The sequence below is a fragment of the Aplidium turbinatum genome, chromosome 3 (assembly GCF_918807975.1).
Source record: "Aplidium turbinatum chromosome 3, kaAplTurb1.1, whole genome shotgun sequence".
Taxonomy (NCBI): Eukaryota; Metazoa; Chordata; class Ascidiacea; order Aplousobranchia; family Polyclinidae; genus Aplidium; species Aplidium turbinatum.
The window spans coordinates 9361813-9483708 of record NC_137474.1 but is presented as its reverse complement, the minus strand read 5'-3'; the positions used below and the strand labels follow the sequence as shown (position 1 = coordinate 9483708).

Below are 121896 nucleotides of genomic sequence, written 5' to 3'. Positions count from 1 at the left end.
ATATATAACTGTTTAAGTTAACAACTACAATTTGGATCTTTCAAAAATGTTTGCAAAAACGCACTTAGACTACATGTTTCCATAGTGAAAACTCTTTTAGGGCCAATTGGATAACATTAACCTACTCATTTTAAAAATTTGAGAAAAGATTAGTGAAATAATTGTGGTGAAACTGCATTATGATAGAAAGGTAGTGCAGTTCATTAGTGTCCATGTTTTGAGCTAAAAGGGATTGTGGCATTTCAAGTTTTCTTACACACTGGCTCAGTGTTACGGTACTGCTAACACTACTAGGCAACTTAGTAGTAAAAGTTTTTGTTGTTTAAAGCAGTATATAGTCCTTAAGCTAGGATGCATAAACCTCACAAGTTAAAAGCTCTTTTTGCTCATATTAAGAGAGGCCATACCCATTTCTCCAAGTTTAACAACCCTAAGGTTATACATAATTTCTATTAAAGTAATATTATGAATAGTTACATAAAAATAATTGCTAAGAGTTACTGGTTGAGATTTTATAGTATTAATGCCACTGCTCAATTCAACAAATTTACATTATTTTATTGTTATTTTATCATGTTAGTCATGTGAATTTGGGATGCTTCTAGCCTTTTGCATTGGGGAGATTGAGCTAGAAATTTTTCCAAGGATTTTGTAGCACTAAAGTCTATGTTGACTAATGAAGCAACATACTTTCTTATTTTGGCATGTAGCTTTTCTATTATATTTTGAGTGTACTATGTCTTTAATTGTTATTACTCTCAGTTTTGTTTGTCATAAAAAGAAATGTTTGAATGTTTATTTAGATTACATTTTTTTCTTCTTTTGATTAAAATGTCTCTTTTTTATAATGATTGATTGTTCTGAACAGAAATGAATCAGCCAACTCCAAATCACGTTGTTCAGTCAACAGAAAGTGATGTTGTTCCTAACGGACTGGATAGATTGGAATGTGAGCAAGCAATTTCTTCCTGTCACAAATCTGGCCACCAAGAAACCATTGCAACTTTGGATGTCACTCCTGAAGAAATTAACCTTAGTCATAATAGTTGGAAGCATTCTTCCCAGCAATGCCTCTCTCAGCATATCATGGAAGATAACTACTTTGACGATTGTGCAATAGAAAGACGAAGATCAGAAACATGGACATCTGGGATAACTGAAAAAATCCAAATCAATAAAACTACAAATATGCTTCACAGTGATAACTTTTTTGCAAAAGCAAAACAATTCCATGGGTCTGATGTTAATTTACACTCAGGTGCAGTTGCAAATCATAGAGACAGTCTACAACGTCAGTCAATTTCATCATTAAGTGATAACCATTCAGAAATTTCAGATTCAAATACTTTGGCTCATTTTTCTTCTAATCTTGATGGCAGTGGAAGCAAAAGGGGATCGGTAGTGTCAAATCATACCTCAAGCAACAACTCTATAAACTGCGCATTCCACCATCTGAATATGTGTAATAGTGAGGAATCTCAGTCAGAATTCACTGACATTAATTTACAAAGTAATGGCGTTGATGATTATGACTGCTGTGATGATAATAATGTTACTGCAGAAGATGATACGGTCACTGTAGAGACTGTTAAGCAAACTGGAAAGCCAACCATTGGTTCATTCTTTGAATGGTGAGTTGTAATCCCTTTGAAATGCAGGTTTTGGTTTTCACATTGTTATCTAACCAGAAATTTGGTGCCGTACCATTTTTACATCGTTTCAAAACCTGAAGGCAATAAAGATATGTGAAAATAACACATTTTCTCTCAGGGGTACAAGTTTTTTTTCGATCTTGCATTTGTTTTATTATATTAAGATACATGTATATAATTGTTTTCTCCAATGTGGTAGTAAGGTTTTGTAGGTTGTGATTTTAGTTGTAAAATGTATTACTATTTAGTAAAACATGTGCAACTTAACAAATTGTCATCACCTTATTCTTGTACTTTTGCAACATTGAATATGTTATCTCAATTTTACGTGTTAAAATTCCCCATTTTCGTGATGTGTTGTGTATTAATTTTTGAATGTTGTTGATTAGAAGTATATAATTCATCTTTATTGATTTGTTTTGGCTATACCTAAATTATGATTCAGAACAATCGAGACATGAATTTTAGCAACATCATAAGTAGGGGCACATGAGATTGTGCATATTTTTAAAGTTTTTTCTACCTTTTGTGGCTTCTTTTATTTGGTATAAATAAAAGAAATGCCGTAGAAAAGCAGGTAAACTGTAGTGGAACTATCACTGAAACGCTGTTTTACAAATATCAAAAATTTTGATAGTAACTTGCAATATTAAATGTAGCCTTTACTTACGTTTTGTGTCAGTTTTTACAATTCAGCTGCTGCTGAATTTAAACTGAAAAAAGATGTACCTAGTCTTATTGCTGAAAGCTGCTGACAGATATTATTTTGTTTCAAACTATTATACTTGTCTTTCAGCGGGACGTTATTGATGAAAATGTTTACATCTAAATACAAAATATGGTTAAAAAAAAACGTTTTGGCTTTTCTGCAACACTATTGACTACTATATTAAAAAATTTGAAGTGCTTACTGGTAAGCAAGTCTGTGATTGTCAAAGCTAGTGTCTTGTTTGTGTACTTTTGTCCAAATATCCTACCTGCTTTTTCTTCGGCATTTTTTCTTAGCCATTGTTATTTTACCAAAAATTTGGTAAGCGAGGTCTACAATTATCATCAGGGCTGAAAGTGGATGTCTGTCAGAAAATGGGTTTTTATTGATTATATACATGCTTTAAAGTCTTTCTCTTCAATGTTGTATATTCCAGGATTTCATCAACAAAAAGTCCATCTCCGTCCACCACCAGCACCTCACCGGCACTCTCTTCTAAACAATCTGTTCATATTAAGTCTGACATAAAAAATAAAAGTACACCTGAAAATGCATCCAAGTTTAATGGAAGTCGAGAAACTTCAGCAACACTGAACAAAAGTCCAAGCTCTGTCAATACCGGAAATGGAAAGATCCTGGGAGTAAAAAACTTCGGACATTCTATAAAGTCAACGTTGGCAAGGTATTAATAAATTTTACATTGTACTAAAAGCTCATCATTTATTGAACCAATCTTACTGCAACGGTCATTGATGCATTACCCTATTGTGTATCATGCATTGACTGTAATTATAAACTGAACTTTGTGAATTTAAGATTAGCATTTAGCATGTTATGAAATCATGCAACCATTGGCTTGTGATATCACAAAATTTATATTAATGCTTTCCAGTTTCCTAACTGTTTAATTCCTACATGACTAACTGCAAAAAATTCTACTGGTATGCGGTAGCACAAGTTAGCTCATTCCCATGTGCTATTGTTATGCATTGATCTGATGCATAATGCTTAAAACAAAATATTCATGTGCCATCGCATGCACTCAGTTTTAGCTAGGTGGTTATGGTTTGCTATTAGCTTGCATGTTGCAAGATAAACTCATTTAGCTAACAGCTTACCTCAGAATGCTAAAATGGAATGGACATATGACATTGTTATTTATTTTTTATTCAAAAATATATAACAAGTTTTTAGATTGTTTCTCTTGACGGTAGGGTGTTGTTGAAACTTGAAAGGTTCAAAATAATTAACTTGTACCTTACTAGACTACTAGCACATTGGTTACATACTAACTTACATTGCGGCATAAGTTGAAGTGGTTAAAATGCTGTTCACGTATTTGTCAGCTCTCTGAAGAGGGTATCAACAAGCGCTGACAAAATGTAGCTGATCAAACACCGACTGTTGTTCAAATCATCTTCTAAAAACGGCAATTGGACAGTTTTTGATACCACGAACCAAATTCGATAAAGATAAACTATGAACATTTGTTTGTTCAGTTGCCAAAAAGCTAGAATAATAGTATGAAAAGTTCATGGTTGTGTATTTGAACTTTGTAAAGCTAAAAACGCCATTTTTCCCCATCATCTCGATAGGTTATAGGCAGGTCATTAAGCAGCACAAATCAAAAGCTCTCCACTTACACTTTAAGTGAGGCTGATTTCATGACTGTTCTATTCAGTATTCACAAATTATGTGAAGCTGATCTGGTGTGTTCATTTGTCCAGGCTGAAACTTTCACCGATAGATTTTTTAATCTTTACTTTAGTTAATAAAGCAATGGGACTATTCAAAGTCACATTTTGTTTTCTCATTCTGACAAAATTTCACACCGTGTTACCCGGAATTAAATATGTTAGTACATTAACAACATAATACTGTATACACTATACAATACATCAAATATAGTTACTACTTTCTAAAACCTCTACACTACAGCCTGTTTCCGGAATGGCCCGATTCGGTGAGTCCGATTCGGTGAGTCCGATCCCTTAACGGGGGATTTTTTCAATTTTTTTTTTTTAATTATCGGGTACCGTGGCCTAATTATCATTGCCGTTTTAGGGTTAGGGGTTAGAGGTTAGGAACTCACCGAATCAGACTCACCGAATCGGACTCACCGAATAGTAGCAGACCCGCCTGTTTCACCCTAAAAGGAGTGGAGATTTTAGAAAGTAGTAACTATATTTGATGTAATTTGCTCTGTTTGGCTTTTTGCTTGGCATTGAGCACTTTTTGTAGTATTAATAGTATTTATTGTTTACTGTATACAATATATACCTATGATGATGATTACTGCAGATAATGGCACACCGTTTCGGCCTTACAACCTCATCAGTGCAGTAGGTCCACTGGGTGCGACCACGGAGCTATAAATCCATGATTATGTGCCTAATCTGATACAGACGTTGGCGATTATGGTCTTCCAAACTTCTGTTGTGTTTGTGGCCCATTGACTCAATACATATACTACTTGTATTTAAACAACAAATACTACAAAAAATGCTCAATGCCAGTATAATTATTTAGTTGTACAAAAGTGCCCCAGTTTGTACTACACTGTGTTGAATTAAACTTATATTTATAAACATCAGCAAAGGACGTTTCTGGAAGAATCAATTCGCTGAGCCTCTTTCTACTACTGCTCTGATATTAGAAGACAGACCCAGGTTGGTTATTGCTTTGTTTCTTTAACCACTTTGAAGGGAAAGTTTATTTACTATATATGGTTCTTACGTTTAAATTTTCCAATAGTTTTGTTGTTGATTGATCAATTGATCATGTGTTGTCGTTATCTTTATGTACAGTAACTTATGTTTCAGAAATTTGCCCACAAAATCAAACGTGGAAGCAGAAAAACATAGACTCGAATATGAGAAAATGGTAGAAAATGCTAAAAAACACGGTAGGTCTTATATCATTGCCAGACGCTTTTGTGTCTTTTGTTTATATTTGGTATTATATAAAAACACACAGTATTGTTACTGTAAATACCAGCATTTTTTGCTATTTGTGCCATTTCTTTTGTCATTGCATTTATTCATCCATTTGTTTACAATTACCAATATTGCCAATGTTACAATTACCAATATTGCGATTCATTAGAATTGCGAGACGTTCAAAAACGGAAAAAGCACTTGAAGGCTCAACGGAAGCAAGAAGAAGCGATTGCCACAACAAGCACGATCTGGACAAATGAAATCCTGCCTAACTGGAACACCATGTAGGTTCCCAGACAACAAAATTTTTGATTTTTACATTGATTCGATGTCTGGAGACGTTGAATCAATGTAAAAACGACAGCTTTTGTCTGGGTTGAAGTTCTTTTCTAGATAACTTTAATATTAAACAATATTGAAAATACAAATATTATTTACAAAGACCTCTTGTGTGTTCACACCACCACTTGGCAACAGCGGTTGATTGCTATTTGCGCAGTGCAGCGATCAAAATATTCCATTTTTACATCGTTTTAACATGTAGCATTGTTGAATCGATGTGATAACTCCTACCAGCTGAGCACTTTCACAATGTCTGCTGCTCTGTGCAGCGTGATAGTTGTTGTCTTAAACCCTGGTTTCAATGTTGTGTATTTTGCACAATTAATGTATTTAAAACGTTTTTAATCGTAAGATTGATGTCGGTTTATGATGATGTTGTTGTCAGTGAAGGACGGGTACTACATTATTTAAGCATCATGACCACTTCGAAATCATACCCAACTAACAAAATACAGTCTTTTTACATTGATTCGACGGTTGCAGAAAAAGATTGATTTTTACATGCTGCATATATTCATTGTCTATTGTAGTCGTCTAGTCGATGTTTGTTGGTTAAACTTAAAAGACGTTTCTTCTTAAAAAAATGATGAGAATCCAATTTCAATCCCAGGAGTCAAACGAGTCGCACCAGGCAATTGTGGTGGCAAGGGTTACCACCTAGTGTGCGTGGAAGGGTATGGAGGCTTGCCATTGGAAATGAATTGAACATAACGGAAGGTTAGTTATGAAATATGTTGCCCCCTGGCATGTTGGTCACGTTTCAAGTTACAAATTTTTTCTAGCTAGATAAATGTAAAAATGCTGGTTTTTATGATGAAGAGCAGTAGTAGGACTAAATTGTTTAATGTTTTATTCTAATGGCGCTATTGAAATGAGAACTACACTACACGTTACTGAATTTTAGTTAAATAGGCTTGGAAATTAGCCAGTTTTTGTTTCTTTATATTTTAGAAGCAACAAAAAGGTCACCTGTAATTCCAATGCTTACGTATTTTTAAACTCAACTGCTTGATCTGCACTTTGTTTGCTTTACACTCGTCATCGCGTCTTTAAATTGATATGCTCTATTTTTATAACCACCCCACAGACTTGTACAGCATTATGGTGAACAGAGCCCATGACAAACTACGTTCTATGAATGAGACTCAAAGCATCGGTGACGGTATGTGACGTCATCATTCATTTATCAATAATTGTCAACGCTGCCAATTAGTTTGTGACGTGCCAACTCGTGGCCATGCTTTAACTTTCACTAGCCATTGGATGCATTTCCTTTTAAGTGTATGTGTGAGTAGAAACCTGCCTTGCCATTAATCATTTCTGAATGGGATTGGAATATAATATTAAGTAGTTTCCGAAACAGTTCTCAAATTGATTGCATAAAAGTGAAGTGTTGTAGTTAATGAAGTAAAAATCTAGTCCCTTTAAGTTTGCATTTTTTACTGTAAATTTCATGAATTTTATTGGAAGTTTTCTAATTTCATTGCAAGTTTGCACATGATAGTATAATACAATGGTTCCCGAGCCTGGTGTAGTCATAAATCCTTTCGAAGAATATCAAACCTAGATCCAATGAAAAGATTCCTGAACTTGTGCAAACGTACTCGTAAGAATATAAGTTTGTGCTTAAATTTTAGAATTTCCCCAAAATTCATGCCTTCACGAATACCGCACACTTAAAACCTTAAACCACAGTTTGGGAATCACTGCTATAGGATTTTTCATAAGACTTTTTATCCCCACAATGCAGTTATGTTAGTGAATATCTATGTGCCAAACACAGATCCAGATAGGAGTATGCTGAATTAAATGAAACATCTCTAATAACCTACATCTTGTCTCCAATCGTGCCATTCCATGAATAACTGGCGACCGACTCCAGTCATGCATTTCTTTGTGCACGCCATGACTCAGCATATAATGTGTCATTGAACTTCACAGAAACAGAGTCATTAGCTGCGGACAGGGAATGCACCGTTGAGCTGATACGGCTTGATATTTCAAGAACATTCCCTCATCTTTGCATTTTCCAGAAGGTATGACCCTGGTATGACAAGTTCCAGTGATAAAATTTAAGACTTAATTCAAACTGCCAACTTTAATACTATTCATTATTTTTTATTTATTTCAATTTAACGTCGAATCAATGTAAACGGACGCAACAACTTTGCTAATCTTGTCTTGTTTCAGGGAGGCCCATACCACGATTTACTGCACGATGTTCTTGGAGCGTATGCCAGCTACAGACCCGATGTTGGCTATGTGAGTTTTGTGTGTACATCTCTATCAGCCTAGAGTGGTACACGTTAAAACGGAAACGTGGTTTGTTGATGTGTGATGTCACAGCACAAAAAATTGTTGTAGGGGAATTTTGTTTCGAGTTAAGTTATTTCAAACAGCCCCGCCACTTGCAGGGTGCTACTGATGTAGGAAAATAATAACAATGTGGTATGCTGTATTGACTTTGGGTGTATGTGTTGTATGTACTTGTTCATCGTGTATAAATGTTAGTTTTGTCTGATATTAGTGCACTGTTTTAATTTTCTTGTTTTTACAACGCGATGGTGTATGCAAATATCATTTCACTTGCATATTTTTACATCATAACACGTTTAATTGTTACTAACACGATACATAGGCCATATTGCCTTAGTAAGCGTAACAAGGAAGGAAGCACGAAAAGTCATTACGTGTCAAAGGCTTGTCATATCTTTCTTGTCGAAATAAAAGCTTCACGGTCAAAATATTATTAAAACATTTTTCAGGCGCTTTTTTCATTTTCAACTTTTTGTTAATTTTTGTTTCGAAAAAAAAGAGGATTGTTCTTGATACGTTGACTGTCATCAGGGAGGCGCCGAAGCAAATAAAGGAATGTTTTTGGTATGAAAATGATTTAAATACCAAAATACCCAGTAATAAGCAAGTTCCAGTACTGTATGGCACAGATACCAAAGTTTTGTCTCCAACTTCTTCACTCGCTCGTTATTTTGAGAGCGTTCAGACAGCGATGTTGCAAGTTGTGCTTTAGATTGGCAATATCAAACAAAAATTTCAGTGCCTTGTGTGCACTATCGCATACGTGAACTTAGATTGCTAGCCGAACCAAAAGCGAAAGTCATGGGATTTTCGATTGACTTACGAACCTGAATTGAATTTGTCAACTAACGTTCTTCAGCAAATCACTATGCTGTACTGTGGCAGTGACTTCCTACTTCATCGATTTGGGTCCAGTCAGCAATTCATTTTAAGCTCATTCCTTCCTTCGCTATATAACACTCTCTAGCAAGCAGATCGGGGTCCGCGATTTATTATTTTGTTACGTATCTTGTGTTTGTTAGTTTGGTGACGTAGGACCTCGAATCTAGGAAGAAAAACTTAATCTCCTTACCAGCAAGTAAAAAAACACTGTTCCTTGACAGTAACACGATCTCAGATCGAAGCCGGTTCTTTTTTTTAAAAAAGGAACTTTGCCAGCTGGGAAACATTGAAATGCAATCGGAAGCACGATTTCTTGTCATCATCTGACGCGTTGACATACTTTCGACTGCAAAATTTCTTCACACAGGCAAACTATTGGTCTAAATCTTCTTTCAAGATGAAGCGAGCAATCACCTAGCCAGCAAATTGGTCATTTTTTTCATTGAATCAGCGTCTGCAATTTAAACCATGGTCAATTTTCTGGCTAAGGTATTTTTTGCAGAAATTTACTCAAGTCGGCTTATTTAGCAGAAATACTTCACAAGTCAACTGCCACATGATAACTAGGTAATCACTAGGACCCGCAGAAGTCAATAGTAAAAACGTTTTTAGTGAAAAGTGTTACGTATCATTAACGTTCGTTTCGGTTGCTCAGAAGTCCCCTGAACAAGTTTGATGATAGGTCAAAAGTGTGTGGAAATTTTGACCTGAATTGCCATTATGGCTGTTACAGGAATGTTTAAATACTGTGCTAGGAAAACTAGAGTCTATTCTTAGACACTTTTTCCTCACAATCCTGGATTGACCAAGCACAGTTTTTTGCTACCTCAACATCACCAGGCGTAAAATCAATAAAAAAAAGTTGATTATGCAAGTCGTTGCTCAGCGTAAATATCGATTTGTTTAGGTTCAAGGAATGTCCTTCATGGCTGCCATGCTGCTGCTCAACATGGATCCATCTGAAACCTTTATTACATTTGCCAACCTATTAAACAAACCTTGCCAAGTTGCTTTTTTTAGGCTCAATGAAGAACTGGTAAGATCTGGTTGTTTCCGGTCATGAAAGGTTTTGTTGTCTGCGTACAAATGTTTTGCTCAGACAAGACTCTAACTTTTGATGAAGAGTTTCATTTTCGTACACAAGAAAGATTTTTGTGCATTTTCATTTGTTGTGTTTTTTTTTTCAAAATTTGCTTCATGTAACTTTTTTTGTTTGTTTTTGTTTTATTATCTTTATTCTGCATTGCGGGAAAGCGGACTTGAGCGCAATGCATCGGTGTGCGCCTTCCGACGTACACCTGACCCACGCTGCAGCCGACTGCAATGTCTGTTTCCGGTTGTCTATTCTACTTATGACTTAAATTTGGTACTACCCATTACTCGAAATCGATCACTGGGTAGAGGCCATTATCGTAAAGTTTCTTGCCCAGAGAAACAACAGCAAGTGCGGGTGGCTGGAGTCGAACATGCAGGCTCTCGACTGCGAGCCCAACGCGCTAACCACTCGGCCACTGCTGCCGACTTTCACGATTATACAACGTATAGTCGAAATTAGAAGTGTTAAATCAAAGAATATAGCTCGTACATAGCGAAATATTTAAATTTGTATAAAATTTGCGGTAAACTGCTGCAACGTGAATGACAACGATTTCTACGTTCCATACTTTCCTTTGGTAGTGGAGCACTCGGTCATTAATTGCCTCATGAAATTGTGTTTAGATGAAAACGTATTTCGCAACATTCGAAGTCTTTTTCGAAGAAAATTTACCAAAGTTATTTGCCCACTTCAAACAACACAATCTCACACCGGACATGTACCTCATTGATTGGTGAGTCGTTCGTGTTCATACCCAGACAGCAAAATCCGTCATTCTTACATTGATTCAACGTCTGCAAACGTTGAATCAATGTAAAAATGACGGATTTCTCCTGCAGCTTAAATTGTTCTGCAGATGACTTAATTTTTTAACGGTTTTAATGCTTCAACAATCAGCAAGATAAACCGTGTTATTGTCGCTCGAAATTTCTTGCAGAATTCTCCCTGTGATACCAATTAAACGCTGAAAATAAGTTCATTATTCCGCAACGTTTTATTTTTGAATTGGTATTGTTGGGTTGTGTTTTTATCACAATCAGTGTCTCGTGACGTCTGTTCTCCTGTTTTGCCAAGCTTTATAAAAGTTGGGTTTCATATAATTCCTCTTTGTTCTGTGTTTTTAATTTGCTTGGAATGCTTAAATTTCCATAAGAAGCTTTAGCGTTATATTAGCATGTGATGAATTATTGTGTTTACATCTGAGAGATTATATTATTCTCTCTGTCTGATGTTTAAGTTCCTTCTGGCAAGCGGATTATAAACTGATGCTCTCAATTATTTCCGGCCTTCAAATCCATGACATTGACGTTGTTTTTACATTGTACGTTCATAAAATCAACACAACAACATTGGAATTTCAAACTTCCACGATTGGTTCAGTGTTAAGATTTCCTATTCATGTCTTCTGCTTCCCACCAGGATTTTCACGATGTTTAGCAAAGCTCTTGGCTTGGACACAGCAAGCAGGGTCTGGGACATGTTCTGCAGAGACGGTGAAGACTTTTTGTTCAAAACTGCAATCGGTGAGTTCTGTGACTTCTCAACTACAATTATCCAAGACAGCAAAATCCGTTTTTTTTGTTTTGTTTTTTGCTGTCTTGGGTTGTATTTTATGCTTCAGGGCAACTTTTGCTGAAAATCTATATTATGTTATAAACTTATAAATTAATGTTAAATATTCTTGTTGCAACTCTCAAAAGTTCAAAGCTGCTCAAAAGTCCTGGTTGTCTTAAAACAAAACCAACACGTGTGATCAATTTAACACACCATCATTTCAATGCCATTTTGCATTGAATTAACATGTATTTACACAAATTGATTCAAATGTGGACTTTGCTTGGTTAACTTAACGAAGCTCTGGTGATTGTGGTTACTTTACCTAGAAAGTTTTACTACTTTTTTTACCATCGCAAACAGCAAAGTTCCTCATTTTTACATTGATTCAATGTCGCAGACGTTGAATCAATGTAAAAATGACGAATTTTGCTTTCTGAGATGTTGATGTACTTTGTCAGTCTTTCGCTACTGTAATGACTAACGATTCAAATTGTAGGTCACTTTTAAATCAATGATTGATGCACCAAGATGCAAACAATAATAATAATCGTGATAATCGTATACTATATTCAGTTTAAGTTATGCAAGCCCACAATGCATCACGTCACAATAGGGGATCTCATTTTTTCTGAGCTCATGCTCATATCTCCTGTATTGCTAAGAAACGTCCCGGCTAGCGAAATTTGTTTTTTGTACAATGATTCAACGTCTGCATTCGTTGAATCAATGTAACATGAACGGATTTGGCTAGCTGGGATAACTTTGCGTAGTTACTACAGTTGCTTTGTTTTGTATTCTGACGTTGCGTTTGCGCAAGCATTGCACAGCTAAATAAATTGCAGCGTTGTAGCGCTCTAAACATGAAATGCTACTGCAAATCACTGAACTGTAAGCCTGCACCATATTGAGGTTTAGAGACGTTATGCAGGGTGTTCATAAAGTTCTGTTACAATTTCAAAATGTTGAGATATGAAATTGTAACCGGACTTTATGAACATCGTGTATGTCTTCGTGACTTGGTATCTGCTTCACAGAAAATCAATTGAGATTTCATCACACTGTGCCGATTCAAGACTTTCTCTTTCACTCCCTTCCAAATTTTTTTTTACTCACGTAATACCGATCATGAAAATCCACTCAATACAATTTTAACTAATCAGTAGATTGAGTTTCGCTTTTTATAGCATGACCGTTGTTATTTCACAAGTGTAAATACAAGCGACTTGTTTTAACCTGATGTTGCCGGTTCGCTGTGGTTATAGCGGTTTGCCACGAGCTTTCGAAACACAGTTCCCTGGTCATGTGCAATGACGAACGACAAATTTTGCTTTGGCTCTGAGGTGATCTCGTTTCCATCCTTATACCGTATATAAAAGAAAGTACAGTTTTCAGTTGCAACATTAACATAGTTATAAAATATAACTACTCACCATGCATTTAGTTTTTTGTTGTTGTTTTTTGACTTCAGGCTAGGCTTTCATTAGATGTTGAATAGTGGCTTGCCTGTTTCTCAAGCTGTCATGGCAGTTCACTTCCGACATTCAGTCAATGGAACTGACATTAACAAAGAGATAAATTACGTACGGCCATGTTTACTCGTCTAGCATTTAATGGCACATTCTAACAGAGAATTGTGTTTTTATTTTTTTGACTTTCGATATCGTGATATTTAACTTTTTTCACAGTTTCTTTTGATAACTTTAAAGTTGATTTTATTATATATTTTTTTCATTTAATCAATACTGCTACTTTAATTTACTACTACTAATTTAATTTACTGCTACTACCATTACAGTACTACTAAATCTGTATGTTTTCGTATTGCTAGATAATTAGACTGCCAGTTACAACTTCTTGATATAAAGTCTGTTGCACTGACTGACGAAACGTTGGATATTAAACTCTTACGTCGTTTAACATCTTATGAGCATAGCCTGCAGTTACCAGAAGGCCGCAAGCAAACTTAAGGTTACCATCGTTGTCAAATGTTACCGTTTGATCCACAGCTATTCTGAAGTTACACGAAGACTTGCTGCTACGGATGGAGTTCATACACGCAGCTCAACTCCTGACCCGGTTGCCCGCGTCGAACTTCACTCATCAGCAACTCTTCAATCATGTCGCTGATGTCATAATGGTGTCCCGTGGTAACCGGCGTTGGAAAGACGTGCTCTCGTTGATGAAGGACGCCTCGTGACGTCACACATCCGTTGTTTCCGTGTGAATTGATGGAAGTGCGTGCCCAGCAGCCTCGCATAAGGAACCGCTACACTTCGCCGAAGGAAAGTGGTGTAAAGCTGTCTTTATGTTCGTTTTATTTCACGAGACACAAACTGCTTGCTGTAGGCCGAGTGGTAAGCAATGAAAAGAGACTGGGATTTTAGAACAACGATATTGTAAAGAACCTTTCTTGTGAAAAAAAAACTTTGTAGATTAATCGTAATCTAACGTTGAAAGCGGACAAAAACACTGTGCAGCTGTATTGCTTGTATCAAAGCTTCTTATTAACTTTTTTCTGGTGACAACGAGCGTCATTTTGCTTTGCACCAATGCGGAAATGAAACCGTACATATACAATGCGCCCGTGGTACAAAAGTCAACAAGGCCTACTACACGATGTAGCCAACGATATCATGTGGCTATCATGACTGTCACTGTAGCTTGCTGATGCTGTTTCGTGCGACTTTGCGCTTAGCGCAGGTATTCAAACTGGATTCAATCTCACACAAGAATGACTACTGACTAGATATTACAAATCCACCAATGACTGCAGAAAACAAGTGCCATCCCATTGTTCTCACAGATGGAGTCTCAGACAACAAAAACTGTCATTTCTACATTGATTCAACGTTTGCAGACGTTGGTAGTGACAAATGGTGGCCCTGGTGGGGTGTTGGAAGTGACAAACGGTTGGTCGTGTGTTTGATTTGCTGTGACATCACGGTACCGGTACATGAAAAGTTGGAATTGTGTGGAGGGGGCGATAACGCAACAACTTTTCATGTCTATCTTCAAGCAGGTCATTCGATGTCTTACTATGGCACAGTCGAGTGCTTTTGGTAGGAATCAAACTGAGGTCGTTGGATTGTCGGGCAGACGCTCCACCACTCGTCTGATACTTTGATGGCGTCAACAAATTGCTCGAATTGTTCTTCAATTATTCATGTTAAAACGGCTTTTAAGCCAAAACCCAAAGAGTTTGTGCTGTGCGACGAACGTGTAGCGTATTGCTTGTAGCGTAGACCACAGGCGTATTGCTTGTAGCGTAGACCCACAGGCGTATTGCTTGTAGCACATTGGTGATTGGCCGACCCCTAATTGTAAACCTGACCTTTTATTGTTTACCACTTGCAACAAAGCGGATTTTCTTAAATCTTTTTTCCACCTTCTGTATCCAACTCTTGCATAAAAAAGCTCACAAGCAAAAGAAACCTTTAAAAATTTGAATTAAATCAAAAAAAATAGTCAACTTTTATGGGCTGGTTAGTAGTTTTAATGTCATCTTCCTCATCTTACATTTAACATACCGATTGTTATCACTCACAGGAAATGCATTTGACACTTGCGTGATTTCCTGGCGTTATGCAGCCTCCACTTTGCAATTGGTTACTGTTGATGTGTCTCTTTTGTCTGCCGCATGCAAGCCTATTGAATTACTGTGTTTCCACAAAAAAAATTAAAATTTCAGACTATGCTTTAAAGCTAATAGAATATGAATAGCTTTGCTTTTCGTGGAGAAAGCTTTGCATCATTGCTCAAAAACTTAAACGCTGTTTCGTTGTAAAATGATGATGATGTTGCCTCAGGCTGACTGGGTATGGTGAGCAAGGTTGATCGCCATCTTTTGACGTAGCCTGGCTGCTATCTCCATATTACAGCGCAGCGTTCTCATCCAGCATAAGTTGCCATTTGAACAAGCGTTTAAGAAACGTAAAAGTATCATTTTTGCTTGTGCGTTGCTACGACCCAGAGAGAAAAATCCGTCAGTTTTACATTGATTCAATGTAAAAATGAGGAATTTTGCCATGTGGGACGTCACTTGCAAAACACAACGGCTGCACGCACAGCAAGCAAGTCATTTCTGTCTGCAGACGTTAAATCAATGCAAGAAGAACTTTTGCTTGGTTGACGCATTCTCTCAATCTAAGACAACAATATCCGTCATTTTTCCATTGATCCCAGACGTTGAATCTGCTGTTTGGGATCGCTTTACGTTGCCATCCAATTTGTGTTTTGTTGTCGCTAAATTTGCTGTACACAATGTATTATGTTTTAAGAACAAACTCTTAAGTCATTTTCACGTTGTTTTTTTTAATGATATCACACACCTAGCCAGCGAAATCCGTCCTTTTTGCTTTGATTTCTCGTCAGTGTAAAAGGGAAAGATTTCACTAGCTCGGTACTTGATCCCTTACACGTGCAATGTAGGAAATTGAGTTACAGTAATATATAAAAATGTTTTGCATCTTTTCTGTTTTTATTCAGCGACTATGTCTAGATCGTGTATCCGCACGATGGCACTTTAGAGCAACGAACTATTCTCTACTCGACGTTTCAGTGTTTTCTTCTGAAAGTTGTCACTTTGTTGGCAAACTCAATACGGACATTTTCTGCATTTTTATATTAAAGCGGAGTTTTTGTTTATATTTTCTGACGGAGAAACTTAGCAATATTACGTTGGTTTTATGTACTCAAAATCACCAAGATATAAATCGCTTCATTGAATTACGTTCAATACTCTATTAATGTAAGTTATAATAGCTTATTTTATCTACATGCGTTTTCCCCTACAGTAAAATCTGTCATTTTTGCATTGATTCAACGTCTGCAGACGTTGCAGTCTGCATCTGAAGACGTTGAATCAATGTAAAAATGACAGATTTTGCTGTTTGTGATGTCGCACGGTAAATAGCGATGCGATGACTGCATTGTTGGATGAGAATTTGACTTATTCTGTAGTTATTTTTTAGACAAGCGGCGGATGAATATTCTTTTTATGCGGGCTTTGTTTGGCGGAGTGTTTCTGAAATATGGACGCGGTTGCAATGCATTTGATAATGCTCAGTCCATCTTTTTGTTGCAGGGTCCTCATCAGTTGTTTGTGTTTTATTGTAGAAGAAAGTCACTCAAAATAAACATGTTTTACTTTAAAATGGATATTCCATTTAGTTCGTGTGTGGATGTGAAAGAGCATCCAAAAGTAGCTAATTGCGAATGTAGCTGTACACTCCGATATACCCTACTTTGCAAAGCAGCCTGACCAAGATTTTAAAAGTTCAGGAGAGTTTAAAACTTCTTTTCTAAAATCCTAACTCCCTCAAAAATTGGTTGATTGTTAGGCTTCCCTGTGGCAATCACGGTATGCGAGTTGTTTTTATTTATGCACATGAGCGTAAAACAAGAACGTATATTTTTGTTGCGGCCTACTGCGGTTGTTGTGATTATGCTTTTTAAATCAACCCTAATAAATGTTGAGTGTGAATACATTAATAAAACTTTAAAACAGTGACATAGCATGCGTTTATTTCGAAAGCAGAAAAAAGAAAGACCCCCTCCCATTCTCTTAGTTTTCAAGTTTATGCCAACTGGGCCAATATACACGGCTATCCTGGTCTAAATTGATGTTCATGCGTGTTCTCTCCGTTTTTACTTCCGTTTACCCTTTCCCGAAGATTTTAAGGTAAATATATCCCTCCCGCTATTTTTTTTATCAGAATTTTGGTGTGTCTTGCTTTAGAAGTTATCTTTAGAAAATCTACCCCTTTGATAGATAAAATTTATCTCCAGTTGTGAAATTGCGGGTTCTTTTTGGCAATATCAAATTCCACTAGCTTTCGGAACACAGTTCCCTAGTCATGTGCTATGACGAATGGTGTTGAAGTCAGTGAGAGGTTCTTTAAAGTGGCTCTTTGGTTTAGCTTGAGGCTGCCGACTAGGGAACTGTGTTCCGAAAGCTAGTGGAATTTGATATTGCCAAAAAGAACCCGCAGCATCAGGCTATAACAGATCGTTTGAATCTACACTGTGAAGTAAGCAACGATCATGCTGCTAAAAGCGAAACTCATTCAACTACATTCAAAATTAGTTCGTACTTTCAATTAAAGTCCCAGACGCCTTCGTCTCTCTGCTCAAATGTCGTAGGCCTATACAGTTTTACATGTCCGTGTGATTCGGCATTGACGTATGACGGTATGGTACATCGGTATGTCCAGTTGTCCACCAGACATTTGACCACGAGAGTACGGGAGCATCTAAACTTTAGGGAGTTAAAGAAAGGTGCCATCAAAGACCACATCATGGAGTGTTCTTTTTGCACAGATCAAAAACTCTCTGCTGACTCATTTATAATTTTACGCAAAGGCAAATCCCAATTTGACACCAAAATTCAGGAAGCACTGTTAACGCTATACGCTACAACCCAAATTTAAACAAATAATTATTTGCTGGAGGCGCGTCCATTCTCCTCAACATTTACTTGATGTATCACGTTCCCTGTGGTGCAAATTTTTTTTGTAGTTATTTATGTAGTTGCCTTTTCCTAATGTAAATATACCTTCAAGAAGTTAAAATTTATTGCATTTATTAATTATTTTTTGATTCTTGATTAGGGCTTAAAATTAAGCCGAAAACGTTCGACTGTTAAAACTATTTGTAAATATGTAAAATATATTGTTATAATGCTCGGCCCTGTTGTATTGTTGTGTCTTATTCATATCTAACTTGTTAGCAAAAGGTATACATAGGGAACATACAAAACTTTATTTTTTGTGGCGAGTTTGGGGGGGCTTGAGCCCCCTTAGCCCCATGCTGGGTGCACTACTGTTTCCTTGAAGGTTGTGTCATTCAAGTTAATAGTCAAAGTGAAGGACACAACTCTTTAACGAATTAGATTTTGCTCCTCAAGAGAAGCAAAGTAGAGTTAAGACATCCTATCATGACATTTCAAAGACTTTACAAGATAGGCCTGTACAAAATGTTGCGATAAAGTGTAACAATGTGTAATAAACGTATGTTATATAAGCATGGCTTTGATCAACAACTTCAAACAAGGAATGTTGTTTGTAATCAGGTCCAGGACAAGTCTGAAGTTATAAGAAAAAGATTGTTGTTATTCTTATTCTTATGAAGTATGGGCATGGTCTATTATTTGAATGAGATACCAAGGAATAAGTTACGGTACATTTGCGATGGCGAAAGCTCTCAAGTTGAGCGTTCTTGCAAACTACTTTTTTCACAAAATTTAAACTGTTTAGTTGCAACGTCATACGATAGCTATTAGCTTCCAGGTTGTTTTTGTATCTTCTAAAACCCGGAGAATTGAAGCGTTAGGTTAGCCTGGTTAGGAGAATATTTATTTACTTTTATTGATATTTTTTAGTTCATGAACTTGCATAACTCAAAATGATAATTTATTTATTCGTTTAGATTTAGGTAGCCTACTTGAAAAAGTGGCATTATTTTGAGCTGCTGATATGGGCTGTAATATAGCTTACATATCGTACAGTATAACTGTATAAGTCTCACAGAAACTTGGTAAATAAAACATACTTTTATGTGTGGACAATTTTAATCCATAATCTTGTTACCGTACGAAGTTGTGCTGAGCAGCTTAAATTGGTTTGTAGCCGACTGTTTTTTTGCTGTAAACGACAGTTAACACTTCATAAGCCGACAAAAAATGTTAATGAACCATAAGCCTCACACATTTTGAAAACAGTGGTCGGCTATCTGTCAAAAAATTGTTATTTTTGACCCGTCTGTTTCCTCCAACCTGCAACGGTATTTTACTGTTTCCTCTCTAACGTCATGCAGAAGAAAGTTCCTATAAACCCATCACAAAAAGTATACTTCCGGTCCTGCCTCTTATAAAAAAGAGGACAAGAATTTCAAAGAAGGGAGTCATTTTCTGTGCGTAGCGTACTAACTGTTAAGTTTAAGCTTTTACCATTTTTAAACCTATTTTGAAATGTTCAACCCAGACAGCGTAAGGCCGATTGGACTGACACCTCTCAAGTAGACATCATTTCGTTATTTTAAGACTGACTGGCTTTATGGGATGTCAGCAGCAGGCTGCACTGTAATTAGCATGTTGTAAGCTTGAATTGTTTCAAACTTTCAAACATCAAAACTCACCGCAGAAAGTGAAGCATCTCTTTTCTGACACATTTAGCTTGTTGAAGCCAGATTAGCCCATGCTTTTGCGATACTTTTTGAAAAGTTCGGTGATTTTTTTGCGACTTAACTTTTCATACATGCAATGTGTGTGATAAACGGCGAATATTGCTTAAAGCATTTTATAGCAGAATTGCATGATCATGATCAGTGGGCTACAATTCTTCGCACAGGTTTCGGTGTAGCTTACTGTACGTACGCTGTAGTACAATTATTGTGCTGTAATTGCGCAGCATTGGTTGTGTAGGCTATATGTTAACCATTTTGTCGTACCAGTTTTCTCTAAAAGGCAATCGACGATTTCATTCCTCAGTCGGTAGCTTACTAAGAAAACCAATACTAAAGCAAGTTTGCTAGAATATCTTACTCTCTAGAATAGATTAATAGAAGATAAGTTTTATATTTGTAACCTACATGCAGGTCCGTTATGAAGATAGTTTGGGCCCGAAACCAATCAAATCTTCCGGTCCCAAGGCAAGACACTTCTAAGACAAATGCACTATATCCAAAGAATATGCTGTGGTTTCTTTAAATATTCGGACCCCTTAAAAAGAATACGAGCCCCTAAAATCATTTCGGGCCCGGGTGCAAAAGTTACTCTTTGGACCCCCCCTGTCAACGCCACTGCCTACATTTGCTCTCTTATAATTTTCAATTTAAAAGTGTCATTTAAAAAAGTAGCAAATGAAGTTTAAGAATTACTTCTCGCAGTATCCTATGAGTTATAACCATATCGTCCAACGTAGCCTATGGTTTTCTATAGTTTTGCAAAATTTTAAACCTGTAAGACAAGATATAGGTCTGTAGTCTTTTGATTGTTATTAGGGCTTGCGGTATTAAAATAAATACTCTTTTAACATTTTTGAAAGAAACTGAAGTTTTGTTTCTCCTCAAAACTCTTAATGACTTGGGTTTGTCATATTCTTACTCGTTTTTCTTAACCGAAAATTTGAGAGCGACGATCCAAATTAGCCTGTGCAAGAGCAACAAATTGTCACTAAATCAACTTTGTTTTACATTTTTCACACTTTTTTATAATTCAACGACTGCTGTGTCAAAGACCAGTAAATAATGAATCATTTATAATATTTTGACCAGCCCCTCTCTCAGTTTTTTTTTTTCTTTTTAGCACAGTTAAACATTGTCGTTGTAGGTACGGTACACAAAGTTTTTAAAACTTTGTAAAACATGTACCGCACGAAAAAAAGGCTAAAGAGCACTGTGATAAATTATAAACTGAAATCAGAAACGTAGAAACTGTTAGCGGGAAGCAGCAAGCGGAAAAAGAGCTGCTGTTATAAAAGTAAGCCGAAATAATTTAGAAAAGAGTAAAAACTTTGCAGGTCTGTTTTGTTTGACCTTTAGCATTTCATCGAAGTTCTAAAAATAACGTGGAAAGCAGCAGATGAGATGAAAATGATGCCTTCATCAAATAAAAGGTTTATAGGTTTAGTTGAAAGATCAATAAAATGATTACCGAGTTTTAAAACGTGACAATGAACAGTATAAATTACTGTCCTGAAACCTTCGACAGTGAGTTTTCATACAGACGCTGCAGACGTTGAATTAATGTAAAATGACGGATTTTGCTGTCTGGGCTATTATCTAGTAGCGAGTGGCAGGCCAAGCGTATGGGTATAAAGAAAAGAATGTGGATCCTCTAAACGAAAAACCTAACTCGTTATGTCGTACAAAAACTAGAGACTTAACTCATGTGATTTAGCCAAGTTGTTGGTTTGTTTAACTTATTGCTAGTTGGTGCTTAGACTTTATTTTGACAATCAAATTTTTCATCATATTTCCAAATCTTTGTTTTTTTCGTCATTGGTAGGCTACAGCCTTTTTCATCGAAAATAATAAATCGTTGACAAGAATAAGACGACCATAACTCCAGCCAGTAAAGTCTGTCGTTTTTATTGACTTCAATGTTGCAAACGATGAATCAACGTAGACAGGATGAGTTTTGCTAGCTGGACTTTGACAGTAGATTTGTTAGTTGGCGTTATTTTATGCTGCATAACTCAAGTGAATCAAATTCAAAAATTTGATAGTGACATTTTTTTTCAAAGTGAAGATGCAAAAAGTGTGGTTCAAACAAAAATGCAAATTTAAAGTTTAGTTTTTATTTTAGTCATTTTTATTTTGCTATATTGCTAAAGAAGTATTGTCGCCACGCTCACATCTTGATAAACTTTTAGGATGCTAATATTTGCTGAAATGGATCACAAGATGGAAATTTTCCGTTTTTTTTTTAATTAAAGGCTTTTTCCAGATTGTGGTGTAGCTAATGTAGCGATATATCGGATTAGGCCACATCCAGTTGAAAATTATGTAGAAACCTTTTATTTGCGCATTTTTCTTAATCCAGGACGAGTAGAGTCGTAGACAGTCGTCTAACTTTCTGAGGTAGCAAACACTTCATGAATTGAACTGAGTAAAAACAGTCAGTTTAAACAACCACTGCTATAGGTTCATTTGAATAGGCAGACCACCATAAGCCTACAGTACATGTTTCCCGCATATGACACCCTGTTGATCTTTAAAATAGCTGATAGGCTAAAATATTTAATCCTCAAACACTTCGGGCTGGCTATACTGTAGCTCAGTGGTTTTCAACCTTTTTGGTGGAGCGGAATCCAATGAAACATTCCAAAAGCTCGAGGAACCCTTGTTCAATAATTTAATTGCCCTATGCAAAAAGCATCATTTGATTAATAAAGTTAAATTAAAATACTCCTTGAAGCGAAGAAAACATATCGACGAAATTTGGCGGGAAAGCAGAAAGTTAAAGGTAATCGCACCACAAGAAAACAACGAAAATTCGGGATCGCAGCGAACGTGTTAAAGTGTAGCAAATTTATAAATAGTGGCAAACCTAATCAATATTTGATTATATTTAAACAATATGCATATAATAATAAAATAGACTCTCGGATTTGAATGTAAGCTTGCGGAACCCCTAGACTTATACTGGCGGAACCTTAGCGTTCCGCGGAACCCTGGTTGAAAACCACTGCTCTAGCTGGTGAGACACACTACGCAAATGGTTTTAGTGGGTAACCAGTTAGCCTACGTGTTGATCGAGAGAAATACATAATTTTGTTTTGACAGCAAATTGTTAAAAAACGTGAATAACGTTAGTATGGGAAGTACTAGCAGTGATGAATTTTTGATGAAAACTGTTCAATACAATATTACCACTTTCAAAAATGCGAGTATCGCTCAGGATGAAATCAGTGCACATCATTGCCTAGGTGAAGAAGAAGAAAATTTGCAAGCTTTCAGCTACAAATTGTCCTCGATGGTGATCATGATAAGCCTTACTGCTTTTTTCTGCCTATTTGCTTTGTTTGGAAATATCATTGTCATGGTAGCACTGGTTCGGGACCGCGTCATCAGAAAACAAAAGCAAACCCGTTTTTTGCTTTCCCTTGCCACAGCAGATACGCTTTTGGTCGTACTTGTAGTGCCATTTACCTTGGTCAACACTCTTTCAAGCAACTGGCCATTTGGTTCAGCTTTTTGCCGCATTTATTTATCTGCAGACATTCTGCTATGCACAGCCTCAATATGCAACATTTGCTGCATTGCCATCGACCGCTTCATATCTGTGAAGTACCCAATGTTCTACAGAAAACTCAGCAGCAAAACATCAAGAATGCACTTTGCTATTGCTTGTGTAAGTTTGAAATAGTTTACAATAAATTTAAGAGTAATATGAGATGTTTTACTGTAGAACATCTACTGTTCTACTGTAGAATCATCTACTGTACAGTAGAACATCTCATATTATTTAATTTATTGCCTGGTGAACAGCCTCATTCAATTTTCAAATTTAAGGGTAAATAAAGTGATTTTAAAATGTTTTGTTTACTTAGACATTGCGTTTGTTAAACTGTCATGTCTTTCAACTAATCAGATGCTCTTCAAACAAAGTGACAGAAATCGCATTTTATTCCGAACAGGTGCAAAACGCAAACCTAAAAATAAAATTTAGATCCCTTCGAAACATCTTGTATACTTCACTAACCGAAAAGTATTCTTGATTTTACATCTCTATGTTTTAAAACGCAATATGAACACTAAAAAATGCAAGGTTTTTGCTCATTTATGGTTTTTGTTGCGGTTTTACAAGCAAGCGTTTGCTGTTCGTACTGACGACAGATTTTAATCCTCTTGATTGATTGCAATAGTGATTTATTCTGACATCCAGAAAATTTCTTTTGAAAGTTGTTTGTGTTTGGTTTTCTGATATGTTAACGGTTATCAACTTGAAGAATTTGTGATGATTTATTTTCTGGTTCAAATTTTCAACTACAGCTTTGAACTAAAAAATGAAAAGTATGTTGTGTGATGCGCAATTGATTTAATATGCTACTGTTTATTGACCATGAAAGGAAAAAATTAAAAATCGTTGAAACAAAGAGTTCGACTCTTGATGCTTAGCAGAAAACAAGATCACTTTTGCCTGGCAAACAGAAATGATCTTGTTATATTGATTCAACGCCTGTAGACATTAAATTAATGTTGAAAAGCACCACTGTTGCTAGCTGAGGAAGTTTCCGGTTGTTGAAATTCTATTAATAGTTTTAAATTTGGGTACATGGCGCTTACATTTGTGTCAAGAAAAGGAAATTATCCTACAAATGTTCTTCATGAATTGTTCTTCAGTAATGCGTTCAGTACTACGTGTTTAGTTTTTCTAAACATAGTTTCGCAGTTGGGTTCCAGTGGGTACAAAAAACCAACGCCGGACTGCCCCTGCTCGTAATTGAAAAACTATTTAGATTTTAAAAATCAAAGTGTCGGGTTTGATTATCTCTTCAATTCCTCATATGTTAGTAAAAAAGGCCCTTATGGGGGTCTTAGATACTCTAATGGGTTTTGCATCATCTTACAATATTTAGACTTGCGTAAATTTGTAATGTTGATGAAAATGAGACATGCTAACTAGTGTATTGTATTTAGGTATGGGTATACGCTGCTGGTGTATCTTCAATTCCATTTCTCGGGACGGATATACTCACAGGAAACGGTAGCAAATGTTTCATCAACAAAACGCCTTGGTAATTGAGCAGCGCTTTATAAAACGCAATTGATTTTTGACTTAAAGATAGTAGATTGTTATCAAATACCCAAGATACAGAAACATTTTCGGCTATATATCTGTGTTTTCAAAACTTTATAGGATTTCGTGTCTTTTCTAAATGATGGAGCCTTACCCAGACAACGAAGTCCGTCATTTTTACATTGATTCAACGTCTGCAGACGAAAAGAAGTCCATCATTTTTACATTGAATCAATTTTGCTGTCTGGGTATGCAGGACAAAAGGTTTTCAAATCTATCTAATCACCCTTAAAATCAACCCAAATGAGGCGTCAAAACTTAATTCTTCAAATAGGCCACTATTTCTCCTTTGGCACTGAGTTTCAAACAATGATCCATCTTTTTGTGTGCCCAGCTTTTCAACTAGTGCAGCAAGTGGGACTTTCCAGAGTATACAGTAAATTTGTTGTTGAAAAATATGGTACCTGCTGTAAACCATCAATAAAATTGAAAAGATTAGGATAGAGGCTTTAAACCACTGACACTGGGCCGGTTACCGGGGTTGACAGTTAGGAAAGTTTCCGATAGTTGTTAAAGTACTGTTGCCGAGGTAGGCTACTATTCCATCTACAAGGTGCCGTTGAATAGAGAGCAGTCCTGAAATGCATTGCTCAAGCGCATATTCCAAAAACCGAACCAGCGCCGCTTGGTCTTGACTCGGGCGCTTAACCACTGAGCTAACGGGTCTGGTATTCAAATGGAACTTATTGAACTCCAAGCAAGAACTGATCTAAAAGCAAAGTAGCCTACATATAAATGAATTTTAGCGCTTTTACTGCTATCGAAAAGTTTTTACATCTACACTAAGAAATTTGTGGCTTCAAAAATGGCATTGGTTGGTTTGTTTCAACGTAGGCCACCGGCTACGCGTGTGAGCAATTTTGTAAACTTAGGTGTATGAAATCCCCTCATCGATCAGTAGGTTACCGACTAATGAACACTTGGAGCAAGGACTTTGGATTGCCAGCACTTCGCCATCATTCAAATTCGATTTTGGCTCCACTGGTGGAGGTGGCCGATTATTTCCTTGCAGCGATTTAAAGTGAATTTAATTAAAGCAAATTTTGATACAGTGATTGGGAATGCAAGTCAGCTTCAAAGTTCACATTAAATCGATTGAAATCTTTAATGTTGGTTTGAACTAAACCAAATTATTACTTTCTTATGGTGGTAGGGATATAATCGATGAGAAGTGCAAGTTTAGCCCGCGGTCTAACCTGGATACACATGTTTGACCTGGCAATATTAAAAAATACACACCCCTGCTTTCTAGAATAATATAGCAAACGATAAACCAACGAATAATATTTTTATGTTAATTTAATACAACTCTGTGCAAAATGTCGAAAAAAACGAATACTTTCTTTTTTGGCGTAAGACGGTAACAAAACCTAGAAGGCCGGAACCGGGCCCGGTAGCGTTCAGATACCGCTGTAGGACTGGTCGGGAGAGCTGAATTACAAAATTTTGCATCCATTCAAAAACGAAAAAGGTAGTTTTGTCTTTGAAAAACTTAAACCATAATACGTGGGATGTTGTCTAACTTTGATTTTTTTACCCAGGTACATCATTCTTTCCTCTGTACTTTCATTTTTCCTGCCAGCTCTAATCACTGCCGTAGTTTACGCCATGATTTATACCATAGCAAAGAGAATGGCAAAAGCTAAAAGATCTCGCTACGTATCAAAGTAAGTCTTGCTTTGGAGAGGAGAATAATACTTAAATGCAATGAACAGTAGGCTAATTAAAATCGGTAATGTTGTTATCAGAGTAACGTTTGCCAGCTTGTTTCACACATTTCATCGACGTCGGCTCCAGCTCGTGTTCTAGCATTGTTTTTTTTTTCACGCAGTGAGATCTTAAAAACATTCTTATCCAAATCTTTTATATTCTTATTCAATATGTTGATAGAATTCTGGGAGATAGAATTGATTGATTGAATATCCTCGGACTGGGTAAGCTTCCTTGAGAGCTTAATCCTGGCAGTTTTGCATAGGCTACTTGCAGAGGCTTTGAATCACCGACACAGGCCCGGTCACCGAGATTGACAGGGTGAAATTTCCTATTGTTGAAGTGTTGCTAGTGGGGAATTATTCCATTAGGTGCAGCTGAATGGAGAGCAGTCCTTGCGTTGCTGAAGCTTCAATTTACCTTCTCAATACCCAATTTTAGAGCTAAACAAATTGCAATGGCTTACTCTGATAATCATGATTTATATAACCTACTGTAGGCTTACTGTAGCCTACCATCATTCGATCATTAAAAAGCACATAAAGTTATTGTGTTGGAAATGTTAACTGTTCGATTTATTCAGCTGACATTTTAGTCTAGACAATTTACTGTGGATGTGCATAGTTCAGTGAGCAAGCAACCATATGGCTATACTCACCTTGTGATTTAAACATCAAAGCAACAGATGTAAACTAGGCCACATTTTTCCTTCCAACAAAGTTTTTTCTACCAAATAATTTTATAATCATGGCGTCTTGCAATCATTTATTCTTACTGTCGTGTTACTTTCAACAGGCACTGTCCGTGCACAAACGAACAGAAGAAAATGTTGCACCATCGGATTTTCCACTTCTTTAGGAAACGTTGCAAGAAATTCAGCCAGAGAGACATTGACGGCCCAACTGAAACACATATGATCGTGTATGCACAGGTCAATAGAAGAGGAGACGAGCTGAAAAACCAAAATTCCGAATGTGGAGAGCAAACCCTTTCTGTTTCTGTTTCCAACTTACAAAAGTAAGATTTAGGCTATAATATCATGCAACCTCATCATGATGTGCAAGCTTGGAGGCGCTACATTTCTTTCAGTCGCACTCCCGCTACTTTCCACTTTAATGTGAAAAAAAGACTCGATTTTTGTTATGAAACAATGCATGAAAAAATCAAGGCAGAAATCATTCGGCTATTGCGGGAAACATCAAGCAACGTTGATACCGACAAGAGCGACACCAACACCAGTAACAACTCCGAGGATGAATGCTTTGACGAGTTGGTGCCATCGCATGAAACGTCGGTATGGAAAGAAAAGTCCATTGTGGACTTTTTTTATCAGACAGACGCAAACGCTTGATCTTCCCAGTGCCGATTTAAAACGTCTGTTCATTAAATATAACACCATGCACCGTTCCTTTCAGTACTGCAGTGGAGAGACTTTTCTCCATTGAAAAAGACGTGCTGAAGTCAAATCGGGCTGGACTCAGCGACTCACATTTCGAAATACTCGTGTTTTTGAAACATGCGTAACAATAAATTTCATCTTGAACGTCTTTCCTATAATGATGTTGAAATGACAGTGTTCAATAAATGATATCATTTATTGTCAGGGTCATTTTGACTTCACAAAGGGCTTCCTGTATTTAAGAAAAAAGTAGCGATAGCGCGCTACTTTATCCCGAGTAGCACGCTACTTTTATCGATTGGTAGCGGTAACGCGCGCTACTTTAGTTCGAGTAGCGCGGTACTTTTAAAGTAGCAGACGTCCCATCTCTCAATCAATGCATCAAATCTAACTTCCATTGAGCCATTGATTGAGAGATGCTCTTGTCAACACGATTCTATACTACAGAAAAACTTTGTTAAATAATAGGCTATGTTGTACCGGTACCATTATTTAATCATTTTCTCTTTCAGTTGTAATCCGACTATTTCTAAACCAAATTATGGCCATCGTTGCAACAAAGCATGTCTGACAAGACGGGAGAGTCGATACATTTTCATAGTGAGCCTCATAACGGGATGCTTCATTCTCTGTTGGTTCCCATTCTTTATGGTGAGCTGGCAAAAACTATTTTGTTTGGCTACTCTTAAACGTTCTCATAGGTACAAGTAGGCTATGACTCCACATTCCGTATACGCAAACCTACACTTTAATATTAGCCTCGTGGGCTACAGAATACCAACGAACTGATAGTTTAGATAAATTTATGCAGCTGGGGTTTTGTTTAATCAGAATTGAATCCATCTGAGTTTAAATAGGCTTTGGCTGAATCCAATATAGCCTACGCACTTTTGGTAAGCATCGAACAAACATTCCCGATCAGGACTATTTAAGTCAGCCACGAAAGCTTCGGCTTGGTATTGCAAACTGCTACTTTAATGGCAACTAGTTTAATGTCATTTTTGCGGTTTATTCATTATACAGTAAGTTGCCTGGAGATCGGCAATAAAGACATTATGCTTCATTATATCGTACTAATCTACCATTCACAACTCTTCTGCTTTCTTCAGACCTACTTTGTGTATGCTGTGTGTGAAAGCTGCTGCATTCCTCCGCTCATGTTCGATGTGTTCTTTTGGATTGGCTACCTGAACAGTGCAGTGAACCCTGTCTTGTACACAGTCTTCAACAAAGACTTGAGACTCGCCTTTCAGAGATTACTTCGACCTTCAAATACGTGATACCTGACTTTTATGATGCAAAAGTTGTAATTTTGCGTTCGGATAATGTTAGATTGCAATTGCATGAACAATTTATTAAACAACACCATTTTTGAAACTTCTACGAAGAAATCAACGCACAAATGACAATTTAGAACAATTACGGTTTGGCCTTCTGCAGTAACTAGGCTAAAAGAAAATCGTGAAGCCGTGCACAAAAATGCAACCTTCAGTCGATTGCAGGCTACAGAATGGTAATGACAGTATACTTCATAAGCCTGTGAATTGCTGCAACGTAATCACTGCAATAGCAGCATGTGGAAGAAGTAAAAATGAAAAATAAAGTTATGAATTGAACAGTGAAATCTTAAAAACGAATGTCAAAGCGTCATGAAAGCAAAAGGTGCATTGCTGTAAATCATGTAACTTATGTCGTTGTTTGATATTCATAGCAAGCGATTGAAAATAAACATGCCTGACAACAAAAGGAGTTACTTTTTTACATTAATGTTAACGTCTGCTGAGCAAATTAATGGATTGCAGCAATCCTGTTTTAATTGCACCCATTACGAGAACATAACACTACGATCACAATCGGTGTCGAACCCACGTCCTTTCGAACGTCGCGCAGACGTTCTCACCACTCGGCTACGCAGGTGACGTTGCAGCAGTGCTGATGAGAGAGCAGCTTCTTTTACTTTTGATTGAAGCTGAGCCGCACATGTAGGCTAAAAGTTTACGGTGGACTTGGCCTTTAATTCTAATGTCGACCATTGAATGACTAACGTTTAACGTCCCCGATTTGTCGCTTCTAGCTTTTTCTAGACCGCTGCCGTGTTATGGCACGTATTATAGTTTACCGTCTGATGGTTGGACATAACCATAAGGGAACGTTCAAATATTACGTAACGCTTTTTTTCCCAATTTTTGACCCCCCCTCCCCCATGTAACGCCAACGTAACGCTTTTTTCAATCCCCCCCTCCCCCATGTAACGCTTTTTCACTACAAATTCAGCACAAAAAACTACCATTCCGTACTCGAAAGCGTTACGTAACGTTTTGCTTGAACCCCCTCCCCCCCCGATGTGACGCTAACGTAACGCTTTGCATAAACCCCCCCCTCCCCCTCGAAGGCGTTACGTAATATTTGAACGTTCCCTGATCTGAAGTGAATGCAATCATAATCTTGGCGGCTTTGTCAATAACGGTGATAAAGGTAGTTAAAAAACAAGGTTGAGTGAAAAAAAGTACTGATGAAAACACTATAAAAAGGAAATAGAGCCAGAGTCAGTTTTCAATGCATGAAGCAGAAAAGATATTGACAAAATACTTTTTAACTTCTTAATCATGCGGTTTTCAAAATGATTTCATAAAAACGTTTCACAGCAATGCAATAAACTTTTAAAAATAGGGGTTAAGCTTGATCGATCGAAGTAGAATTTTCTGACTGATGACAATGCAAAAGCGAGTCTACAGTGAATCCACGCAATTACTCATCAGAACAGTCTCGCGTTATCGGTCGGATGGACTGACGAGATGCAGCGTTCGTGCACGGATGACAACTTCTGATTGATTAGATGGTTGATGATTTTAAAGCCACTGGTCGTGGTCATTGCATTGATTGCGCTTGCCAACACGCTCAGTCACATTGGTTTGGTTTCTTCCAACAGCCACTCATGCGTATCCAGGTAGCCACGCTTCTTCAACAACACACCAATGACGTCACGACAGCGCTGGTGGTAATCGTTTAACCACGTGACCTGAACAGCAAAATTTTTCATGAGCGTCGATAAAATGACGACGCAGGTATGGTGCTGGTGCAGTAATGACCCAGACAGCAAACCAATCGTTTTTTACATTGATTTAACATCTGCAGATGTTGAATTAATGTAAAAAATGGTTGATTTGCTGTCTGGGGAAATGTTCAAGGGAAAGGTAGGGACTTCATACAAGAGTTCATGATTTGTAATGCGAAAACAATGTGGCGATGTGGGTGAGGTCTCTAATGTTTTTAGTGCAATTGTTTAAGAGTACATTTTACGCACCACAACTTTTTGTTGTTTAATCAAAACTTGACTGTGAAAAGCATTGAACCATCAAGCAGAAAAACAAAAAATCTATGACAATAATTTTGGGTATGAGCGTTGTTATTATACCTAACATATATAAAAGAAACGTAATAATATACCGTACCTTTATGCGCCCACTAAAATACAGTGTACTCGGAATAGCGCCTAAATCGCCGGCGCTGCAGTGTGGGTGCCTACCAATTGCCATGGCACGGCATGCGCCTAGGTGTCTGCGCCTTCAAGTCGTACTCCAACACGTTTCACACTATGCGTCTTGACAATTGCGTTCATTCAAGCTGGAGCTGGTAGCTCAGAGGAAAGCTATTGCGTTTAATATTAGCAGCGTTTTTAGTAACAAAACTAAATCAACGCCAATTTTCACTTCCTGCTGCATTTTGGAGCCATATTTGAAACTACAGTAAAGCATTTGGAGTTCGTAGCATGAGCAACTGTGCGTCAAGTACGTGCCATGAGCCGCAGTAGCATACTAATTGTAGGTACATCAAACGATATCTTACAAAACATTATAATTTATGTCGTCATGTCGCTCCAGCATAGAAAAGCTCAAAAATTTAAACGTTACCTCTTCTGAAGTAAGAAGGGATGGCTCTATCATCTTCTGCTGGATAGGCACCAAAGCTATCGGCTCGAACTGGTAAAACTTCTTGCCGTCAAAATTGTGCTGCAAAAATAGAAAGATAGGGTTTGACTTCAAAAGCGATGTCAGGACATAGGAAAGACACAAACTTTCCAGACAGAAAAATCCGTCATTTTTACATTGATTCAACATCTGCAGACGTTGAATCAATCTAAAAATGACCGATTTTGCTGTTTGGGGGGGTGCGTATAAGTTGTTGCATCGTTTCAACGTCCAATTATGAAAATATAATGATTAGGTTTCGCACCTGCGTCTGCGCTTCCTTGCATAGCAGAGCGTTTTCGATACGAATTCCAAATTTTCCATCTTCATAATATCCAGGTTCTGTCAGAAACATTTATCAGCATGTTCATGGATAGACACGCTGCTATGTACATTGTACAACCGTATTATCATGCAATCATACGATATGGAAGACACATTTTAACTGGCAAAAGGGTGTTAACAGCAGAAGCGCCAACATTTTCCTGAGTTTTAAGAAAAGATTGGTACACAATCTTACAATTGCAAAGTTTGGCCGTGGAGAAAACTCACCGTCTGTGATCACCATCCCCGGTTTGACTTCGACGTCAGCGGCGACACTGACCACCCTGTCACTGTTGCCAATGTAAGCTCCAACAGGGCCTGCAACGAGTGGTGGTTGAAAACACCATGTAGATTGGTACCAGTAAACCAGACAGCAAATTAGTCCTTTTTTACATTTTTTACATACTACTTTTTTACAGACGCTGAATCAATGTAAAAAAAGACTGATTAGCTGTCTGGGAATGCGAGTGTAGTAAAGACTGCCAGCCATCAGGAAAAAATGTTTTGAAAACTAAGCTATTGTTGTCCGAATGCAAACTGAATAAGAGAAATAGGCTAGAATAAGCAATTTTCGATTTAAAACGTAGATCAATAGCGCGTGCAGCGTGGTATATCCCACTTCAACAACTTTTGCATTTTGTTGCTGAGTGTTATTGAATAAAAAATATTACGCTAAAAAAGTATCGTCGAAGAGGACGACTTCTTTGAAAAACAGAGCCCAGCGCGTACAGTCATATACCTTCATGGACATTGAGAAAACTGCCCACACCATGACCTGTGCCGTGCCTGTAGTCCAGCCCTGCCTTCCACAGGTGCATGCGTGCCAGTGTGTCCAGCCAGTATCCTTTCGTTCCTGAAGGAAATACTACACTTGCTAGGGAAATGTGACCCTGAAATTAGATTGCTGTAGTTAAAAAGGCTTCAAAAATTTTACCACAGTTAGTGGTCTAGTGATATCTCGATCTAACCGTCACTGAGATTTTAAGAATGGTGCTTATAATCAGTTGTCAGTTTTTTGATACAGAAAAAAAGTTACTTTGTTCCACAGTAAGCGCTATGGAAACCGGAACTGTGTTACAGGCGTCGCATTGAAAGATTTTCACTCAATCTAGGGACTGTATAATCATAACGTAACTCAATCGCATTCACTTTGCAACTATGACTTCACAACCAATCGTACCCGTCTTTCTCTAGGCGTCTACAGTAGCTAACAGAAAATGATTGTATGGGATGCGTGTAACTAACGTACTAAAAACACGAAAAGTTTTGAATTATGAAAACCAATCTTGTTGGCAAAGTAATGATCACAACAAGGCCAAGTGCATTGCTGTAGAGAAAGTAGTTGGCCATGGTGATGGCTGGTACCTTCAAGACACGAGTGAAGCACTCTTTCTCGTGCTGGGTAGGTTGGGTGAAGTGCATGGTCCTCGTAGTGTCGGTGGTTCCGTCTCTGGCAATATAAGAGAAAGATGCACAACATCACAAATATTTATCATTTTATACTAACAGTTTGACATTTGGAGTGAAAAAAACATTTTTTTTTGAAAACAGAAACAGTTTCACGGAAGCTTGTGTTGAAATGTTTAAGGATAGATAAAATGTTGTTCGTTTGGAATTAGTTCGAAATTAGAGTGCATATAATGTGTCTGCAGAAAGCATTATGATTAAAATCTGTTTTTTTTTCTGCTAAAATTCAGCTGTTAGCTTTCTGTCACAAGATTTTAACACGATTTTCCATTAGAATAATCTCTCTGGTTTGCTGAAAGTCTTTTTAGCAAACTAGATCATTTTACATCATCAATTCATCATCCATTTTGCATCAAAGAAGCCTAAAGATAAAATCAAGAGTGCCTACAAATCAAGAAAATTCAAAGTTGGATATTTCTTACCTGAACTGCGCTCCTGAGTCGCACAAATAGACTTGGTCTGGTTTTACTGGCTTATCGTCGTCTGGACTGGGACTGAAACGAAGAAATTAAGAAAAAAAAATTGCCACGAATGGACGTCTCTTATTTTAGAACGTTCTTAAAGTAATGTTAAAAAAGAACAAGTTTCAGTTTCAAGCACCTGTAGTGGATAATTGATCCAGAAGGCCCTGAACTTGAAATGGTCCCAAAGCTCAGCGACACAAATCCATCTTCTTCTTTACGAAACTCACACGACTTTGCAGCTGCCGAGCATTCTGTGACGTCACCTTTCGGTACCTGGATACAAGATGACAGTAAATCCAGCGAAAAGTTGAATATTTGCAATACAGAAATTTCAAATTAATTCTTCACAAGCAGCAAATGTGACCACAAAAAAAGTTGATATCCACTTTTAAGGACAGTGCTTGCTTCAAACCTTCACTAGCTCAGTGGTTAGTGTCTCATACCTTGACAATTGCTCCTCTCCCCAGCCAGTAGATCAGTCCTTTTACATATTATATTTATTATTTAACGCTTATGGACGCTGAAGCAATGTAAAAAAAAGATTGCTTCTCTGGATGGGTTGACTGTTCAATAGTAAAACACCACAAACAAACCAGACGAACGGTGGTATTGAAGTATGTTCAACAAAGACAAGTAGTGCAACCTCACATTCAGTTGCATCCAGTGAAAGTATCTGCACAGAGCAACAGCGTCTTTGTTGTTCGCTGAGATCATTCCTTCAATTTCTGACGAGTTCTTGACACACTTTGCAGTGCATACCGGATTGTACATGTCTGAGACGCGATATTTCTGATAAAGAAAAGTTACACAAAATACGTTGGGTAGAAAATGTGAGAAAAAACCTCAAGACACGAAAAAATGCGTTAACCTTATGAAATGACGAGTTATTACTATTGATGAAAACTGTACAGCTTTTGAATCATAAAATTTAGCTTTTCCGTTATAGACACTGTTGTTTCCATTGAAACCAAAATGTGTGAAGAGTAAATGCGCCGATATTGACGTCACACGTTGCAACGCAACGGCGTTGACGTTACGTGATTCGCGTTTACAAGATGAACTTTGGCTTTAAAGCCTCCTGAAAGCTCATTGACAGCATTCACCTGCTAAAAACATAAAAAATGGTGGCATTTGACCAGCATAGCTTTCCCTTCAGACGGTCACAAGAAACATAGGAAAAGCAGAGACTAAAATAGTGAGCTTTTAAAATGCCTTAATAAGTGACCGACGTCTGCCACAAAGCCACATAGAATTCCGAGACAATAAAAACAACAAGTAAAGAACACGTTGGCCACCGTTGGTATTTGCAGTGATCACACATGTGTGCCTTTGCCTCATATTGACATTGGTGTCTAAAGCTTAATGATTTACAGTCAAATAACCAACAGTTGTCTTGTGTTGAAAAAACGTAAACAAAAAATTAATTAGTAACAGAGGCAAATTGTATGTAGGTTTTCTCGTGGCTGCAAACAGCAACGCAAAATTGCTAAACGCATAATTTCCGTCAAATAAAGTGACTGCCCAACGTGCTTTGCATATCAACCTGGTATATGGCGGATGTAATCGCATGGCTTGAGTAAGTGCTCAACCAAGTTTTTTCCGACGAGCAGTTTTCCACGAGGAAATTGATGATGTTGTCGTAATCATGAATAGTGACTCCTTTCCCAAGATGCTCTCGGATTTCTTCGTTGACTCGACTCTTCTTGATGAACAAACTGAAAAGAATACGAAAAATTGCAGGTAGTTTGAACTTTTATTTATTTTTTAGCAACCAGGATTTCAAATGCACATGCAATGCGACGCATAACAGGCGTTGGCACCGTATTCAGACCTGAGCTAACAATACTTTAAGAGAGGGAATTCTTTCTCTCCGGCCGCGACGGAAGGAAAGTTACATTTTTTTTACAGCAAGGAAACATTCCTCAACGATGTACTGTAGAAACGAAATGTTTAAGCTTGCTCCCAAAGCGTAGTCTTGAATATTGAATCATTTTTCTCCCGGAGCAACATCCAATCATACAAAAAGATGTAAACTTACTTTACAGAATCCACACCGATAACGCAATACGCAAAGAAAACAGGATTGTACTCAATGTCGGAAGCTCTCATGTTGAAAAGCCCTGTAAGGCAAATTCGAAGATTCGCAATGGTAATGAGCAATAATTTAAATGATGATCAAGTCGACACATCAAAATGATACGCCTTAACTCAAGACAGTAAATGCATGTAAGATCTACAAACATTGTGCAATGTGCATATGTTTGAAATTATGAAATTGATATGCTGACATAACCTGAGGAGGAAAATATTTTCTTTTTCCGTTGGTTCAATGTCTACTTATTCTCTCTCTGTTCTAGCTGGGAGAGGACGATTTGAAGATCAAAAATTACAAATTTCAACACTTTTGTTTCGGTTCTTGCCAATTAAACGTTCAGCTGCGTAAATAACGGAAGTCAACGAAGTGTCATTATATAAATGAGGTCTATCGATAATTTAATTTCAACTTTATGTGAAGTTACCAGGCCTCTAAGCTCCCGGCGGCCATGGTCGCGAGAAGTCGTTAAGTGGCCTCGGAAACTAGGGCGCCTGTAAGCCATGTTTGTTTTCCGGCTTCCGCAAGCCAACATTTCTCCACTTGAGTTGGTATTTGAATGTGTTTCTCCAGTCACGTTGGTGAAACTTTTTTCTCTTCACTTGCAGTTTCTACCTTTTTCACAAACAGGTTTGTTTGTTTGTCGTATCTAGGCTTACACCGGTTGAAGATTTAGTTTAAGTGGATGGGAACTCGGGAAGGCAAGGAAGCCAATCTTCGTGTTCACCTTCCGGCATGCCATTAAGTGTCCTGCCGTAGACACAGCCACATGCTCTTGAGCGGTGTCGAACCGGCGCCCTTTCGATTGCCGTTCCAGGGCTCTTATCACTCGGCTATGCAGCCGACAGGTCAAAGTCTCTCTCACACGCCGACAAAAAACATTGCTCATAAGTTTCGCTATAAGTCTGAGTGGCGATGTATAAAAACTCAAACTAGCTGTACAGTTATACACTACTTGGTTGGTGCATTTACAACTGAAAATATGTTTCAGGGCCTTGTGTACCTTGTTCTGACCTGAGTGAACGCAAAACACGATATTAATTAACACATTTTTAACGGATTTTTTATTTTGGCTGCTGGGCCGCGAGAATAGGCCATCGGGAAGAAGCTCTGTTAGGTCACACTTGGTCGCCGGAAAAATAAAGGAGTTTAGAGGCCTGGTTGCTAGTGTGACCAAGCCATGGTGTGACTAAGAAATGAATTCAACCTTTGCAAAAGTGCCATTTCTAGAGCGAGTAGCAACTGCATTGGAGCATAATTCGAGCATATGCAGGGTCTGCTACTATTCGGTGAGTCCGATTCGGTGAGAGCCTTTTTCGGTGAGAGCCCTATTCGGTGATTTTTTTGAATTTTTTTTTGAAAATTATCGGGTACCGTAGCCTAATTAAAACCCCTAACCCCAAACCCCCTAACCTCAAACCCAAAACCCCAAACCCCCAAAAAACCCCAAAACCCCCAAAAACCCAAACCCCCAAATCCCCAAAAACCACCAAAACCCCCAAAAACCCAAACCTCCCAAAAAAACCCCAAAAACCCTATCCCCTAACCCCTATAACGGCAATGATAATTAGGCTACGGCGCGCAATAATTTAAAAAAAAACTCACCGAATAGGGCTCTCACCGAAAAAGGCTCTCACCGAATAGGGAACTCACCGAATCGGACTCACCGAATCGGGCCATTCCGGCATATGCAAGTAGCAAAATAACAAAAGTGCATAATTAGCACATTCCAAACAAAGTTATTCTGCATATGACTTCCGCAAGTTGTCAACAGATTGATTTATAATTAACTCACAAGCGACTTCATCAAGCGCAGTGACCACAAGAAACTTGACATCTTTTTTTGACATTTCCTCACAGAACATTTCAATCTTCTCAGAAATGGATTTGCCTGCCACCTCAGGAGAGACCGCAACAAGAGGAGTGGACGGTGTTTCTGGTTGATTGCTCCACACCTGGACAGTAGCGTAGTGGTCATACCGGTCAGTTCAGACGGCCATAACCCTAAGAGAGGCCATAGGCATTTCTCTTTCTGGAGCAGCATACTTTCCGCAATCATGAGAAATCAAGGACTACCGTATAGTAGTTGAAGGGGGGGGGGGGGCACTCTGCTATCGGACAGCATGTCTTTAAGTGTCTTGCCAAAGACTCAATGAGTCTTGTCAAAGACACAACCGCATGCTGTGTCAGACACAGAAACACGCCTTTAAGTGTCTTGTCAAAGACACAACCACATGCTCTTGAGCTGTGTCAAATGTCGAACTAGGGCTCTCACCACTCGGCTATGCAGCCGACAACTGGTCATTGGTCAAGCTTTATTAATTGGACAACTTCTAATATCAGATTGCTTCAGAATTATGCTAATAACCCAAGGCTCATAAGCTGTTGGCAATGGTCATTTGGAACATCAAGGCATTTGGTGCTGAACCACACACCTAATTACATAGCCACTGTGAGAAGTTCTTACGTTCACATTTCTGATAGTTGTTTGAGAGGAGCACGTGACTATAAAAGGTTGACCAAGAAAACCACTATAAAACCACTAGACCATGGAAATGCTAAGCCAAAACACATGCTTTAACATTTCGTTGGTTTAAAATTGTGAATAATATCATACTTTACGTTGTTGCTTGTTGTCGCTGATTCATGTTTTTGATCAAAAAACATTGTGTAGATGCATAAAACAAACAAGCTATCTTGCAACCTTGACTTACATTGTCTACTAAATCTTCAGAAGTTTCAAGGAGTTTATGGCCTTTCTTCTCCAATGCAGTTTTCATTTTGTTCCACGAGCCTTACAGATTACATGCAACATGTCAAAATGATTCTGTCATTCACAAAACTGGGTAAATATTGAAAGTTGATGATGTTTTGTCTGAGAACTTTTTTGACGTAATATTGATTCATCATTGATAAAATTTCAAGTAAAAAATGTTTGAGAAAATTGTTTTAAAGTTGAGAATTAACTTTAGCAGCACATAGGAAGGTAATAAACATGTTAAAGCTTAAGAGTCACATCATATTCACAAGTTTTCTAAAAAAAAAAAAGTATCCTGCAAATAGAATACAAAAATTACACCTAGGTAGTTATCTATTGTTGATCTGGCGACTAAAATTTTAAACCAAAGAGTGACAAAGTTTTTGAAATACCAGAGGAATACAGAAAAGGATTGACTCCAACATGGGACTGGTCAGGAAGAACAGAACACAGCCAGTCTTCTATGCTTGGTGTGCTTTTTACTCCCATTTTCATTAACATCCAATTAGAGTCCAATTCATTTTCTGCCTATCAATGAAAAACATAATACAATCTTCACAAAAATACAATGCAATTGCACAAGCACAGCATTAACAAGATAAATCAATGTAAAATAGTGCAGGCTATAGTTTTTGAATAGTGTATCCAAAAAACAAGACTTTTTACTGGCTAAGAAATACAAAAATTGTTTTATTTAATTTTAAGACTTTGTAATTTGTATGTAATCTTCAACAAACATCTGCATTGATCAGTCAAGTAAAATAATTGTAGAACCTATTTTCTGAAAGCACAAAATTTGATTTTAATGAAGTACCTGTAAAAAATATCTCCCATCTGTCCATAATGCTGCTTTATTTAGTGTTACAACAGCTGTTCCTGCTGAACCTGTAAATCCACTTACAAAAGCTCGTCTCAAATCGCATGGCGCAAGATATTCACTCTGTTCAAAACAGATGTTGGTTAAAAACGTAATAAAAACTAGAAAAGGTATCTAAAACTTTATTAGTTTTGCATACAAAGATCTTCAGATTGAGTTCAAAACATAACCACAAAGGCTTGTTATTGCAATTGCTGATTTGCGTTTTTCAACATGCTAACTTCAGACTGCATAGACACATTATCTACCAATGTCCTGTTTACTGACACCAGGATAGATATGTGGACCTAACAATGTTCAATAAACACACAATCCATTGGCTGCTGTGCCTGGATATACCAACATGACCTGCGATGGTCTCAGCCACAAGAAGAACATACAATTGAAGGATTATTGAAAATAAACATATTCACACACTTCAACCCTTGTGTTTTGGTCGATTCCTGTCTATGACATCATAGCATTTTTTACCAGGGTGGAGACTTGTGCACCAGCTTCAAAAATTCTTGTATGTAATAAAATAAACATCGTTAATGTAAATTACAATTATCGTTAAACTTCGAAACTCAATTTAAAAATTATTTCAATAAGCTTATTTATCGGAGGTCAAATATTGTACCTGATGAGCATCAGAAGATGGAATTATGACAGCTTGCAAAGGGTGTTCACATTTAAAGCCAGACCTCATAAGGTCTCGAAGTTTGAGTAGAATATTTGCAGTATCTTTAGTCTTCATCTTAAACCATCCAAAAATTAAGCAAATAAAAATTACAGATTTTCAGAAAAACGTTTCTTGCTAAATAAAAAAAAACAAAAAAACTAGATGGCCAATTGGTAAATTGCAACTAGTGTTCACAGATTTGTTCAATCAGTTTTATGTGCTACAAGCTGAATGTGAGAATATGGGCACAGCAAGTGATTTATTTTTGTGCAATAACATGAGTGGCAAAGTGGGTGATATAGGCTACATGAAGAGTTGATTGTTGGCACAAAACTTGAAAATTGCAAGTAGAATATTGCTCATAGCTGCAGGTTTTTGTCTGACTCTCTTCAGGAGCTATCATCCAATTAAGTCACCATTAGTTTATTTGTTTTATACTCCACATATAAGTTTATTTCATTCTGACAATAGCTCCTAAAAAGAGTCAGATGAAAACCTGCAGCTTCGAGCTACATTGTACTCGCAATTGGCGTATAGGCTACAAAGTACAATCAACCACACTAGCCTGCCACAGTATTTATTTGAACATTATCTTACTTTTGATAAGTTTCTTAGAAAACATGAAGCTTTGTCAAAAATAAACAAGCATAATTTTGCTCATTATGTAGCCTACATGTACAGTGGTGGGCTGGTGGCAGTGTACTACTACTATGTGCCAGTTTTAGTAGCTGATGCTGTACCTCAATAAACGCCAAACGAAGCCTCACCTCAATAACGTTGCTCTTTTGTGGCCTCCTGGTGCACTGGCTTGTTTGTGTGTATGTCTGCTTTACGTTGCACTTTTGTCTATATTGATGTGTTAGTGTACCAAAAATAAACTTTCTGATGGAACTTTTTAAACCTATTACATATACTTTTTAAAAAGGAACTGTTCCTCTTACTACCAATTTTGTATAGTACTATGATTGTTTTTTTCAGCAGAGAAAGTGGGAAGGATCATTCCAAAACAAGATGGCTCAATGCTGCGACTAATGACAGTGGGATGGGCATGGAGGAAGAAGGTTTATAGATGGACCGAGAGTCAGAACCGACTGAACGAATGATGATGACTATAGCAATGCGTCAAAAACACTTTGTGATCATATATACTAACAGAAAAAATGTTTTAACGCAAGGACAAAACCGCAAATTTTGTATTCTTCTGTGCAATGCACTGAAACTGTGAAAGCACTTAAATGCAGCAGCTGATGAGCAGCACAGCACATGCACTAGTGATGCAAGCCGCGCCGCGCCGCGTACGCGGCCGCTTTTGACTTTTTCGCCGCGTGCCGCGCCGCGCCGCGTGGAAGGTTGAAATGACAAAGCCGCGCCGCGCCGCTTGCCGCGTAAACTTTCAAGAAATTAATTTTTCGTAAACGTAAACTTTCAAGAAATTAAACTTTCGTAAACGTAAACTTTCAACTTTTCAAGAATCAGCTATGAAACTTCAAATTTAAATTGGAAACACGGATCAGTTATTTTTCCCTTCGGAAACCCTAAGATGGAAAGCTATGCAAATGCAAATTGCAAATGGCTTGCAGTTGACAGGGTTTTAGGGCTTGCTTGTCAGGGAAGCTGTACGAATGTTTTTGGTTAGTAGCCTAGCTGATAAGCTCAGTTACCAGGCTATAGGCCTAGCGCAACTACCGCATTATTTACTATATCAGTTAGCCCAGTGAGTTCAGGCTATAAGTTTTACTCTTGTGTGTGTAGTTCATATAGCCACTGGCATTATAATTGCATTATTGCTTACAAAAAGTGTTCAAAAGTCCTGATACTGGATCCAGGAACATTCTATTTGTCTTAGTTTGTATTATGTCTTAGAACTTAGATGCATTGCTGATAAGAGAATATGATCTGGTTAGCCTGGCCAATTAGTGCACAACTGTATTGGTACTAGGTTACCAGTTATATGCCATGGATGCTTTTTCCTACAATTGACTTTCTAAACAATAACTCGTTAAAATATTTTTTTTTAATTTTGTAATTTGCGGTGTGCGGTGCGGTGCAGTGTCAAAGTTCCAGATAAATTGCGGTGTGCGGTGCGGTGCGCGGATAGATGAGTCAGTTGCGGTGCGGTGTGCGGATAAAAATTTTGGGTTCGCTGCATCTCTAACATGCACTTCACAATCGCATTTCATGCAAATGTTTAGCAAGGTTGCCAGTCGGACGACTTTCTCTTCAAATTGTGCTCATTTTTATCACCACTTGCGGTGGGCTATATTTTGCTTCATGACGTTTTTAAGATTAGTTTTGAAAATACTGTAGTAGTTTTTGGTAAATAATATTGATGCAATTGTACCTAAAAAGTTAGAATTAAACCCCAATGCTGGTTACCTTTTCTTTGTGGCTCACAGAGGTTACAAATATAACAACTATAAAGAATACCAGAGTTTTCAATGTAGTGAATTTTTATAAGACAAAATAGACAATGCAAAAGTTGAAGTTTAAAAAAAGTTAATAATGTTGTAGGGATCCGCCTTCCAAAAATGTAGACAAATTTAACCTTGTTTTGGTCACTTTCCTGCATTTTTAGACCAAATAATGCTTTTTGATCAAGACACTTTTCTCATTTCACCAAATTAAAACCTAAATTCCGTAGACAATTCGGGTTTGAGATGAAAGTTTTTTTTGACGATCACAATTACTTATTGTGTCTGAAGTGTCGTAGCCTTCCCCAGTATAAAAGGCAATCCATTCCTTTTTTAAGCTAAATGAGGTCAGTTCAATAATTTTTTGAGCAATGTTTGTTTAGGAATAGGCCTAATGCATTATTTCCTTAGTTGTTTAACTCCACGTAAAATGTCTAACTTTAAATTCACTGCTAAACTCCATTAAATTTGCCAGAACCGAGCAATAAAAGGAGCAAATAGGCTACTGGTTTGAAAGCATTTTCAATACAAATAGCCTACTTTTAAAAAAGTTCTCGGCCTATCAAATAAAATGTTCAGTGACTATTTAGGCTATGGTTCAAAATAGTCCTGATCAAATCAGACAAACGAACTTGACCAGGCCACAATTATTTATAGCCCCTCTATTTTTTGCAGAAGTTAATGCAGTGAAAGGACTGATAGATTTGTTGAAAGGAGGAAGAACCAAAAACACTCAAAGCACGACTTTTTCATGACATCACACAGAGTGATCACGATATTTTTACTAAATATCGTTTATTAGACAAAAAATGACAAATAGGCTACCGTATCTGAATGAATTGTCCAGCTCAAAAAACGTCCAATTTTTATTGTCCACCTCTGTAGGCATTAAATCAATGTGAAAACGGATATTATAGGCTAGGTAGACAGCCAGAACTCAATAACGCCATGTATTGATACCAACACTCGTCAAAAATGTAGCAAAAATTTTCTGAACGACAAACAAGGCAATGATAGTTGCCCAACAACACATTTTTTTATTTTCCGTTGCAACCACGTTTATACTGTCCTATAAAAACAAAACTTTTTTAATTCAGAAACAAAACTGTACCCACACAAACAATTAATACATAAATGCAGTAGCAGATAAAAATTGTATTTCTGTTTGCCTGTTTATGATTAACGTAGCCACATCAACTTACGTTGAGCTAGATCTGTACATCTTTTGCAACAATTAGAAATAATGGTATCAGCACTTATTCGTCGTAACATAGATGTTTCCTTCTCCGAGTTGTTCTGCTTTACGGATTTCCCTTTTTATGTCCAGTCGGACTTATACTCAGACAGCAAATCAACCTCTTCCGCATTGATTCATCATCTGTAGACTATGAATCAATGTAAAAAACGATAAATTTGAGGTCTGGAATCAATTTAAAATTTAACAAAGATTCCGCACTTCTATCTATTGAAGTACTTTTGGCAGGGCCTGGTCGGGAGTTTTGGATGTTATCCAGTCCATGTAGCAAATTTCGTTCTTTTCACATTGCAAGAAAAAGATGGCTTTTGCTACATGGCTATAGAAGCTTAACATAAGAAGCACCTAGATGCAAAGAATTGACATAATTTTCTGCAAATTTTTGAAAAGAGTTTCCCAATAAAGCGGTAATGAAAATCAGTCAGCAAAGTAAAATGTAACGGATACGGATAGCGGAAAAACTGATTAAAAAGCGTCAAGAGATTCTCTCTTTACATAAAAAAAAGTATAAATCTGCATGGCTTCACTATCGAGCCAACTTTTGAAGATTTTTTCATGAAATTGATATTACAGAGCAGAATTTAGATTTTAGTTCATTTTACTACTGTAGTAAACCATGCTTAAACATTGGCTAAGGAGGTGAAATCTTTTAAAGTACGGCTTAAAAGTACGTAAATGTGTCAGTCAAAAATCCAGACAGGAATGCAACACTTTTCGCCAAGCCTCGTCAGTGCCAGGCCAGTGAGTTGATGAAGAGACCATTGTGGCTAGAATCGGATTGGTACTGACGAAGCCTAGTCAACGACTACAACATATGTCTACTATTGCGAATTATATCACTGGCGAACATTTATTTGAAAATCCTGCTCTTAGAAAAGCAGCTTAACAATGAAGTATACGGACCGAATATTAGGGTAATTTACATCTTCGTTTTTCAAAAACCTTTAGGCATGACGTGGTGAAGTCTAGGATATAAACTCTTCAACCAAAATTTTAGCACATTATAAAGTCATACAGATGTGGGGCATGGGCCTTGAAATTTCGAATACCTCAATTTCAAAACTACTGGTCGTAAAATGACAAAATTGGTGTCAAAATGCGCAGAAGAGATGATTTCCCATAACCACTTGGCTTCAAAATCTAAACTGGCGAAATCCTTTCTGTTTAGATTGAACCTCTGTAGACCTTGATTCAAAATAAAAATGGGGAATTTTGCTCGCTAGGTAACAGCTGCTAACATGAGATAGCTGAATTAACGATTCAAGAGAAAACGACACCGTTTTTAAACCAATCCAATATTGAATTTTAAATTCAGTGAATCAAGTACGAACAAAGCCAAGAAAAGATCCACTTCTTGCATTGCTTCAACGTCCCCGTATGTTTTGGCGTTTTGATGTCAAATAATGTAAAAAAATCGACTTTCGCAAGCCCAAAACAGTTTCCGACGCATAAACACAAATTTTCCACAACGTAAACAGAAAAGAAACTAAATATAAGAATGCAAAAGAACAAAAAAGGTAAAGACGGAACTAAACAACTCTATTTTGACATGACGTCGAACCATTGCCTTTTGTGACGTATTTCACGCTTGACATCACCTCAATGGTCAGTTCCTAGAAAAAAACAAAAACAAAATTAACAATTTTTTCTTGAATTAATAATAAAAGCGTCTGAAAACAATCCTTAAATGGGAGAGCTTCGTCTGAAGCTTAAATGCGGGCAGTATACATTATACAATACATTTCATACTTACAGAGGTTTTGAACCACCGACGAAAACTATGTTCACCGAGGTGAACAAAATTACTTGTAACTATTTACTCTAATCACCTACAAAATGCAAAACTGTCTTTGAAGAGTGTTGCGCACTCCGAAAGTTGAACCGCCTTCTTTTAATGTTCCCTTTCGTTGTTCACAAAACGACGTGCTTAATAAACGACTCGGACGTAGGGCGTAAATGATGTTGAGAAACCATGTGTGCATGCAAATGTAATGCTTAAGTAAAACCAGGGACGGAGACATATAACAATAGTGGGTATTTATGTCTTACGGCTTCGACATTTCAATAAGTTCAGAGTTGGGCTTGGATGTCATGTCAGTATGAAGTAGGCTCAACGAATCAACTCACAATGCTTTACCTGAACAAGGGTGGTTTTGTCATAGTCATGCCTGTGCCTATGAATGCATCTGTTGAGGGCCGAATAAAGTCGTTCCAGATCTTCTACTCGGAAAGACGCTGTCGCCTGCGGTGAAATCGACGTTAACATACCTTTCTAAAGGCTTGAAAGATATGATTTTTCAAAACAGTGAAAATTGGATCCAAATTATAACACGATACGATACATACCTGCACTGTGAAATGTAGAAGGTCTTTCAACTTCTGCTCATCCACAATGAGGGGCGGTGGGGGCGGCAGTGGGGGTGTGGGTGTGGCGCACTCGTCTTCCTTGTGAGAACGATTCCGCGAACGAAGAGTCATTCGACAAACAGTTTGAGGCTCCTTTTGACTTTCACCTGAAAAAAATACAACGCGAATTTGGAAGCACTGCTCAATGCTCATCGTACAAGGAAATCAAAAACAAAAAACTAATAATTTTTTTTCTATTTGTTGTATCAAGACTTATGTGAAGTTGTTAAAGAGTTCGATTAAGTTAAACAGGAGAGAAAAGAAGTGTTCTCAACGAGCGTTGTACCGCCGCCCTTTCGGAAGTCGGTGAGACATTCACGTTCTCAACCATGCAGCTGACGGCAGAAAAAATCACCATACCTGCTTCAAGCTTGGTATTCTCGTGGCCTTCCTCAAGATCTTCGGTTTCATTATTTTTTTCATTCAGCGAAGTATCGTTGGATGTTTCCATTGGTTCCACTTCTGCGTCGGCAACCGAAGATGGTTGTTCAGTATGATTATTTTCATCTGCATCCTCCAAGATTGAGGAAGAGCGAGACCTAGTCATTGATGTGTCTTCATCTTCTTGGTTTTTCACATCTTCTTTGCAGTCATCCAAGTTTTCATCAGCTGTTTCCACCATACTGGAGTCTGCCTCTACCGTGTCTTGAGTTTGTTTAGCTGGAGACTTTTTCATTTCCTCAACCTCCTCTGTTTTTAAGATGATTTGAGTAATTTCAGAATTCGTTTCCATCTTCTCTGGACCTTCTTTGGTTGAAGTTGGATTATGCTGTTCCTCTTCCAACGATTTATCTTCATCAAAATCCTTGTGAATGTTTATTGCCTCTGTTGTCGCATCACCGGCTGGTCCCATCTTGTTGACGATCTTGATATTTTCATCATCGTTTTCAATTGCAAGATCACTACTGGGAGGTTTTGTTTCAATGTCAACATCATTATTTGGAAGTTCTGTTTCCTCATTTTCAACTAAAGTCTTGAAAGATGTGTCCTGTTCATCTTCGGTGCCCAGCTTTCCTTCATCACTGACGTCCTCCTCCTCCTCATGATCGTCATCATGATCATCTTCATGATCATCTTCCTCTTGGTCGTTGTTATCCGCACCATCCTCATCATCGATCTAAGCAAAAATGAGTAAAATGTTGTTTTGGAATGTTTTGAAAACTCACTAAAAGATTTATCTTGTTGATTTGCAGTTTTGAAACAGTTGAGAACAGGGTCATTCCATGTCAACTCAACAGGGTGTGCAAGCTCGACCCTCTTAGATTTTCTTGAAATTCACACTAAAGTTTCATCTCATTATCTCAAGACGTTTAGAAATTATAGCCCTTCAAAGTCACCAAGGTCCCTCAAAATGCGTTCGCATGTAAATTTTCCTCCATGTTTGGGTCTTCACAACTTTTCATGTAAAGCATTTACAAATCTGAAATTTGGTATTCTGATTAAGAAGCAGCCCTAGTTTTCATATCAACCATCGAAATTGCTAATTTCAAATTAGTTTTAGATATAGAACCTTTCAAAAATTGAAATTTTTTACATTTGAAAAAATTACATCAATTTTTGATGTCCGCTATCTCCCAAACCAATAGTCCCAGAACTACCATTTTGCATATTATTATTCTATACTAGTTGGTAATTAACCCCCATGAGACTTACACTAAAAAAATGTGAAATTATTGAAGTTTGGAGGGTCCAAAGATGAAGCGCGAGCAAAAAAAAGCGCAAAATGTGCCATCTTGTGGTTAATATTTGACCCTGTGGACAGTCATTCAGGAAGTTGAAACTTTCAGAAAAAAATCTTCTTTGCCTAAGCTATAAACAGTTCAAGTTTCAAATATGTAACCCAACTCCTTCAATAGTAAATGCAACTGTGAAATCATGAGCTTGACCATCACATGCAAAAGTCTTGGGGGTGTGAGGTAGTGTGGCTTACTTGGCAAACATGAAAATGTTTTGAATTTTGCTGAGGACACCCTTTTAAATTGTGAAGTTGTCAGAAAAAATAACTCCTTCAAAACATTTTTGAATTTGAAATTGATTTAGGGGTGGCCCTCTCCCCCTGAAGTTCTGCGCCCTCCCCCAAAATACCAAATCTTTATATCTCAAAAACTGCTGGAGCTAGAGATACAGTTTTTGTGTCAAAAGATGCAGAAAACATGATTTTCTATCTGCTTTCTGAACAGTGATTGTGTCTATCTTGAGCAGAAAAGCAGTTATTTAAGAAAAAACTTGTTTTGGGTATTCTAGCACAAAACAGCGCTGAACAAGTATTGTGGTCCAAGCTATTCAATACACAAAGTTCATAAACTAACTTGTATAAAACTGGTTAGTTTCAAGATAAAAATGAAACTAAACAAACAAGCAAGCAAACAAAGAAAAAAAAGTCAAATGAATCAGTAATAGGTCACAACTCGCAGCTATAACTAAGTCAAATCAGGAGAGTTGTATTGTTTCATGTTTTTATGAATCTCTGCTATTTACTGTTGACTTTTTAAGATCATAGCATGCATAACCATCACAACGGGCAGATGGCTTTTCCGTGTTTCAGCATAATTATCTTTAAATGCCTTGCTCAATAGCGCATTGAGCTGGTAACAGTAAAATAAAGGAGCACTAACACAACAAAGCAAGTATGGTACTGTAGTTAGCAAAGCACATTCAACAGTATGAGGCAAAGAATATTGAACAGCATAATAATATAACTCCATACGTGTACAGGATATATTTGTCACAGGACATCCCCGGCCAGGAATAAAAAAAAAAAAATTTACACTGAGATTTGCAAGTCAGAACATCTTACATAAGACTTAAACACTGGAGGCAAAGTGACGGACACAAAAGATTGTGGCAAGTCATTACAATTCATTTGCAGTGTGATGACAAAATAATCATAATTCGATCATAGTCCATTGTGTTTAATCTGTACTGTCTGCCACCATGCCCTTGCAACTGTAGAAGACTTATTATACACAAAATATCCAGGAATGGAACCCAGTACTCATTCGTGAGTTGTGAGAGCATCTTCTGATGTGATGCTGCTACTACCTATTGCTGATTCATTTTTTTTTTCTTTGTTTGCTTGCTTGTTTGTTTAGTTTCATTTTTACCTTGAAACTAACCAGCTATACAAGTTAGTTTATGAACTTTGTGCATTGAATAACTTGGACCAAAATACTTGTTCAGCGCTGCTTTGTGCTGGAATACCCAAAACAGGCTTTTTGAAATAACTGCTTTTCTACTCAAGATAGGCACAATCACTGTTCAGAAAGCAGATAGGAAATCATGTTTTCTGCATCTTTTGACACAAAAACTGTATCTCTAGCTCCAGCAGTTTTTGAGATATAAAGATTTGGTATTTTGGGGGAGGGCGCAGAACTTCAGGGGGAGAGGGCCACCCCTAAATCAATTTTAAAATCAAAAATGTTTTGAAGGAGTTATTTTTTCTGACAACTTCACAATTTAAAAGGGTGTCCTCAGCAAAATTCAAAACATTTTCATGTTTGCCAAGTAAGCCACACTACCTCACACCCCCAAGACTTTTGCATGTGATGGTCAAACTCATGATTTCACAGCTGCATTTACTATTGAAGGAGTTGGGTTACATATTTGAAACTTGAACTGTTTATAGCTTAGGCAAAGAAGATTTTTTTCTGAAAGTTTCAACTTCCTGAATGACTGTCCACAGGGTCAAATATTAACCACAAGATGGCGCATTTTGCGCTTTTTTTGCTCGCGCTTCATCTTTGCACCCTCCAAACTTCAATAATTTCAAATTTTTTTTAGTGTAAGTCTCACGGGGGTTAATTACCAACTAGTATAGAATAATAATATGCAAAATGGTAGTTCTGGGACTATTGGTTTGGGAGATAGCGGACATCAAACATTGATGTAATTTTTTCAAATGTAAAAAATTTCAATTTTTAAAAGGTTCTATATCTAAAACTAATTTGAAATTAGCAATTTCGATGGTTGATATGAAAACTAGGGCTGCTTCTTAATCAGAATACCAAATTTCAGATTTGTAAATGCTTTACATGAAAAGTTGTGAAGACCCAAACATGGAGGAAAATTTACATGCGAACGCATTTTGAGGGACCTTGGTGACTTTGAAGGGCTATAATTTCTAAACGTCTTGAGATAATGAGCTGAAATTTTTTTTGTGTTCATTATACATTAATATGAAACTTTAGTGTGAATTTCAAGAAAATCTAAGACGGTCGAGCTTGCACTTTTCCAAAAACCTGTTGAGTTGGCATAGAATGACCCAACAGAAAAGTATAATCATCATCCGCTCACCCTGATTCTCTTCTTTGCCCTTCGAATGACCCCGGATGCCCAGGTTGATCTTCTTCGCTTCTTTCTTGGAGGAGCATGATGGGATTTACTTAACTCTGACTCATCTTGCTGCATTTCTAAGGAAGACTTTCCATCTTCTACAGTGGCGTTTACTTCAACTGTCATTTGAAGACAATGGGTATTGGTTGAGTATGATGAAAATGTATGCATGAAAATATGCAAGCTTACTTTTAAAAACACGGCAAATAAAGAGGCTTCATTAAATGACTCGCTTATGTTTTTGGCTACGATTTGTTGTTTTTAAATAAAACAATAAGAATGTGATTGGCTAAAATAAGTAGTCAATCATTGAAGGTACTGTACTACATGGTTAAAGGAAAGAAATTGGGCAGATGTAAGAAAAGCCAACATTCTGCTGGGAAATGACGCATGATGATCATGAACGTAAGTGTTGCTGTGGAGTTTTATGGCAGAATCTATACGACGACGCTAACGAGACTGAAGCACGCTGGTACATCGCTGTACCTGTTGTGCATATAATTTTAGTCACTTTGTCCAGCAAACGATTTAAGTTTACCTTGCTTCTCTGCTTGTAATTGGCGTTGTTTTGCTTTTGGAAGCACGTTGAAATAAGACGGGGCAAACTTAAGGGGGTTGGCGTTTCTTTTTCTTCTGGCTTCTGTCACTTCGTTGCAGAGCTTTTCGAAGTTGGGATCCAATTCCTCTTGAATAATGGCGGTGGCGATGTCTTTAAGAAGGCACGCTCGGTGGCGGATTGCTTTGTCTGTCGTTAGATAAGGCTCACTTGGTCAAACAGTTACAAACGCAAAAGCACAACTAACACAGCAAATAAAGGATTGAAAAATTTGGCATCAATTGCGCGGAGATGGAATGTGTTGGCTTTGTCAGACTACTTTCAATGACACAAATGACATGTAAAAGTAGTGTTGTAGGCTACCAGGTAGGAGTTTTGCCCCAAACAGTGTTTTTTCAACATTATATTCGCTATACAACGACATTTTTGAAGCACGCTCGATATCCAGATAGCAAACTAGTCTTTCTTTTACATCAATTTAACGTTTGAAAACATATGAAGATGTTGCATTGATGCAAAAGAGAACTGATTTGGTGAGAACAACTGCCAACAAGGGTTTGTAATGAAAAACGTTCTTAAACACGGTTGAGACAAACCTTCTGCGCACACGTCTGGGTTATATTCCAAAGCATTGCAGCATATGAGGTTGATGTCGGCAACGAATGAAGCCACATTGTTGTACTTGTGCTGGTCTATCTTGTTCATCATGGTCGATATGTCCATTGGCTCGTCTATGACCTCCGTGTAATCTGTCACTTCCTCAATATCGACCGGCTTCAAAAACACCTGGGAAGACGCCATTTTGATAGTGAGGTCACTTTGTTAAACCATAAACAAATGAAACCAAGCAACGGCACTTACCCTAATGTAAAAAAATAAACTAAAAATTGCAAACGTTTTCGGCTATACAAGCACAACATGTTAGCCCTCGTCAAGCGCATGAACAACTGATACACATGACATGAATATGACCTACGATGCTTTGATTTGAGATGCGGAATTGTTTGTTTGCAAGCAGCCAAAAACGCTTGCATAGTTATGTTTCACTTTGCTGTGCGTAAGAACCATGTATACTGGGATGTTTCATTTTTTCACGATTTTTGAAATTGAAAATGCTTGGGGTCTAATCAGATCGGATTTTGGCCACATACAGCCGATCCAAAATATTTTTTCGATCGGACGACTTTTAGAGGGTGCGCGACCCTCCCAAAGTTTGAAAATTTGAAGCGTGGGAAAATTTGCAGGAAGTATGCGATATCTCGGTAACGGAAGGAGATAGGAAGACGGGCAAGGTGTTAACTTGTTCGGAATGGCCAACTTCCTATCTGCGCTTAATACATTTTACTACCCTATCTGCAACGGAAAAAAAGTTAATTGCGAAAAACTGTTTTTTTCATATTTTCGATGTTTTCTTCCCAGTTCTACAGAAGCAAATCCCTTCCAGTAACTGCAGTGATGACAAATGACATTTTTTACGAACAAAAGGTTTTGTTAAATGCACTTTGATCTAACAATGCAGGTGGACGACTTGTAGAAAATTATACTGTGCTTTTTAAATTTTCAGAACTACATTCTTGTTCGAGTTTGTAGTAAGAAGATTTGTTAATTATAATGTATAGGGTTGTTTTGAGAAGCTCCCGTTGCAGATTGAGTCGATGTCATTCGCCATCTGCTGGTATAATTTACCATGGATTGTCATTGCAGGTGTTAAGATTTAAGTATTGGCTATTTGTACCCAGAAGTAGTTAGTTCAATTGCTATTATGCCAGAAACAAGACTTGACGCCAGTGAGACATTGCAGAAATTTGAAAAGCTGCCAGGGAATGTACTACCCACAAACATAAGCGTTCTTCACCACTACATTTTTTTATGCAAGCAATGCAGTGAAACGAATCCCAAGTTCTTTAAGAAGCCTCCATGTTTTGCTGATGTCAAGGGACAGTTGATAAATGATATAGTTCATGTTTGGGTTAGTGCCAGCCTTCCGGTGATAAGCATCATTCGAGTTGAGACCAGGTTAAAACTGCTCATAAACAAATTTAAGGCAATCAAGAAAAGAAAACAGCCACAGACGGGAGCGACAGAAGGTATATTCCATGAGCTGTTTGATATCTGCAAGTGTAAATGTGCCATTCCATCACAGGTGAAGTTTTACAACGGCAAACTTTCTTGTAGCTGTCAATGGATGCACCGTATCCCAGAAGAGGAGGTTGAGTTTTTGCAAGATCAAAGTTCTGCTAGCAAGATGTTTATTACTGCATCTCGCGACAGATCTTTTACTTTAAGGGTAAAAAAATAGATTGAGTCATCAGAGTTCTTACCAGCAAAAGTTACCAAGTGAAGATGAACCATCTTGCTCTTATTCGACCAGCTCAGAAACTTCCAGCCTGGTAGCACAGGAGAGGCTAAGGCGAAGACCTGCAGATATGATTACACCTGATATAACCGTTTCCAGCAGTGAGTCTTCGGAAGATGAGACACGAGGCTTAATTCTTGATCCTGATTTCGCCAAGACAGCAGTAACAGGTGGCAAGATGTACACAAAAAAACGAAAAATTGCCGTAAGTTCTTTAAGCTGTATGTTAGCTGACCGGCGAAACACTTCTACTCGCCAACAATCTGACCAGTTGCTTGCATGTGCTGGTGACGATATTGCTGCCTCACCGACTACCATGTATAGATGTAGGGAGAAAACAAGAAAGCTGTGTTTGGAAAAATGTGATGATGACATCTCTGCTTCCGATTTCCTGCAGCTTCATTATGATGATCGAAATGTGCATGGTATGGATCGTTATGTGTTTTTGGTTCAAACGCATGATCGAGCAAAGAACAAAACTATGGAAGGAGTTATCGGAGTAAAGTCTTTTCTCAAGGAAATTTCTGTTAATAGTGGAGCTGTCTTTAATGCGATTATTGGTGCATGTGGTGCATTTAAGCAATGCTAAAGAATAATCATTAAGTGTTACATGCCGGCAGTAATTTTTATTCTTGGGTAACATGCCCGAATTTTCGTTCTACATGATGTTGCTTATTTGTTTTGCTTTCACTGGTCATGACTGGGGGATCCCTGTTCCTGCGTTTGAGTACCTCTAGTCCGCAAGTATTGTACATACTGTTGAATTTATGATTTTCTTCGCGTTCACATGGTGTATGACTCTTGATTTGCACAGCCACGTCAATGTCAACTGTTTTGTTTAATTACTCTGTGTTGGTAGCTTATGCTGAAACGTTTACATGTGAGAGACACTGTGCGATAGGAGATGACGGTATTCTAAGCCAATCGTGAAAGGAAGTCCATTGTTGTGTAACATTCGATGCACACTTGTACCCTATGCCATAGCACATGTTTGTTGCTCTCTATAACTTGTAATCACTGTAGTTACTGGTTCCAAGGGTTTTGCTTCTGTAGAACGAAACATCAAAAATATGAAAAAAACAGTTTTTTGCAATTAACTTTTTTTTCGTTGCAGATAGGGTAGCAAAATGTATTAAACGCAGATAGGAAGTTGGCCATTCCGCACAAGTTGACACCTTACACGTCTTCCTATCACTTTCCGTTACCGAAATATCGCATATTTCCTGCAAATTTTCCCACGCTTCAAATTTTCAAACTTTGGGGGGGCCGCGCACCCTCTAAAAGTCGTCCAATCGAAAAAATATTTTGGATCGGTTGTTTGTGGCCAAAATCCGATCTGATTAGACCCCAAGCATTTTTGATTTCAAAAATCGTGAAAAAATGAAACATCCTAATTGTATACATTAGTTTAAACGAGAATGACACTGATCAATGCCGATGGGAGTCATCAACACATGCTCTCCACGACCTGGAACGTCACGTTGTCGACGTGGAGGCTTGCGTGCATTGATGACTCCCGTCAGGCGCGGCCAACATGGGGTTACCCACGCATGCTGGAACAACTGCAGATGAGATGTCAGACTAAAAACGATCTAAACCTGATGCTATGATCATACGAAACAAGAAACACACGCAAAGCGCAAATGGTTGCAGCAACTGTGGCTTTGATAGGCTAAAAGCAAAATCGTGGTACATACTGAGTCTGACCATAATCACCTACAACACCACGATTTTTTAGAGTTTTCAGAAAAAAAAACATATTATTTTTATTTAAAGATAAACATTATTAAATTTAAAAAACGTCTTCACCAGAACTCAAACACAGAAGAATTTTGAGTGACCTTTTCATTAAGTAGAGAATCATTATCCACGTAACAAGCGACTTGACTCACCTTGAACCTTCGATCCTGTGCCAACCGGGTGAGCACGTCTCGGAGGAAGAGTCTTAGACTTCTCATGGTAGACTCTTCCTCCAGTTCGATTTTTTCAATCTCTTGCTCCGTCAGCTCAGCCACCTTGGGTGGAGGAGCCTTCTCAAGGACTTCTAGACGCTGCATCTCTGAAACCAAGCAAACAGTTCACTATGTTTTTTTTTCAGCATCAAAGTTTTTTTTTTCCTTTTTTTAAGGCGAATATGCTAAGTAGGCTCTCACTAGGTTACGGGCTGTCAAAGTACATTGCTAAAATCTTTAGACCTAGATTTGAGCTAAAGTCATTTGTTGTTGTCCATATCTTAGTTCACAAAGCCGGTGTCTTGAAACATAAAAGTTACTGAGCGACAACGTAAAAGTGAAACAAACGCGTAGATTACATAGTAGGTGGCCAAAAAATTGAATTGAGCGTGTAGAAGTCGTTTGGATACGAATGAAGTTATACGTACGTTTTCTAAATTTATTGACTGGAGGATTCTTGGCAAATCGAAGGAAAACAGGAGCAAAGAACACAGTTCTTTCTTCTTCGGTGGGAAGTCGCATTACAAACACTTCCTTGCGATCTTCGCAAAACAACGACGACAAGTCAGGAGAAAGATCTTCATATGGACAGTTTGCAGTGGCTGGAAAGTAATGTCACTTTATGGTTCTATGTCCAAAAAAGGCCGTTTAGTAGTTATGCAAGGCATCAAGTACAAATGAGAGAGTGCAGCACCGATGACGTAAATGCCAAAGCTTTGCAATTCAGAACCAATATTTCGAGACGATAAAGGTGACGACCGGTATGTCAACACATCTTTCGTGAAATCGTGATGTTGAAAAACGCAATTCAAACGTTAAGAAATACTGCAAAAAGGCAAAGTAATGATTGAAATAAAAGTGTAAAACAAGCAAAGTAAGCTATAAAATATACATGTAAGCCAACATTTTACCAATTAAAGCCACAGGGGAGGATGCAGGTAAAGTCATGAGGAGAGCTTCAAATGCATGGAGCACGGTGGATGTTGCGGACTCCCACCATGAAGGCACGTTGGGGATGTAGATGATGCTCGGAGAAGTACGGCGCGCTTCTCGAAATATCTACAGCACAAAAAATGTTCAAATCAATGCTGCATAGAAACGGTGAGCTATGAATGTAAAATAAACACGAAAGCGGTTCGCATCGATAAACAAGATTCCAGACAGCGAAAATTCGTCATTTTTACATTGATTTAACGTCTCCAGACGTAATGTTGATAAAATAAAATGACGGATGTTGCTGTCTGGGACAGTACCAGTGTATAATTCTGTCGAAAAAATACGTCTTTTAAACGTTGATTCAATGTCTGCCAACAGTAACGGAGATTTTTTTGGTTAAAATGATTTACTGAAAGATACCTGGGAGCACGCTTCCTCTGGCATCCGTGCAGCTGTTCCATAGAGAGCGGGAATGTCAAGAAGATGGACCGGGATCCCTTCAAGATCGTGGAGCAATGCTGGTGCCAGATGGGAAGTTTGTCCATCTCCTCTTTCGCCACACACCAGCAAACGTGGACGATGCACAATAGAGTCTCTGGATGACAAGATCAATAAAAACGTTTCATCTCTCTAGAGGAGCCAAACGTTCGCATATCTCTTGGAATCTTCTAAGATCCAAAGAAACATGATGTCAATGGTAAAGCTCATGGTTTTTTTATGGTCATTTGTAATTGACATGGCTTTGAAGATGGATGGGAAGAGAAAACGGGGACGTTCAAATAAAACAGAAGAATGAGGCAGAAGGTCAGACTGAAAGAGACATATGGGATAAACAGAATGAGATGGAGTGAAGACAATCGGTGCAAGGAAAGAATCGGCCACTCCCTCCAGTAGCGACAAAACCGAATTTGAATGATGATGATTTCAATCAGATGTTAAATCTTTGCTTTATTCAATAAAATCATAAAAAGCATTGTATTTTGCTTGAGCACGAACCAAATTTAGTGAGAAAAGCTTTGAGATACAAATATACTTTAAAAAACATTACATCACATGGTAACCCAAATTGGTCACTGTTACTAAGATTGTTAGCATACCGATAGGCGTAAGTCGACAGTCCACTAAGCAATGATTGAGGTATAACAAGGCCATTAAGAGAAAGAGGTATAATAGATTGTGAATTGTCGTCTTCCATATCACTCTCCGAATCGCTCATATGCGTTACACTGCTGCTGGTGTTTGGATTGTCGTTCGGTGTGTTGCTTTTTAAGATTTTTGATTTCTCTGAAAAAAAAAAAAAAAAAATTGAATATGTTTTCCACTTGCCGATTTAATGCGACATGAAATCGAGACGAGGAAATAAAAGCAAATCCAGCTGCCAACAGTACTCACTGTGGACTGTGGGGAACAAGTTGGCGAGTTGGCTCACTGCACCATGCAGTGTATTGAGCAGCAGGGGCTTCACAGTGGCATGCAAGGCTTGGCCTGGACTAGCGTCAGACCTCTGCGCTGTAGGTACGACATTCTGAAAGATTAAAAAAGTTAAAAAGAAAATTACAGACTGCACTGCCGTTGTGAAAGCATGGACGTCTTTGTTCCGTTTGCTGTGAATACTGAGTAGTGGGAAAAGAACTTTTTTAACATAATTGCAATTGCAAGTTATGAACAAAAAAAACCAAAAAAAACACTAAAATTATGTTTCGCTGATATATGCTTTGCAAGAAGCCTTGTTTCCAGTGACAAAGTTTGTTTGAACAAATTTTTCGCAGCTGCATTTTTTGACTTGAACGCTTTCAAAACTACACGCTTCAACTGAAGTTCCATCAACACTAGAGCTTATTCAACAATGTCATGACAAGAGAAGTCAGATCACACACACAAATGGCTATTCTTCACAAACGACATAGGCTACTAAGTTAAGCATTTGTTCAGATAGTTAATGAAGTTTCGTGGAACGAAGAGCCGTCTAATGATCTACATATGGAACCTATGAAAGTAAGATCTGCTGATCAACAAACCCTCATGGCTTTGAAGAAATCCGTGGCCTCAATGTCAATTGTATTCACGTTGAGCTTAAGCTTTTCGCTTGATGCATAGATTTGTGGGTAACGACGCCGCAGTGCAAATAATGCTGACTCAGCACAAAGAGCCTGCAAATGATTAAAAATGGGAGTGATGTGTTTTACAGAATAATAAACTTAAAAGGGATTTAGATATTTGTTTATTTGTAACATTGAATGAAGCATCAACAAGATTGAAAAGTTTGACATCATCTTTATTATTACTATGGTGGACTGGAAACTATAGCGACACTACATACACATTACACACATAGCGATACTACTTCAAACTAAGTACATTGAAATTAAATGAAAAAAATTGAACTGTTTTACTTTTTGAACTCAATTCTGTCTGAAAGAGTAGGTTATGCCATGAAACCACTGACCATGATGTCAGCGCCACAGTATCCGACAGTCTTCTCTGCCAAATCATTCAACAGATCATCACCGGGTGGAGGAGACCATTTTTTAGTGTGGATGTTCAGAATGTCCCGCCTCGCCTGAAGAGCAAAAAAGAAACTTGCACAGAGCGTGTAAAAGAATGAAAAGAACGTGTACTTAAAATTTGAAATATCTTCAGCACAAGTATCACCAGCAACATGCGACTGTTGTTTAGAACAACACTTAATGATGTGGTTGATTATTATGGACGCGAAAATTGGCTTCCTTGCTTTTCCTTCCGCTAGATATAAACTGACATAACGAAAGGTTAGGTCAAGGATACAAAAAAGTGTAAAACGAAACGTGTATAATTTATTTAATGATGAAGCTTTATATAAAAAGGTTACAGTACATCTAGTTGTATCAACATTTCCATTTTAGTTATCTTGCAAAGTTACGGTTGATGGTGGCAAGGAGAACACTCAACAATACCTTTTTATCAGGAAGAGGAAACAAAAATTCTCTGTCAAATCTTCCAGGTCTGCGAAGAGCTGGGTCGATTGAATCAATCCTGTTTGTAGCTCCTGGTGAAATAAACAAAAAAAATCTAGAAAAAATAGCAATTCTCCAAAATCATAAACATCACCGCAGGCAAATGCTTATTGTTGTAAAAAGACGTAATTTAAACGTAATAGACATGTACCAATAACTATAATTTCTCCTCTGTTATCCAAACCATCCATCAGACCGAGCAAGGTGGAGACAATGGAAGAATGGATCTGATCTTGTCTTGAGGATCTTACCGGAGCCAGGCCATCAATTTCGTCAAAGAAGATAATTGATGGACGCATTTGATAAGCCTGGAAAATTAATCAAAGTTATTTCCGGTACAACTCCAGATCCATTTCAACGTACAATAACACAAAACAAAACGCATTACTTTTATTCATATTGAAGCTATATCGTAAAGGCACTAAAAACATGCGGTCATCTAAGTCGAGGTGACCTCAACATTAGATATTTTACTATGTACATTGTACAAATTAAGACTTATTTCACAAAGGATGTGTTATAATGGAATTGTAATATATTTGTTAATCGTCAGTGACGTCATCATATCGGTCACCACTGACTAAAATCTGCAAAGCTCCACAACAAAAAAAGAGAACAAATTTTTTTGTTAAAATATTCCTTTTTTTACAAATTTTAACATTGCAAGATGTTCTGCGACGTAACGAAAAAGGAACTCACAAGCGCCCTCACCTGGTCAAACAGCAAGCGCAGTTGCCTTTCTGACTCTCCTACCCACTTGCTCAAGCAATCCGCTCCTTTTCTCATGAAGAAAGCTACCTTTCTTCCCTCAGTCGAGCATTCGTTTGCAAGTGCACGTGCCATCAATGTTTTGCCAGTGCCCGGAGGGCCGTAGAATAGACAACCCCTGGAAGAACATCGTATTTTGAACACTGCAAATTATCCCAAGATTCACGTAGCTCAGGGGCGTGCAACGGCGTTTTCAAGGGATGATTACAATAGTTTGGTTCTGACCTGCGGGTCAAACTACTGATAGTGATACAGGCGAACCAAACAAAAAGACTTATACCTGGGTGGATGAATATGAAATTTCTCAAACACTTCTGGGTACATGAGAGGGAAAACAACCATCTCCTTGAGTGAGCGAACATGCTTTTGGTGACCTCCAACAGAAGTAAACATCACCTGCAGAGAAACAAAGCAACTGTCGTCATTTTAACTGCGTGGTATAGCGGCCGACTTTGTCGCATCATTGTTGATGAACATCCTTACTTTGGCTTCTATTTATTAACTCATTTCCGTGAAAGTAATAAGCAAATGCAACATCGAAGTCGTTAGGATGTTCAGCACCAGCGACGTAAAATAGTAATTGACAAAACTGCAAGCTGTGGCAGGTTAAAACAGACACAGAATGGCGGCGCACAAATATAGGACAGAGAGCGCATTCGGCGACTTACACTTTTGTCAACGTTCATTGGATCCACGTCGGCCAGCGAGGAACCGATCTTTCTTCGTTCATTCGCGAATCCATGTTTGGCTAGGTCATTGAACGATAAGTTCATAGGCAGGCACCTTAAAATTAACTCAATGATGAAACACAACCACAAAAACTAATACAAAGCTAGTCAAGATTGTTAAATGCAGCAATGGGTTGTTAAGAAAATGCCCCAAAATGAATAGACTGTTGAATTTTGATTGGTGTTGCAATTTTTCGTGTGTTGCAGTTTCGCCAGCTAAGGCATCCTCACCTGTTTCTGGCTTTATCCATGCTCTTTTTCTTTCTCCTTTTGAATTTGGCTTCATCGTCGTCTGACTCTGTAGTCCCACTGCTGGATGCTCCCTTACATATTATGGAAAAAGGTAAATATGAAATAATCTAAAGACAATAGAAAATTAGAAATAATAACAACATCATTCAGCTTCTACTGTTGAAATTAAAAAAGAAAAATAACAAGGACGTGGCTGTATCTACTGCACTAGTGCGGCCAGATAAGGAATTCTTCCACAATTTGAGAAAAATTCAAAGCCGTTGAGAACAAAAACATATCATTTCTGGAAAAATTTGAAGTCCTAGCCAAAGAGCAAAACCAAACCCTGGCAACACTTGCCGCGCAACAAAGCTTTTTAGTCAAAACCATGGCAACCAGTACCGTAAATATAGCCATTTCGAAAAAAAAAAGTTATCATAGAACAATGTTTAACATTTAAGATTAACACTACTTCTAAAAACCTTTTGTGAGACAAAAACAGTTATTTTTAATAATTCTAGAAACACATTAATGTAAAAAATGTGCCCGAAAACTAACAAAAAGCAACCAAGTGAAGTACATCTAATGTTTACACAACCAAGTACATCAAATTGTAAGGGACTCTGTTTTCAACACGTATGTCTTCGACATAGGCACTTACAATCATCATCTGTAGTGTGTCTCTTGCTTCAACCGCATACACGTCAACATACCTGTGAATTAGTTCTTCTTCCTCTTTGCTGGTATGGACTCGCTGAATGCTGTGCGGCTAACTCACGTGTTCTTCTCCTCCTGCGATGAACGGAAGCAGCTGGAAGATGATCAAATATCTCACGTGGAGCTTGCCTTGGTGGTTGCTGATTTTCTGTCAAAAAATTGTTTTTCAAAACATTATCTTGTAAGAAATAAAGAATGCCATCATAGACAAGGGAAGTGTGTGTTTCAAGTTAACTATAAAATATAAATATATGTTACATTATCGCAATTTAAACTTGAGGAAACATAGCACTATTTCAACTTATTAACACATATTTAAGGAATAAAGCCTTTAATCCTTAACAAGACTGAAAATACTCTCCACGATCATCATGGACAGATGTACAGATGGAATACCCACATGACGTAAATATTGAAACACCCAAGTGCATGAAACTGAAAAGACTTCATGAAGATCGTCCATCACGGAGAGAAAATGTTCCTAGGATTGTCTTCAAGTAAGCAACTCTCACTGACCCCGAGCAAGAACACGAGAATGACGTATCAGCACGTGAATGGTTGTGCAAGTTTATTTACCATAGACAAGACGCAAAGGTTGAGCTCTCTTTGTTCGAAGGGAGTACTTTCTCCTTGTGCCATGCTCCTCCTCATCATCGTCCTCATCATCTCCCTCTTCATCTGTCAAAAATCAGAGCCTTTTTATCAACAGAAAGTTGAAAGGCATGTTTCAACTCATCCAAAATCGAAATCAAGTGCGTATTTCAAAGAAATATTAAGGAGTAAAATGTCTGGAACGACTGGTGAATCTATTAAACAAATGAAGAGCCTAAATTTTACTAGCACTGAAGATGAAAAAAATCTATTTTCCGAAACGTTCGCTAAACATGAGATTAGTATTTTTTGATGGTAATGAAATATCTTCACTGTAGTGGATTCGCAACCCACGAAGAGAAGAATGAAACTGGCCAGAGGATCTCGGACTTACCTTCTTCATGATGTTTGTTGTCATCCTTCTCGTTTTTATCTCCCGTTTCCTCTGTTTGGTCAACATCCAAATTGTCCTCAGATAAGTCGTGATCTTGAGAGCCGTTGTGCATGTCATCATCAAAGAATCTCTTTGGACGACGCCTTCTTCTGGATTTGATGCTGCTGTATATGTCCGGCTGGCTTAACTCCTGTGGGAAAAAAAGGTTTTACTAGAGTGGTGGTGGCACATTCATTTTGAATTCAACTCCAAACGCTATTGTTTACCAATTGATGTTATGATTAATTGTTTCTCTATAAAAGGTGTTACTGTTTATGAAAAAATTAAAAAAAAAAAAACATTATCTCGAAGACTGTTCTGGGTCAGAAGTATCGCAAGTAGCGTGATTCAAAACAGGGGTAAAAAGTTGTTTTTTTGGAAATTTTTTTTTTTTGCAACAAAGACTAGATGTATGTTAGTAAAACACAAAGTTAAAAGTAACAAAAAACCATAATTGTACTTTAAGTCGGTTAAGCGTTTTGAATCGGGTGCGGACCGACCGGTTACAGGCTTGTGTTTTCATAAAGGTCTCATAAAGCCTGCTTTAAACAGTAAAAGGAACTAACTAAAATACACGAGTTACCGAAGCATCTTCAGGATTCTTTCCCTCCCTGATGAGCAGGTCGCGCAATTCCGGTTTGACTCCGTTTCTTTTCTTTGATTTCTGTCTCGTTATCCTCTCCACATGCCTGAAAAAATATACGTATATACAACGCTGAACCGCAAGTGAAGCCTACTTTTATTGTCATGAATTTATAGATTCATTGGTATGTCAATTGTCAAACTAAATCGAATTTGAATAGGGTTGGCTGGTTCCTTTCCTGTACACACGGTGGGGTTTGGCTCTGGCAAATGCGACGGGGGAAACAAACTTTTGACCACTCCAGAGTGTCCCATTTACAAAGCACGAAGCGGAATGCATGGCATAGCAGCGATGGACGAAGCTAAAAAAAACTAGCTTTTCATCATCTGGCTTCAAATCTAGCAATCTGTTTCGTACGAAAAAACCCTTAAAGTTGTTGATGAAGATTCTATGATATCTTTAAAAACCGTTTACACAAACTTACTCCATTTCTTCTGGAAGCATAGCAGCATGTTCTATTGTGCTCACATTGAGTGTGCTGTACATCGCTTTCTTTTTTCTGCTGCTTCTTCTCAAGAGCATTCCAGGAAAACCGTCTGCAAAATTTTCCATTTTAATCAATAAAAATATTGTTAATACAAAAAAGAAGTTCAAAGACAGTATACGGCAAATACAACGCAGAAAATATTGTTGTCAAAAATGTTAATAAAAACCTTGCAACACTGCCAATGTAAAAACAAGACAAACCAACGTCAAGGCAACACTGCACATAACTTGAAATATTGATTGCAAAAGTAAAGTTCCTCTAAACTTTTGTCTTTATATTACATATACAGCCTACTACGCCTACAGCCTACTACGCCGGTGTAGCTAAATGTAACACCTCTTGATGAAGAGCGTGGTCTCAAGGATGTAGCCAACGCACCAATCCCATCCTCTTCATCACCGGAACTTCCTTCTTCTTCCAAACCAAGTGACCGCAAAGACCTTGAAAGATCAAGAAGAATGTGTGTGACAAAAGATTTTTGTTTGAAGACTTAATGAAAAAGATAGGTAGTTTACCAGGAGGTTTCTCCACAGGAATAACTTTCATCTATTTAATTAAAAACTAAAATGATAAATGCCCAAAATCTGATAGGAGTAAATTCATTTTCAAACAGTTGGCAAATGCTCAATGAAAAAAAGGTTGAGAACGTCTGAGTTAACTGCTCAGGAAAAATCGCTACTTTTTAGTAAGGCTGAATTTTTATCATAGCAAGTCTATGTATAATTGTATATATCAGTGTTAAAACCAAATTTGGTGTCCTTACCTTCTATGGCTTACGCTATCTCTCTTCTTTTTATTCATTAAATCAACATCCATTTGTTGATGCCTGACGAGTGGAGGCTGGTACTTGCAATCAAAGTCATTACTGGAAATCACAAGAAACGTCCTTTCATCAGTAAAATTTTAACTGCTGTTAAAAAGCATAAAAGTATGCACATATAAAAAAAAATTCAATCAGTATCAATATAATGTCTAAATCGATTGGCTGTCCATTTTTTGAAGTTTATGAACAAAACTAAATTCAAGTGAACAAAACTACTTTTATGACTCAAATTACGTCAGAAAAAATAAAGCAACAGAAAAATAATACATTTGTTGTTTGTGTGACACATCCCTTGAACAATTACACAGGGTTTCCCAACTTTTAGTTTACAAAGCACGCACAAGAACATGATCATGTCTTGCTGCCCAAAGATATTTGTTTTAAGCCTAAATTACAATACAAAACTGTCATGATTGTACAATTTACAAATACGTACTGACATATCACAGGCACACAGAGAATAAATAATAGTTTTGGTAATATACACTTTTGCAATAAAATTGTGTTACTAACTCTCTAACTGGACTACTTCTTGGCATTGCATTCCCGTTGTATCTCTTTGAAGGGTAATCGTCATCATCATCATCACTGTTGCCATTTGCTGCTAGACTACTTGGTTCCTGTTTGAAATATGTGGAATTGAGTATTGATTGATTGACATTTTTATTTTGTTGCGAGTATAAATACACATGTTTAGCAAAGTCAGATAAAACAAACGATAACATAGAATGTATGGATACTGCAACGGGTGGCTGCGAAGTGACCTGGAAGGTCTTCTAGTCGAGCAGCCACCCTCAACAAAAGAAAAGATAACAAATTAAACATAAAAGAAGCGGGGCAAAATAATTTAAAACACAAGTTTACGGTATAGTTGCTTGAATGAAAACAAAATGCATCATCTAATAAGAGATCTATATAGGCCTGAAGCCATCATCATTAATAATACGAAAGGAGTAAATTTTTATAAAGATTTTTAAATGAGTTAGGTGAGTTTTTCTTATTTTCAATGGGATTGAATTCCAAATTTCCATACCTGTATACTTGAAACTACGTTGAAGTTTTGAAGTTGAGTATTGAGGAACATAAAAATTACCCTTGTCAATTGCATTTCTAGTATTGCGAGAATGAACATTTTTTGCTTTTTTAAAATAATTAGAAAAAGTACATGGTAGTAAATTGTTTTCATATTTATGCATTAATTTTAAAGTTTCGAGTTTGAACAAATCTTTTATTTTAAGAACATTTAGCTGTTTGAAACATGGAGTCACGTGATCCGACCATCTACCTCCCGCCACTATTTTTATTGCTTTGTTTTGGAATGTTTGGAGTTTGTCAACATGTGTCTTAAAAGTGGAACCCCATATTGTTATTGCGTATTGTATATGGGGATGCACAAGCGAGTGATATAACTGAAGTCTGGTTTTTGGAGGAATGAAAGATTTTAATTTAGACAAGATGCCGACGGACCGAGCAAGTTTCAATTTTAGATCATCGATGTGAGGATTAAACGAAAGTTGATTGTCAATAGTTACTCCAAGATATTTAGCGTGGTCAACTATTTCTAATTTATCATCATTGTAGCAGGCCTCGAAATTCGTTTTTGTTGACGACGGACAAACGTGTCCGGTCTGAGCAGCTATCTCGGCGGACAAATTAAGTTTCACGGCGGACACACCAGTTTTAGCGTCGATCTTCATGCTTAATCACTTTATCTTGATAACTCTTCGCCATTTAAGAGCTATGGCTACGGTTTGGAAGGCTTTTTAAAATTTCAGCGAAGGCTTTCATCAGACTAACGAGGTGCGCTTGGAGAGTCAAAGCGCCGTGTAGCTGCAATACGCCGCATAACTGATTAACTTCCACCGAACGAGGTCGTGTGGATTTTTGCGTCACAATGCTCTGAGCACTAGTCGGAAAACTTCTACACTACCGCTACTATTTTCTGCTGTGCAAAGTTTCACTGGGCATTTTTCTTTAGGTATATTTTTGCGTGTTATGTGAGCGAAAGTAAATTTTCCATGGGCCTTTTCTTTCTTACTGTAATACCAAAACTTAACAAATTTTGCTTCATTTTGCTGTAATAGCCTACTCGTATAATCTCATTTTGTAACCAACCTTGCCTTATCAATATTACTCGGAGATCAAAGCCAGACATTGTGACGTAAGACTTGAACTAAGTTGCGCGTGCTCCCATCGATTCTCAGCGAAGAATTCACCTTTGCTACGCTGATTCAATGTCATCAATCGTTAAAACAACGTAAAAATCGAAAGTTTTTCAGCTTGAATAGAATCTAAGCGATACAGTATTCACATTTTCTAGATGCGCGGGAAATTATATTCTCGCAATCGCAACAATAATTGTTTGTGCTATGCAATGACGATTTGTATCGCTAGTTCCTGTGTTATTTCTCGGCGGACAAATATGACCGATCTAGATGGTACTTCCCGCGGACATCACATGCTGTGACGGCGGACATGTCCGCGGTGTCCGCCGTGAATTTCGAGGCCTGTTGTAGAGAACATGGATTTCATCAAGATTACTGTAGTTTTTTTTTTGAGGAATTACTAATAAATTTGATTTAGAAGCATTGATAGTTAACTTGTTTGCATTTATCCATCTATTAATTTCAACTAGATCCGAGTTGAGCTTGTTTTCTAACAGACTTAAGTTTCAGAGCATTAAAATACAATATATTTTTCTGTTCAATATAACATTTTGTGTGAAAAGCATTGCCGGTTTAAGCAGCTTCACTCACGGAAGCCATGACATATTTTTCTGTTCAATACAAAATTTTGTGTGAAAAGCATTGCCCTACCTGCCATTCTGCCAAGCTGATACAATCTGCAGAGTTTACTAGGAATAGCACCTAAATGAACAGGCGCCACAATGCTCCGCACCTAAATATCCAGACGCCACAGTGTGCGCGCCTATTTGACCGGCGTCTAACTGTCTGCGCCTAAAAGACTTGCTCCCATATTCTAGCAGCCTGCTTGCATTACAGTTTGACAAATTGACATGGTTGCAACTCTATTTGTATCATTTTAAAGGAATTCGAGAAAGGCGAAGTGATATACTCAAGTCGAGAAACGAAATACTGCATGATACACTACAGTAGAAAAGATAAAGTTTTTAAAGTAGCAAAACGCGTTCTGTTATGAGTGTACCACTGTACATTGTTCATCTTAAAATTAGGGATGTGCCGATTACAGAATTTTTGCCGATGCCGATTCTTAAATATTTGCCGATTCCGATGCCCATTCCGATTCTTTGATTAAATGATTAAAGCTGCTTTTAGTTGGCGCTCTACAAGTGGTTGCGATTTTGTTACAAGTTGCTGCCTTTGAAATGTCTAAAAGCGTTCACTTTGTCGCCTGCTCTAGACAGCTTGATTTTTTACGGTAGTTCTTCGCTTCTTGCGCGCTACAAAGTGGTGATAGAAACGTGTTTTATTTATTGCGGAAAACTGTAGCCTAAATGTAAAGTGTTGATGTTGCAGCACAGCTCCTATAAAACCAAAGTTTTTAAAATGGTATCTGTTGCAAGAGTAGACAGCACCAGTAATCATACACCATTTTAACATCTTTGGTCTTGTTAAAAACTTTGCTGTAGCAAGCAGTATCAATTTTGCTGACAAAACAGCAAATGTAATTCGGAGTGGCTATTTTTACCCACATATTGCCATGGTCACAAGCAGGTTTTGCCAGAGTTAGGATTAAAGTTAGGATGGGTTAAGCTAAGGATCTTTTCCCAGGACTAAAAAAATTTCCAAAATACAAGTTTTGTTTTCAACAGCTTTGAACTTTTCTCAAATTAGGGCAGAATTCCTTATCTGGCAATGCTATTGAGCCATATCTAATCTAGTTTGAATTGCTGATTGGAGCAGCTTGTTTATGCTTGAAGATAAACAATAACAATAATATAGCGATAACTTTTTGCACAGAAAATATTACTTAGCAATAGTGACTAACAGGTTAAGGTTTTAGTGCAGTGATGACACCACAGGGTAGACGTATATTGTGCTGCAGTACTAAGTTATGCTCTATGTTATAATCTGCAATAATGGGTAGGCATTACATTATTAGTCATTAGATTATTCAGTTTTGTGATGTGATCTAGGCCGTAGTCAGGATTGAGAGCAGCAATTAAATAGTTTGCTTTTTTTCCAAAAATCCTTTTATTAACATTTAGTAATTTATTGTCGAATTTTTGTAAAATATCCTTGTACAAAGCCCAGAAGCAACCAAACTAGAGGAAATTTTGGCTGATATTCCAAAAACCACTTGGTTATAACCAGTATATATTTGTCAAATGTCACAAGGTTGAACAGACATAATCATGCACATTAAAATTTTTCTGTGGAAGTCAAGTGCCTTATTTTCGTCAATATAGCTACAGCCTTGGTTTAGATAGTTTATGTACTTAATACTGTAATTGTACATATTAATTATAAAATATGTTTGTAACTTAAGCAATATTTGGAATACCGTTAATCGGGGTGACTTTGACAGTCAGTGTGACTTTGACATTGGTTATCAAAGTCACACTGAACGTCAAAATTGAACAATGGTGTCCAAAATTCTGTATAGTTGTGCTTTTATGATAGTAAATTTGTATTTTGTTTTGTCTTTGTAGATACTGATTAAGTTTGATAGTATACTGTAACAATTATGCCACGAGTCTACAAACGGAAAGCTGGGTCGAGGGGGTATCAAACTGCATATACTCAAGTAGACCTAGAAAATGCTGTGCGGCAGGTGCAGAATGGACGATTGACCATTCATGCTGCATCGAAGCAGTTCAAAATACCATATGGAACGGTTTGGAACAAGACACGTCCAACAGTGAAACATGCAGGAAAACCAGGTGGACAATCAGTGTTATTGGCTGCTGAAGAGACAGCACTCGTAAAAGTCATCAACCACCTAACTGATTGGAAATTTCCATTATCGTCTTCTGACATTCGTTACCTTGTACAAGATTATGCTAATCGACAAGGTAAAACCATAAAAATCTTCCGGGGAAAACCTGCCTGGTTGGGACTGGCTAAAAAATTTTAAGGAACGTCAACATCTTACACAACGACTTACTGACAATGTGAAGCCAAGCCGTGCTGAAATTAGTTCAATTATCGTGAAAGAATATTTCAAAAACATTTATGAGGAGCTAAATGAGGTAGAGCCCCAGAACATGTACAATTATGATGAAACCAATGTAACAGACAATCCAGGGACTAAACAGTGCATTGTGAGAAGAGGACTTCGAAGAGTGGAAAGACATCATACTCCAAGCAAGCCGTGAGCAACTGAGCATGATGTTTTGCAGAAATGCAGTGGGAGAGTATCTCCCTCCGATGGTCGTGTATAAACCAAGGAATCTCTATGCTGGTTGGACGGAAGGTGGCCCACCTGGTGCATTATACAATCACTCAGTTAGTGGTTGGTTTGATTCCACTACGTTTGAGGAGTGGTTCAAGTTGTTTCCGGACCATGTAAAGGAGAAGCCTGGGAAGAAAGTGCTTATTGGGGATAATTTGGCATCACATTTCAGTACACAGGTGATAGCTGATTGTGAAGAAAATTATTTCAAGTTTATCAGTATAGTACCCAATGCAACCAATCTACTTCAACCACTGGATGTTGCCGTATTTGGGCCAGTAAAGAAGATGTGGAGAAGGATACTGGAGGACTGGAGAAAGGAGAGCAGAGTGAAGGGCAGCATACCAAAGACCGTGTTACCATCGCTTTTGAAACGACTGTGTAACCAGATGGAGGAGAAAAAGGAAAACCTTGCAGCTGGATTCAAGGCTTGCGGTCTAGTACCTCAGGATGAGCAGCAGGTGCTTAAGCGTCTCCCTGATGCAAACAACAATTCAACTGAGACAGTCCAAGAGGCCCTGGGAGAAGTTGTGGCAAACATGTTGAAGGAGCACCTGTCTCCACCAGCAACAACACGTCAAAAACGTGGCCCCAAAGTAGCAGCAGGGAAGGCATATACGTCTGAAGACATAGCTGCACAGAAAGAAATGTCGAAGATGCCATCTGGAACAGGATCTGAAAGTACCAGTAGTCAGAGAGGCAAGAAACGCAAGGTCATTGAAGTACCATCGAGTTATGAAGAAGAAGATGAAAGTGACAATGACGGTAGCTGTGATACTTTGCCACATCGAATTTTCAAGTTTTGGCTGACCAGATTAGCAATTGAACCAAGCTTATCAGCGTATGATTACAATTTTATGTTGAATGCTTTTTAACGCATCATTATGTCCATAAATTGTTCAGTAATGTAAAATATTTTGTCTGTTAACCATTGTAAAGCTGTTAGTATATGCAACTTTGTGCAGAAAAGTTACCCCTCTAATTTTTTCTCTTCGCGGCACGATAACCGGCCGTGTTATATCGTAGGCCACGATTAAGCGTAATATGCCTATACTTGGAGTTCACTTCTCTCTGCTTAGTAAATAACATTAAGCAACTTTCAGTGACTACAAATTTTACAATGATTAAACAATAATTACAAAGAACATTTCCGCTTTTTAATATTTAAAATTAAAGGCACGTAAATTAAAATGCAATAACATCAACTTTTCTCCAGTTGCTGGAGTAAGTCTGTTCCGTTGAGGCGTAAAAATATTGCCACCTGTGCTAAAAACTCGTTCGCTTTCGATCGACGATGGTGGTGACAAAAGCAATTTATTTGCAATTTTGCTCAGCTCAGGAAACATAGTATTGTTTGCTTTCCACCAAATCATTTCTCTTCTTGCTGCGCTAAAAGTGTCTGCATTAAGGTATGTATATTCTACAGATCAAAGAAAACTCCCTAATTTTGCCGAATGCCGACTAGAGCTGGGACAGCATTTGGCTGTAACATAGTCCGTTTCATGGGTTGAACAAACAATCGAGTGATTATTGCGCAAACGAGGTAATCTTTTTTCACGTGTTTACTAAGTGACAAGATTAATTCACTGCAATTCAGCGTCTGAAAATATATAACTTGCAACTTCACACGTTGTTTTCCATTGACGCCCTTTGTTTTGTTTTTTCTAAAAGCGTTTTGAATCTTTCAGACAGTTGTTCTCATTTTCTTTGCAGTTTATACTCCCTGGCTTTTTCTCTTAACTTACTTTTAGCGCCTCGCATACTGTAAGCTAATAAGTAATAACTATTACGTAATAATCCATTTCTCCTTTAACTTCTAACCGTTGTGTAATCATTCAACTTTTATATTTTATCTGGTCTGATTTTCTCTTTGAACGTTTTTCGTCATTTCAAAGAAAGAAAGTATTTTGATCTTGTGCCTACTAAACAAGAGTTTACAAAATGGCGGACAATCGTCATAATTTAGAGTTTTAGACTACAGCTCTCCGAATGCTAGTTGACGCTGATGCGGTTGTACAAAGAAGCCGTTCTTTGATCGGTATTTCCACGCGCTCGCGCTACTTTTGATTAGGAAACTTTAATAAAGAATCGGAAAAAATCGGCAATTTTTTTCCGATGCCGATTCTCCAAAAATTGCCTATACCTGCCGATTCCGATTAATCGGCACATCCTTACTTAAAATATTCCAGGGATAAATTGTAGCAATTGGAAACAAAGTGCTTAATGCAGCAAGCACAGCTAAAACAAGGCACAGTGAAACTTACATGGACAAGTTATGCGCAACCAAAGGTTTCGTGTTGGATAACAATCATCAGGGACAACACTTATTCAAACAGAAAGCAAAGACATATTCAGCACTCATTGAATAATTCACATTTTATTTTAATAAATCGTGCACCAGATGATTCTCATTTACCATGAAACCTTAGGTAGGCTAGCACATAACTTGTTCATGTTAGTTTTACTATAATTACATTAATTAAATCAAATATAGTTATAACTATCTGAACCCTTAACAGCCTGTTTCACCTAAATAAGGATCATCAGAAGGTCCTTAATTAATGTGTATAATAATATATACACAATTATATCAATGCAAATACAGTACAGTAATAAAAACTTTTGCAAGTAATTAGTCATCTTTTGTAAAAATGTTGTTTTTCTTGGAATGGTTAGATTCTATTTGAATAAAAACTTCTGATGATCCGTATAGGTGAAACAGGCTGTTAAGGATTCGGATACAGTATTTGATTTAATTCGCTCTGCTTTGTTTTGTTTTTTTGCTTAGCATCAAGCACTTTTTGTAGTATTAATAGTTTTCATTGTTACTGAGATTCTATTTGAATAAGTTCCTTCTTATAATCCCATTAAGGTGAAATTGCCAGCTGCATAGCCAAGTGGTGAGAGCCCTGGAACGGCACTCGAAAGGGTGTCGGTTCGATACTGCTTAAGAGCATGCGGCTATGTCTTTGGCAGGACACTTTAAGGCTTGCTTGAAGGTGGACACGAAGATTGGCTTCCTTGCCTTGCCGTCCACTTAATCTAAATCTTTAACCACCAGGTCTAAGCCCGGATACGACAGCAACAACAAAAGGTGAAACAGGCTGTTACGGTTTTTAGTAAACTAGTAACTAATTTTGATACACATATTTCATGCTTTCTTCATAAAATGAACTTTTTATATGATACAATCTGGGACAAGTGAACCAAGGTTGTCATTGTTAAAATAATATTGCAATGCAAATACAGTAATAAAAACTTTTGCGAGTAATTAGTCATCTTTTGTAAAATGTTGTTTTTCTTGGAATGGTTTGATTCTGCAATATGATATCACAAACTGTTTTGAAAATAAAATCCTATGTTAAGGCTGACAAACTATCATAATAATAGAAACAATTAGGCAACAGAGCATTAGTATTATATGCAATGGTGGCATACACTCATTCTCTTTAAACTCATAGCTCTGGAGATAGTGTGTACTTGTGTAACAAAGGAAATTTAATGGCAAGCGCTCTACACATGCCTAGCAATCACAGCATCTGCTTATAGTGTGTCATTTTTACAAAGGACATATTTATTAAAAGTTTTCTAAAATAATGTACTTAATCTGGGTCTGCCACTATTCGGCGAGTCCGATTCGACTAGTCCGATTCGGCGAGTTCCCTATTCGGCGAGAGCCTTTTTCGGCGAGTGCCCTATTCAGTTCAGTTGTTTTTTTTGCTCTCTGTATTTTAAAATTAGTTTTTTCGCACCTTGCCTTTCTACCATATCATGTGATCTGTTTAACACCTTTTGATGCAGTTACCTTTGATTCTCGTGGAGCCTATCGTTGAGTTTGAGCTAGTCAGAAGTACTGTGCAGTTTTTGTATTTTTCTACTTATAGATTTAGTTAACCATTGCATTTTATTCAGATGTAGTTAAGTTGTATGTATATTATTCCTGAAGAGGACATCTTGTGATGTCGAAAACGTTCGATATTTAATTGTTGCGTAGTTTTGTGTTTTTTGTAAATATAATAATCTTTAATATGTTAAACTTGATAATGATGCTCGGCTTCGTATGCCTATGGTTTATATCAAAAACAATACACGTCAACATAGCAAAGGTGTAGAAAAAGGTAGAAACGACAAAACACGAACGTTAAAACGTGCTTGTGACCGAAATAAGTTATTGAGTTGAAAGAAATTTGGCACGGTCGCAACACCTTCAGAAAAATTTAAGATATGAAGGGAAAATAAAACAAAGAAAATATTACAAAAAAAATAAATCATGTTTATGTCTATAAGTTAGTACTTTTGAATAGTTAAAATGATTAGTTTGGATCAACAAATGTGTGACCTACAGCTTGGATTGAAAGGAAATTATCGGGTACCGTAACCTGGTTATCCCAACCAGCAAAAATTTGTCCCAAGAACACAGTTCATTTTTACATTGTAGTAACAGAATGAAAAGGCTAACCAAATGTGTGGCCTATCGTGTTAACGTCGCTAAACGTTGAAATCGTGTAGAAAAGGGAGCTTTTGCTGACTAGGATACTTTGAAACTGAGAAACATTCACAGAAGCCTTTCAATTTGTTCCAAGAACCCAGTTAGCCTAACAGTTCATTTTTACATTGTAGTAACAGAATGAAAAGGCTAACCAAATGTGTGGCCTACAGCTTGGATTGAAAGGAAATTATCGGGTACCGCAGCCTAGTTATCCCAACCAGCAAAAATTGCCGTTTTTACATCGTTTTAACGTCGCTAAATGTTGAAATCATGTAGAAAAGAGAACTTTGCTGACTAGGATACGTTGTGTTGTAAAATTACGTTTAGTCTACACTATGTTCCTACGTTCTGGTTTCCTTGCCTAGAGCGCTTCACGTTGATTGTTTTCTCAGTTCGCGTTCAGTTCTCAGTTTAGCGCTCAGTTCTCAGTTTTCTCATTGTGTGATTTAACAGATCTACTTTGTTCGCTTTATATTTATGGTTTGTGTTTTGTAGGTACACTTCGTTTCTTAGTTTTTTAAAACTCAATAAATGGATGTTATAGTTACACGTTGAAGCTGAGAAACATTCACAGAAGCCCTACGATTTGTTCCAAGAACCCATTTAGCATAACATTTCATTTGTACATTGATTCAACGTCTGAATACATTATCTTAAAAATGCAACGTATCGTAGGGCTTCTGTGAATGTTTCTCAGTTTCAACGTATCCTAGTCAGCAAAGTTCTCTTTTCTACAATGTAAAAATGAACTGTTAGGCTAACTGGGTTCTTGGAACAAATTTTTGCTGGTCGGGATAACTAGGCTACGGTACCCGATAATTTCCTTTCAATCCAAGCTGTAGGTCACACATTTGTTGATCCAAACTAATCATTTTAACTATTCAAAAGTACTAACTTATAAACATGATTTTTTTTTTGTAACATTTTCTTTGTTTTATTTTCCCTTCATATCTTAAATTTTTCTGAAGGTGTTGCGACCGTGCCAAATTTCTTTCAACTCAATAAGTTACTTCGGTCACAAGCACGTTTTAACATTTGCGTTTTGTCGCTTCTACTTTTGCTATGTTGACTTGTATTGTTTTTGATATGATGGTCAAAAATAAAAATAACTGAATTGACATGACGAATTTTAATTTAATAGTTCAAACATTTTATTTTTATTCCTTTCTGCACGATTTCAACGTTTAGCAACGTTAAAACGATGTAAAAATGGCAATTGTAAGTAGGCTACGGTACCTGATAATTTTCCTTTAAAAATTTCAAAAACTTGCCGAATAGGGCACTTGCCGAAAAAGGCTCTCGCCGAATCGGACTAGTCGAATCGGACTCGCTGAAAAGGGCCATTCCGACTTGATCTAGTACATTATATAGCATAAATGTTACAGAAATAAAAACAGATGGTACAGTACCTCCATTTCAACAACTTTAGAGGTGCTCCTTGTTCTTCGCTGTCTTAGTGAAATAAGTTCACCTTCTTCATCATTTGATTCTGCATACTGCACAGTTTGCTGACGGTTCGAAATCGATGAGCTACTTGCATACCTTTGATCAGTGTGCTCAGACATGGAAGGGTGTCCTCTTTGTCTTGTTACAACCATAATTTATGCAATTGTGAAATGCTTAAACATTGTCAAAATGTTAAAGAACTGAAAAAGTATAGATATTTGACTAAACAAACATGGAACTTCTTTTCTCATGTTGTCGCTATATATCAGGGCACCTGCCAGTTAGCCACTGTCTGGTGTCATAGTCAAGGGAGACTAGGCATTAGGGTGAACAAAAAAAACTAAATTTTGATTTTTAAACTTTTTCTTGTTTAGACCTCTGCATGATGGTCCAAAATGACACCTTGCCAAGTTTTGTTGAGATGGCTCCACATTTGAGGGAGCAAGTCTTTTAGGCGCAGACAGTTAGGCGCCGGTCAAATAGGCGCGCACACTGTGGCGTCTGGATATTTAGGTGCGGAGCACTGTGGCGCCCATTCATTTAGGTGCTTTTCGTAGTAAAGTCTGCAGATTGTATTATACAACAAGCCTTAAAGCAGCCGGCGGCCATGGCCGCTAAGTAGTGCTTGAATGACCGCCGGTGCTACCTCCTCAGTCGGCCAAGTTTGGCCGCCAGGTCCTTCTAGCCAATTATTTAATTTCGCAATAGAATGATCATGGATTAACTGTCCAAAATATCTAGTATCAAAGAGTGACGCAGAATTAGGTCAGCGCGTCATAATCACCACTGTTGTATTGTGTGGAAACTTTTGCTATTGTATGGAAAATATCTAGCTGCGATCACCAGCTATAAGTCTTGTTTGTAATTCCCGACGTTTATTTTAACAAAGTGTTAATCCGAAGTGCTAATTTACATCGGCTGGCAATATCGTCGTTTTTATGTCGATTCAATGTTGTCGGACATTGAATCGTTGTTAAAAAGGAGAACTATGCAGACAACAAAATTTGTCATTTTTACCCTGATTTAACGACTGCAAACGTAGAATCAATGTAAAAATGACGGATTTTGTTGTCTGGGTAGGTTAGTTGACATCGGAGGGGAAACCCTTGTCTTCAGAGTTGAGAAATGTTTCCGCTGTGGGTTAATGACTTCACACCATCAATGGTGACATCATAAGGGTATAAATGGTCAGGTTTATGAAAGGCGGTATGCAGTTGAAACAATTTACTGAGCAGCGAGCAGTTGAAACAATTTAGTGTCGTTAAATGGTCCCGCAATACCGGATTACGATCTCGATAAAGCAGTTATTGCCTGGTACAACGATTCAATAACAGGACGTCACCCAGACTTCAACAACACTAAGTGATCATTTTGGCATTGTTGCATGTTTAATTATATTTACTTGTGCTATCCTTATTTGTATTTTGGCCTCCAAGCACGCAGATTTGGCCGCCGAGAAGGAGCTCCCGGTAGGCCACGACGGCTGCCGAAAAAAAAACACGAGTTTTAAGGCCTGTACAAGCTTGGCAGGTAGGGCAATGCTTTTCACAAAATGTTATATTGAACAGAAAAATATGTTGTTTTGTTAATGCGCGTGCATTTATTTGTTGTTAGTCATGACTTCAGTGAGTGAAGCTCCTTAAACCGGCAATGCTTTTCACACAAAATCTTATATTGAACAGAAAAATATATTGTTTTTTTAATGAGCGTGTTCGGCATTTATTTGTTGTTAGTCCAGGTTTGCGTTGGCGAAAGCTTTATCAATAAATTATTCAAGTTTCCGAACTTGACTGAGTTCACTTTTAGTTATATAAGTCAAATAATAACTACATTAAACATCAGTAAAAAAATATACCGCAGCCTATATTCAAGCGGGTGGTAGGCTTGAGTGAAGAGTTACTTAGTTTTCCATTAAAACCCCGACTAGGTTTTGCCAAAGATGAGCTGATACAATCTGCAGACTTTACTAGGAAATAGCACCTAAATGAACGGGCGCCACAGTGCTCCGCACCTAAATATCCTGACGCCACAGTGTGCGCGCCTATTTGACCGGCGTCTAACTGTCTGCGCCTAATAGATGTGGACCCACATTTGACGCCCTAGCAGTGGGCCGGTACCGTCCACCGGGTCAAAATCGGCCAAGCTGGCTATATCTCAGCAATCGGTAGGCCTAGAACGCTCAAACTTGGCTTTGAAGAAGCAGAATGCATGGTTTCCTATCTAACTTCCAGAGGGTTTTGGGGTCTAAAACATTTAGTTTATGAAAAACATGCAAAAAAATACATTTTTGACCAAATGTAGCCCCCATAAATGTGTAATGTTCCACTTTTAGTGTAAATGTAATATACAACACTAATAACACAAAATTTAAAATACAAGCAACTTTTGTTTAATCACAGACAAACTTTATTGTTTTTGCACTTTGGTTTACCACTTAACTCTTAACCACTGACCACTGTAATTACCCATTAAATAATTCAAGACAGTTTTTTTCATTTTTTGTATTAGTTTACCACTTAATATTTCTTAAAAATGACTTTGTGGTTGTGTCCAGCTTTTTGGTGGACAATGACTTCTTGGCCATATCTCGAACTTTAGAATGGTAAACATGAGTGACTTTAATTGCTTTGTCAAACTCTTTGTCATTACTTGGAGCAGAAACCCTTTCCTCAACATCAGTGACCATGCCCAAAACTCTCTCCACCACATCATTTGCAGCAGGCATGTTCTGTAGCAGAGCTTTGAATGATGAAAACTTCTCCATATGGTGCCAAGATCTGGGACTTTTATGAGTCAAACATTCAAACTTGGGAAATACTTTAATGAGTTCAAAAGAGTCTGGTTCAATCAAGTCCAGAAAGGAAGTGGAGTTTTGAACAAATTGCATTTGAACTAAGCCCTTTTCATTTTCCAATACTGGCTCTCTCAGAACTTGATCGAAATATTTGCATCTTTTGCCACATTCGGACCTTGGTGGATATGCTCACACGATCACTTGCAAAAGCAAACACAATGTGGCGCTCAATGAGGTACCACAGGTGCAGGTTGAGTTTCAAGCGAGCAGCAACAGCCGACTTTACTGAGTGCAAAGACGAGAAAGCAGGGTTGATCGGTTTAAACCGGGCAGTTTTGACCACCTATTACTGGTCAAAACCCCTTTAGTGTATGAATCAAGTTGCTTTTCAATTGAATTAAAAATATTACCCTCCATGTTTAGTAATGATGTTCAACTATATTTTGTTTTGATCAACAATAACCCAAATGCTGGATTTGGAACAAAAAATATTCAATTTCTATGTTCATTTTTGATATTTCAATCAGTTGGTTATTTTAACTATTGAGAAAATTAAAGTTCTAAAATTAAGTTTCTGATGAACCAAAAAATGCTTGGTAGAACGATGAACCATTTGCACAGCCAACTGAAGTACAAGAATTTATTTCAACAATTTTTTTTTTATGAAAAACATTTGCCATCAATTTTGCCATAAAATTTGCACAACATTTGCCCTCCCGTTGCGTAGCACATAAAACGTAGCACGACATGTAATTAAGGTAATAGTCTTAACGCTGTTTGATGTCTTGTTTTTGGCGGTGCTAAATTAAGAGAAAAATCCAAGATAAATATAATCTTTTGTACGAATTTTACAGGCAGCCATCTGTGGCTGCCTGATAGGTCGGTATTGGCGATCATTAATGAAAGTTCAGGCGGCCATGGCCGCCAGCTATTTCGAGGCCTGCATATCAAAATGGTCACAACTCACAACTGCTTTTATATTTCCTAAATAGCCCATAGCCCAGGTAGCCGACCATTCAATACATAAAAATATTTTTCTGGGTTTTGACCGGTTTAAACCTAGTTTTCACTGGTTAAAACCAGGTTTAAACCGCTTAGTGGTCAAAAAGATTAAAGATCAAAGGTTAGAGATCAACGGTTAAAGGTTAAAGATCAACCCTGCGAGAAAGGTAGCGGAACAGAGGCTGGAGTTTTGGAGAGCAGCGATGAAACATAGAGGCATGAAAATAAGCAAGCAAAAGACACAATATCTTAAACTCCTCTTCTTCAACAGATTGATTAGAATTGAGAATGTTTGATCAGCTGTGATTTCCCATATAAACTGCCTCCATTTTCTTCTGTCTTTTGTTTTTATTAGTGCTTCCCACATGCCTTTTATTCCCGAAATTTGCTGGATATTGTCAAAATATTTCAATTTTTGTCACCCTTTTGCCTTGCACCATCCCAGTCAACACTAAATTTTCCAATGAGTTGCTTCTTGCTATGTGTCCGAAACATCTCAATTTTCTGAGGTTGATGTTGTTAATCAGACTCCATTTATTAGGAAACTCCTAAACGAAACTCAAAAAAGATAATAACAAACAAGACAGAAATACAACTACAAGGAAAAACAGTGAAACAAGAAAATAACAAAAAGTTGCCAGAAAAGCTGAATGGTAAAGTTTATAAAATGATGGTAAGATCAGCAATGTTGTACGGCATAGGCACCGACTCCGGGGGGGGGGGGGGCAAAGGGGTGGTGCCCCCCTGTGAATTTAGCTCGGGGTGGCTACCCCCGCAAATTATTTTTAAAAAAATCCCAAAGTAAATGTTTCTAAGTTTAAATTTGTGTTAGTTTGACCTTCATTGCGGATCGATCTCAATTAAAAGATCTACTTGTTGCAACAAGAGCGCTGCTCCTAAGATAACAAAAGAAACAGAAGTACGGTAGCTGATAAACGCCAGCATGGTGCCGTTGAAGCATAGTAACAATGATTGAAAAACGTTTTTCTTGATTTCTTCCGCTTTGTTTTTTCTTGGGAGTGTCAATCACGAGGTGCAGTTTGCTCAGTTTAGTATCTACGCGTATTAAGAGCTAAAGTTCAAAGTGACTAGCATATAATTCGAAGTAGCCTACAGGCCTCAAAATTTGTTTTTGTTGACGGCGGACAAACGTGTCCGGTCTGAGAAGCTATCTCGGCGGACAAATCAAGTCTCACGGCGGACACACCAGTTTTAGCCATCGATCGTCATGCTTAACACTGTTTGTGCCGCCTACGCGAAATCACGTAGCATTGAGACGCCCCATGATGTCACAATGCCCCAAAAGGGCTTGCTGTGTTGCCAGTCTTGGGGTTTGAGAGTTTTTTTTATTTTTTTAACCCCAAAAACGATTTTATACTCATTGATCCCCTTTAAAAAGTGAAAGTACAAATTATCCGCCAGAGGAGCTGCAGAGTTCCTTGTCGTTTCTATGGCAAACTGCAACTTCAGGTCCAGGCAGCTTAGACTGTTTTTTTATAGGCTACGCAACTGCGCTGTATTCAGGTAATGATTCTGGATAGTGCTGCTGTGTAAGTTTTTTCTTAATTTCAATAAGATCATAAATAATTTAAGTTTTAGTTAGATGTAGGCTAGTGGTCGTTTAGGCTCGGCAGGTAGCATAGCCTAGTTACCGCACTGGTAGCCTAGTCACCGTACTGGTAGCCTAGTTATCCCCACCAGCAGAAATTGCCGTTTTTATATCGTTTCAACGTCGCTAAACGTTGAAATCGTGTAGAAAAGGTACTTTTGCAGACTAGGATACGTTGAAGCTGAGAAACATTTACAGAAGCCCTTCCATTTGTTCCAAGAACCCAGTTAGCCTAACAGTTCATTGTTACCGTACATTATTTCAACGTCTGAATACATTGAATCACCCAGTTGACCTATCGTTTTTCTTTACATTGATTTCATGTCTGAATGGGTTGATTCTATGTAAAAATGAACTGATTTGCTGACTGGCGCGACGCTCTTTTGTAAATGCAATATGCTGTTTCACCGATCAGTCGCAACGCCGATTTGCACCAAATTTTCAAAAAGCGTTCCGATTTTTTGGCAACATATTTTTTAATTACCATGGCAACAAGAGCAGGAGGAAAATTTCTCCAAATTGCTCCAAACGATGGCATTGAGAGTGTTAATCACTTTATCTTGATAATAATTCTTCGCCATTTCAGAACTATAACTACGGTTTTAGAAGGCTTTTTAAAAAATCAGTAAATTCACTCTGAAAGGCTTTCATCAGACCAACGACTTGTGCGTGAAGAGTCAAAGCGCCGTGTAGCTGGTCAATACGTCACATACGGTAACTGATTAACTTCCCCCGAACGAGGTCGTGTGGCTTATTGCGTCACAATACTCTGGGGAGGAGTCGGAAAATTTCTACACCAACGCTACTATTTTCTGCTGTGCAAAGTTTCAAAGGCTTTTTTCTTTAAGTTTATTTTTGCGTGTCATGTGAGCGAAAGTGAATTTTCCTTAGGTCTTTTTATTCTTACTGTAATATCAAAACTTAACAAATTTTGTTGCATCTTGCTGTAATAGCCTACTCGTATAATCTAATTTAGTAACCAACCTTGCCGTATCATTATTACTCGGAGATCAAAGCCAGACATTGCGACGTAAAACTTGAACTAAATTACGCGTGATTAGTGTGGAAGTACCTGTAAAAAGGGTTAGTGTGCTGACTGGGTTTCCGTGATTAACACGCTTTCAAAATTTGCGTCAGCAAAAAATTGCCGACGCAATTCATATTTTGTTTGATGACTTTGGTATCTACGGTACAGTACCGTACTACTGGTACCTTAGCCCATGCCAAATTAAATAGCTGAGTCTCTCATTCATGCTGTTGTGACATAGTTAATTAACTTAATAATATTTATAGTTATAAACACCTTACGAAAAATTTCAAAAAAGACAAAATTATCATACAACAGGTTGGTGTTACTCACTGAGGCTACAAAAACGGGATCAAACAATACACTCATTTTTACCGCGAACTTTCAGATTTGGATTACAAAATGTCGAAGTGCGATTGACACAAAAAAATATAAAGCAAGTTGCCACAAAAATATAGCAAAAACCAACGGTTATAAAAAATTAAGGAGGCGAAGTATTTTCAAAATACAGCATGAATTAGGCTGAAGTATCGCGTACCTATTTCAAAATATTGAGTAAATAGGCTAAAGCATAAAAAAAAAAATTGATTGGTTATTCCTGGTAGTTTCGCATACTTGTAGAGGCTCTTGACACAGGGCCGGTTACCGAGATTGGCACAATGAAGTTTCCGATTGTTGAAATGTTGTTGCCGGGGAATTATTCCATTCACTAGGTGCTGCTAAATGGAAAGCAGTCCTGAAAATGCGTTGCTCAAGCGCACACCCCGAGAGTCGAACTTGCGCCGCGTGATCTTGAGCCGGGCACGTAACCATTGAGCTAACGGGGCGGACAATATATCACTTGATAATTTGCAAATGACAGTTGGTAGCCTACCCTTCGCGGGCGGGGGGGGGGGGGGGGGGGCTGAAGCTGCCGTAGTGTTGTGAGCTTTTGAGGGGCTTCGCCCCCCAGACTCCCCTTATGTGAAAGACTATTTAAAATTGGTAGTAGGAATTATAGGTCTCCTCCCGTGCGTAATAAGACACCAAAAACACACACATTGTAAGTTGTAAGAAACGAAAACGGCAACAACAAAAGCAGTTGTTCAGGAAATTAAAATGAAAACGAACAAATTAGAAAGTGATAGCCTATGAAAATGACAGTTTGTGGAAATGAGTTCTCACACGCTTCCGAAGATTGCTTTTCGCTCAGGTTTTTCTCTATGAGCTATATGTCATGAGTTTTTTGACATCGACAGTGTTCAAAATGCTTTGGTGGACATGCATGAACGCAAGACGATAGTAAGTCTTTTTTGTGTTATTGAGCTTCTCAATCACGTTTTCAGGGGCCATAGAGCAGAAAAAGAACGTTCTGATGATGGAGCTGAAACCGGGAGGCAAATTTAAGGCAGAGCCCCACAACTTTTCACGTTTCTTTGAAAACATGTTGTAGGCTATTTGAGGGTTTAGTTGCGATAGTATCTCAGCAACCTTTTTAACGGAGTTTGCAGTTTTTCTACTTACAACATCGCTGAGCAAGGTAAGTTCCGTTTTTAGGCGATCTTTTCTGATGGCATCGGGTAAGCTGATCTCAGTAGGCTATCAGATCCTCCCTCACCGTTTGCACAGCTCAGAAGGGCCTTCTCTCTGTTGGCTGCTGTAAGCAGATCCACTTGGTCGAATCTTCGATCAAGCTCAGCTTGAACAAAATCAAGGGCTTCGATGTAGGGAAAAGTGGGGCGTGTTGTCACAATTTTTACAAATCAGCATATATCTCGTTTTGTACCAATGGTATCGAGATGCTTGATAGTGCAATTGAAAGAGGTATCATTCGACTTCTTTTAGCTACAGCTAAAATTTTTCTGGATTATTTCGTTTTTACATAAATGCATGCTTAATGCAAGTGAATGGGCTGTGACAACACGCCCCACCCAGGGGCGTGTAGTCACAGAGCATGGGGCGTGTTGTCACAAAATTTCTGCACATGTTTTAATGACTAAAATATGACAGAAACCAACAAAAAATCGTTTTAATACAGGCTGAACGAATAAAAAAAATATGCGAAATGCAAAAAAAATTTAATTTACAACATATTGGTAAAAATTTTATGCCCATTGTCAAAAACAATAAAAATGTCATCTTGAGAACTTTGTGTCACTATCGAATATATGTGTGTATCATTATCTCATATTAATTTTTATTTCCTAAAAAAGCGTTGTATTTTAACAAATACGCATATTACGTCGTTGTATAAGCATAAATAATTTTTTATGTTTCTTAATATTAAAAATGCACACCACGGGGCGTGTAGTCACAGCTGTGACAACACGCCCCGTGGTATGAAATCACGTGGTTTCAACAACCATGTGTACATCTCTACTTGCATGTCTTATCTGTTTGGTATGATGAAAAGAGCAGGCGTAAAGCTAACAAATGGTATCTTTCCTGATCAGTTATGATCATACCTTAGTTTGCCAGACGATTTTTTAGTTTAGGTATAAAACCTGATTTTGCCCAAAATTCAATGGCACTCCTCATAATTTCTGCTGTGGTGACAAATTTATTAACCTTTACTGCTTGTACGAAAGAGAACTGAAAACTATGCCTTCCATTGAAAACTCGTGTTTACACGCTTAGGTTATCACATGGAAATCGTACTGTGACAACACGCCCCTGTGACAACACGCCCCACTTTTCCCTACGGTATATTGCCGCTTCCACGCTCCTTCTCCCGCAGACGACAAAGCATCCGATTCCTCTGTGTTTCAAAATCTTGATAGAGTTTTGCTCACTTGGGGATTCTTTGTCGTCTTTAGGTTATTGGCAGACGCAAAGACGTTCGCTGCTTCCACAAGCATGGAAACGGATTAATCTTTTCTGAGATTTTTGATCCGTTCGCAGAAAATGATGATAATGATCCAAAGATGAAGAAGCAGAGATCTTCTTGTTTTGGAGCTGTCTTGCGACGGCTTTTGCAAACTAAAAAACTTTACCGCTGCAGGTAATCGCAAAATAAAGCCACGTCATGCGTGCTTATTTTACAAAGCTGAATATCTTTGCACGTGCGTATCCTTGTTTGTTTGTTTATCTTTATCCTGCATTGCGAGAAAGCGGACTTGAGCGCCAATGGCGTAGCCAGGGGGGGGGGGGTTTGGGGGTTACAACCCCCCTTTGGCACGCGTGTGACGTCACGATATTGAGAATGATGCTTTCAGTCTAAAAAAAATTGCTAATTTTAAACAAAACTGCATTAAATGAGCGAGTTTTGCCAATACCAAACATCTCAGCCAGGAATTACCAACAAGAAAACATAAAGACTTAGCTTTATTTCAAAAAATGCCGAAGAAAACATGATCTTATCCTTTTGCTGTGCCACCGGACAGCACCATTTTACAGGAATATTCATACCCACATTTTTGTTGAAAATGCTCTCAGAATGCACCAAATTCAAAGTAATTTTTCAAAATTTTCTGGGGGAGGCCCCCCAGACCCCCCGCCGCTGGGCTGTCAAAACCCCCCCTTTCAAAATGCCTGGCTACGCTACTGTTGAGCGCTATGCATCGGTGTACGCCTTCCGACATACACCTGACCGGCTGACCCACGCTGCAGCGACGGCAATGTCTGTTTCCGGTTGTGTGCTCCTTTTATTGCACTATCTTCTGTCATGTGGGTCAGACAATTGCAAAAGCCAAACAGGGTAGGGTAGCACTTAACAAAATGAGCGAGTGCAGAAGCACGAACGAGTAGGAAACAAACCCAGCAAATTGCAGGCAACGTCATCGGAACCAAAAAGTGACATGAACAAAGATTTACGTTTAGACGATCGATTCACGAATTACAACTGCAACACTTTGAACGAAGTTTAAGGCATCTGCAATAAGCCTCAGCACCTCCTTTAGAACGTCTTGTAAAATCAAATCGAAAGCATGATTACTGCAGTGAATGCATAACGATCCAGGGCATAATGCTTTAAGTTTGGCCCACACTCAGCCAAGTTTGGCCCACACAGAGCCAAGGCCTATGAGAGGGGGTACGGAGGGTACGGCGTACCCTTGAGAGCCCAGGCCTGTGTTTGTTGGGGGGTCCGAAATTGTGATTTTATAGTTTACGCGCAAAAATGTTTGGTTAAAATCATCCTAAACAACTGATTTCAAGCATCAAAGTTGTTATTCTTTACTCCTGGGGGACCCGTAATCTAGCAAAAGGGCCCAGAAAAGTAATCAAGTGCTTTGCGAGCAAATTAGGGGCCCAAAGTAGTAATTTAATGTTTTCAAAAATGTTCTGTTAAAAGCACCCTAAATTAAATCATAAAAGTTAGTTATTCTCTTCTCCGGGGTGGGGAGGGGCATAGTGTAGCAATAGCAGGTTTGAGAAAATTAATGCTTTCAAAAATGTTCTCTTAAAAGCACCCTAAATTAAATCATAAAAGTTAGTTATTCTCCTGTCCGGGGTGGGGAGGGGCATAGTGTAGCAATAGCAGGTTTGAGAAAAAACCCGGGTGTTTTTTTTTTGTTTTTTTTTAAACTATTTGACAAAGGTAGTTTTACGCTTATTTCACTTCAAAATGAATTTCGGAGTTAGAGCAGGAGCCGGAGAATACTTTCGGAGCAGGACCGGAGCCGGAGTCAAAAAGGTGACTTCTCTCGTTCACCTCTGCTAGTGCTGGGCATGTGGTGAATGCAAAATTTAATGAAAAAGGTTAGGATTGGTCAGATATTTAACTTGATTATGTTTTAACAAGATGTTATGTTTGAGACTGTCACAATCAATGTGCGAGGTCTCGCGACGGGCTGTTTTGTATCTTGACCGAGCGTGCTGTTTTAATGGTGAAATTCTTATGCGATAGGTTATTATCGGTTATTGTCCTGTAGTAACCTTTGATTGCGAGATCTTTATTATGCGACGTGTGTCTGGAACATTTTACCCTACGTGCAAATCTGGAATGTTCTTTTGTTTTCCACAATTACCAGATGTTGTTTGTTATGATGTAGCATTGCGTAACCTTCTCGAAGTTACTAGACCGAACAACCTGCTATAAATAGTGGTGTAATTCGCATTAGGCTATTATTATGTGTTGATTATGAGAGTTGTGTTATGAGTTATGGATTGGTAATAGGTGCAGAAATTATTGTTGATTGAGATTAGAAGTAGCCTAATGGAATACAAGTAGATGAGAATTGGTGCTGATATAAATTGTGTTCGAAATTAGAGTTATTTGAGAAGCCGTTCGTTAAAGTCCTTCAAGAATTTTCATTATCATTTCACCAGTAAAACTATTCGACATTTAATTGACTGCCTTTCGGTAATATCTCATTAAACTATGTCATTGAACCTTTCCAGGTCTCTTTCCTGGTAAGAGATAAAAAGAAACCGTGACAGAGACTTGGTAGAAAGCTTGGCATGTACCACTGTACCAGATACATATAACACTCAGTAACGTTAACGGATTTAACATTAAACACACAAAAAAACATGAAAAAACTACTAAGTCCAACGTTTTCGACACCACATAGTGTCCTCCTCAGAAATAATTATAAACTACAACTATCAAGAGAAATAAAAAAATGAATTTAAAAATTTTACATTAAAGATGTACAAGCAACACCTCCCAACAGCACCATCAGCATTCAACAACTGAAGCACGAATTCAATGCAGGATACACAAATTGGCAAGGGACAGATCTCACGATATGCACAACACAAAAGATTAGTTTTATTGCAGCCTGATACTATTATTGCGCAGAGATCTCCAATTCTGCGGTAAAATGTTGTGTGGTGTGCAATACGCCTAAACAAACATCACACTTTTTTCCCAAGACAAAGGGGGCCCGGAGTGAGAGGGGGGCCCGGAATGACTCTTCATACCTCTAGTGAAAATTTCTCTGAGGCCCTACCTAGAGTTAATGCAGCCCCCCTGAAATTTTCTAAAATTGCTTCAGCCCCCCCCCCTAGAAAATTCTGAAAATTTAAGGTACCGTACATAACATATTTTCAGAAAATTATTCGAACAATAATTGTTACGAAGAATCGAGTTCCTGTTACGTGTGGTCGCGTTCATCATTCGCAATAAGAGTCGTCAATCATAGGGAGCTATAATACTTCGCAGTAGCGGTACCAGCCACCCGGCCAGCCACCCTCCTTACTAACACGGCGGTCCATCGTTTATTGGACATCATTCTGCAATATCCACTTTGCAGCATAAAACAGCAAGAGATCTGGTTGTTATAACGGAGGCTGAAGCCCCTTCAGCACCCCTACTTCTCGCGCCCTTGAAAATGACCTAATCGTTTAAACATATTCTTGTGTTTCAATAGCTATAATTTCCATGGTGAATTGTTTTCTCTCAAAACGTTTTTAGCGAAGTCAAAGTTTCACTTTCCGCCGGAAATGAATAAATACCTTCGTCGATCATGTCATTGCAAATAAACTCGATTTGACGATAAAGATTTTTCGAGACAAGTTCAAGTTCAATATTGCATTGTAACATTGATTTCACAGAAACTGTGCTACAAACCTACAGTCAAATGGATCTCAGTTTGTTTTGGTTTGGTTTTTGAATTTTTATCCTCGAACTGAAAAAGTCTTCGATAGTTTACTCCTGGCAGTTTCGTATCGTTGTGGAGGCTTAAACCACGGACGCAGAGCCGGTAACCGAGATTAAATAAGTGAAGTTAAACAGTTCTTCCACTAGGTGCCGCTTAATGGAAAGTATACAAGTAGCGTGTCGTGATGACGAAATGCCGCTCCAGGCTTAGGGTTGCCAGATTAGGCGCTTTTACGCCCAATTGGGCTACTTTTAATTTCTCCAGGCGCCAAAAATTCGCGTTGGGCGCGCTCTTTTGGCTGGCGCCCAATTGGGCTACTTTTTTTTTTTAAATACAATATAACTTTTTGTGTAAAAATTGTATCATGTTTAAGATTTTTACCTAATTAGTAGTTACTTCATTGAGTAGCAGCGTTTTTGAAGGCCTCGGTCAGGCAGGGTTACCAATTTGGTATAAAAATGCCAATTTTCAAAAATGTGCATGTTTAGGCTTTAATATCTGGCAATCCTGGCAACTTAAGTCATCCAGGTTTTCATGAAAATGCAGTGGACATCAGTTCAGTTTGTTTTTATTTCTGACCATCACAACGAAACACAATATATGTCAAACATAGCAGGGGTCTAAAAGAGGCAGAAGCCACAAAACACGGACGCTATAACGTGCATGAAGCCAAAACAATCAGTTATGGTATGGTCGCAACTAGTGATGCAAGCCGCGCCGCGCCGCGCCGCGTACGCGGCCGCTTTTGACTTTTTCGCCGCGTGCCGCGCCGCGCCGCGTGGAAGGTTGAAATGACAAAGCCGCGCCGCTTGCCGCGTAAACTTTCAAGAAATTAATTTTTCGTAAACGTAAACTTTCAAGAAATTAAACTTTCGTAAACGTAAACTTTCAACTTTTCAAGAATCAGCTATGAAACTTCAAATTTAAATTGGAAACACGGATCAGTTATTTTTCCCTTCGGAAACCCTAAGATGGAAAGCTATGCAAATGCAAATTGCAAATGGCTTGCAGTTGACAGGGTTTTAGGGCTTGCTTGTCAGGGAAGCTGTACGAATGTTTTTGGTTAGTAGCCTAGCTGATAAGCTCAGTTACCAGGCTATAGGCCTAGCGCAACTACCGCATTATTTACTATATCAGTTAGCCCAGTGAGTTCAGGCTATAAGTTTTACTCTTGTGTGTGTAGTTCATATAGCCACTGGCATTATAATTGCATTATTGCTTACAAAAAGTGTTCAAAAGTCCTGATACTGGATCCAGGAACATTCTATTTGTCTTAGTTTGTATTATGTCTTAGAACTTAGATGCATTGCTGATAAGAGAATATGATCTGGTTAGCCTGGCCAATTAGTGCACAACTGTATTGGTACTAGGTTACCAGTTATATGCCATGGATGCTTTTTCCTACAATTGACTTTCTAAACAATAACTCGTTAAAATATTTTTTTTTAATTTTGTAATTTGCGGTGTGCGGTGCGGTGCAGTGTCAAAGTTCCAGATAAATTGCGGTGCGGTGCGCGGATAGATGAGTCAGTTGCGGTGCGGTGTGCGGATAAAAATTTTGGGTTCGCTGCATCTCTAGTCGCAACACCTTAATAAAGTTTTTACAAATGTAAAAAGATGAGAAAAAAGACTAGTAAATATTTTTTTAACAATTTATATGAGTAAAAAAAGAAGAAAAAAAACAAGACAAAAAGACAGTTTCTACGTTGATCGGCCTTGGTGGGTTATCAAAACTGTTGATGGGCTTGAGGGGAACACTCTTGATGCGTTAGCTCATCACGAAAAGCAATTAAACCATTTTTTGTGTTTAGGTACCGGTACTTGTTTGTAGTTATTTTAACAAACAGTTGAGTGAATGCATAGTTGTAAGATGTGAATCTGTCTGAAAGATGTAAAGAATTGGAAAAACACTTATAATTTGAGACTGATGATCAAGCGCTCTGGAAGAATTTTGTATAATACATAGCCTATATCTCTTTTCTTGGGCTCCATTTTAGAACCCCAAAAAAATTGGGCTACTTTTTGCATAAGCTTGGGCTCTTTTTTATATTCACCTCTGGCAACCCTATCCAGGCTCCAGCGCTTTCACTTTGGTGGAAATTACCACAATTGTAGAAATTTCGGTGCTCTTCCACAAGAAGCCCTGTTGGTCAACCGGACAAAATGATGACGTCACACACATTGGAATGGACTATTGTGAAGGAGGAAGTGCGGGGTGGAAATGCAATGAAACACACCAGAAGGAAATTGTCTCCCATTTATTGATTTGTTGTTCAATTTAAAGAAATTTGCTATCGTTGAAAAGCACAAGCATAGATCTAACCAACTAAGTTAATACTAAGTCCCAAAATACTACTAGCTCCATCTGGTGGCCACTTAAACTTGACCAAATTCAAACCATTATCAAAAGTTTATTTGCAATGATAAAAACATTAAACGACAATCAATTAAAAGAACATGTTACTGTTTATTGAAGTGATAACTTTCATTTTTATATCTTATTCAATATGCGCGCAATCGTTGTTCGAAGACAGCCCCCCAACGAAGCTTTTGGCCAATGCATTTCAATGGCGAATCGATCGTCTTCCAGTTCACGCCCTGCGTGATCACGATAATTAATTGTCTCCCATTTATTCATTTCTTGCTCAATTTCAACAGATTTGCTATCGTTGAAAAGCACAAGCATAGATCTAACCGACTAAATTAATATCAAGTCCCAAAATACTACTAGCTTCATCTGGTGGCCACCTAAACTTGACCAAATTCAAACCATTATCAAAAGTTTATTTGCAATGATAAAAACATTAAACGACAACCAATTAAAAGAACATGTTACTGTTTATTGAAGTGATAACTTTCATTTTTATATCTTATTCAATATGCACGCAATCGTTGTTCGAAGACAGTCCCCCAACGAAGCTTTTGCCCAATGCATTTCAATGGCGAATCGATCGTCTTCCAGTTCACGCCCTGCGTGATCACGATTCTTCTTCTTGCGTTTGAGATCACGATAATTAATTGTCTCCCATTTATTCATTTCTTGCTCAATTTCAACAGATTTGCTATCGTTGAAAAGCACAAGCATAGATCTAACCAACTAAGTTAATACCAAGTCCTAAAATACCACTAGCTCCATCTGGTGGCCACTTAAACTTGACCAAATTCAAACCATTATCAAAAGTTTATTTGCAATGATAAAAACATTAAACGACAACCAATTAAAAGAACATGTTACTGCTTATTGAAGTGCTAACTTTCATTTTTATACCTCATTTAATATACGAGCAATCGTTGTTCGAAGACAGCCTCCCAACGAAGCTTTTGCACAATGCATTTCAATGGCGAATCGATCGTCTTCCAGTTCACGCCCTGCATGTTCACGATAATTAATTGTCTCCTATTTATTCATTTCTTGCTCAACTTCAACAGATTTGCTATCGTTGAAAAGCACAAGCATAGATCTAACCAACTAAATAATACCAAGTCCCAAAATACTACTAGTTCCATCTGGTGGCCACTTAAACTTGACCAAATTCAAACCATTATCAAAAGTTTATTTGCAATGATAAAAACATTAAACGACAACCAATTAAAAGAACATGTTACTGTTTATTGAAGGGCTAACTTTCATTTTTATACCTCATTTAATATATGAGCAATCGTTGTTCGAAGACAGCCTCCCAACGAAGCTTTTGCACAATGCATTTCAATGACGAATTGATCGTTTTTCTGGATTCACATTGCGTGATCACGATAATTAATTGTCTCCCATTTATATAGAAAGAATGCTAAAGTCATAGAAAGGATTAGGATCAGGCACACAAATAGCCTAATTCGTGGTGTAATGGCTTGTCCGAATCAAGTAATGTAACAAACACTGATCAATAGGAAAGCGATGTGTGCTTTAGAGCGGTGTAGAACTTTGGGAGGTCGTGGAAGAATTGTGGTCACTCGGCCCTCAGTCGACATCAACTGGAAAAGCTCGGTTGAGGAAGATAGTGATGTCAGCTCTAAGTGCAGGAGCCAGAAAACTGTTCCTATTTGGATGGAGAAACCTCTGCAAATAATAAAAAGCAACAACAACCAGCGAAACAGTGGGTGCGGATACTTATGTTTTGTTCAATGCTTAGCCAAGAAATTTTTTCACAACACTTAGGCTAAGCCTAATAAACCTAGGCTTAAATATGGATCAAAGGTAAGTAACGAAACCGTAATGAAATGACTTGGGCTTGCATTCTCGTGTTCTTTCATTACCACACGAAGTCTTTTTCCTAAAGGCATCCGTGTGTGTCAGTGACGTTCGGTGGCTTAAACCATTGGGAAAGCAACTTGGAAATATGTTGCAGCAAGGTAGTAGGCACGAGGGGCGTAACCGTCGGGCGAAGCCCGAAGGCGTGTTGCCGAGGGCAACACTTCCAGCGGGGGGTCTGGGGGGCCTCCCCCAGAAAATTTTGAAAAACACTTCCAATTTGGTGCGCTCTGAGAGCATTTCCAAAACAAAATCTTCGGACTTTCCCAGTCCGAGGATAAAGATTCAATCAATCAATCAAACTGGGACTAGTCTAGAATGTTGGCTGCTTTTTTAGACTGAGCACAAAAACTTATTGTCAATGTCATCTGTAAGCATTTACAACATGCATTGGACTGGTGCACTAGTAAAGAGCAAATAATTAGCCTATAAATTAAGCTAGTCCATTCTTGAAGAACACAAGTATGTTTGCTCTGAACTTGTGATGTCAGTCTATTGACCCAAAGAATTTAAAAAACACTTGTGCTGTTTCAGTACTGGTTGGTTAATGTACCCTTTGGAATTGCATGTCTTATTGTAGAATCTATGTTTTTTTTTGGTAAGAGAACCAGCTTTATTTTCAGCGTACTCAGTAGCCTATAGTTACAAGCCCGAAAATCACTCATGCGTAGAGGCTGTATTCCTTTCGCCTGAAAGTCATAGCAGCCGCTATGAGATACGCATGACGTCACTGGGAAAGCAAGTTTAACCATAACACCAGATAACACATCTGATTGGCTAAGCAGCTGGTGTCGTTTTGCAAAACGATTGAGGATTGGATAAAACGAAGGCGTTTTTCAATGTAAGGTAAGCACTTTTGAAAGTTGATTTCCCTGGAGCTTCAGTGATGGTTTCTGACAAAAGCGTTTGCGTTAATTGGCATTTATAGGCAAGAAATGCGGTTTGGTGAGGACTTAGATACTCACAAGAGTTACGAGTAATTCTAGTCACGAACACAGTAATTTTCAAGTTAAAATAGATTTGATAAAAATAATAAGAAGTTAAACCTAGAATTCAGTCATTATATTTTGCATAGTTTTCGCTCAGGTAAGCACTGCTTTCCTTGCTTTCCCTCACCGATCGTCACTGGACTGTGTGTAAACAAAATGATTCATAGGTCCAAACCTTAAACGTTGACACACAAAAATCATGTTACAAACGTAAGTTAAAAAAATTATTTTGTTTCATCTGACATTGCACTTTTGTTAGCCTAGCTTGTTATATCTATGCTTGTGCTTTTCAACGATAGCAAATCTGTTGAAATTGAACAAGAAATGAATAAATAGGAGACAATTAATTATCGTGAACATGCAGGGCGTGAACTGGAAGACGATCGATTCGCCATTGAAATGCATTGGCCAAAAGCTTCGTTGGGGGGCTGTCTTCGAACAACGATTGCTCATATATTAAATAAGGTATAAAAATGAAAGTTAGCCCTTCAATTAACAGTAACATATTCTTTTAATTGATTGTCGTTTAATGTTTTTATCATTGCAAATAAACTTTTGATAATGGTTTGAATTTGGTCAAGTTTAAGTGGCCACCAGATGGAGCTAGTGGTATTTTAGGACTTGGTATTAACTTAGTTGGTTAGATCTATGCTTGTGCTTTTCAACGATAGCAAAGCTGTTGAAATTGAGCAAGAAATGAATAAATGGGAGACAATTAATTATCGTGATGTCAAACGCAAGAAGAAGAATCGTGATCACGCAGGGCGTGAACTGGAAGACGATCGATTCGCCATTGAAATGCATTGGGCAAAAGCTTCGTTGGGGGGCTGTCTTCGAACAACGATTGCGTGCATATTGAATAAGATATAAAAATGAAAGTTATCACTTCAATAAACAGTAACATGTTCTTTTAATTGGTTGTCGTTTAATGTTTTTATCATTGCAAATAAACTTTTGATAATGGTTTGAATTTGGTCAAGTTTAGGTGGCCACCAGATGAAGCTAGTAGTATTTTGGGACTTGATATTAATTTAGTCGGTTAGATCTATGCTTGTGCTTTTCAACGATAGCAAATCTGTTGAAATTGAGCAAGAAATGAATAAATGGGAGACAATTAATTATCGTGATCACGCAGGGCGTGAACTGGAAGACGATCGATTCGCCATTGAAATGCATTGTGCAAAAGCTTCGTTGGGGGGGCTGTCTTCGAACAACGATTGCGCGCATATTGATTAAGATATAAAAATGAAAGTTATCACTTCAATAAACAGTAACATGTTCTTTTAATTGGTTGTCGTTTAATGTTTTTATCATTGCAAATAAACTTTTGATAATGGTTTGAATTTGGTCAAGTTTAAGTGGCCACCAGATGGAGTTAGTAGTATTTTGGGACTTGGTATTAATTTAGTTGGTTAGATCTATGCTTGTGCTTTTCAACGATAGCAAATCTGTTGAAATTGAGCAAGAAATGAATAAATGGGAGAAAATTAATTGTTGATCACGCAGGGCGTGAACTGGAAGACGATCGATTCGCCATTGAAATGTATTGGGCAAAAGCTTCGTTGGGGGGCTGTCTTCGAACAACGATTGCGCGCATATTGATTAAGATATAAAAATGAAAGTTATCACTTCAATAAACAGTAACATGTTCTTTTAATTGGTTGTCGTTTAATGTTTTTATCATTGCAAATAAACTTTTGATAATGGTTTGAATTTGGTCAAGTTTAAGTGGCCACCAGATGGAGCTAGTAGTATTTTAGGACTTGATATTAACTTAGTTGGTTAGATCTATGCTTGTGCTTTTCAACGATAGCAAATTTCTTTAAATTGAAGAACAAATCAATAAATGGGAGACAATTTCCTTCTGGTGTGTTTCATTGCAATTCCTCCCCGCACTTCCTCCTTAATAATAGTCTATTCCAATGTGTGTGACGTCATCATTTTGTTCGGTTGACTAGCAGGGCGTCTTGTGGAAGAGCACCGAAATTTCATCATGCTTGTGGTAATTTAGTAGTAATATGGAAATTTTGTGTGGAAATTATAAATTTTGAAAAGTTAACATAAAATACTGTCAATAAATATTTAAACTGTTCTCTTCTGAAATCGAACAGATATGCAAAAAACTACTTATAATAGCATGCAACTAGCATGTTCAGCTGTTTTTCAGTTTGTTTTTGAAATGCATCCTGACTTTTGACTTTGAACGTAGGGTGACCATGTGATCATAGTCAAGATGCCATTCAGATTCTAGCTGCGGTGTCAAATACAGTACGGTACTTTGCTTACTTATTTCGAACGTTTTAATCAGGGATATCTATAACTACGGGATTGGAAACTCTGTGGAACTGAAAACCATTTTATACACCAGTAGGGTCATTTTTCTTTGTGCGCTGCTGTGATAAATAATCACATAAATTGACCTCAAAGGGTAGCAAGTAGTAGGCTAAACGAACAACCAAAAGTGTAATCATTAATTCACCTGTAAATTGTAAGGTCTATGCTTGCCTGGTTTGTGTATTTCTTTGTATTCCATTAGTGCAGTTATGTTGTATTTTGTTTGCTGCTTAAAAAATTTCCAGAATGACTATTGGTTTTAGTTCTGATGACGTCGTAAACGGATTGGTTTCGCACTGGATCAATCAGTGAACAAGTTGATGATACAACAGCATATTTCACTGATTGCTGAACACTCCTCATTTACTTCTGATCCGATTTGCAGTACGCACAATGTTAAAGAACAACAGTAGGCTGTTTCTGGACTCGTTGCATTCATTCATTTTTTGGATTCATAGTTTTTTTTTTCTAGCAGCGTAAATGTACTTTTATACATCAATTAAGTTTATGTGAGTGTACATTTTGTATTATTATTGCAAAATCTAACTTTGTATATCTTTTAGTCGGTATTTTATTTTGTTAATCTTTCTGTAGTCCTAGTAATGTGATGACCCTACTGATGTATAGCACTGGATAGAGTTTCCAATCCCGTAGTTATAGATATCCCTGGTTTTAATACCGTAAAGTCTGTTAATAACCGGTATTGTTAATAAACTGAGTACCGTACCGGTAGTTGTTTTAGACCAGTGGTTCTTAACCTTTTTTTCCTCAGCGCCCCTTTTCAGAGATTTCCATAGTCTGGCGCCCACCATAATATAAGGGCTGTAGCCTACTAATGACATTTTCTTCCAAGACTATAAGGCTAGCCTACAGCCAGTAGTAATTAGTTATTAGTTAGTAAGAAAAAACAAGTTTAAGCCGATGTTAGTTTTAATACTAAAAAATCAGCACAGATGTGCCTTAAGGCTCTTAACTTAAAAGTCTTAAGGCACATCTCTGCTGATTTTTTAGTAGTTAGTAAGAGTTACACTAATAACCATTATTGACTGACTATTATTATGATCAGTCTTTATGGTTTGCTTGCACTGCCTGCCCGCTGTCCCTGCCAAAAGCTGACCACAAAATGCCATTTACTTACTACAAGGAAAGGGAAACAATGCCCATTATCAACAACAAAGGCCATGCACAACACCATCCGACGTCCACGCTTGTCGGATGGTGTTGTGCATTGTGCTGTATAGGCCAACATAGAATGCTCTGAGAGAGAATCACTACTTCCCTTGTTAAACACAATCCCTATATTGTATATAGCTCCTCATCCTCGGTGGATTCTCGTACCCCCAGCAGAACTACTAAAGCAAATTTGCAGTGAGGAAAATATCGTTACACCTTCTGAATGTAGCGCCCCCTATAACGCCCCCTGAATATTTCCGCCCCTCTAAAAGTTAACAGCGCCCACTAGGGGGCGGTAGCGCCCAGGTTAAGAACCACTGTTTTAGACCTACTCAGCGATGCCACTTTTGATGTAATTACATCAAATTTGATGTTTTTGGGTAACCTTTTGATGTTTGATGTTTTTGCCCAAAAATCTGATGTTAAGCGATTTGGTGTTAACTAGCTCAGACCAATTAAAATATAATATTATAATCGATTTATAAGCCATTTGCATTAAGCTTTGTTTCGATTTTAGGAAAAGCTGCAGTGGAAAGAGTTTTCAGATCGGTAAAAACTTCCGAACAAAACAAAATGAATTCAATAACTTTGAAAGGACAGCTTCTAGCTCGCCAACATGTATCCTAAGTAGTGGAGGCTGCACCAGCTGGCAACCATCAAATAGGCTAGTGGAATATATGAGCAATGACGGTCCACATAAAAGATACATGAGTATGATGAGCCGTTGTGACGAAAACTGATGGGCTGGTAGTGGTACCGTAACTAAAATAAAGACATTAAGTGCCATATTTTGAAACCCTACTTGAGCGTAAGTCGGACTTGACTAAAAATTCGACCCCATGAAGTAGGCTAAAGTGTAATACCAAAATGCTAATTTAACTTGACGTTTTAATACTAGCCAGCGCAATTGCTGGACTTGATGCATCATAAAAGATGCATTTTGCAAAATCAGTTTTGCATTACATTTGAAGTGAAATTTTCAGTAACTTAAAAGTCAAACTTGAAGTCGCCTAGGGTTTTAAAATACGGGCCTAAGTTGTAATGTAGGTAAGCTTATTTGCAAATGTCAGCCGCCGAAAGTAAAAATGCATTGAAAGTGCATTATTATTTAATTTTTGTTGCATATAAAATTCTGCGAGCCAAGTAGTTTTTCTTGAAAACTTGTTTTTTAAATAAACTTTTAAATAAATTTTACGAAGAAAGTCTAGATTCGTAGTAATTGTTGTAATTTTTTATTATTTTATTGACAAAACACACCCGAGGTTTCAATTTGATGTTTTAATCTTAAATTTGATGTTTTTTATGAAACAATTTGATGTTTTTAAAATTGATGTGAGTGGCAACACTGGACCTACTAGCCTAGGCTATAAAGTTTTTTACCAGTACTGTCAGTGTCACTATATAGTGTAAATATAGCCAAATAATAGCGTTGCCAGATAATGAATTCTGCCTTAATTTGAGAAAAGTTTAAAGCTGTTGAAAACAAAAACCTGTATTTTGGAAATTTTATTTTGTTCTGGGTAAATATCAAAACCCTAACCTTATTCCTAAGTGTAATTTTTACCTTAACTCTTCCTAAGTTTAATCCTAACTCTGGCAACACCTGATTGTAACCATGGCAACAAGTGGGTAAAAATAGCCACTTTGTTAATGTAAAAGTAAGCCAAAATACGATTGAAATCGTTAAGAAAGTCACAGTAAAAAATGTGGTAATCTGAGGACAAATGTGGTAATACAAGTGGTAATCTAGCTTTGTAAAAGTGAAAGCACTGGCCGCTCGCCTGTATAATATAGTCATTCGTATGACGACACAGGATGGTAGCGAGGAGTGATCAAGACAGTCATGGAGGAACTACGTGGGCTTGGGCCCGGTACCTCTAAATACCCATTGTCAGGCATTGTAGGCATTGTCGGGCATTGTCAGGCATTGTCGGGCATTGTCAGGCATTGTCGGCTTTTCGGGGGGTTGTGGAGCATTTCTTGGGGTTATCGAGCATTTTCAGGGGTTGTCAGGCATTGTAGAGTAGCTACATTCAGGCATTGTTGGGAATTTCCAGGCATTGTCTAAGATTTCCAGGCATTGTCGAACATTTTCAGGAGTTGTCGAGCATTTTCAGGGGTTGTCAGGCATAGTAGAGTAGCTACTTTCAGGCATTGTTGGGAATTTTCAGGCATTGTCTAGGATTTCCAGGCATTGTCTAGGATTTCCAGGCATTGTCGATCATTATCAGTGGTTGACGGGTTTGTTAGGCATTTTAGAACATTTTCAGGCATTGTCGAACATGTTCAGGGGTTGTTGAGCATTTGCAGGGGTTGTCAGGCATTGTAGAGTAGCTACTTTCAGGCATTGTTGGGAATTTCCAAGCATTGTCTATGATTTCCAGGCATTGTCTAGGATTTCCAGGCATTGTCTAGGATGTAAAGGCATTGTCGATCATTATCAGTAGTTGACGGGTTTGCTAGGCATTATAGAACATTTTCAGGCATTTTCGAACATTTTCAGGGGTTGTCGAGCATTTTCAGGGGTTGTTAGGCATTGTAGAGTAGCTACTTTCAGGCATTTTTGGGAATTATCAGGCATTGTCTAGGATTTCCAGGCATTGTCGATCATTATCACTGGTTGACGGGTTTGTTAGGCATTCAAGAACATTTTCAGGCATTGTCGAACATTTTCAGGGGTTGTTCAGTTGTTTCAGGGGTAATTATCTAGGATTTCCAGGCATTGTCTAGGATTTCCAGGCATTGTCTAGGATTTCCAGGCATTGTCGATCATTATCAGTGGTTGACGGGTTTGTTAGGCATTCAAGAACATTTTCAGGCATTGTCGAACATTTTCAGGGGTTGTTCAGTTGTTTCAGTTGTTTCAGGGGTAATTATCTAGGATTTCCAGGCATTGTCTAGGATTTCCAGGCATTGTCTAGGATTTCCAGGCATTGTCGATCATTATCAGTGGTTGACGGGTTTGCTAGGCATTATAGAACATTTTCAGGCATTGTCGAACATTTTCGGGCATTGTCGAACATTTTCAGGGGTTGTGGAGCGTTTTCAGGGGTTGTGGAGCGTTTTCAGGGGTTGTCAGGCATTGTAGAGTAGCTACTTTCAGGCATTTTTGGGAATTTCCAGGCATTGTCTAGGATTTTCAGGCATTGTCGATCATTATCAGTGGTCGACGAGTTTGTTAGGCATTATAGAACATTTTCAGGCATTGTCGAACATTTTCAGGGGTTGTCGAGCATTTTCAGGGCTTGTCAGGCATTGTAGAGTAGCTACTTTCAGGCATTGTTGGGAATTTCCAAGCATTGTCTATGATTTCCAGGCATTGTCTAGGATTTCCAGGCATTGTCTAGGATGTAAAGGCATTGTCGATAATTATCAGTAGTTGACGGGTTTGCTAGGCATTATAGAACATTTTCAGGCATTTTCGAACATTTTCAGGGGTTGTCGAGCATTTTCAGGGGTTGTTAGGCATTGTAGAGTAGCTACTTTCAGGCATTTTTGGGAATTATCAGGCATTGTCTAGGATTTCCAGGCATTGTCGATCATTATCAGTGGTTGACGGGTTTGTTAGGCATTCAAGAACATTTTCAGGCATTGTCGAACATTTTCAGGGGTTGTTCAGTTGTTTCAGGGGTAATTATCTAGGATTTCCAGGCATTGTCTAGGATTTCCAGGCATTGTCTAGGATTTCCAGGCATTGTCGATCATTATCAGTGGTTGACGGGTTTGTTAGGCATTCAAGAACATTTTCAGGCATTGTCGAACATTTTCAGGGGTTGTTCAGTTGTTTCAGTTGTTTCAGGGGTAATTATCTAGGATTTCCAGGCATTGTCTAGGATTTCCAGGCATTGTCTAGGATTTCCAGGCATTGTCGATCATTATCAGTGGTTGACGGGTTTGCTAGGCATTATAGAACATTTTCAGGCATTGTCGAACATTTTCGGGCATTGTCGAACATTTTCAGGGGTTGTGGAGCGTTTTCAGGGGTTGTGGAGCGTTTTCAGGGGTTGTCAGGCATTGTAGAGTAGCTACTTTCAGGCATTTTTGGGAATTTCCAGGCATTGTCTAGGATTTTCAGGCATTGTCGATCATTATCAGTGGTCGACGAGTTTGTTAGGCATTATAGAACATTTTCAGGCATTGTCGAACATTTTCAGGGGTTGTCGAGCATTTTCAGGGCTTGTCAGGCATTGTAGAGTAGCTACTTTCAGGCATTGTTGTGAACTTCCAGGCATTGTCTAGGATTTCCAGGCATTGTCGATCATTATCAGTGGTTGACGGGTTTGTTAGGCATTATAGAACATTTTCAGGCATTGTCGAGCATTTTCAGGGGTTGTCAGGCATTGTAGAGTAGCTACTTTCAGGCCTGACAACCCCTGAAAATGCTCGACAATGCCTGAAAATGTTCGACAATGCCTGAAAATGTTCTATAATGCCTAACAAACCCGTCAACCACTGATAATGATCGACAATGCCTGGAAATCCTAGACAATGCCTGGAAATCCTAGACAATGCTTGGAAATTCACAACAATGCCTGAAAGTAGCTACTCTACAATGCCTGACAACCCCTGTAGCCCGATAATGCCTAGCAAACTCGTCAGCCAGTGATAATGATCGACAATGCCTGGAAATCTTAGACAATGCCTGGAAATTTTAGACAATGCCTGGAAATTCACAACAATGCTTGAAAGTAGCTATTCTACAATGCCTGAGAACCCCTGAAAATGCTCGACAACCCCTAAAAATGTTCGACAATGCCTGAAAATGTTCTATTATGCCTAACAAACCCGTCAACCACTGATCATGATCGACAATGCCTGGAAATCCTAGACAATGTCTGGAAATTCACAACAATGCTTGAAAGTAGCTACTCTACAATGCCTGACAACCCCTGAAAATGCTCGACAATGCCTGAAAATGTTCGACAATGCCTGAAAATGTTCTATAATGCCTAACAATCCCGTCAACCACTGATAATGATCGACAATGCCTGGAAATCTTAGACAATGCCTGGAAATCCTAGACAATCCTTGGAAATTCCCAACAATGCCTGAAAGGAGCTACTCTACAATGCCTGACAACCCCTGAAAATGCTCGACAACCCCTGAAAATGTTCGACAATGCCTGAAAATGTTCTATAATGCCTAACAAACTCGTCAACCACTGATCATGATCGACAATGCCTGGAAATCCTAGACAATGTTTGGAAATTCTCAACAATGCCTGAAAGTAGCTACTCTGCAATGCCTGGCAACCCCTGAAAATGCTCGACAATGCCTGAAAATGTTCGACAACCCCTGAAAATGTTCTATAATGCCTAACAAAAACGTCAACCACTGATAATGATCGACAATGCCTGGAAATCCTAGACAATGCCTGGAAATTCACAACAATGCCTGAAAGTAGCTACTCTGCAATGCCTGACAACCCCTGAAAATGCTCGACAATGCCTGAAAATGTTCGACAATGCCTGAAAATGTTCTATAATGCCTAACAAACCCGTCAACCACTGATAATGATCGACAATGCCTGGAAATCCTATAGACAATGCTTGGAAATTCACAACAATGCCTGAAAGTAGCTACTCTACAATGCCTGGCAACCCCTGAAAATGCTCGACAACCCCTGAAAATGTTTGACAATGCCTGAAAATGTTCTATAATGCCTAACAAACCCGTCAACCACTGATCCGTCAACCACGTCAACCAATGATCGACAATGCCTGGAAATCCTAGACAATGCCTGAAAGTAGCTACTCTACAATGCCTGAAAGTAGCTACTCTACAATGCTTGACAACCCCTGAAAATGCTCCACAACCCCTGAAAATGTTTGACAATGCCTGAAAATGTTCTATAATGCCTAACAAACCCGTCAACCACTGATAATGATCGACAATGCCTTTAAATCCTAGACAATGCCTGGAAATCCTAGACAATGCCTGGAAATTCCCAACAATGCCTGAAAGTAGCTACTCTACAATGCCTGACAACCCCTGAAAATGCTCGACAACCCCTAGAAATGCTCCACAACCCCCCGAAAAGCCGACAATGCCCGACAATGCCCGACAATGCCTGACAATGCCTGACAATGGGTATTTAGAGGTACCCCTTGGGCCTACCTATTTTGTTTTCTGGGTGGGCTTGGCCCACGCACCTTTGAAAGCCAAATTTCCATGAAAAGATAGCGAAAACGTCAAATCAGAGAGGCTGAGGGAGTTTCAAAAAATGGTCTTCACTCATTTGATACACACTAGTTTGATTTTATTTTTGATAGCTCAAAAGATGAAATCCAATCTTCAAACTTTTCTGTTGAGCCCAGTATGGGCAGCACGTGTGGGTGAGTGTGTGGTTGCGTGTGGATGCAACCTAGTTCGTACCCTGAACAGTTCGTACCCTCAGTTTGTGGATGCAACCTAATTCGTACCATGAACCATTTGTACCGTCAGTTCGTACTTAGAAAAGATCGAGAGAAAAAAAAAGGCCGAAGTTGTTGATCGCAGTTTCCGCAAACAAACAAAAATTCTTAGGATCAATACCAGAAATTTTAAAATGTATGCAGAAACTTCGATCAACCCTAACCCTTTTAAAATGTTTGCGGAAACTCCAATCAACCCTAACCCTAAACCCTTTTAAAATGTTTGCGGAAACTGCGGTCTGCGACTTCGGCAAACTCTTAGGATCATTACTAGAAATTTTACAATGTTTGCGGAAACTGCGATCAGCGATGTTTTATTTTTTTCTCTCGATCTTTTCAGTTTGTTTGTTTGCGGAAACACCCTAACCCTTTTAAAATGTTTGCGGAAACTCCGATCAACCCTAACCATTTTAAAATGTTTGCGGAAACTGCAATCAGCGGCTTCGGCAAACTCTTAGGATCATTACCGGAAATTTTAAAATGTTTGCGGAAACTGCGGAAAAACGGAAACTGCGATCAGCGATGTTCTATTTTTTTTCGCGATCTTTTCAGTTTGTTTGTTTGCGGATACCGATACCCTAACCCTTTTAAAATGTTTGTGGAAACTGCGATTAGCGACTTCGGCTTTTTTTAATTTTTTCTCTCGATCTTTTCAAGGTACGAACTGACGGTACAAATTGTTCATTTTACGAATTAGGTTGCACCCCAGTTCGTACCCTGAAAAGATCGAGAGAAAAAATTAAAAAAAGCCAAAGTTGCTGATTGTAGTTTCCGCAAACAAACAAAAACTCTTAGGATCATTACCGGAAATTATAAAATGTTTGCGGAAACTCCGATCAACCCTAATCCATGCCCTAACCCTTTTAAAATGTTTGCGGAAACTGCGGAAAATGGTTCTACTTTTTCTCTCGATCTTTTCAGCTTGTTTGTTTGCGGAAATTCCGATCAGCGACTTCAGCTTTTTTAATTTTTTTCTCTCAATTGTTTCCTAACCTTAACCTCTTTGAAAATGTTTGCAGAAACTGCGATCAGCGACTTCGGCAAACTCTTAGGATCATTTCCAGAAATTTTTAAAATGTTTGCGGAAACTGCAGAAAAACGGAAACTGCGATCAGCGACTTCGGCTTTGTTCTAGTTTTTTCTCTTGATCTTTTCAGTTTGTTTGTTTGCCGAAACTCCGATCAGCGACTTCGGCTATTTTTAATTTTTTTGTTCTCGATCTTTTCCTAACCCTAACCCTTTTAAAATGTTTGCTGAAACTGCGATCAGGACTTCGGCAAACTCTTAGGATCATTACCGGAAATTTTAAAATGTTTGCGGAAAAACAGAAACTCCGATCAGCGACTTCAGCTTTGTTCTATTTTTTCTCTTGATCTTTTCAGTTTGTTTGTTTGCGGAAACTGCGTTCAACGACTTCTGCTTTGTGCTATTTTTTCTCTCGATCTTTTCAGGGGGAAAATTTTACAATGTTTGCGGAAACTGCGATCAGCAACTTCGGCTTTTTTTAATTTTTTCTCTCTATCTTTTCAGGGTACAAACTGAGGGTAAAAACTGTTCAGGGTACGAACTAGATTGCACCCGTTGCGTGTGATAGGTGGATCAATCTGTCAATCAATATAATTTCTCTATGGTTAAAACAATGATATCATTACATATACACGTAGGCCTACAATGCTGTAGATTGTTACTTCCAGGTGGTATTATAACTTGTGTATTGTTGCCGTTTATTTGTGTGTACATCACCATATTTTCTAGAGCAATTTAACAATATTGTAAATTTGTTGGTCAAATCGGGCCCAAAAATGGAAAAATTTTTGTTTGTTGGCACAAAAGGCAATCATGAAAACACAATGTATAAACGATTTCAAGTAGTAGTAATGCATCATAGTTAAGGGGGGTCTGGGGGGCTTCCCCCCCATAAGTGGAATGACTTTGACTGCTGCACCTCTGTGCCTACCTACTTTTAAAATGGTTCCTCTATGCCTGGATCAAGACACACACTATTCAATGCTCCATCTTCTAGTTTATTTTGAGTCTAGATGTGAAAGCAAAATGCAGCACAACAAGCATAATGTCAACATCGAACTTAAGCCATGACCGTTTCGACCGGCCGCAAAATAAAAGCATCAACTAACAACACCGGGTTTAAAAACTAACAATATCAGAACCAGAAACTAGCAATAGCCTACTAACACGCAATAGTTGCAGCCACTTAAAAGAACTCTAGTTTGATTAAAGATGTATCGCTCAGAGCGTTCTATACCTCTAACCAAGATTCACAGATGCACAATGCAAAAAATGCATAAAAACTATGTCAGGGATACCTACACTATGCTAAACTACACCTAAACTAGGTATACCTGAACTATGTAGCCCAGGGGTGGGCAAACGTTTTGTACTGAGGGCCACATTTGAAAAAATGTTGCAGCCGGGGGGCTGCACACTCTCATTACAAAGTAGGAAAATTTACCCGGTGTGTAAATAAACACATATTCATATTAAACATAATTTTTGTATTTCACACTCAGTTACGTTTAAAGCTATGCAATCATCATCACAAAAGTTAATGAGACTTGTGCAACTGTTCGCAGTTTTTCACAATCTTCTGCAAATTGGGAGCAAGTTTGCTGGTAGATATCCTCATATCCCTGTATGCTTTAATCAAACGAAATTTTATGTGCTTCTTCATCGTATCACACGGCGGTAGCTCAGAGCATCACACAAGCTATTTTATGCGCTGATAATGCTCTTGTGAACTGTAAAAAGTTTGCAACCTTACAAAGACTGGCTTAATTGTTATGCAAAAGTTATTTTTTTATCAAATGCTTATTTTTTACCTCTGTGGTTGCGAATATAAAAAGTGGTACAAAATTGGATAAATGGTTCTTCGGCAGTAAAGAAAAGTAATCCTTCCGATCATATGGCATCGCGCGTTCATGAAAGGGCAGTTTTGCGTCTTCAAGTATTCCAGTGACGACGTGACAACCTCATCCTCCGATGATTCCGATTCTGACTAGTTCTTTATCAAACAGACTTTGTGTTGCTCGCAGTATTCCAATTGTGCCGAAATTATGTGAGTGTATACGTAACTCGAGTCAATCTTCTTGCAGGGAGCTATTAATTTGTTACCGGTACCTGATTGAGCAATTAACGTTATTTCATGATAATTCAACGTCGTTAGATGTCAAATTAATGTAAAACAAACGTAAATTTCTCATTGGGCATTGTTGTTACGCGATATAACCCGCCGGGAAAATTAAATCGATTTGTGCTGACTCAAACGTTGAATGAACCCAAAATTAACTTGCTTTTTCCCCCCCAATGACTTATTTAACGTGAATCACTGTAACAGCGTGCGTATCGTGTTGCTCGCTTTATCGCTACTTTTGGTATTATTACATCACAACAAATCAAACCGTGCGGTCGTGATAGACTATTCGATTATTTTTTTCTCTTGTTTTACATGTTTTGGTACAATTTTTTCGTAATAAACGTTTATAGCAATTGCCGAGGCAATTTCAACTTTTGCCGTTTGGCCTGGTCAACGTTTCTGAGAAGTAAAAATGTGCTAATTTCGAAGACTGTGTGAGTGTTCACAGCAAGTAAAATAGTCCGAGGTGAGGTCTTGGTGCGATGTGTCTGCTGATTAAATGCGTGCGAGTAAATCAAACAGGAAGAAATTTTGAACAATTTTTGTCTGAATTAAATGCTCATTTTGCGACGGCATTTTTACTGCCGTAGCAGAATGGCCATTATGACGTTTGCGGAGGCATGTGCCGCCGCTAATTTCGAGGACTGCACACGTGCGTTGAGGAAAGTCATGCGCAACGTCGTTGTCTTCCACGCGCGTGCAGCCAGCGGGAGGTGTCAGTTCTTCCGATTCCGATAGCCCCGACGTTGAGCTAACACTTTGCGAGCATAATGGTGTGAATTTGCTCGTTATTAAACCTAGTCGGGGTTTTGACGGAAAACTAAGTTACTCTTCACTCAAGCCTACCACCCGCTTGAATATAGGCAGGCTACCTATGGTATATTTTTTACTGATGTTTAGTGTAGTTATTATTTGACTCTCTAAAAGTGAACTCAGTCATGTTTGGAAACTTGAATAATTGATTGATAAAGCTTTCGCCGATGCAAACCTGGACTAACAACAAATAAATGCCGAACACGCGCATTAAAATAGAGCATTAAAAAGATTTTGTGTGAAAAGCATTGCCGGTTTAAGCAGCTTCACTCACGGAAGCCATGACATATTTTTCTGTTTAATATAACATTTTTTGTCAAAAGCGTTGCCCTACCTGCCAAGCTGATACAATCTGCAGACTTTACTAGGAATAGCACCTAAATGAACGGGCGCCACAGTGCTCCGCACCTAAATATCTAGACGCCACAGTGTGCGCACCTATTTGACCGGCGCCTAACTGTCTGCGCCTAAAAGACTTGCTCCCTATAATGCAGCCTAACTGCACATTCGATTGTGCGGTGCGCTTTAGCTCAACGAGCACTGCGCATTCGTAATTAAGCGATTATTGCGCAAGTGATGCCGAAAATTCGCTCGAGAACAAACAAAAGGCGCACTTGACCTACTTCTTAGTACAATTGATCTACAAGTAGCAAGGCACTTAAAAAGTTAAAACTGGCTTATCTAAGGTGTAATTTGACCAAATGAGAGCAAAGTTTGTTAAAAATGGCTGCGCATTACCCAGATTGACTATATATTATAAACACTTGCAGTAGGTCAAACCATACTGTACAGCGTACAGTCAGTCATATCAGAGTTATATATATCTTTTATGGTTAGCCAGCGCTGAGATCTTTGTAGCTAACATTGAAGTTAATACCAGTGGCATTAAAGAGCTAACATTGTAGCCTATACTACATGAAGTTGTACTTGAATGCTTATTGCTTACTGATCAGATGTATAAGACATTTGAATTTTGTAGTGACTTTGAAGGGAAATAAGTATTTTGTTTGTTGTTGGAATTATTATATGTTATTGTTCAAAATACATGTAAAAACTTGCATGCGAGTTGTTAATTACGAAGATTAGCATAATTTTGATGTTTTAAAAAATAAAGTTATAGTTTTTTATTTTTTGTTCATAAAAAGCTTGCCCTACTAATCAGTCATGTTTCATGATCACCATATTAGGGAATTTTTAACATTTTACTTAAGTGATTTTTAACTGTCAATTGTATTCTTACAGCTACTAAGCCCCCTTTTGTAACTCCTAGAAATCTGGAGTAATTTCAGGTTGGTAGGTTTTAAATAGGGTGAAAGATGGAGTTGTGTATCAAGAATATTTCCTGTAACATTTCTGCCTTGGAAGGATTTTCAAGCCAAGAAAAACATCACAGTTCTGATAAGAAGAAAGTTATTGCGGATAATTGCAGTGCTTCATGTGCCGGTAGTGATCAGTGTATCAACCCTGATCATTTTTATCATGCTTACAAAGTTGATCATACAAAAGTTCCTCAATGTACTGTAAAGCATTCTGTTCTCCGCGGATATCCCATACCTAACATGCCAAGAATGTAAGTGTTTATTGTTGTTTTTTCTTATTTACGTGTTGATTTTTTTGCATTAAAGGGCGGGGAAACCCAAATTCACTTTTTGCGAGTTTTTTGTTTCAGCGTGATGTCATTGTGTAGCCTACAACATGCGTTTTAGCAAAAAAAAAATCCAAATTTTGTTTCCCTCGTCTCGGTAAGGCCGCTTTTGTTTGATACCCGTTTGCGAGGTCTCGCGCGCATCAAGCTGTGATTCTGTTCGCTGTGACGTCACAAGGTACATATAGTTGTGGCCAAAACTTTAAGACCAGACTTGATTTATGACGATTTTTGCATTACTTCAAAATACTGCATCATATATTGTTTCAGTTGCATCATCTTTATGCATCATCTTATATCTGATGCAGTATTTTGAAGTAATGCAAAAATCGTCATAAATCAAGTCTGGTCTTAAACTTTTGGCCACAACTATATGTACCTTGTGACGTCACAGAGAACAGAATCACAGCTTGATGCGCAACGAGACCTTGCAAACGGGTATCAAACAAAAGCGGCCCTAGCGAGACGAGGGCAACAAAATTTGGATTTTTTTATTGCTAAAACGCATGTTGTACACAATGACATCACGATGAAACAAAAAACTCGCAAAGTTAATTTGGGTTTCCCCGCCCTTTAAGCATAAACCAATGTAGTAAAATTCAAATGTTTTCCAAACTTGTATTTTGAGTTGTACATGAACGATTGAGAGAGACTTTATTTGTAAATCACGACTTCACCATCTCAATCATGATCTGCTCCTAAACTTTTACTGGTTAGGTTTAAATTTGCATTGGCTTATTTGATCAACAAAACGTTTGATCCACTTGAGTCTGGTACGGGACTGTGTAGTTCTGTGTTTAGTTGGTGCCGTGTGTAGTTTTACATTCATTTTTTTAGATTTGTATATATCTGTTTTTTGTGCATTTAGATATTATTTGAAAACATTGTGGACTCCAAACAACGAAACACTAAATGTATGGACGCATCTTGCTCCTGGTCTCTACTTTTTATGGATGTTATACAAATATTCTCAGGTAATTAATTCTCTGCAAGGATGAAGGTTTTTTCATACTTATAAGGTTGTGAAAAACGGAATGGCCCGTTTCGGTGAGTCCGATTCGGTGAGTCCGATTCGGTTAGTCCGATTCGGTGAGTCCGATCCCTTAACGGGGGATTTTTTCAATTTTTTTTTTTAATTATCGGGTACCATAGCCTAACTATCATTGCCGTTTTAGGGTTAGGGGTTAGGGGTTTGGGTTAGGGGTTAGAAGTTAGTAACTCACCGAATCAGACTCACCGAATCGGACTCACCAAATCGGACTCACCGAATAGTAGCAGACCCGTGAAAAAAGTGTTTTAACCAAGGATCTTAAGTAGGCGTCTAACTATTTTTTTGGTCGTGGGGGCGAAAGCGTGTTTCATCAGCAACAACGTAAATTCAGCGAAATGTCACGCAGATGGATGACGTAATTATGTCGTCACACTAGGATTGCTTTTATTGCCACACTCGGAGTTATCGCTACGTTCGACCTACCGTTAATTATTATAAACAAAACTCGTCCACTTCTAGCGGTGGATGGCTAGCGGTTGATGGACTCGACTCTGCTTAGCACAACATAAAGTTTAGCAACGAACTAGATTTATTAGCATGAAACAAGAGACGAAAAGGTTTACTAAAAGGTATACTGTAGTGTAAATGGAATGAAAATACTAACTTCATCATACGCTTGAAAATATACCTGTTGAAAGTGAAATCATTCATGTTTATATCAATTCAACAGCACGTCACTTTGAAAAAATTTAAAAGTTGCTGACATCCGTAAACACTAAACAGCCTTTGAAAAATAGTTAGGGAGAGACGTTTGCTTAAGTTTTCGACTTGACATTGCTCCCTTTTCACTACAATATCGCAACTTATGACTGACCTGCTTTCAATTCGCTGTAAAATGCTCGTTTTCGTGTTACAGATGAAACAAAAGATGCGCATATTCCCGCCTTTGATCGGGTTTCTGTGGCAACGGTCGTGTGTGCGCCATGCAGTTTGCGCGAGTCCATTGTTGCGTTGATTATGCCGCCTGTGCGCAATGTGATTTGTACCAGCCCTTGTTGCGTTGGTTAGTGGTTATCTCGGGCCGAGACTTCAAGTTCATTTTCACAGCTAGCGATTCACTGCCGCGACAATTCACTTCTGAGGTTGCGACTTTCAAAAACGTTAAACATTGAGATAGTCTGTTCGCAAGCGCACAAAGCTAAACGCACGCTGCGTCTACGTAGCAAATTATGTTGTTTTTGGGTACACCGTACATTCAACATCTGATGACATTGAATCGACACAAAATGGTAGATTTTTGCTATGTGGGATTGTAGCATCGCTACTCGTTGTAGTGATTATTTATCGCGAAGCTGTTGCGGTTTGCATTTAAAAACTGTTTTCCTGCTGCCGATCGCTAGTTCATCTACAGTTTTATGTATCAATACAGCATAAAAAGTTGCCCCCACGCAGAAATATGCGTGGAGGCCTGGCCCCCATGCCCCCACTGCTGAGGCGCCTATGTATCCAACACAATTATTTTCATGTCATTCAAATGAACCTACCTGCTGCTTCGTGTTCAACCAAAAAAGCATGACAATTGACAAGTTGGTATTAAAGATGATTTTAATGAATTGGTTTCCAATATTTCGAAAGAGTTATCTTGATTTTAATATGCTGTTAAACATATTTTTGGTTGTTAGTGTGTTGCAAAAATAGAAGAATGTAAAGTTTTCTTGTTTGCAGGTGATAGATGTGTTTGAAGAATGGCCAGTTCTGGTTACTATTGGTGCAGCACTCATGGTAACATTCTGCAGTGCAATTGCACATACATTTCACAGTCGGTATGGAAACCTACATATGTTTGACTACAATATTTGGCAACAACTCACTATATACATTTTGTTCTGACTGAATTGATGCCAGGATGTTAGCCATTGAGAATAGTGTAGCTTTTTGCCTTCTATTTGTTAATGTTAAAACTACATCTACATTACAAGATTTTAAACTGTCTAGTCATATCAGTGTCCACAAATTTTCCACAAATACTGGGTAATGTAGCACGGAATGGCCCGTTTCGGTGAGTCCGATTCGGTGAGTCCGATCCCTATTCGGTGATTTTTTTAATTTTGTTATTTAAATTATCGGATACCGTAGCCTAATTATCATTGCCGTTTTAGGGTTAGAGGTTAGGAACTCACCGAATAGTAGCAGACCCAATGTACATTGTACAATGTAGCAACCCTGTTGTTTTGACAGAAAGAGCCACAAATGGCTGCCTGGCATCAAACTATATGTCTGTAAAAGGTCGTACTTTCATCGTAATTATTGTGGGGTCTGCTACTATTCAGTGAGTCCGATTCGGTGAGTCTGATTCGGCGAGTTCCTAACTTCTAACCCCTAACCTTAACTCCTAACCCCTAACCCAAAAACGGCAATGATAATTAGGCTACGGTACCCGATAATTAAAAAAAAAAATTGAAAAAATCCCCCGTTAAGGGATCGGACTCACCGAAACGGACCATTTCGGTTGTTTTGACAGAAAGAGCCACAAATGGCTGCCTGGCATCAAACTATATGTCTGTAAAAGGTCGTACTTTCATCGTAATTATTGTGTGTATACATATCTTTTTAAAATCACATATAAGTCAGTTAATATATTTTTCTTGCCAATACTGTGTTGCAACATAGTATCATCAAACGTTTTTTTTTAAGTTGAAAAAATCTGCTATCATATTACTTTGATTAGTACGTCTTACAAATAACTTTTAAGTGAAGACCTACCACACCAGGCTATTGTAACATGTTTGTGTTTAGATCAGAGTTGGACCATTGTTGTTGGTTGCTGTTTGATTTTTTTGGAATAATTTGCTATGCGTTTGGCTCCACTGTTTCCCATTTTTTTGCTTGCACAGAAGTCGACTTTTACAGCAGGTTGGTGAGGTTAAATATATCTTGAAATGATTCATAACATTGTTCCCTGTTTTAGTGTTTTATGTTGTCTAAAGTTTTAAATCCATTGGTACAGCTTTTTTGTTACATACCCAGACAGCAAAATCCGTCATTTTTAAATTGATTCAACGTGTGCAGATGTTGAATCAATGTAAAAATGATGGATTTTGCTATCTGGGTTGTTAACCCTCAATATCAGCCTTTCACTGAGGTTTTGTTTACACAGTATTACGCAATCGAGATATTATATGATTTGTTTGATTTAATACGCAGGCGTCCTGTGATGTGTTTTTAGATTTTGATAGTCTAAAGTTCAAACCGTTAATATTAGTCGTTGATCTTTATTACCCAGAATCGGCTATTGGAACCTGGCTATCTTGACCTTCCATTGCTGCATTGTTTTCTACTTTCTTTGTCTTACCAAAATACCAAACAGTTTTTCTGCAACATCTCTTGGAAATGTGATAAGAATTTCTGGCTTAGCTTATGGATACATCTACGGGATAATGCCTGTCTTGTACAGGTTTGTACGTTTAAATTGTGAGATCTTAAAAGAACATCAATATTTTAATAATCTTTAAGACGTCGTTTAGCAGTTCAATCGTAAAATGACAAAGTTTGATGTATGTCTTTTGCCATTTGACTTTGAAGAGAACTCACTACGTGAGATAGAGATTTCTAATGCTTGAAATCTGTGTGACGATATAGCATGCTTCAATGTCATAAGACCAAAACTTCACATATGAAATTATCATTTTCTATTCAATGATGTAATTTAGTGACTTTTGTACTGAAGTACAGCTTAGCCTATTAAACTGCAGCTGATAGTGATATGTTTACTTTATAATTTACGTTTTGCATAGCCAATTAGCCATCTTCAGTTGTATATAAACAAGGTCATATCTCGTAGGTATGCGCAGTCAGATTTCTCCAGCCCGTCAATGCATTATCACTTGGTGTCTATGTTCTTCATGGTCGTATCGCCTTGTCTATATGCAAGCAAATCACCACAATGTTACATGCCTGGAACCTTTGATATCGTGGGTAAGATGTTCATAAAATTGGTACCGTAGATAAAATTCAGTGCATTATAATGTTCTTTATTTCACAGTGTAGATTTTAACGATCTGTTTTATCCCTGTTAACGATATATATATATACAGTATATCCATGTATAACGATATATACCTGTTAACGATAATATTCTTTCCCTGACATTAAAACCCGTCATTCTTACATTGATTCAACGTCTGCGGACGTTGAATCAATGTAAAAACGATGGATTTTGCTGTCTGGATTCCTCGTGTTGCTGGTTGACTGAAATTGTTCTCAATCATGAGCTCTTCGAACACCATTTTCATAATTTAATTTTGTCTGTTCTGTGCTGTTTGTTGTTTAAATCTTTCTTGGTCGGTCTGCTATTGCTTTCCATTTGTATATTTTCTCTTTTTATTATCAATCTTTGTAATGAATGTCATTTGTAAACTTTTTTTCTTATTATTCAACTTTTGGTTGCCTTGGCGTGACCATAGTTAGCGGTTTGTCCTTGGTGTGCTGAAGCCTTTTCAATTATGCATCAAGGTCAACCCAGTACCATCCACGAGTCATGCAGTACATGCACAGGCCTTGTCTTAACTAAAATGGAGTCCAGTCCTAGCATTGAGGGACATTCTGAACCATACGAAACAGGACTCCACCCTAAATTACCCTTTCAGTTGAAACACTGAAAGAGAAGACTTTTACCACTAAAAATCCTTGTTTATATATATCTAAACGAATTAATTTTACATTATGTCAAAAGGCCACAATCATCAGATGTTCCACATATCGTCCGCACTGATGATATATTACGACATACTTGCTGTTTATGATGACGTCACACAACCAGGCGGCCATTGGATGAGGCTCAAGCAACAGGTAAAACCCATCACGCATTTTAGTCCTTGTTACATTCATTCAATGCATGCAGCCGTTTGATATATGCAATAATAGGGCTGTTTGTCAGCGGAAATGAATTCATAAGTTGTGGTGCCATCATGTTAAGCAGGTGCCTTGCTATTTCTGATTGACGTCACTGCGCTACGTGTGTGTTTGCATGAGTAGACAATAAAGTTAATTTTAGCTTCAGGTGATAGTTGCTGGCTGAATGGCCACTGAATGTGCCATGGCATTGGGCAACCGCAACCTATTCTTTTATTAATTTTACTCGTTCTTTGAGATGGCACTACAGTATTAAAAGAAACAAAATGGCTTATAGCTGCCATGTCCAAATTGTCCATGTGTCTACGCTTTATGAACCTGTGTACAGTTTATTTGCAATCCTGACAATTCTAAGTTCACTGACGTATTTTCTCCAAATTTTTATGAAAAAAAAAAATCTTTTCTCAGCCCGATCACCCGTCTCTGCTACAAGTTGGAGTCTTCGCCGCTATCTTGGTGATGTGGTGCCTTGCAATCGGTGTGCGTACTGGCAAAATCATCCACAAAACTTGTTCTCAGTGTCAAGCAAGTTCAAGCCGCAACGTTGCTGTGCCAGACAACAAAGTCAAGATGCAGTAACAACTAACAACGTCTCTGAACAAATCAAAGTCATAATTATTTTGTAAAAAAAATTTTGTTACCCAGTGTTTGTTCCCAACTGTTTTTCAACGGTTTGTGCAGCTTTGTCTGTTCGTAAGAATTACATTTTTTACTGTTGTTCCTTTGCAGGTAGATATATAGACAATTTTCATTTTTGCTGAATGTGTTAATATAAGAAATCATGTTCTAGCTTTTATGCTTTCTTTCCAGGGACTTCTGGCGGGATAAGTTGGCTTTGTGAAAAGAACTATTTTTTAATCTTCAGTATTCAAAGATCTTTGCAGTTTATAGTATGCAGTGTTTTCAAGTATCCAAAGGTTACACCTTCTCAGCCAGCAAAAGTTGCCGTTTTTTGCTATATTTCATGGTCTGATGGCGTTGAAACCATGGAAAAAGGGCAAATTTGCGGCTTGGTTGTTCCCAGACAGCAAATCAATTGTTTTTTACATTGATTCAACGTCTGCAGACTTTGGTTTCTGTTGGAGTGATAAAATAATGACTTCAACCATGGACTTCTAAATAGTAGCACCAGTAGTTGGCCAACAGTGGGCCAACAGGGTTAGTTACTTGGCTGTTGGCCCACTGCTGGCCAACCGTTGTACCAACTGTTTGGCCTCATGTTGGTCACTGCGTGTCCAGTCCAGGTGCTACTATTTAGAAGTCCATGCTTCAACACAAGTCAGTTTAAAACCGGCAAATCAGCTATTTTTTTAGATTGATTTAATGTTTGCAGACGTTGAGTCAATCGCCACGGAAATGTCCATGTTGTTAATCCGAAACAATGCTGCTGCGATTTGTTCATAGTGAGAGAGCTTTTGTATTTCAAGTGTGCTTTCACCCAAACACCAAAATCCGTCATTTTCACATTGATTTAGCGTCTGCAGACGTTGAATCAATGCAAAAATGATGGATTTTGCTGTTAGGAAAATTGTGAGACTTTTTTACACCGAAAAAGAAGAAATGCTATAGGAAATATTCTTTGTTCCATTCTACTGAGAGCGCTTTTGTGTTGTTTTGACATTGTATGATGTTTATATAGCGTAGAAAGTCCCAGACCGCAAATCAACCATTCAGCAAGCAACCCAATCAGCTACCAACCGCAAGAAATGGTTGATTTTCTGTCTCGGGTGGTTGTACTTGCCAATATGTTGCAGTGTTGACATGCAGAAATTGCGTTTTTAACTTTCAAGTTATTTTTGCATTGATTCTATGTTGCATTGAATCAACTTTAAACACAGTGCTGTTTATTGCTTTCATAAAAGAATAACAAAAAACGAAAAATGCAATGGAAAAAAGTAATACACACTGATGAACACCAAATCACAACAGTATTTGTCCTCTTGTTTTATTAAATGTCTCTTTTTTGTTTGGTATGTTTGCAAATATTACTTGGCGTTTAGCTGGAAAACTAAGCGTGATCTTTTACAGGTACTCTAATACCCATATTACGTTATTTCCCAGGCAGCCAAATCTGTTGTTTTTACATTTGCAGACTTTAAGTCAATTTAAAAAATACAGATTTTACTAGCTGGGCTTTAAGGTGCGTCTACACGACGACTGTTTTCTTGCTTAAGCTAGCAAAACTTCTTGTTTGTTTAAGATAATTGCACTTTGTGCCGCTTACTTTTAAGCAAATAAGCTGGTCGGCGAGAAAAAATACGCTCCAGAGCGAAAAAACTGAGCGCCTAAGCGAGTTCTCTTGCTTAGAAATGTTTTCGCGGCAAAATCTCAGGTCTGCACTCAGTTGTCTGGCTGCTTGTCAAGCAACTGGGAAATTTGTAGTTATTGTTTTGTATTTGATGCACCCAGTGTTCTCTGGCCATGCCTGTTTCTAACTTTTTAACTTCACTGAGGTGTCTGAACACTTCTTTCTGAAGTAAATTGCGTGTTTGTAACCTTATCGTTTTGCAGCATTTTTTACACAAGTTTAGTTGCTTTTATTTCTGACCATGACCATCACAACAAAAATAATACACGTTAACATTTGAAAGCCATCATTGAATGACTGCAACAACTCAAAGTGCCAGCTCACTCCGACTAGTTGTTAAAGAACAGTTGGTTTACTTCTTGCTTTGGCGCAAATTTTTTGAAACGTGACATCATTGCGGTTGAAATACTCACGTGACCGCGGTTTAAGCAAGCAAAATCTTTTTTCGAGATTGTGAGTGTAGACGAAACGAGCTTAAAAACTAGCTTAAGCAAGAACACTTTCTCGTGTAGATGCACCTTTACGTTTTCACACAGCTTTTGATCTTAAGCGGGTTGTCTGAGCCAGCCGCTTAGCTCAGTCAGCAAATCAGTCATCTTTTACATTGAATCGACTTCTGCAGAAGTTGAATCAATGTACAGAATGACTAATTTGCTGTCTGGGAGGTTTTTGCGTTCAATGACGTTGAAACAATGAAAAATAGTCCACCCATTGTGTCTTGTATACAACGCACTTTCGTCGCAAATGACTTCACTCACTTCCGCCCAATGGTTGACGTAATACATAGACCAGATGCAATGAGTTTAACGATACTTAGTCATATGGTTGCTTTGTTTGTTATTTTTTTCCTGGCAAAGGTGATGCAGTGACCCAGACAGTAAAATCCCTCGTTTTTACATTGATTCAACGTCTGCAGACGTTGACGTTAAATCAATGTAAAAATAACGGGTTTTGCTCTCTTGGGTAATGGCGGTTTTGCCTTTCTTTGCAACCAACGGCAGAGGCAACTCTTTGCTTTGATGTCAAAAAGGTTGCATTTCGTTGATCCCGAAAGCTCAATTGAAGATCATCAACGTTTCACAAAGATAGTTTTCAATTCGACAACAATAAAATAAATTCTGTAGATTCGTCTTTTTTGTATTGTATTTTATAGGTTGGTAAAAAAATCCATATTTAGCGTCAAATCAAGGTTGAGGAAGAGCAAAAATAGCGTCAAGACACCCGAACAACTTTACACAACATATGTTAGTTAAGTGTTGCGTTGTTTCAACATAGTAATATGTAACCATTCGGTGAAAGCTAACTGTTCACAAAGTTAAATGCCCTATCTGTCTATTAGCGTACCTCGAAGGCGCTAAATGTACGTTTAATGTTACACAGCCTGTAAGATATTCTCTTGTCATCGGTTAATGTTCTTATGTTCTTGCATTGCACTTGCGCGGTGAAGATCATTCCAGCCGGCAACTCGGTCGTTTTTTACATTAATGCAAAAAACGACTGATTTGCTGACTGGGATGTAAAGGTGTACCATATTTATAACGTTGATAAAACATTCCGCAATAACAAATCAACACGAAAAGGTGATATTTTTGGGCGCAGATGTTTTTTTTAGGACAGCTGTTTTGTCATTAGGACAGTTCTAATGTCATTCGATATCTGCCTTTCTATCTGTGAGTGAAAAATGTTTATCTAGATGATATCTCATCAACTTCTCGTGTACAACGTTGTCGTTTACTGGACATAACGAAGATAGAAAATATTAGACGGAAAGTTGTCATTTTTTTAATTGATACAACTTCTTCCGACAGAGTATCAATGTAAAATAGGCGATTGCTTTGCTTAGTAAATTTGTGAACTGTTACGGTAGACTCCGCTTAACTGGCTCACGAATAACTTGGATCATTCGGTTAGCTGCATCATTTTTCTGAATCCCGAATCATATGTGCATTTTCAATGTAAATGTATGTCGCTTTTCTGGATCGCTGGATCACTTTTTTCGTATAATTGGATCACATTTGCACCGAAACTGACAGTAAAATCCCATAATTCGGACGTCATTGATAACACGCTGAAACAAGATTATGCCAATGATCTCAAGCGGGTCTGCTGGGACGGGGTTTCGTAGACCATGACAATCTGTTGGCAAAGTTTGAAAAAACATCAAGCCAAGTACTTACAGCTGACTTGTAACAGGCGACTACATTGCGTTTTATTCAGCAGAAATATTTCTGTAGGCTATTGATTAATTATTAATTCTTATTTCATTATTTCTTTTACAACTTGGCTTGCTTTGATGATTAAATAAAACTTGATCGTTTTTTTAATTCAATACTGTATCTTTTCGGCTAACTGAATCAAAGCCTTCTGCCCGAAGTGATCCAGATAAGCGGAGTCTACTGTATTTCTGTACAATCACACACGATTATTGGATTTGATGGTCTCAATTTGTGTCGCACGAGGCATCGTTTAGCGTTTACATGATTAGCTACTTGCCAGCTACTTTTTTGATAAGTGATCCAACCAACAAAATCTATCCTTTTTACGTTGATTCACTTATCTGCCGACGTTGAATCAATGTAAAAAGAATGGATTTTGTTCACTGATTTCAGCATAGCGCTAAACATTCTAAATTGGATTGGATCAGTCTTGACCATTGCCTACCCTGACAGCAAATTAGTGTTTATTTACATTGATTTAACGTCTGTACACGTTGAACCAATGTAAAAAAACGACTGATTTGCTGTCTGGGGCCCAAGTTATTGCGTTCTTGGCAGGCTGTGGAGATTTTCACTAAATAGTTTCATGTTCACCGTGAAAGGATTCACCATGAAAGGCTCATAGCGAGCAGAAATCCTCGCTTCGAGTAATATTGCTGAATTGCTTATCTAGATTGCGATAATATGCAACGAATTATTTGAAATGCTTTGGCGCTTACGATGAATTATTCCACCTTCAAGTAACGTAATTTTTTTACAAATGTTGCTTTTTGTCTTGATGTGGTTGATTTTCCAGTATTATTATGGTTATCCAGTGCTATTATAATGATGGGCTATTAGCGTTTATGTGTGTTATTTTTCATTGTCCTTACGCGTGTTTCACAGTTTGCGAGAAATTTCTCAGACTCATTTGCTGCTGAATTGTCAACCACACAAACGCAGCTTTGTCCTTACACTTTTTGTACATTTTATCGCTTCTCCCAACGTGGACTTGTTCGACCAGTTGTGTTTGTTTCGTTTTCCTGCACCCAAAATGTATTTGGGTAACCAACCTGACATGGTGGTAGTGATGCACCCAGCTAAAATTGAATTAAATCGCTTTGACAGTTCATGAGTATATCAACTCGGTTGGCATACGGACAAGCTCCCCTAGACGAAGTTTTCGCAACGGGACCCCTTTCTTAATCAAATCAAGTTAGCTTTCCCAATTAAACGGGGTTGTGTGTGGTTTGTTTTTCATACAGCCCCGTTTGAAGAATCTAACTTGACTGAGTCTGATTTTGTTTTTGTTCAACTCTTTCGGCT

At 38.1% G+C, this 121896-nt stretch overlaps 6 protein-coding genes across 7 annotated transcripts in view; 4 read left to right on the top strand and 2 right to left on the bottom strand.

Annotated features, from left to right (window-relative positions):
- The first annotated feature begins 839 nt into the window (after positions 1 to 839).
- Positions 840 to 17002, top strand: LOC145766256 (TBC1 domain family member 12-like). The gene is made up of 13 exons (XM_082577931.1): positions 840 to 1631; positions 2798 to 3043; positions 4956 to 5030; positions 5184 to 5266; positions 5467 to 5584; positions 6253 to 6359; positions 6730 to 6804; positions 7584 to 7678; positions 7833 to 7904; positions 9748 to 9876; positions 10560 to 10669; positions 11356 to 11459; positions 13500 to 17002. Exons 1-13 carry the CDS (start codon positions 871 to 873, stop codon positions 13688 to 13690), a joined length of 2166 nt encoding a protein of 721 aa, XP_082434057.1. The 5' UTR covers positions 840 to 870; the 3' UTR covers positions 13691 to 17002.
- A 7636-nt stretch (positions 17003 to 24638) lies between these two features.
- Positions 24639 to 29371, top strand: LOC145767404 (alpha-2B adrenergic receptor-like). Its single transcript, XM_082579220.1, has 5 exons — positions 24639 to 24731; positions 26335 to 26460; positions 27299 to 27520; positions 28415 to 28553; positions 29012 to 29371. The coding sequence occupies exons 2-5, from the start codon at positions 26402 to 26404 to the stop codon at positions 29180 to 29182; spliced, it is 591 nt and encodes a 196-aa protein (XP_082435346.1). The 5' UTR covers positions 24639 to 24731; positions 26335 to 26401; the 3' UTR covers positions 29183 to 29371.
- A 936-nt stretch (positions 29372 to 30307) lies between these two features.
- Positions 30308 to 40642, bottom strand: LOC145766061 (xaa-Pro aminopeptidase 1-like). Its single transcript, XM_082577718.1, has 16 exons — positions 40472 to 40642; positions 39790 to 39915; positions 39368 to 39503; positions 38932 to 39011; positions 38013 to 38172; positions 36164 to 36245; positions 35669 to 35840; positions 34774 to 34914; positions 34262 to 34398; positions 34084 to 34155; positions 33560 to 33644; positions 32934 to 33084; positions 32423 to 32512; positions 32136 to 32212; positions 31814 to 31912; positions 30308 to 30921 (listed from the first exon to the last, which is right to left on the bottom strand). The coding sequence occupies exons 1-16, from the start codon at positions 40586 to 40588 to the stop codon at positions 30805 to 30807; spliced, it is 1842 nt and encodes a 613-aa protein (XP_082433844.1). The 5' UTR covers positions 40589 to 40642; the 3' UTR covers positions 30308 to 30804.
- A 2989-nt stretch (positions 40643 to 43631) lies between these two features.
- Positions 43632 to 76521, bottom strand: LOC145766139 (uncharacterized). Of its 2 annotated transcripts, none has more exons than XM_082577795.1 (30): positions 76406 to 76521; positions 65645 to 65751; positions 65072 to 65173; positions 64645 to 64748; positions 64246 to 64357; positions 63762 to 63867; positions 63140 to 63329; positions 62731 to 62832; positions 62151 to 62302; positions 61438 to 61565; positions 61147 to 61261; positions 60759 to 60874; positions 60422 to 60596; positions 59862 to 60018; positions 59651 to 59742; positions 59164 to 59277; positions 58736 to 58867; positions 58110 to 58242; positions 57815 to 58001; positions 57138 to 57312; positions 56693 to 56840; positions 56210 to 56383; positions 55722 to 55888; positions 52070 to 52259; positions 51456 to 51662; positions 50879 to 51036; positions 46946 to 47702; positions 46526 to 46692; positions 46317 to 46421; positions 43632 to 45792 (listed from the first exon to the last, which is right to left on the bottom strand). In XM_082577795.1, the coding sequence occupies exons 1-30, from the start codon at positions 76409 to 76411 to the stop codon at positions 45709 to 45711; spliced, it is 4662 nt and encodes a 1553-aa protein (XP_082433921.1). In that variant the 5' UTR covers positions 76412 to 76521; the 3' UTR covers positions 43632 to 45708. The 2 variants fall into 2 exon arrangements, with proteins under 2 accessions (XP_082433921.1, XP_082433922.1); XM_082577796.1 differs by having other exon boundaries at positions 61438 to 61529.
- On the top strand, positions 70444 to 71394 carry LOC145767535 (uncharacterized). Its single transcript, XM_082579377.1, has one exon. It carries the CDS (start codon positions 70444 to 70446, stop codon positions 71380 to 71382), a length of 939 nt encoding a protein of 312 aa, XP_082435503.1. The 3' UTR covers positions 71383 to 71394.
- A 33250-nt stretch (positions 76522 to 109771) lies between the features above and the next one.
- Positions 109772 to 121896, top strand: part of LOC145767015 (membrane progestin receptor gamma-like) — a 12397-nt gene continuing 272 nt past the window's right edge. Inside the window, exons 1-8 of the mRNA XM_082578745.1 lie at positions 109772 to 110090; positions 111034 to 111139; positions 112882 to 112979; positions 113953 to 114069; positions 114440 to 114610; positions 114998 to 115131; positions 115889 to 116004; positions 116476 to 121896. The exon at positions 116476 to 121896 is cut by the window's right edge and continues 272 nt beyond it. Coding sequence (XP_082434871.1) covers positions 109837 to 110090; positions 111034 to 111139; positions 112882 to 112979; positions 113953 to 114069; positions 114440 to 114610; positions 114998 to 115131; positions 115889 to 116004; positions 116476 to 116646 — 1167 coding nt within the window. The 5' untranslated portion in view covers positions 109772 to 109836 and the 3' untranslated portion in view covers positions 116647 to 121896. The remainder of the gene's footprint in view (positions 110091 to 111033; positions 111140 to 112881; positions 112980 to 113952; positions 114070 to 114439; positions 114611 to 114997; positions 115132 to 115888; positions 116005 to 116475) is intronic.

Bases quoted from the DNA above. Each gene is read 5' to 3' on its own strand.
- LOC145766256 (XM_082577931.1), top strand. From the start codon at position 871: ATGAATCAGCCAACTCCAAATCACGTTGTTCAGTCAACAGAAAGTGAT. The intron at 7,679-7,832 runs GTATGACCCTGG...GTCTTGTTTCAG, and splicing joins ATCTTTGCATTTTCCAGAAG to GGAGGCCCATACCACGATTT. The intron at 11,460-13,499 runs GTGAGTTCTGTG...TTTGATCCACAG, and splicing joins TTTGTTCAAAACTGCAATCG to CTATTCTGAAGTTACACGAA.
- LOC145766139 (XM_082577795.1), bottom strand. The intron at 52,260-55,721 runs GTGAGTCAAGTC...GCGTCTTCCCAG, and splicing joins CACAGGATCGAAGGTTCAAG to GTGTTTTTGAAGCCGGTCGA. The intron at 46,422-46,525 runs GTATGTATCGTA...ATTTCACCGCAG, and splicing joins TTCTACATTTCACAGTGCAG to GCGACAGCGTCTTTCCGAGT.
- LOC145767404 (XM_082579220.1), top strand. From the start codon at position 26,402: ATGATTTATACCATAGCAAAGAGAATGGCAAAAGCTAAAAGATCTCGC. The intron at 26,461-27,298 runs GTAAGTCTTGCT...TACTTTCAACAG, and splicing joins AGATCTCGCTACGTATCAAA to GCACTGTCCGTGCACAAACG. The intron at 28,554-29,011 runs GTGAGCTGGCAA...TGCTTTCTTCAG, and splicing joins GTTGGTTCCCATTCTTTATG to ACCTACTTTGTGTATGCTGT.
- LOC145767535 (XM_082579377.1), top strand. From the start codon at position 70,444: ATGTTTTGCAGAAATGCAGTGGGAGAGTATCTCCCTCCGATGGTCGTG.
- LOC145766061 (XM_082577718.1), bottom strand. From the start codon at position 40,588: ATGAAGACTAAAGATACTGCAAATATTCTACTCAAACTTCGAGACCTT. The intron at 35,841-36,163 runs GTAAGTTTACAT...TATTCTTTTCAG, and splicing joins ATCGGTGTGGATTCTGTAAA to TTTGTTCATCAAGAAGAGTC. The intron at 34,915-35,668 runs GTTGATATGCAA...TTTCTTTATCAG, and splicing joins TTACATCCGCCATATACCAG to AAATATCGCGTCTCAGACAT.